Source organism: Pseudophryne corroboree, chromosome 2 (genome assembly GCF_028390025.1).
Source record: "Pseudophryne corroboree isolate aPseCor3 chromosome 2, aPseCor3.hap2, whole genome shotgun sequence".
In the NCBI taxonomy this organism is placed as follows: domain Eukaryota; kingdom Metazoa; phylum Chordata; class Amphibia; order Anura; family Myobatrachidae; genus Pseudophryne; species Pseudophryne corroboree.
In genome coordinates this window covers 723,845,758-723,989,936 of record NC_086445.1, presented here as the reverse complement: position 1 = coordinate 723,989,936, position 144,179 = coordinate 723,845,758, and the positions used below count along the sequence as shown (strand labels likewise).

At 45.1% G+C, this 144,179-nt stretch overlaps 1 long non-coding RNA gene across 1 annotated transcript in view; it reads left to right on the top strand.

The window, feature by feature from the left end:
* LOC135051138 (uncharacterized) overlaps nucleotides 1-1,277 on the top strand; it is a 15,423-nt gene extending 14,146 nt beyond the window's left edge. Inside the window, exon 3 of the long non-coding RNA XR_010242061.1 lies at nucleotides 1,247-1,277. This is a non-coding gene — a long non-coding RNA (uncharacterized LOC135051138). The remainder of the gene's footprint in view (nucleotides 1-1,246) is intronic.
* Nucleotides 1,278-144,179: the final 142,902 nt, after the last annotated feature.

Genomic DNA, 144,179 nt, shown 5'->3' with positions numbered 1-144,179 from the left:
ACTATCAGCAAAACTCTGCACTGTACACTACTGAGTACTCCTAATGCTCCCCAAAATTAGTAAATCAAGTGTCTAAACGGAGAGGACGCCAGCCACGTCCTCTCCCTATCAATCTCAATGCACGTGTGAAAATGGCGGCGACGCGCGGCTCCTTATATAGAATCCGAGTCTCGCGATAGAATCCGAGCCTCGCGAGAATCCGACAGCGTCATGATGACGTTCGGGCACGCTCGGGTTAACCGAGCAAGGCGGGAAGATCCGAGTCGCTCGGACCCGTGAAAAAAAACATGAAGTTCTGGCGGGTTCGGATTCAGAGAAACCGAACCCGCTCATCTCTAACACAAAGTGTATATATCCTCTCTTGTTAAATTCTCCATTATTCCTATGTTCAATCTCAGCAGACTTGCCTCCAATATGTAACCCTCCCTTATATCTGATAAGGTTACCCAATCTAATAATGTGCCTCCACCCAAGCTATTGCTTTAACAACAGGCTGCCTGGGATGCCTGATTTCTTACAGTATGTAAAATGTGGTGGTTAAGTTATCTATAGATAGCCGAATTCTGGGTATGCTGCAGCAATGAAAAGAAGCTGATATGTTTCCTGAACAACAGACTAGATATTGTGACCTTTTTTATTAGCAGTCTTATGGCTGATATCTACCTGGTCGTCAGAGAATATATTTTTCCAGCAGTAACTGCATGTTAAGGTGGTAGTTACAAGTCAACTGACATTGGAACTGTTTACAGGAAGATACAGACCCAGATGCTTTGACAGTGGCACTGAATGTCATGGGGTGGCACCTACTGTAGAGTCAACAAGTAACCCTCAGAAATACCAATAAAAAATGTCTGTGCACTGTCTATGTCTCATTTCATACACACACTGTAAGTTCCTTGGATTTGTGAGCAATATAGACATATCCCAAAAGACGAAAAGCCTGTTGAAGAAGATTCAATGTGGGAAGTAAGGCCACGGGGTAATTTCAAAGGTCCTTATTCAAAGAAGAATGTAGTCATTGGGCTCCTTAAGGAAGTTTGTGTAACCCTCCCTTATATCTGATAAGGTTACCCAATCTAATAATGTGCCTCCACCAAGCTATTGCTTTAACAACAGGCTGCCTGGGATGCCTGATTTCTTACAGTATGTAAAATGTGGTGGTTGAGTTATCTATAGATATATATATATATATATATATATATATCAGTTAATCACAAATTACTCATGTACCTGTTCTTCTTTCCAGCTCTTCAATCAACGTCCAGTGACAGCAGATGGTAAGTATTATAATTTTAATAACATATTACACATCATGCACATATACCAAGATTATGCATACACCATATATATTATTTCCTAGCTACCCCACACTCCTATACAATTCAATTGCATGCAATACACAAAAAATATTTGGTTCTAACCTCACTAAATGAGTGACCCGGGTACTCTGCAAAAATTGGAATATGCGCAAGTTAGGGCCCATAAATACCTTTTCACTTTGTAATACTAGTATTCTAGAGTTTATGCTGTACCAGTCTTTAAATTTAGCTCACTACCAGCTCTTAACCTTGGATAGTAACAAAGTCTTCTAGGTAGTAGTAAAGTCTTTATAGTTGACTACTTTAAGGTTAACTTTCCTTACTTTGTTTCCAATACACTGCAGATGGCCAACTTAGCAGAGTGTATAAATAAAAGAAACAATATATCTCCTTTGTGTCTTATGTCTCACTGCGCTGGCTTTAGAAACAAATGGCATCAGGTTCTTGGCATCCAGATAAATTAGTTCAGTAACTTACAGTCTTTAGATATATAGAATTAAAATATATCTGGAATATCCTTTATAGTCTCTCTCTTTTCCTTTTTTTATTACTACCGATAAATCCTAGTGGTTTCAGTGTTCTTGTTTCCCTTTTACTCTAATATCCTTAGTCTTACTCAACTACATATGCAGTTTCATCTCCCTTGTGGATAGAAATATATACAATTATGATCTCCATCACTGTAATGGTACCTAATAGATTAGGGTACCAGTCCTTCCCCTTTTCTCATCAGATGCTTACGTATAGACAGTTAAAGTAAACCATAGGAAGTTACAGTACATTCTACTGACTTGGCTATGAGGGAATTCAAATTTGCAGAGTAGACTGAATACCGCTATAGATTGTCACTATTTTCTTCCCTTGTATTAGTTAAAGTCTCTTGCTAAACCACTTTACGTCAGTACATATGCTTAGTTTCTTATAGGAATAACTCTCTGTAGCTATTATATTATAATACTCTGTGTCGCCTGGCCCCAATATCTACCGATGGGGCTGTCCCAGACTATTAGTTAGTCTTTGAATAATATAAATGGGAGGCAAATTATTTCTTCTCTCCCTCTCTAATGGCTTTGCTGTATAATTTCTCATTTACTATAGCCAAGTGTCATTTCTGCCTATGGTGCAAGGTGCAGTATATAAATTTGGTCACTTACACCTCCTTATAGCAGCTGCTGTAGATGAGTACTCCCCCGACTCCTCCCTGATGCTCTCTAATTGGCTTCTGGACTGCTCTGTATCTGGTGCAGGCGGCGCCTCTGACTGTGCCTCCCCGCTTCTAGGGCAGCGATCCTCCCTAGGCATCTGACTGGCTCCCTTCTGTTACCATGGAGCCGCATCCTCTTCTGGCTACTGCTTCCGCTCCCTGATGCTACAGCGGCTCAGCCGGAGCCTCTCTGGCCGTCTCTCCGTGCCACTTCAGCCCCTCTATGCTGCCTCCTCTGCGGCGCCGCACACCCGGACACCCAGAGCTTCTCTGGCCGCCTCACGCCGTCTGCTAGTGGCGCTTCTACCTCCACCTCCACCCCCCTTCGGGAACGGGGAAGCATGGTGCTGGTGCAGCTACTCGGTCTCCAATAGCTCCGCCGTATGTTCACAGCATACAGCTCTTTGTGGCAGCGCTCTGGAGGACCAAGTGCCCACACTGACCAGGGGAACAGCAGTCAATGTACGCCAGCGGGAGCGCCTTTTATATTATTCTAGCTACCCGCTCGCGGACTCCCTCTCTGCACCCGGCACTAACTTACCGGCTCGCGGGTTCTCTCCACTCTATACTGCTCCTACACTACCGGCGCGCGGGTCCCTCTCTTCTGCACACGGCCCTCTCCCTCTGCACACGGCCCTAATTACCGGCACGAGAACCCCTCTAAGAACAACGGCAACAGCACCAACACCCCTAAACACACTCCCCCTCCATCTTTCCCAATGTACACAAAAAACACACACATCCCTTTACTTGGAACAACACAACCCCCCTTTCTATTATGTCCACAATTAAGTATATATATATATATATATATATATATATATATATATTCCATAGACAAAAAACCTTACGGTTTCACATGTCCCATTAAGGCTTCTTAGACATGATCGAAATTTCAGAAACCTGTTGTAACTCTTCCACTCAAACTCCAAAAAGCAATGAAATTCCGATCATTAAGGCTGACGCCTTAATGGACGTGTCCCTTGCGCAATACAGATATGGTATGCCATCACAGCCTGTGGGTAAGTGCAGATTCAGCACTCTCACAGAGTGAGATTGCTGTCACTCACACAATGGTGGAGCTGCTAATTCACAGATTTGTGTGCTCATTGGAATACACACATGCAGTCTATGCAACTGAAGGTCTGAGCAGTTTTGTGGTGCTCCCATCCCACACAGTGCCCACAACCATCCCATTCGGTCACCACAACCATCCCACCTTGTTACAACATCCTTCTGACTCCATACATCCATCTCACATAGTATACACATTTAGCTCCCTCAAACATCTTGGTTAATTGCTAAAACTATAATACCCTATCTACGGTCTATGCATCTACACTTACTTCCCCTATACACCCCCATGCTGCCCTGTCTTCCCCAATCCCTACTGCTGTGTTCTCCCATCTGTGCTAGTCTGTACTAACTTATCTGCACCATCTGTCTTTCCCCACCTGTGCCTTGTCTGTACCACCGTTTACTTCTCTCTGTGCTGCTCAGTGTTCAACGTCACTCTGCCTCCTTCAGTACATGGCACACTATCTTCTCTCCCATCTGCACCAGTTTTCTACCCATCCATGCCAGTGTTTTCAACCAATCTGCACCGCTCTGTCTCCCTTCCCATACTTGCTACTTAATCTACCCCCTATCCACACCACTCTTACCCCATTCATGTAGCTGACATCCTGAAGGTAAATTTTGTGGATCATGCGCTCTTGGCAGGGGGATAACCGCTACAGCCCACCCCCCAGTGGTCCGGAAACGCCTCCGTTGTGCAGACCATGCCCTGCCAATGGCATGCTAACGCTGTTTGCACGCCCCCCTCCTTCCCCGCAACCACCTCTGCCTATCAATCAGGCAGGGTGATCGCAGCCAGTGAGATGCTGATAGCATCTCTCTGGGCTCCTGGGGTACGCATGCGCAGTGCGGCCATTGCACGTGCGCACCTCACAAACTAATTCAGACTGCGATTGCTGTTGCTGCGGTCTGAATTACCCCCTGTGTTTCTTTGACCCCATCAGTGCTGCTTAGTGTTCAACTCTATCCACACACTTCTGTTCCCCCATCCACACCGCTCTCCTCCCTCCAATCAACAACACTCTTACCTCATCTGAGCAGCTTTGTCTTCCGCTCAGACCTTCAGTTGCATAGACTGCATGTGTGTATTCCAATGAGCACACAAATCTGTGAATTAGCAGCTCCACCATTGTGTGAGTGACAGCAATCTCACTCTGTGAGAGTGCTGAATCTGCACTTACCCACAGGCTGTGATGGCATACCATATCTGTATTGCGCAAGGGACACGTCCATTAAGGCGTCAGCCTTAATGATCGGAATTTCATTGCTTTTTGGAGTTTGAGTGGAAGAGTTACAACAGGTTTCTGAAATTTCGATCATGTCTAAGAAGCCTTAATGGGACATGTGAAACCGTAAGGTTTTTTGTCTATGGAATTTCATCGCTTTTTTTAAATTTATTTTTTTTATTCAGAAATTTAAAATTTCACTGTAAGAATAAACATTTGATTTTTTAAATGTTTAATGAAAATGTTCGTATAAAATTACTATTCTGTGCAAAATTATTTTATTAACCAAACCGAATTGTTTAAGGTCCATACACACTTAACGATTTAATGAGCAACGTCGCTCATTTTCCCCCTCCTTGAGTGACGTCGCTCGTTTTATCGTTAAGTGTGTATGCCGCCAGCGACGAACGATGCGCGGCCCCGCGGGTCGGCAACAATCGTCGCTGTCGGTAGGTCATGCATGAAGGATGTGGACTGTCGTCCACGACCTTCATGCAGGGCTGGCGGGGGCGTGACGTCACTGAGCGATATGAGCGGTCATATCGCTCAGTGTGTACAGTCGGCCGCCGGCCGGCCCGGGAGGGGGAAACATTAGACGATGTCGCTCACAGAGCGACATCGTTTAATGTGTATGGGCCTTTAGACTTTGGTCAAAATATTTTGCTGCCTTTGCAGATGATGCAGGGAGGGGGGTAGGTGGCAGCAGCCTGTGACTGAGGCTGGAGGTAGGCGTGAAATGCATTGCTTGTACGTGTGAGTGCATGGTGTCAGGTGCTGCGTGTGTATGTGTGTGTGTCAGGTGCTGCCTGTGTATCAGCTCCTGTGTGTGTGTGTGTCAGGTGCTGCGTGTATATACGAGTGTGTCTGATGGTGCGTGTGTATGCGTCAGCTGCCGCACGTATGTGTGTGTCAGGTGTTGCGGGTGTATATGTGTGCGAGTATCAGGTGCTCCACGTGTGTACAAGTGTAGGTCTGGTGCTGTGCATGAATACGTATGTCTGTGTCAGGTGCTGCACGTGTACATGTGTGCATCAGGTGCTGCGCGTGTACATGAGTGTGCATTAGGTGCTGCGCGTGTACATGAGTGTGCGTCGGGTGCTGCGTGTGTACATGAGTGTGCATTAGGTGCTGCGCGTGTACATGAGTGTGCGTCAGGTGCTGCGTGTGTACATGAGTGTGCGTCAGGTGCTGCGCGTGTACATGTGTGTGCGTCAGGTGCTACACGTGTCTATGTGTGTGTGAGTAAGGTGCTGCATGTGTATGTGTGTGTCTGATGGTGTGCGTGTATATGTATGTGTCAGGTGCTGCGTGTATATGCATGTGTCAGGTGCTGCATGTTTATTTTATTGTGTCTGATGCTACGTGTGTGTGTCAGGTGCCGCACGTGTATATGTGTGTGTGTCAGGTGTTGCGCGTGTATGTGTGGGTCAGGTGCTGCATGTTTATTTTATTGTGTCTGATGCTACGTGTGTCTGTGTCAGGTGTTGCGCGTGTATGTGTATGTCAAGTGCCGTTCCCCTTCTTCCCATCCCAGCTCTCTCTGTAGAATACAGCTCTGCACCCAGAGAGAGGGAAAGACTAGGGGGCTGATCACTGCACTGCTCACTTTTTGGTCATGAGTTCGGCCTCCTGTTTCTTCCAGTGCTGTGTTCCTGCAGCCCAGCCCTCCCTGTTGTGCCAGAGAATCAGCCCTTCCTTCCCCAGCCAGAGAGAGAGAGCCCGAGGCAGAGACACTCTTCCCGTAGCTGGCCTACCCCCAGTACTTCAGCACTGGCCATGCGGCAGTCAACAAAGGAGACCAGCAGGGGGTTCTGGCAGCATCAGCTGTGGCCGCAGCTGGATCGGGGAGGCCTGTAGTGTCTGAGGTGGGCAGCACTTCCTCCGCCGCTGTCACCTTCCCCTGCCGGAGAGAAAGCAAGAGACATACCCTTCCCGCAGCTGGGCTACCCCTAGCACCTCAGCGCTGGCCAGGCGGAAGTCTATGGAGGGGACCGGCAGGGGTTTCAGGCCACAGCAGCAGCGGCCGCAGCCAGATCAGGGAGGCCTGCAGGGTCAGAGCTGGGCAGCACTTCTACCAACACTGTCACCTCTGTGCTGGGCATGTACACCAGTCCGTACGGACGGAGGTGTCCACAACAGGCAGCAGTATAATGAGTCAGACAAACTCATTACACGCTGCCCACTGCTGCGTGTAATGCTGCACTCGATGGAGGAAGCCTAGATGCGGTCACCAGCTGCAGCGAGGGAGAAGGGTGATCACATCACCCTTCAACCCGGCACCTCACAATCAGCTGGGGATCTGCAGTAGCTTCATCTCTCTCTTCCTCTCTGACAGCACAGCAGCCCCTCTGGGTCCCATGTAGCTCTGCCCCCCTGCTCACAGTTCACTCGGCCTCTCCTGATTAAAAAGAAAATAAGAGACTGACCTGCTGCTCAGATGCGAGGAGGGGACGGGCGGTAGGTCCTCTGTGAGTGCACTACACAGTCAAAATTAACTCTGACTCCTCACAACAGTGTGGACTGCGGGCAACGTCAGACGCCAATTTGGGTGTGCTTGCCGCACTACCTGCCCATCAAGCCCAACGTGGTGCCATGGTGCCAGCCCCGCCCACTATACGGATTCCATTTTGTATTAGGAACCCTATAACAGCATTCCGACATCCCTCCCTATGACGCTGCCATCCATACACTGCCGCTCTCATACATCCGCACACTGCCGCTCTCACACAACTGTACACTGCTGCTCTCATACATCCATACACTGCCGCTCTCATACATCCGTACAACCCCGCTCTCATACATCCGTACAACCCCGCTCTCATACAGGCGCACACCATCGCTCTTACAGCCGCACACCATCGCACTCTTACAGCCGCACACCATCGCACTTCCAGCCGCACACCATCACACTCTTACAGCCGCACACCATCGCACTCATACAGCCGTACATTGCCGCTCTCATACATCCGCACACTGCCGCTCTCATACATCCGCACACTGCCGCTCACATCTATACAAACATAGCCTCCATACATCTACGCATCCAATCCCCGCGCAAGGGAACACTGAAATCACTATCACTTTTGCCCGGGGTGTGACCACAGCCAGCCACTACTCCGGCCACCTTCTTTTGACACCAAAAATGCATCTTACCTATCATCAGGGTGGTGCTGCTGCTGGGGGTGGGTTGCTGCCTCAGTCTCCAGGTTGGTGCTGCGATTGGAGGGGGTACTGCTTCCCTGTGCTGCCACTGTCTCCCGGATCATCGTGCCGCTGGCTGAATTGCAGCTTGACGCTACTGCTGCCAGGAGTAACAGCTTCCTGGCTGTTGTTGCTGGTGGCTGCCTACTGCTCATTGCCACCGGAACACTGACCGGCTCGGCAGTGATGCTGACGGAGGAGTAGTGGCGGTGGGGTGGGGGGGGGGGGTGCCTGCTCCCTTCCCTCGAGCATGCTGCAGTGTACAAAAATAAATAATAAATAGAGAGCATACCAGGGTGAGAGTCTGTATCGATCACAGTGATTACATGGGGCACAGCATAAGGACACCTTGCTGTGAGGGGCTCTGCCCACATAGATTGCTGCACCCTCTCTGATGTCAGCCGCTGCCCTCTCGTTCTCTGGGCGGCCAGTTCCAGTGTGAGGTAGGAGAGGAAGAGAACACACAGGAGAGCAGCCCTGATATATAACGAGGTGGAAGTTCTATAGGCAGCAGAGACTGAGACCAGCCAGCCAGGAGCAGAGACTGAGACCAGCCAGCCAGTCTCCCAGTGCCCTGATCACTACACGCCGCCAGCACAGCATTACAGGAGGGTCCTATAGTGCTGCCCTGAGCTAACAGGTGTGTGTACCAAGTGTACCCCGTACAGTGTGCTGCGCCCTGGTGTCTCTGAGAGGGGTGAGGTCACCGTGCCGCTTTAGTATATGGCTTTTCCTTAGTACTGTACGTTACAGCCCTGCACTAGTGGTGGCAACTCTGCCCTATGTTAACCTGTGAGGTTATTTTCCTATTTACAGAATAACCGGGGATAAGGGGGCCATATTGCGGCTCTCAAGTGAAGGCACTCTAATACACCCCCTGCTGGCGGCCACTGTGCAGGCACAACAATTTGAAATGCCCGATCTCTATAATGGGGCATATTTCTCTTTTTTTTTTAAAAACCTGTAACTTTCTGGAAAACCACAACCCCAAAAGGCACTTCACTGGGACATGCTCTATCTAATAAAACAAACCCCAAGTCATATACATATATATCTATATATACACACACACACTCATGTATATACATGTATACACAAATACACGAATGTCCATGTTTATGTATGTATAATACATTGATAGAGTACATTATATTTATGAATTAATTGCTTCCCGATTCTGCAGCAGCATCATCAGCACCACCAGTGTTACTCAGTCACTTCACACTGACTGCTGCACAACACATCACTTAATTTCCGGGCCGCCCGCCATCTGGTGAAGAGACATGGGAGATGAAGGACCAGCAGTGCCAAGTTGAGCGGAAGTATTGTGAATTAGTTACCCACACACTCCCTGTGACACCTGCTCCCCGTCTGCCCTCCCACCCGCCGCCTGCCGTCCGGAACCCGCACTGACAAGTAAGTCTCAGCAGAATGTGTCTGCCGGCGGCTCCCAGTCCCCAGTGGTGTGGCGGCCGCGGCACACTAGGACTGAGAGACCGCAGCGGGAGGAAAGCACAGGTGGGCGGGAGGAGAGCATGGGCGGACATCACCACGTCACATTGCAAGGTGACGCCAGTCCCCCCAGTGAGGCCGCCGACTAATGCACTCAGCATAGTATTAGCAGCAGGCAGAGGGGGGGCGGGTGCATCGGTGGTGGGAGGTACGGAAATGAGCTGCAGGCTAGGCTCCACCGATCACACACTCAGCGATCACTGTGCTACAGCAATCGTGGCGTGCAGCGGTGCTGGACATTAGGGAGTGCCTGTGCGCACCAGGCACCCCCTGTACGCACGCCTATGCGCTACCACCCCCCATATGCCACACTACATCACTATGCTATAGCCCTCCCATATGCTGCACTTCATAATTACACTATACCCCCCATACAACATACTACATCACCACACTACACTACTCACAATAAAATTAAAACATCCCAGTTCCTCATTCTTAATGAGCTCACGTGAGTTCTCTCCCCAACGGAGCTCCAGACCAAGTAACAATGAAGACACCAGCAGCGTGTAGGGGGCAGGCCTGGTCCACTTGTCAGGAGAGAGCAGTCACTGGAGGATAAGAAGGGGGCGGGGCCTAGTCCTACAGACGGGAGAGAGCACAGACAGGAGAGAGCAAGGTACAGGGGTAGAAGGGGGCGGGGCCTATTCTTACAGGCTTTCAAAATTCGATTTTTTTATAAATTCGACATTTGACAAATTCGACTTTTCTGCAATGGTACAAATGCGGCAATTCGACAAAAGTATATTCAATTGAAGTTTGTAAATTCGACATCAGTGCTTTTAAACAGTAAATTCGTCATTTTCAATCCGCCACACTTTGCAGGCGGAATCTAATAAAAAAATTTAAAAACATGTTTTTTTTGCAGTTTTCTTTTTTGGTAATAGCATATCTATTTATATTAGAAGGGATTAGGTACTTGGTTTGTCTTTTTTGAGGCACAAGTATTATTTATATATTTTTTAAAAGATTATTATTTTTTAAATGGAATGTGAAAAACCCGGAAAAAAAATTGCGTGGGGTCCCCCCTTAAAGCATAACCAGCCTCGGGCTCTTCGAGCCGGTCCTGGTTCTAAAAATCCGGGGAAAAAACGGACAGGGGATCCCCCGTATTTTTAAAACCAGCACCGGGCTCTGCGCCTGGTGCAAAAAATACGGGGGACAAAAAGAGTAGGGGTCCTCCGTATTTTTTACACCAGCATCGGGCTCCACTAGCTGGACAGATAATGCCACAGCCGGGGGTCACTTTTATACAGTGCCCTGCGGCCGTGGCATTAAATATCCAACTAGTCACACCTGGCCGGGGTACCCTGGGGGAGTGGGGACCCCTTCAATCAAGGGGTCCCCCCCCCCAGCCACCCAAGGGCCAGGGGTGAAGCCCGAGGCTGTCCCCCCCATCCAACGGCTGCGTATGGGAGGCTGATAGCCTTGAGAAAATGGAAAGAATATTGGTTTTTCCAGTAGTACTAGTCCCAGCAAGCCTCCCCCGCAAGCTGGTACTTTGAGAACCACAAGTACCAGCATGCTGGAGAAAAACGGGCCCGCTGGTACCTGTAGTTCTACTGGAAAAAAAATACCCAAATAAAAACAGGACACAGACACCGTGAAAGTATAACTTTATTTCACACCTGCCGACACACACATACTTACCTATGTTGACACGAAGCAGTCGGTCCTCTTCTCCAAGTAGAATCCAGATAATTATACTCACCTGATCCAGGTTCCAGATTAAATCCACGTACTTGGCAAAACAACAAACCGAACACCTGGACCAGACGGACTGAAAGGGGTCCCATGTCCACGAATGCAGACATCCGAATCTCGCGAGAATCCGACAGCGGGATGACAATGTTCGGGCGCGCTCGGGTTAGCCGAGCAAGGCGAGAAGGTTCGAACCTGCCTCGGACCCGTGTAAAATGGGTGAAGTTCGGGGGGTTCGGATTCCAACGAACCGAACCCACTCATCACTAGTATGTACGTGTGCGTCAGGTGCCGTGCATGCATGTACGTGTGTGTGTCAGGTGCCGTGCGTGTATGTACGTGTGTCAGGTGTCATGCGTGTGTGTGTGTGTCAGGTGGCGCGTACCTACATGTGTGTATGTCAGGTGCTGTGCATGTGTGTACGTACACGCGAGTATGTGTCAGGTGCCGCACGTGTACGTGTGTGTGTGCCAGGAGCCGCGCATGTACATGTGTGTGGGTGTCAGGAGCCGCGCGTGTACGTACATACGTGTAGGTGTCAGGAGCCGCGCGTGTACGTACATGTGTGTATGTGTGTCAGGAGCCACGCGTGTGCATACGTGTGTGTGTGTGTCAGGTGCCGCGCGTGTACGTGTGTGTATCAAGTGGTACGTACGTACGTACGTACGTACGTACGTGTGTGCCTGGAGCCGCGCGTGTACATACATGTGTGTGTGTGTGTGTGTCTCAGGTGCTGCACGTGTATATGTGTGTATCTCAGGTGCTGCATTTGTATGCGTCAGCTGCCACGTGGGTGTCAGGTGTTGAGCGTGTATGTGTTTGTGTCAGGTGTCGTATCTGTATGTGTGCGACTGTCAGGTGCTGCGCGTGTATGTGTGTGTCAGGTGCTGCATGTATATATGTGTGTGTTAGGTGCTGTTCATGTATGTGGGAGTGGCAGGTGCTGCATGTGTATATATGTGTGAGTAGCAGGTGCTGCGTGTGTATATGATTGTGTGTCAGGTGCTGTGCTTGTGTGCGTTAAATGCCACATGTATATATGTCAGGTGCTGCCTGTGTGTGTGTGTCAGGTGCTGCATGTCTGTATGTGTGTGGGTGTGTCAGGTGCTGCATGTCTGTGTGTGTGTGGGTGTGTCAGGTGCTGCATGTCTGTGTGTGTGTGGGTGTGTCAGGTGCTGCATGTGTGTGTCAGGTGCTGCATGTCTGCGTGTGTGTGTCAGGTGCTGCATGTCTGCGTGTGTGTGTCAGGTGCTGTGTGTGTGTCACAGGTGCTAGGTGTCTTTGTGTGTGCGTGTGTCTGTCAGGTGCTGCATGTGTGTGTCAGGCGCTGAATGTCTGCGTGTGTGTGTCAGGCGCTGCATGTCTGTGTGTCAGGTGCTGTGTGTGTGTGTGTGTGTCAGGTGCTGCGTGTGTGTCAGGTGCTGCGTGTGTGCGTGTGTGTGTGTCAGGTGCTGCGTGTGTGCGTGTGTCAGGTGCTGCGTGTGTGTCAGGTGCTGCGTGTGTGTCAGGTGCTGCGTGTGTGCGTGTGTGTCAGGTGCTGCGTGTGTGCGTGTGTGTCAGGTGCTGCGTGTCTGCGTGTGTGTCAGGTGCTGCGTGTCTGCGTGTGTGTCAGGTGCTGCGTGTCTGCGTGTGTGTCAGGTGCTGCGTGTCTGCGTGTGTGTCAGGTGCTGCGTGTCTGCGTGTGTGTCAGGTGCTGCGTGTCTGCGTGTGTGTCAGGTGCTGCGTGTCTGCGTGTGTGTCAGGTGCTGCGTGTCTGCGTGTGTGTCAGGTGCTGCGTGTGTGCGTGTGTGTCAGGTGTTGCGTGTCTGCGTGTGTGTCAGGTGCTGCATGTCTGCGTGTGTGTCAGGTGCAGCGTGTGTGTGTCAGGTGCTGCGTGTGTCAGGTGCTGCGTGTGTGTCAGGTGCTGCGTGTGTGTCAGGTGCTGCGTGTGTGTCAGGTGCTGCGTGTGTCAGGTGCTGCGTGTCTGCGTGTCATGTGCTGTGTGTGATTATGTCAGGTGCTGCGTGTGTCAGGTACTGCGTGTGAGTGTCAGGTGCGTGTGAGTGTCAGGTGCATGTGAGTGCATCAGGTGCTGCGTGTGCGTGTGTGTCAGGTCCGTGTGAGTGTCAGGTGCTGAGTCTGTGTGTGTGTGTGTGTGTGTGTCAGGTGCTGCGTGTGTGTCAGGCGCTGCATGTCTGGGGGGGTGGCCGGACACACAGCAGGGGAGGTGGCCGGACACACAGCAGGGGAGGTGGCCGGACACACAGCAGGGGAGGTGGCCGGACACACAGCAGGGGAGGTGGCCGGACACACAGCAGGGGAGGTGGCCGGACACACAGCAGGGGAGGTGGCCGGACACACAGCAGGGGAGGTGGCCGGACACACAGCAGGGGAGGTGGCCGGACACACAGCAGGGGAGGTGGCCGGACACACAGCAGGGGAGGTGGCCGGACACACAGCAGGGGAGGTGGCCGGACACACAGCAGGGGAGGTGGCCGGACACACAGCAGGGGAGGAGAGGGTGGCCGGACACACAGCAGGGAGGGGAGGGGCGGACATAGCAGGAGGAGTGGGGCTGGGCGAATACACAGCAGGGGAGGGGAGGGTGACCGGACACACAGCAGGGAGGAGGGGGGTAGGCCGGACACACAGCAGGGAGGGGAGGGTGGCCGGACACACGGCAGGGAGGGGAGGGTGGCCGGACACACGGCAGGGAGGGGAGGGTGGCCGGACACATGGCAGGGAGGGGAGGGTGGCCGGACACACTGCAGGGAGGGGAGGGTGGCCGGACACACGGCAGGGAGGGGGGTGGCCGGCTGCAGGCTAGGCTCCACCGATCACACACTCAGCGATCACTGTGCTACAGCAAGCGTGGCGTGTAGCGGTGCTGGACATTAGGGAGTGCCTGTGCGCACCAGGCACCCCCTGTACGCACGCCTATGCGCTACCACCCCCCATATGCCACACTACATCACTATGCTATAGCCCTCCCATATGCTGCACTTCATAATTACACTATACCCCCCATACAACATACTACATCACCACACTACACTACTCACAATAAAATTAAAACATCCCAGTTCCTCATTCTTACTGAGCTCACGTGAGTTCTCTCCCCAACGGAGCTCCAGACCAAGTAACAATGAAGACACCAGCAGCGTGTAGGGGGCAGGCCTGGTCCACTTGTCAGGAGAGAGCAGTCACTGGAGGGTAAGAAGGGGGCGGGGCCTAGTCCTACAGACGGGAGAGAACACAGACAGGAGAGAGCAAGGTACAGGGGTAGAAGGGGACGGCTGATGTGAAGAAGGGGACGGGGCCTATTCTTACAGGCTTTCAAAATTCGACTTTTTAAAATTCGACATTTGACAAATTCGACTTTTCTGCAATGGTACAAATGCAGCAATTCGACAAAAGTATATTCAATTGAAGTTTGTAAATTCGACAACAGTGCTTTTAAACAGTAAATTCGTCATTTTCAATCCGCCACACTTTGCAGGCGGAATCTAATAAATAAAAGTTGTTGTTTTTTTTGGTAATAGCATATCTATATTAGAAGGGATTAGGTACTTGGTTTGTCTTTTTTGGAGGCACAAGTATTATTTATATATTTTTTAAAAAGATTTTTTTTTTAAATGGAATGTAAAAAACCCGGAAAAAAAAATTGCGTGGGGTCCCCCCTCCAAAGCATAACCAGCCTCGGGCTCTTCGAGCCGGTCCTGGTTCTAAAAATCCGGGGAAAAAACGGACAGGGGATCCCCCGTATTTTTAAAACCAGCACCGGGCTCTGCGCCTGGTGCAAAAAATACGGGGGACAAAAAGAGTAGGGGTCCTCCGTATTTTTTACACCAGCATCGGGCTCCACTAGCTGGACAGATAATGCCACAGCCGGGGGTCACTTTTATACAGTGCCCTGCAGCCGTGGCATTAAATATCCAACTAGTCACCCCTGGCCGGGGTACCCTGGGGGAGTGGGGACCCCTTCAATCAAGGGGTCCCCCCCCCAGCCACCCAAGGGCCAGGGGTGAAGCCCGAGGCTGTCCCCCCCATCCAAGGGCTGCGGATGGGAGGCTGATAGCCTTGAGAAAATTGAAATAATATAGTTTTTTCCAGTAGTACTACAAGTCCCAGCAAGCCTCCCCCGCAAGCTGGTACTTTGAGAACCAGAAGTACCAGCATGCGGGAGAAAAACGGGCCCGCTGGTACCTGTAGTTCTACTGGAAAAAAAATACCCAAATAAAAACAGGACACAGACACCGTGAAAGTATAACTTTATTTCACACCTGCCGACACACACATACTTACCTATGTTGACACGAAGCAGTCGGTCCTTTTCTCCAAGTAGAATCCACGGGTACCTGAAAATAAAAGATAATTATACTCACCTGATCCAGGTTCCAGATTAAATCCACGTACTTGGCAAAACAACAAACCGAACACCCGGACCAGACGGACTGAAAGGGGTCCCATGTTTACACATGGGACCCCTTTCCACGAATGCAGACATCCGAATCTCGTGAGAATCCGACAGCGGGATGATGACGTTCGGGCGCGCTTGGGTTAGCCGAGCAAGACGGGAAGGTTCGAGCCTGCCTCGTGTAAAATGGGTGAAGTTCGGGGGGTCCGGATTCCGACGAACCGAACCCACTCATCACTAGTATGTGCGTGTGCGTGTCAGGCGCTGCGTGTGAGTGTGTGTGCGTGTCAGGCGCTGCGTGTAAGAGTGTGTGCGTGTCAGGCGCTGCCTGTGAGTGCGCGTGTGTGTCAGGTGCTGCGTGTGTCAGGCGCTGCGTGTCTGTGTCTGTGTGTCAGGCGCTGTACGTCTGTGTGTGTGTGTCAGGCGCTGCGCGGGGGGGATGGACGGACACAGCAGGGAGGGCGGGGGGGATGGACGGACACAGCAGGGAGGGCGGGGGGGATGGACGGACACAGCAGGGAGAGCGGGGGGGGGATGGACGGACACAGCAGGGAGGGCGGGGGGGGGGATGGACGGACACAGCAGGGAGGGCGGGGGGGGGATGGACGGACACAGCAGGGAGGGCGGGGGGGGGATGGACGGACACAGCAGGGAGGGCGGGGGGGGGATGGACGGACACAGCAGGGAGGGCGGGGGGGGGGGGGTGGACGGACACAGCAGGGAGGCCGGGGGGGATGGACGTACACAGCAGGGAGGGCGGGGGGGGGGGAATGGGCGTACACAGCAGGGAGGGCGGGGGGGGGGGGGAATGGGCGTACACAGCAGGGAGGGCGGGGGGGATGGGCGGACACAGCAGGGAGGGCGGGGGGGATGGGCGGACACAGCAGGGAGGGCGGGGGGGGATGGGCGGACACAGCAGGGAGGGCGGGGGGGGATGGGCGGACACAGCAGGGAGGGCGGGGGGGGGCGTACACAGCAGGGAGGGCGGGGGGGATGGGCGTACACAGCAGGGAGGGCGGGGGGGATGGGCGTACACAGCAGGGAGGGCGGGGGGTGGGCGTACACAGCAGGGAGGGCGGGGGGGGTGGGCGTACACAGCAGGGAGGGCGGGGGGGGGGGAATGGGCGTACACAGCAGGGAGGGCGGGGGGGGGGAATGGGCGTACACAGCAGGGAGGGCGGGGGGGATGGGCGGACACAGCAGGGAGGGCGGGGGGGGATGGGCGGACACAGCAGGGAGGGCGGGGGGGGATGGGCGTACACAGCAGGGAGGGCGGGGGGATGGGCGTACACAGCAGGGAGGGCGGGGGGGGGGCGTACACAGCAGGGAGGGCGGGGGGGATGGGCGTACACAGCAGGGAGGGCGGGGGGGATGGGCGTACACAGCAGGGAGGGCGGGGGGGTGGGCGTACACAGCAGGGAGGGCGGGGGGGGTGGGCGTACACAGCAGGGAGGGCGGGGGGGATGGGCGTACACAGCAGGGAGGGCGGGGGGGGGATGGGCGTACACAGCAGGGAGGGCGGGGGGTGGGCGTACACAGCAGGGAGGGCGGGGGGTGGGCGTACACAGCAGGGAGGGCGGGGGGATGGGCGTGCACAGCAGGGAGAGCAGGGGGGGATGGGCGTACACAGCAGGGAGGGTTGGGCGTACACAGCAAGGAGGGTGGGGGGGGGTGGGCGTACACAGCAGGGAGGGTGGGGGGGATGGGCGTACACAGCAGGGAGGGCGGAGGACGGACACAGCATCGGAGGACGGACACAGCAGGCCGGGCGGACACAGCAGGGAGGGTGGGGGGGGGGGTGGACGGACACAGCAGGGAGGGCGGGGGGGGGGATGGACGGACACAGCAGGGAGGGCGGGGGGGGGGGGGGGGGGATGGACGGACACAGCAGGGAGGGCGGGGGGGGGGGGGGTGGACGGACACAGCAGGGAGGGTGGGGGGGGGATGGACGGACACAGCAGGGAGGGCGGGGGGGGATGGACGGACACAGCAGGGAGGGCGGGGGGGGGGGATGGACTGACACAGCAGGGAGGGCGGGGGGGGGATGGACTGACACAGCAGGGAGGGCGGGGGGGGATGGACTGACACAGCAGGGAGGGCGGGGGGGGGGAATGGACGTATACAGCAGGGAGGGCGGGGGGGGGGAATGGGCGTACACAGCAGGGAGGGCGGGGGGGATGGGCGTACACAGCAGGGTGGGCGTACACAGCAGGGTGGGGGGCGTACACAGCAGGGTGGGGGGGTGGGCGTACACAGCAGGGAGGGCGGGGGGGGGCGTACACAGCAGGGAGGGTGGGGGGGGATGGGCGTACACAGCAGGGAGGGTGGGGGGGGATGGGCGGACACAGCAGGGAGGGCGGGGGGGATGGACGGACACAGCAGGGAGGGCGGGGGGGGGATGGACGGACACAGCAGGGAGGGCGGGGGGGGATGGACGTACACAGCAGGGAGGGCGGGGGGGGAATGGGCGTACACAGCAGGGATGGCGGGGGGGGAATGGGCGTACACAGCAGGGAGGGCGGGGGGATGGGCGTACACAGCAGGGAGGGCGGGGGGGATGGGCGTACACAGCAGGGTGGGGGGCGTACACAGCAGGGTGGGGGGGGCGTACACAGCAGTGTGGGGGGGGGCGTACACAGCAGGGAGGGCGGGGGGGGATGGGCGTACACAGCAGGGAGGGTGGGGTAGATGGGCGTACACAGCAGGGAGGGTGGGGGGGATGGGCGTACACAGCAGGGAGGGTGGGGGGGATGGGCGTACACAGCAGGGAGGGTGGGGGGGATGGGCGTACACAGCAGGGAGGGTGGGGGGGGGGGTGGGCGTACACAGCAGGGAGGGTGGGGGGATGGGCGTACACAGCAGGGAGGGTGGGGGGATGGGCGTACACAGCAGGGAGGGTGGGGGGGATGGGCGTACACAGCAGGGTGGGGGCGTACACAGCAGGGTGGGGGGGGTGGGCGTACACAGCAGGGAGGGCGGGGGGGATGGGCGTACACAGCAGGGAGGGTGGGGGGGATGGGCGTACACAGCAGGGAGGGTGGGGGGGCATACAGAGCAGGGAGGGTGGGGGGGATGGGCGTACACAGCAGGGAGGGTGGGGGGGATGGGCGTACACAGCAGGGAGGGTGGGATAGGCGTACACAGCAGGGAGGGTGGGGGGGGGATGGGCGTACACAGCAGGGAGGGTGGGGGGGATGGGCGTACACAGCAGGGAGGGTGGGGGGGATGGGCGTACACAGCAGGGAGGGTGGGGGGGGGATGGGCGTACACAGCAGGGAGGGTGGGGGGGGGGATGGGCGTACACAGCAGGGAGGGTGGGGGGGGGATGGGCGTACACAGCAGGGAGGGCGGGGGGGGATGGGCGTACACAGCAGGGAGGGCGGGGGGGTGGGCATACACAGCAGGGAGGGTGGGGGGGGATGGGCATACACAGCAGGGAGGGTGGGGGGGGATGGGCATACACAGCAGGGAGGGTGGGGGGGGAATGGGCATACACAGCAGGGAGGGTGGGGGGGGAATGGGCATACACAGCAGGGAGGGTGGGGGGGGGATGGGCATACACAGCAGGGAGGGCGGAGGGCGGACACAGCAGGGCGGGCGGGCAAAGCATCGGAGGACGGACACAGCATCGGAGGACGGACACAGCAGGCCGGGCGGGGGACGGACACAGCAGGGCGGGCGGGGGACGGACACAGCAGGGCGGGCGGGGGACGGACACAGCAGGCCGGGCGGACACGGCCGGGCGGACACAGCAGGGCGGCCGGGCGGACACAGCAGGGCGGGCGGGAGAAGTATAAGAAAAATAAGAAAGGATGGCATACATCCTGCCGACGCTGCCGCTGAGTTAAGTGGGCCCGGCTTCCACCGAGCTGCGGCTATCTCCTCCCGCTGATACTCCTGAAGGGGACCCGGCTCTCTCCGTGTGACTGCTCCGTCGTTCTCCTCTCCCAGTAAGGCTCCCTCCATCGCTCACGTCCCGCGATCTCCTCCGGGTCTTGTAGAGGCTCCAGAGGCGTAACTAGGGTTTTTGGAGCCCAGGGCAAGATTGGGAATGGCGCCCCCCCCCCCTCAGGGAAAAAAATTCTAAAAAGAAACGTGAGCGCGCGTCGCAGACGCGCGCCGAAAAATGGGCGTGGTCACATGCCAGAAGGGGCATGGTCACTGAAAATGGGGCGTGCCAATATGACACGCCACCTGTTTCATGTCACACTGGGAACATTGTTTTCAATTCAAATGCACCTTACCTGTATGATGGTTTCTCATATGGAACCTCTAAAGAACTGTATCCTCTAAGGCAGACGGCGTCTTCAGTCGGTATTCACTATTCATGTAGGAGATCACACCATCCAGAAGATGCCTTTTTGTGTAGGAATATAATTTAGGTCAGCATCATACAACAGCACAACGAAAAAAAAAATTTTTTACACCAAAAAGAAATTGCGCTATCAAGCTGCAGGTCAGTGGACACTCAGAAGTGGGATGTTACCCTCATCCCAAACGAAGAATACCTAGAACTGTTAAAATTTCTAAGTGTCTCCTATCCTGCGCTTTCCTCCTCAATTTTGTGATAAAAATAAAACAAAAGTAAAGAGGGTGTGTCTCTACTTATCTTGAGTCAGGTATTTTTCTCTTAATAATATTACTCCTTCTTCCTTCCCCCTTATGCTGTCAAACGGGGTGTATGTTCATTCCAAGGTTATACATGTAAAAGAAAGGTTATAGAGCACTCTAGTGTATTAACCTTTTAACAGTAGAAACACAATCCCTTGCCAGGAATTGTTGATTATAATGACAGGAAATAAACATAAAAAAAGTTTTTCTATTTATTAATTCAAAAAGGGGTGATAAAATCCAAGCATAAAATCTTCATCACATGGAACAGAATTTTCACATCCAAGCAAGGTATGAGGGTGGCTTCCTACCAGATTTGGGGTTTTGTAAGTGCACCAAAATTTGTCGCTGTGTTGATGTCTCCAACGTCCCCGGGAACGGCCAGCTCCAAGCAATGGGCACCTCGTCCTCTCCTCGTCCAGGTAATCAGCCACCGGAATGTCACAAATCAGCTGATTACCTGGACGAGGAGAGGACGAGGTGCCCATTGCTTGGAGCTGGCCGTTCCCGGGGACGTTGGAGACATCAACACAGCGACAAATTTTGGTGCACTTACAAAACCCCAAATCTGGTAGGAAGCCACCCTCATACCTTGCTTGGATGTGAAAATTCTGTTCCATGTGATGAAGATTTTATGCTTGGATTTTATCACCCCTTTTTGAATTAATAAATAGAAAAACTTTTTTTATGTTTATTTCCTGTCATTATAATCAACAATTCCTGGCAAGGGATTGTGTTTCTACTGTTAAAAATAAGAATTTACTTACCGATAATTCTATTTCTCGGAGTCCGTAGTGGATGCTGGGGTTCCTGAAAGGACCATGGGGAATAGCGGCTCCGCAGGAGACAGGGCACAAAAGTAAAGCTTTTACAGGTCAGGTGGTGTGTACTGGCTCCTCCCCCTATGACCCTCCTCCAGACTCCAGTTAGGTACTGTGCCCGGACGAGCGTACACAATAAGGGAGGATTTTGAATCCCGGGTAAGACTCATACCAGCCACACCAATCACACCGTACAACTTGTGATCTAAACCCAGTTAACAGTATGACAACAGAGGAGCCTCTGAAAGATGGCTTCCTAAACAATAACCCGAATTAGTTAACAATAACTATGTACAAGTATTGCAGATAATCCGCACTTGGGATGGGCGCCCAGCATCCACTACGGACTCCGAGAAATAGAATTATCGGTAAGTAAATTCTTATTTTCTCTATCGTCCTAAGTGGATGCTGGGGTTCCTGAAAGGACCATGGGGATTATACCAAAGCTCCCAAACGGGCGGGAGAGTGCGGATGACTCTGCAGCACCGAATGAGAGAACTCCAGGTCCTCCTTTGCCAGGGTATCAAATTTGTAAAAATTTACAAACGTGTTCTCCCCTGACCACGTAGCTGCTCGGCAGAGTTGTAATGCCGAGACCCCTCGGGCAGCCGCCCAAGATGAGCCCACCTTCCTTGCGGAATGGGCCTTAACAGATTTAGGCTGTGGCAGGCCTGCCACAGAATGTACAAGTTGAATTTTGTTACAAATCCAACGAGCAATCGACTGCTTAGAAGCAGGTGCACCCAACTTGTTGGGTGCATACAGTATAAACAGCGAGTCAGATTTTCTGACTCCAGCCGTCCTTTAAATGTATATTTTTAAGGCTCTGACAACGTCCAACAACTTGGAGTCCTTCAAGTCGTCTGTAGCCGCAGGCACTACAATAGGCTGGTTCAGGTGAAACGCTGATACCACCTTTGGGAGAAAATGCGGACGCGTCCGCAGCTCTGCCCTATGTCGAATGGAAAATTAAATAAGGGCTTTTATAAAACAAAGCCGCCAGTTCAGATACTCTCCCGGCCGAAGCCAGGGCCAGTAACATAGTCACTTTCCATGTGAGATATTTCAAATCCACATTCTTTAGTGGTTCAAACCAATTGGATTTGAGGAAATCTAAAACTACATTTAGATCCCACGGTGCGACCTTAGGCACCACAGGAGGCTGTATATGCAGTACTCCTTTGATAAAAATCTGGACCTCAGGGACTGAGGCCAATTCTTTTTGGAAGAATATTGATAGGGCCGAAATTTGAACCTTAATAGATCCCAATTTGAGACCCATAGACAATCCTGATTGCAGGAAATGTAGGAAAACGACCCAGTTGAAATTCCTCCATCGGAGCACTCCGCTGCTCGCACCACGCAACATATTTTCGCCAAATACGGCGATAATGCTTCGCGGTGACTTCCTTCCTTGCCTTTATCAAGGTAGGAATGACTTCTTCTGGAATGCCTTTTCCTTTTAGGATCTGGCATTCAAACGCCATGCCGTCAAACGCAGCCGCGGTAATTCTTGAAAAAGACAAGTACCCTGCTGAAGCAGGTCCCTTCTCAGAAGTAGAGGCCACGGATCGTCCGTGACCATCTCTTGAAGTTCCGGGTACCAAGTCCTTCTTGGCCAATCCGGAGCCACTAGTCTTACTCCTCTTTGCCGTATAATCCTCAATACCTTTGGTATGAGAGGCAGAGGAGGAAACACATATACCGACTGGTACACCCAAGGTGTTACCAGCGCGTCCACAGCTATTGCCTGCGGATCTCTTGACCTGGCGCAATACCTGTCCAGTGTTTTGTTGAGGCGAGACGCCATCATGTCCACCATTGGTTTTACCCAACGGTTTAATAGCATGTGGAAAACTTCTGGATGAAGTCCCCACTCTCCCGGGTGAAGGTCGTGCCTGCTGAGGAAGTCTGCTTCCCAGTTGTCCACGCCCGGGATGAATACTGCTGACAGTGCTATCACGTGATTCTCCGCCCAGCGAAGGATCCTGGCAGCTTCTGCCATTGCCCTCCTGCTTCTTGTGCCGCCCTGTCTGTTTACATGGGCGACTGCCGTGATGTTGTCCGACTGGATCAACACCGGTCTTCCTTGAAGCAGAGGTTCCGCCTGGCTTAGAGCATTGTAGATTGCTCTTAGTTCCAGAATGCTTATGTGAAGAGACTTTTTCAGGCTCGACCACACTCCCTGGAAATTTCTTCCCTGTGTGACTGCTCCCCAGCCTCTCAGGCTGGCCTCCGTGGTCACCAGGATCCAATCCTGCATGCCGAATCTGCGGCCCTCCAATAGATGAGCCTCCTGCAACCACCACAGAAGGGATACCCTTGTCCTCGGCGACAGGGTTATCCGCAGGTGCATCTGAAGATGCGACCCTGACCATTTGTCCAACAGATCCCTTTGCATGGAATCTGCCGAAAGGGATTGCTTCGTAAGAAGCTACCATTTTTTCCCAGGACTCTTGTGCATTGATGTACAGACACCTTTCCTGGTTTTAGGAGGTTCCTGACCAGGTCAGATAACTCCTTGGCTTTTTCTTCGGGAAGAAAAACCTTTTTCTGAACTGTGTCCAGAATCATCCCCAGGAACAGCAGACGAGTTGTCGGCATTAATTGGGATTTTGGAATATTCAGAATCCATCCGTGCTGCTTTAGCACCTCTTGAGATAGTGCTAAACCCATCTCTAGCTGTTCTCTGGACCTTGCCCTTATTAGGAGATCGTCCAAGTATGGGATAATTAATACGCCTTTTCTTCGAAGAAGAAATATTATCTCGGCCATTACCTTTGTAAAGACCCGAGGTGCCGTGGACAAACCAAACGGCAGCGTCTGAAACTGATAGTGACAGTTTTGTACAACGAACCTGAGGTACCCCTGGTGTGAGGGGTAATTGGAACGTGGAGATACGCATCCTTGATGTCCAAGGATACCATAAAGTCCCCTTCTTCCAGGTTCGCTATCACTGCTCTGAGTGACTCCATCTTGAACTTGGACTTCTTTATGTACAGGTTCAAGGACTTCAGATTTAGAATAGGCCTTACCGAGCCATCCGGCTTCGGTACCACAAAAAGAGTGGAATAATACCCCTTCCCTTGTTGTAGAAGAGGTACCTTGACTATCACCTGCTGAGAATACAGCTTGTGAATGGCTTCCAAAACCGTCTCCCTTTCTGAGGGGGACGTTGGTAAAGCAGACTTCAGGAAACGGCGAGGTGGCTCTGTCTCTAATTTCAACCTGTACCCCTGAGATATTATCTGCAGGATCCAGGGATTTACCTGCGAGTGAGCCCACTGCGCGCTGTAATTCTTGAGACGACCGCCTACCGCCCCCGAGTCCGCTTGCGAAGCCCCAGCGTCATGCTGAGGCTTTTGTAGAAGCCGGGGAGGGCTTCTGTTCCTGGGAAGGAGCTGCCTGTTGCTGTCTCTTCCCTCGTCCTCTGCCTCGTGGCAGATATGAATAGCCCTTTGCTCTCTTATTTTTAAAGGAACGAAAGGGCTGCGTTGAAAGGTCGGTGCCTTTTTCAGTTGGGGAGTGACTTGAGGTAGAAAGGTGGATTTCCCGGCCGTAGCCGTGGCCACCAAATCCGATAGACCGACCCCAAATAACTCCTCTACGCATCGCCTGTCCACTGTCGTGTCCATAAAGCTCTTCTGGCCGAAATGGACATAGCACTTACCCGTGATGCCAGTGTGCAGATATCTCTCTGTGCATCACGCATATAAAGAAATGCATCCTTTATTTGTTCTAACGACAGTAAAATATTGTCCCTGTCCAGGGTATCAATATTTTCGATCAGGGACTCTGACCAAACTACCCCAGCACTGCACATCCAGGCAGTCGCAATAGCTGGTCGTAGTATAACACCTGCATGTGTGTATATACCTTTTTGGATATTTTCCATCCTCCTATCTGATGGATCTTTAAGTGCGGCCGTCTCAGGAGAGGGTAACGCCACTTGTTTTGATAAGCGTGTTAGCGCTTTGTCCACCCTAGGAGGTGTTTCCCAGCGCTCCCTAACCTCTGGCGGGAAAGGGTATAAAGCCAATAACTTCTTTGAAATTAGCAGTTTTTTATCGGGGCACCCCACGCTTCATCACACACGTCATTTAATTCTTCTGATTCGGTTAAAACTACTGGTAGTTTTTTTACACCCCACATAATACCCTGTTTAGTGGTACCTGTAGTATCAGCTAAATGTAACATCTCCTTTATTGCCAAAATCATATAACGTGTGGCCCTACTGGAAAATACGGTTGATTCGTCACCTTCACCACCGGAATCAGTGCCTGTGTCTGGGTCGACCGACTGAGGCAAGGGGCGTTTTACAGCCCCTGACGGTGTTTGAGGCGCCTGGACAGGCACTAATTGAGTGTCCGGCCGCCTCATGTCGGCAAACGACTGCTTAAGCGAGTTGACGCTATCCCGTAATTCCACAAATAAAGGCATCCATTCTGGTGTCGACCCCCTAGAAGGTGACATCCTCATATTTGGCAATTGCTCCGCCTCCACACCAATAACGTCCTCATACATGTCGACACACACGTACCGACACACAGCAGACACACAGGGAATGCTCTATACGAAGACAGGACCCACTAGCCCTTTGGGGAGACAGAGGGAGAGTCTGCCAGCACACACCAAAAAGCGCTATATATGACAGGGATAGCCTTATGATTAAGTGCTCCCTTATAGCTGCTTTTATATTTATATATTGCCATTTATTTTGCCCCCCCTCTCTGTTATACCCTGTTTCTGTAGTGCAGTGCAGGGGAGAGACCTGGGAGCCTTCCTGACCAGCGGAGCTGTGACAGAAAATGGCGCCGTGTGCTGAGGAGATAGGCCCCGCCCCTTTTCCGGCGGGCTCGTCTCCCGCTATTTAGTACATTTAGGCAGGGGTAAATATCTCCATATAGCCTCTGGGGCTATATGTGAGGTATTTTTAGCCTTTTTAAAGGTTTTCATTTGCCTCCCAGGGCGCCCCCCCCCCAGCGCCCTGCACCCTCAGTGACTGCCGTGTGAAGTGTGCTGAGAGGAAAATGGCGCACAGCTGCAGTGCTGTGCGCTACCTTAAGAAGACTGCAGGAGTCTTCAGCCGCCGATTCTGGACCTCTTCTTGCTTCAGCATCTGTGAGGGGGCCGGCGGCGTGGCTCCGGTGACCATCCAGGCTGTACCTGTGATCGTCCCTCTGGAGCTTCATGTCCAGTAGCCAAGAAGCCAATCCATCCTGCACGCAGGTAAGTTCACTTCTTCTCCCCTCTGTCCCTCGTTGCAGTGATCCTGTCGCCAGCAGGAATCACTGTAAAATAAAAAACCTAAGCTAAACTCTCTAAGCAGCTCTTTATGAGAGCCACCTAGAATTGCACCCTTCTCGGCCGGGCACAAAAATCTAACTGGAGTCTGGAGGAGGGTCATAGGGGGAGGAGCCAGTACACACCACCTGACCTGTAAAAGCTTTACTTTTGTGCCCTGTCTCCTGCGGAGCCGCTATTCCCCATGGTCCTTTCAGGAACCCCAGCATCCACTTAGGACGATAGAGAAAGGTTAATACACTAGAGTGCTCTATAACCTTTCTTTTACATGTATAACCTTAGAATGAACATACACCCCGTTTGACAGCATAAGGGGGAAGGAAGAAGGAGTAATATTATTAAGAGAAAAATACCTGACTCAAGATAAGTAGAGACACACCCTCTTTACTTTTGTTTTATTTTTATCACAAAATTGAGGAGGAAAGCGCAGGATAGGAGACACTTAGAAATTTTAACAGTTCTAGGTATCATACAACAGCGGTTCAGCCATCCTGCCCTATGTCAAATCCTGCCCTCTGCGTCTCTCAGGCACACCATCTCTCCCTGCATCTCTCAGCCACACCATCACCTCCTTATGCGACATCCCTCAGCACACTATCACCCCCTCTGCGTCATCTCTCAACACGCCATCACCAACCCTCTCTATACACAATCTTCTCTCACCCTGCGTCGTCTCTCAGCACACCATCTCCCCTGCGTCTTCACATGTTCCGCCTGTGTCTCTCATCATACCCTTTTCCTTCTGTGTCAAACAGCCTCCTCAACTTCATTCTGTCCCCACCCCCTCCTTCATTCTGTCTCTCTGTGTGTCTTCTCCCACACACACTTCTAAGCCTCTCGTGTGTCACCTTCCCAAAGCCCCACGCCCAGAGCCGTCTCTTCCTATGGCCTCAATGGGCAGTTGACTGTGGTGCCAGGCTGCCACTGTGGGGGAGAGGACTATGCAAGGCTACAGCAGAGGATCCACAGTAGACACAGGGGCAGAGGCTGCAGGTGGGAGGGGAGACAGGTGAAGAGGCTGAGACATACTTTAGGCAGAGGCTGCTGTCAGGAGTTGAGACATGGAGAGGCTGTGGGCAGGTCCCAAGTGCACCAGGATTCCAAGGGCCCATTGCTGATTGCCTACTTCCCCCCCCCCCTCTCCCCCTCATCCTTCCTTCCCTCCCATTCCCTCCCTCTCCCTTCCTTCCAGGAATACAGCAAACCCCCCTTGCCCTCCGCTAGGGGCCCCAGGGCATTGGTTTGACCAGGGCCTACAGTAATGTTAGGATGCCGACGCCGCAGGTGGAGGAGAGACCGCCGGTCACCGGAGTCCAGACTCACTGGGCAGGCAGGAGAGGAGAGGCGCATGCTGTGCTCTTCTCTCTCTGACACCCGGTGTCTGCAAGGTGGCGGCCCAGTGGTACTGCATACCGGCTGGGAATTTCTTACCGGTACGCAGTACCACCCCATACCGCCACACTTGCAGCACTGATCACACACCACCTGTAAATTTTGCATGCACCTTACCTATATGATGGTTTCTCACAATGTGGAACCTCTGAAGAAATATATCATCTAAGGCAGACGGCGTCTTCAGTCGGTATTCAATAATCATGTAGGAGATCCCATTGTCCAGAAGATGCCTGGTTGTGTAGGAATATTATTTAGGTCAGCATCATACAACAGCGATTCAACCAGACTCACATCCTGTTCCCTGTGTCACAACCTGCCCCCTGCATCTCTCAGCCACACCATCATCTCCCTCCTGCGTCTCTCAGCACACACCATCATCTCCCCCCTGCGTCTCTCAGCACACACCATCATCTCCCCCCTCCTGCGTCTCTCAGCACACACCATCATCTCCCCCCTCCTGCGTCTCTCAGCACACACCATCATCTCCCCCCTCCTGCGTCTCTCAGCACACACCATCATCTCCCCCCTCCTGCGTCTCTCAGCACACACCATCATCTCCCCCCTCCTGCGTCACTCAGCACACACCATCATCTCCCCCCTCCTGCGTCTCTCAGCACACACCATCATCTCCCTCCTCCTGCGTCTCTCAGCACACACCATCATCTCCCTCCTGCGTCTCTCAGCACACACCATCATCTCCCTCCTGCGTCTCTCAGCACACACCATCATCTCCCTCCTGCGTCTCTCAGCACACACCATCATCTCCCTCCTGCGTCTCTCAGCACACACCATCATCTCCCTCCTGCGTCTCTCAGCACACACCATCATCTCCCTCCTCCTGCGTCTCTCAGCACACACCATCATCTCCCTCCTGCGTCTCTCAGCACACACCATCATCTCCCTCCTGCGTCTCTCAGCACACACCATCATCTCCCTCCTGCGTCTCTCAGCACACACCATCATCTCCCTCCTGCGTCTCTCAGCACACACCATCATCTCCCTCCTGCGTCTCTCAGCACACACCATCATCTCCCTCCTGCGTCTCTCAGCACACACCATCATCTCCCCCCTCCTGCGTCTCTCAGCACACACCATCATCTCCCTCCTGCTGCGTCTCTCAGCACACACCATCATCTCCCTCCTGCTGCGTCTCTCAGCACACACCATCATCTCCCTCCTGCGTCTCTCAGCACACACCATCATCTCCCCCCTCCTGCGTCTCTCAGCACACACCATCATCTACCCCCTGCGGCGTCTCTCAGCCACACCATCATCTCCCTCCTGCGTCTCTCAGCACACACCATCATCTCCCTCCTGCGTCTCTCAGCACACACCATCATCTCCCCCCTCCTGCGTCTCTCAGCACACACCATCATCTCCCCCCTCCTGCGTCTCTCAGCACACACCATCATCTCCCCCCTCCTGCGTCTCTCAGCACACACCATCATCTCCCCCCTCCTGCGTCTCTCAGCACACACCATCATCTCCCCCCTCCTGCGTCTCTCAGCACACACCATCATCTCCCCCCTCCTGCGTCTCTCAGCACACACCATCATCTCCCTCCTGCGTCTCTCGGCACACACCATCATCTCCCCCCTCCTGCGTCTCTCAGCACACACCATCATCTCCCCCCTGCGTCTCTCAGCACACACCATCATCTACCCCCTGCGTCTCTCAGCACACACCATCATCTCCCTCCTGCGTCTCTCAGCACACACCATCATCTCCCTCCTGCGTCTCTCAGCACACACCATCATCTCCCTCCTGCGTCTCTCAGCACACACCATCATCTCCCCCCTCCTGCGTCTCTCAGCACACACCATCATCTCCCTCCTGCGTCTCTCAGCACACACCATCATCTCCCCCCTGCGTCTCTCAGCACACACCATCATCTCCCCCCTGCGTCTCTCAGCACACACCATCATCTCCCCCCTCCTGCGTCTCTCAGCACACACCATCATCTTCCCCCTCCTGCGTCTCTCAGCACACACCATCATCTCCCTCCTGCGTCTCTCAGCACACACCATCATCTCCCTCCTGCGTCTCTCAGCACACACCATCATCTCCCCCCCTCCTGCGTCTCTCAGCACACACCATCATCTCCCCCCTCCTGCGTCTCTCAGCACACACCATCATCTCCCCCCTCCTGCGTCTCTCAGCACACACCATCATCTCCCTCCTGCGTCTCTCAGCACACACCATCATCTCCCTCCTGCGTCTCTCAGCACACACCATCATCTACCCCCTGCGGCGTCTCTCATCACCATCTCCCCCCCTACATGTCTCTACCACATCATCATCATCATCATTTCCCGCACAAATAGCTGTCACTGTATATATAGGTGTCAAGGTACGTAGGTCAGTGAACGTATAGATGTAGGGGTGTGTATGTCAGTGTATGTATAGATGTCAACGTATAAATAGGTGTCAGTTTGTGCATGTCAGCATATAAATAGGTGGGTATGTATAGGTGTCAGCATGTGTATGTTAGTGTGTATTTGCCATTGTATGTATAAGTGTCAGCGTGTGTATATCAGTGTATGTGTAAGTGTCAGCGTGTGTATATCAGTGTATGTATAAGTGTCAGCGTGTGTATATCAGTGTATGTATAAGTGTCAGCGTGTGTATATCAGTGTATGTGTAAGTGTCAGCGTGTGTATATCAGTGTATGTATAAGTGTCAGCGTGTGTATATCAGTGTATGTGTAAGTGTCAGCGTGTGTATATCAGTGTATGTATAAGTGTCAGCGTGTGTATATCAGTGTATGTATAAGTGTCAGCGTGTGTATATCAGTGTATGTGTAAGTGTCAGCGTGTGTATATCAGTGTATGTGTAAGTGTCAGCGTGTGTATATCAGTGTATGTGTAAGTGTCAGCGTGTGTATATCAGTGTATGTGTAAGTGTCAGCGTGTGTATATCAGTGTATGTATAAGTGTCAGCGTGTGTATATCAGTGTATGTATAAGTGTCAGCGTGTGTATATCAGTGTATGTATAAGTGTCAGCGTGTGTATATCAGTGTATGTGTAAGTGTCAGCGTGTGTATATCAGTGTATGTGTAAGTGTCAGCGTGTGTATATCAGTGTATGTGTAAGTGTCAGCGTGTGTATATCAGTGTATGTGTAAGTGTCAGCGTGTGTATATCAGTGTATGTGTAAGTGTCAGCGTGTGTATATCAGTGTATGTGTAAGTGTCAGCGTGTGTATATCAGTGTATGTGTAAGTGTCAGCGTGTGTATATCAGTGTATGTGTAAGTGTCAGCGTGTGTATATCAGTGTATGTGTAAGTGTCAGCGTGTGTATATCAGTGTATGTGTAAGTGTCAGCGTGTGTATATCAGTGTATGTGTAAGTGTCAGCGTGTGTATATCAGTGTATGTGTAAGTGTCAGCGTGTGTATATCAGTGTATGTGTAAGTGTCAGCGTGTGTATATCAGTGTATGTGTCAGTGTATGTGTAAGTGTCAGCGTGTGTATATCAGTGTATGTATAAGTGTCAGCGTGTGTATATCAGTGTATGTGTAAGTGTCAGCGTGTGTATATCAGTGTATGTGTAAGTGTCAGCGTGTGTATATCAGTGTATGTGTAAGTGTCAGCGTGTATATATCAGTGTATGTATAAGTGTCAGCGTGTGTATATCAGTGTATGTATAAGTGTCAGCGTGTGTATATCAGTGTATGTATAAGTGTCAGCGTGTGTATATCAGTGTATGTGTAAGTGTCAGCGTGTGTATATCAGTGTATGTGTAAGTGTCAGCGTGTGTATATCAGTGTATGTATAAGTGTCAGCGTGTGTATATCAGTGTATGTGTAAGTGTCAGCGTGTGTATATCAGTGTATGTATAAGTGTCAGCGTGTGTATATCAGTGTATGTGTAAGTGTCAGCGTGTGTATATCAGTGTATGTATAAGTGTCAGCGTGTGTATATCAGTGTATGTGTAAGTGTCAGCGTGTGTATATCAGTGTATGTATAAGTGTCAGCGTGTGTATATCAGTGTATGTGTAAGTGTCAGCGTGTGTATATCAGTGTATGTATAAGTGTCAGCGTGTGTATATCAGTGTATGTATAAGTGTCAGCGTGTGTATATCAGTGTATGTGTAAGTGTCAGCGTGTGTATATCAGTGTATGTATAAGTGTCAGCGTGTGTATATCAGTGTATGTATAAGTGTCAGCGTGTGTATATCAGTGTATGTGTAAGTGTCAGCGTGTGTATATCAGTGTATGTGTGTCAGCGTGTGTATATCAGTGTATGTATAAGTGTCAGCGTGTGTATATCAGTGTATGTGTAAGTGTCAGCGTGTGTATATCAGTGTATGTGTAAGTGTCAGCGTGTGTATATCAGTGTATGTATAAGTGTCAGCGTGTGTATATCAGTGTATGTGTAAGTGTCAGCGTGTGTATATCAGTGTATGTATAAGTGTCAGCGTGTGTGTATATCAGTGTATGTATAAGTGTCAGCGTGTGTATGCCAGTCTATCAGCATGTGTATGTCGGTGTATTTATAAGTGTCTGTGTGTGTATATTGGTGTATGTGCAAGTGTCAACGTGTGAATGTCAGTGTGCTAGCATATGTATGTTGATGTAAGTAGAATTGTCAGCGTACGTATAGGTGTCACCGTGTGCATGTCAATGTACATATAGGTGTCAGCATGTGTATGTCGGAGTAAATATAGGTGTCAGCATATGTATGTGGTGCTGTTACATATGTGTGTGCGTGTGTGTATGTGTGATATACGGTACTGTACCAGAGGTGTATTATACACACTAACAGCACCCATAGGAAACTATTGCAGATCTACAGTGTACAGTATGTAAAACAGCACCCTATCGGAGACACATACATGACACACACAGTACATGATACATACATGTCTCGCACACACACACAGCACATAATACATACATACATGACACACACACACACACTACATAATACATACATGTCACACACAGAGAGCACATAATACATACATCATGTCACACACACTACATACATGTCACACACAGAGCACATAATACATGTCACACACACAGAGTACATAATACATACATGTGACACACACACACACACACACACACTGTACATAATACATACATGTGACACAGAGAGCGCTTAATACATATACATCATGTCACACACACTACATAATACATACATTATACACACACAGAGAGTACATAATATAAACAAGGAACACACATACAAAATACATAAACACATTAGACAGACCTGGGCACAGATCTGTACTGGTAATGAGGCTCCAGCCCCGCTGGCTCAGGTATTGAGGAAGGCAGCGACCACCCCCCAGATAGGCCAGCCCGAAGCAGGCCTCCAGCAGCAGCACTGCAGCAATGCCTCCTTGTCCCCATGGCTGAGGCCGGCCGGGAAGAGCGCTGATGCAGAGAGGGCGGCCGGGAAGAGCGCCGATGCAGAGAGGGAGCTCGGCGGAACCAGCAGTGAGAGACACCACAGGAACAGGCAGCTGTAAGAGACGGCAACACCTGTCCCGTCCAGCATCGCACGGACACGCGTCTTCAGCCGGGAGGCCTGAAAGGATATCAGCCTCTTCTTGTACCCCTCGATTTGATGGCCACTGACGTCAGTGAGAGCAATCCTTAAAATTACAGATTATACACGACACCATGTAATTAAGAATCACTCTGCGTTTATTGTTCATAACAATGGTATATAAGGCATCATTGTCTAGGGAGGGATTGGAATGTCCAGGGAGGGGTAGGCAAAAGTAAATACTTTATTGGTTTAACTTTACTGCATAGGAGGGATAAAACAGGCTACATGGGGGGGGATGTAGGATACAGCCTAGTACTTCATCTAGGGGTGGTGATTTCACACAGTTCCCAACAAACTATGGGTGGAGCTATATTCATTTTATGCAATGCAAGCTAAATCCAAGGCAAAAGAAAAAGAAACAATATTTACACAATGCACACTGACAGAGGAGATTTAACCCTTCAATCCCCTCTTAGAATCATGATTGTTATATGACATGATTCTTAAGTGAGGCTCCTTTCTTGTTCCTCCAGTTCTTGAGATATTGGGCATAATCGTCGGGTCCCTTACTATCAGAGGAGGTGACAGGACTGGTGGTTATATCATAGTACATCAGGGCCTTATCAATGCCTTTGGAGGTAAGTTTCTTTCCACAGGGAATTACACAATAAACTATAATGCCTAAAAGAATTAAAGTTACAAGTATGAATATGCTTATTTGCACAAGAGCCTGTTTCCAATTTTCAAACCACCCAAAATATTGGCTCCATGGGTTATCAATACCTGAATTTTTCTTAAGTTCTATGGATAAGGTTTCTAACTTGTTTATGGCTAAAGTAACCTTACCGTTGGGACCAGTGTTGTCAGGAATATATGTACAACAGCCTTCCACCTTACTAATGTAAACACATGTACCGCCTTTTTCTGCTAGAATCATGTCAAGGGCCATTCTATTTTGGAAGGTCATTTGGGAAGTGGCTTCTAGCTGTTCAGCTATACCTTTAAGAGCATCTTTGGTATCATTAACAAATCTTTGTTGATTATAATATATATAATTAATCCAGGCTACGTTTTTATTTACAGTTACTATAGGGAACAATGATTCAAAACCCGCAGCCACCTCATCTCTAGCTTTGAACTCATTTGGAACACCTCTTGGGACCCCTATAGCATCAATGTATACGTGGGGGTCAAAGCTACCTCCTGGGAGTGCTCTTTTCTTTCGATTAGCAGGAGTATTAGAGGGAGGAGTGGGGTCATCGGTGATCATTAGGAGTGGCATTATGACTTTGGCCAGGGCACACTCACCATACCATGGTGTGTCTAATTTACTTCTAAGTTTCATATCCCCACATATGTAATAAATGTCGCCTAATGATCTAGTTTGGTTGACTAAAACAGTTGTTCTTTTATTTGCACAATACCCTGGTGGGAAGGTTTTTAAATTTCTCCCTGTGGTGGTGTTAGATGTATAACAGGTATAGTTTCCAGGATATATGGTTATGGTGCTTCCTGGGTTGGGATTTTTTGACAATATGGGATATTCCCTTTTCCACATTTCGCACTGACTGTCATTTGTTTTGGTGTCATTAAAAAGGCTGAAAAAACAATTTTCCTGTTCTAGGGGTATATTAAGGGGCACTGTACCTAGGTGGGGCCTAGATTTGCCACAGACATAACAGTTACTTTTATTATGTTTGCTAGCACTATACTTCATCCATTCTAACCAGAAATTGATGTCAGAGAAACCAGTTTCAATAGCTAGGGTGTCTTTAAAGGTGGGATTGTTAACGGCCATCATATCCTTGAAGGTGGTTATATGAGGTTTCAAGAGGTTGGGGCGTGGTTTAGGGGGCTTGAGCTGGGCATACTTTTCATTGTTAAACATATCCTGTAACAAGAATGGTGTAAGGGATGGGTTTAAAAAAAAGGATTCACCTAGGACATAGGTGCCTGCATCAGTAGACTGGGGATGTTTTATGCTTAATATGAATTTACTATCACATCTGTTTTGTCTATGAAGGGTAAGACGGGTAAGCAGGGACTCACCATATTTGTCTTTTCTTGAGAGAGCCTCTTTGGGCTGGTATCCATAACTATGGCCAGAATTCCATCCCACTGATCCCCAATACGCACATTTATTTCCCCAATATTTACTAGTAACACAAATATAGGCTTCAGTGGGGGTATTACGTGTACCATACTGATCACACTGCCAGGCATAATGTTTGTTAAGACAGGGAGCAATGGTACAGAAATCTATTTTATAGGCGGCAACCTCAGTATTGGAGGAGTTATACCAAAATGTGTAGGTGCCGGATTTTTGTGTAATGTCTACTTCAGCTGTAGCTTGGCAAGTGAGGACCATTAGGATTATCAACATAGTCCCCAGGATAGAGGTAGGGGACAGGTTCCTCATCCTCCTCTGTTCTTCTGTCTTCGCTAGGTGGGAGGTCAGGGCTGTCTGCCCCCGTTTGTACCTCGCTGGAATCACTTGCTTCCCTCTCTAGGTCTGGTCTAGGAACCTTTTTCACTCGGGATGCATGGATCCAGGTGGGGCTTTCCTCTGTCAGGACTGCTGTTCTGGTTACTGCTACGACCTCTGTCTCTGGACCGTAGGTAAAGTCTCCTGGGCTCTTGTTCCTGGGGAGCACCTTCACCACGACTCTGTCTCCGACTTTAAAGGGGTGTGTAGGTTCCTGTGGATTCAAAGGGTTTTTACAAACAACCTCATGTTCAATTTCATTCAGTTTTATTATCAGGGACCTGACATACTCTTCTCTGATAAGTTCTAGATCTCCCTCCTGTATTACTAATGGTTTCTTAGCCCAAGGTGTAGGGAAGGGCCTACCCATTAATATTTCAAAGGGGGAGTAACCCAAAGTCTTTTGTGGTGTCATTCTGATCTCTGCTAGGATAATAGGAAGGACCTTCTTCCATTTATGGAAGGTACCCCCTGTGGCCTTCCTAAGCTTGTCTTTGAGGGTCCTATTCATGCGTTCTACGACCCCTGAACTCTGCGGGTGATACGGGATGTGGAACTTCCATTCCACCTGCAGGGCCTTTACCAAGGCCTGTGTAATTTTTGCTGTAAAGGCGGAGCCTTTATCACTATTGATTTGCAATGGGCACCCCCATCTGGGGATGATTTCCTGAGTTAGGATCCTAGCAACTGTCTTTGCATCCTCAGATTTAGTGGGGAATACCTCTGGCCATCGAGAGAACATGTCTACAATGACCAGGGCATATTCCTGTTTACCAGTACCTGGGATATGGGTGAAGTCAATTTGCAGGTGTGTAAAGGGTGTGGTGGGGTATTCAAGATGCTGATGTTTTGCCTTGTCAGGGTTGTTGGGGTTGTTTCGCAGGCAAGTGATGCATCTACTGACATACTGATCTACTAATGACTTGGCATCCGTGACATAGAAATCATTACGTAAGAGTAAGGTAGTTGTTGCCTTACTGTGGTGTCCTATGCCATGGTAGTGGGCAATAAACAAGGGTGCACTGGACTGGGGTATACAAGGTTTCCCCTCTTTGCAGATTAATCCTGTTTTAGGATTCTTCTGCAAAACTGGGTAAGTCCAGTCAGCTAGGTCGGCATTGGAGGCTGAGGCCTGTAACTGGGTGATCAGGTAATGGTTGTCGAGAGCTGGGGGGGTCATGATGGTCATGTGGGCCTGAGTGATGGGCTGTGAGGCTGCATGTTTGGCAGCAGAGTCAGCAAGGGCATTTCCAAGGGAGACTGCATCCTTCCCCCCGGTGTGTGCCCTGCAATGGAGGATTGCAATGTCAGAGGGTAAGGTTATGGCATGCAGAAGGTCAGAGATGAGTTGGGCATGTGATATGCCTTTTCCATCAGCTCCAAGGAAACCACGGCGTTGCCAAATGACCCCATGGTCATGCACGACGCCGTACCCGTATTTGGAGTCAGTGTAGATGGTGACTGGTTTATTCCGGTAAAGGTGACAAGCCCTTGTGAGAGCAATGAGCTCTGCAGCCTGTGCTGACTGGTAAGGAATGGGCTGTGCTTCCAGAATAATGTCAGGGAGAGTGACAATAGCATAACCCGCTTGGTACGTGGTGTCATTGGGTCTGCTACAGGAACCATCTACAAAAATGACATCCGCGTCGGGGACAGGGACAGGGGACATGTCCAGTCTGGGGGATGTTTCTGACTCAATGGAGGCTGAGCAGTCATGGGGTTCAGGAGGGTGGTCTTCAGGACCTTTGAGCCCCAGGAGAGCGTTGAGAATGGGTGCAGGACCTGAAGAGTTGGTGGCATACTTAATGGTGAGGGAGGGGTTGTTCAAAAGGAGAACCTCATATCCACTAAGGCGCTGAGCTGACATGTGTTGTGTGTGTAACCCTTTTAAAATGGTTAGAACATCATGAGTGGTGTGAAGTATTGTTGTGTGGCCTAGGGTGAGTGTGGTGGCCATTTCAGTTACCATTGCACAGGCTGCAAGTGCCCTGAGGCAAGCAGGCATACCTTGCACAGTGACAGGCATTACTTTGGAAAAAAATGCCACTGGGCGCAACTTTCCTCCATGAAACTGTGTGAGCACCCCCGCCATGGTTTTACAATTGTCCCTTGCAAACAAATGAAAAGGTAGTACATAGTTGGGGAGGCCAAGTGCCGGACTTTTCATTAACATACACTTTAAGCTTTCATATGCAGTTAACATTTCTTGTGACCATTGTACAATATTAGGTTTGTCTTTCAGTGTGGCTTGTCTCAAAATGTTATCATAATAGGAACAATCAGATATCCACTGTCTGCAGTAATTTACCATACCCAGAAAAGACAGCAGTTCTCTCTGGGTAGTTGGGGTGACCAGGCCCAATACAGACTGAATGCGCTGTGGACTGACTTTCCTTTCCCCCTGAGTGAGCACAAAACCTAAGTAATCCACATGCTTCTTACACCATTGCATTTTTGTTTTGGACACCTTGTGTCCACATTCACAGAGCCAGTTTAACAGTGATATACCATCCTCCCGGCAGGCCTCCCCAGTTTGACTACAGAGCAGCAGATCATCTGCATACTGTAGCAGGACTGAACCATGGTGAGGTTGCCAGGGCCCCAATGTGGCCTGGAGTACAATGCTATAGACAACGGGTGCGTCAATATAGCCCTGGGGTAAACGACACCAGGTGAGTTGCTTGCCCTCAAAAGAAAATGCAAAAAGTAACTGTGTCTGTGCATCCACTGGAATGCTAAAAAATGCATTTTTTAAATCAATCACAGAAAAAATTGCAGCATCTGCAGGGATAGCTGAAATGAGTGAGTTAATGTCAGGTACAATGGGTGCTATGGGCACAATGAGTTGGTTAATTGCCCTGAGGTCTTGTACAAACCTTACACTACCATCTGACTTAGCAACAGGGTTGACTGGTGTGCAGTAAGGTGAGATTATGTGTCTGAGAATGCCTTGTTGGAGAAACTGTTGTATCATTGGTCTAAGACCTTCAACCTTCTCTTGTGACAAGGGGTATTGCTTTTGATAGACAGGTTGTGTGTCAGGTTTCAGGGTTGCTCTATATGGTGTGCAAGGAATGAGGCCAGTGTCATAGGGACCCTCCGACCATAGAGCAGGGTTCACTTTGTCAAAATCAGGTGTAATGTCTGTTGCCTCCCACACCGGTAGGTGTGGGGACTCGACCTCCAGGCCACTGCTAGTGGGTGAAGGGAGAATGGAGATTTCGAGTTTGCTAAGAAGATCCCTTCCCAGAAGATTAATTGGACATTCAGGTATTACAGTGAAATTGTGTTTACCCATATACGTGCCTCCCGTGGTTCTGACACTAAGGGCATCTGTCAGGTAAGCATCTGTGGGTATCCCATTGATTCCCATTGAAGGAGCAGTCTTTTCCAAATGACCATCGTACAGGTCGACACACAAAACACTAGTAGTTGCCCCGCTATCTACCAGGAAAGGGATTGCTCTCTTTCCTATAATCAAGGTTAGTAGCGGTGGGTCCTTCCAGTGTCTGGTGAGTTGGGCAAAGGCTGGGATACCCTCCTCCGGGCCCCGTCAGTGGGAGGGGTCCTGCCAGTCAACTCGGAATCGGACATGATCCTGAAAGGGGTTGTTGTGTGACTGTCGGGGATGATCCCGGGAGGGAGCCGGAGCTTGGGGCTGTCGGTGGTTTTGTGGGGGACAAGGGCAATCCCTTGCCCAGTGATCGTCCCTTCCACAGTTGAAGCAGGAGGTTTGTTTCCTGCTGGCAGAGTCAGGGGGGTGGGGTGGCCTGGCTTGTGGGTTTTGATATCGGGCTGGATTGCGGGGTGGGCCAGTAAAGTGCTGCTGGCGTCTATCTCCCCGGTTTCTGTGATTTTGGTAATTATGAGTTGGGGCATTCTGCAAGGGTTTTTTAACATCAAAGCATCCTGCAGCTTCCTTTTCATATAAGTGCTTTTCAAATTCCTTAATATTATCAGAGGTCCAGGAAGAAACACCTTGCTTAACAGGGACCATAACAGATGGCAACAAGTTATTTACAAAGGTAGAAATTAGTAAATGGTCTGTATCTACAAGAGTAAGACCTGCATCTTCAGACCAACACTTTTTAAACCTCTTCCAAAACTCAGTGACAGTTTCAGTGGGCTTTTGTTTACATGCTACGGCAATAGGAAGAGAAGCTCGGGTTTTAAAAATCTCTTTCATATGGGTCTCAATTTCCTTCCACATCTCCGTTACACCGTCCCCAGTATTGAGAGGGTAGCGAACGGCATCGTTAAGGGTGGTAGGAGTGTTTATGGTGGGAATCTTTTTCCAATCCCACCCGTTGTAATGGTCTATAACCCCATCTATGATCAGCTTCATATCTTCTTGAGTATAGCTGCGTCCTGTGCAAGCCTTTTTCAAGTAAGCTATGCAGCCGTCAGGTGCAACAGTGGGTTTGGGACAGTTCTTAACAATTCTGTCTAAATCCTCTATTTCAATGGGTTTCTTTAACAACTGATCCCCTACTGTCATGAAGGGCAGGTGCTGGGTGGCGACACTGCTGGCATCAGCACTGTTTTCAAGGAAACCAGTGCCGGATCGCGTTATGGAGGGGGTAAGAGGGTGGTGAATGATAACAGTTGAGTCAGCGTTACGGCGGGAGGTGATTTGTTTGTTAGGAGTAGGGGCACTAGGGGCGGGGGTGGTTACGTCTATGTGGAGGGTACTGTCAGGGGGGGCTATTCCTCCTGAGCCTCCTTCTCCTTCCCCTTCCCCTCCTCCCCCTCCCCTTTGCATCGGCATTCGTGACAAAGCAACTGAGCTTCCTTCTCCTTCCCCTTCCCCTCCTCCCCCTCCCCTTTGCATCGGAATTCGTGACAAAGCAACTGCAGCTAACAGATCTGTGTCTTTTAAGGAGGGGTATAGGGGATTGTAAGGCGGGGGAGAAGAATTTTTCAGAAACTTGTTGCTTCTAAATTCCTCAGCTTTATGCAGTCTGGAAGTTACAGATTTTATTCTACGCTGTTTCTGCTTGATATTCTTGTCATACCAATGAGGTGTTATCGTGAGCCATTGCTCTCCTCCAGCACGCATATATGTCATGTCCCATTGTGGGTCATGATCGTACCATGGCCAGGCTTCCTTGTCTTCCAGACAAAGACCTTTGACCATGTCCATATAAAAGGGATAATTAATACCGTCACGGGGGAATGGACTGGGGCTGCCAACTTTCTCTGTCCATCCTGCTAAGTTATCCACCCAAGGGTTAACTAAATAATAATCTGTGGTGGAGTTACGGGCAACATATTCCTTACATGTTTCTCCTGGTAAAGGTGGGGGGTAAATGACTGTCTTACTCTGACCCCCTCCCATAGTAAAGAATACAATCTACACCAGCTTTCTACGCAATTTCTACAACAACTTATAACAACTGTCTATGCAATATCACAACAAAAATGCAGTTTAAAAAAAAACCTTCTATACAACTTCACAACAAAAAGACTTTCTATGCAATTTACAAAAACTTTCTATGCATGCATTAGTTAACACCAGTTAATTAGTCATTGACAATATCACAATATTATCTGTATAATGAGAACATGAAATCTTTTGACGGGTACGCTTACCTTCGTACAAGATGTCAGAAAAAATACAGCGTTTTAAACAGGAAGCAAGAAAAGTGTTTTGAGTAAAGATATCTGGCAGACGAAAACTTACCAGCCGTCTGGACCAAACATAAGAACTTATCACACTACAAGCATACAAGAATATAGGCGATCAAATCGGGGTATTTTCTACGTTACGTATAGACCCCAGGTCTATTTTTTAAGTATCCCAGATACTAACGTCTTTGGAGAATTGCGCTTTTCTCAGACGTATCTTTAAGTCCCAGACATTAAAGATTATATGGTATCCCTGATACCTGTTTTATGGCTTTACATAAAACTACGTAATATTAAGTCCCGGACTTAAATATTACCTTGTCACGTGTTCCCGGAACACGGAGCGAGTTCAAATTCAGTGTTTGAACGCAATCCCTTACGGAAAAGACAGACAATGAATTCTCTATCTTACCGATTCGGGGGCGATCAACTGAATCCAGGACTGAGCCCCCACTTGAAAGGATATCAGCCTCTTCTTGTACCCCTCGATTTGATGGCCACTGACGTCAGTGAGAGCAATCCTTAAAATTACAGATTATACACGACACCATGTAATTAAGAATCACTCTGCGTTTATTGTTCATAACAATGGTATATAAGGCATCATTGTCTAGGGAGGGATTGGAATGTCCAGGGAGGGGTAGGCAAAAGTAAATACTTTATTGGTTTAACTTTACTGCATAGGAGGGATAAAACAGGCTACATGGGGGGGGATGTAGGATACAGCCTAGTACTTCATCTAGGGGTGGTGATTTCACACAGTTCCCAACAAACTATGGGTGGAGCTATATTCATTTTATGCAATGCAAGCTAAATCCAAGGCAAAAGAAAAAGAAACAATATTTACACAATGCACACTGACAGAGGAGATTTAACCCTTCAAGGCCCTTGTGCGCACGGCAACCTGTTCGTCTGACAACAGCTCCCGCAGGGGCATCGGGGGCCACAGTAGCAATAGGATGCAACATAAAAATCACACTGACTGTATACACTGCCCTGGTGGCGCCCCCCACTGTCTGGTCTGCATATAGCGCCCAGGGCACGTGCCCTGCTCGACCCACCCTAGTTACGCCTCTGAGAGGCTCCCTCCTTCTCGTCCTCCCGCCGCCTGCAGCTGTCCTCGTCATGCACGAGACACTGCTTCCCGCGCTCTCCTCATGCACAACTTGACAAGCTCATCTATGTACACCCCCTGCTGGCGGCCACTGCGCAGGCGCAACAAATTGAAAAGCCCTATCTTTAAAATGGGGCATATTTTACTTAATTAAAAAAAAACTATAACTTTTTGAAAAACCACAACCCCAAAAGGCACTACACTGGGACATACTCTATCTAATAAAACAAACCCCAGGTCTTAATTTGTCCTCTATCCTGAGTTATGCCTTCCCAAAAAAATCTTCATTCACTCTATAGGAAAACGGTGTCAAAAAGCCACTGAGGGAGTGGCAGAAAAAAACTGACAGTTGGAACTTTAGCTTACTCTCAATTCCTCATTTTTTATTATTTTGCCCTGAAATTTGGCATGCAGCAGCGGGTGACGATTCTACACGTCCATGCCAAATTTCAGCTCGGTACGTCCAATCAGTTTTGAGGTGTAGCCCCTCAAACACCATGCCCCCATCGCAGAAGTTCCCTATGGGAGAATTCCGTTTGTTCGATTCAGCCTTAATATAAGGGCACGACCGTGCCCTTATAATATATATAATTTCATACACATAAACATTTTATTCATAAATATATATATATATATATACATATATATATATATATATATATACATACATACACATATCCTCTTTTCTTTTATAGAAAATTCTTGTACATAAATTAATCACATTAATTAATAATTTCATATTTATATTTACATATTTATTAATTTAACCTAATATTAGGCTACATTTGTGATAGTCATGAACTTAAAGACAGCCCTCAACTTCCAATCAAACAGGCATTCGCACTAACTGCATCCCGAACACAGTCGCGGCTGCACATTTGCAATATGGTACCTGCGCGTGCGCACTGCCACTGCTGCCGGAACCTAAATAACGCCGTAGGTTCTTAATTACCCTAGAAGTCCATAATTTAAAGATATCCATGTTGGTGCACAGATGGTATAATCAATGTGACTGAGGTAGTGTCACACTCCAGACTTTTAAAACCACTTTCTTACCTATGCAATGTCTGTCCTGGCTGGCGCAGAGGTCCGTGCGTGCCACACCCGGCCATCTACTGCATAGCGCTTCACAGCGATGTCTTCCATTGTTTCAGTGTTCATTCTCCATTGTGCTCTCTTTCTGGTGTTTGGACCAAGTTAGAGTTTCCCTCCAAGTCCTGACATGGGTGCTGCCATCTTGCCATCATTTCGGTTCCATTCCGGTCAGCGTTCCAGTTGCTAAACTTGGTATCTTCATTTCTACTTAAAGAATCTGCAGTGATCCACAGACTCTATTCTTTAATAAAGTTTTAACCATGTTACATCTGCCTACGGGCTTATCACTGCTATAACAGCAATGATTCTTCTGAATACATTTTTCAAGTTCCATGAACCATACCTGGTTAAAGCCTCCTCGCTTCAGTCACACTCTCTCTGTGCCAGCTCTGCCAACAGACAAACCCAACCCTCAGACGTGACAGGTACTAATTAAGTTAAGTGTTTGGGAAAAAAATATATATATATTTTTTACAAATATCTTGAAAAAAATTTAGTTTTTTTTTTAAATACAATCATTTTGGATAAGATTAAATGTTTTTCATCTAATTCAATTATAAAAAAAATCAATTTGTGAGCACATTTTGAAAAGAAAATTGTCCATTAAGTGGTTAACCTGTAATTTGCTGTGCTTTAATGTGTAAAAATACATATTACAAAAAAAAAAAGACAACTTAAAATGCAACAATGGAACATTCAAATGAAAGAAATCTCTATTGTTGTCTTACTATCACGAGTTAATAAATAAAGTACTGTAAAATAGGGTAAAAAAATTGAGAATCATATTTTAATCATATTTAAATCATGTGTTAAATAGGCCTCATATTAGGAGTAATGAAAGTAAAATTCAAGGAAAGTTATAAACTAGAGATTAGGGAGATTTTATAAACTGTTCCACAAAATCTTCATTCCTTTTTCATTTGGAAAATTGTGTATTATTTGCTGGTGGATTTTGATCTTAAATGAAATAATACCACACCATGTTGATCATCACATCCTTAATTATAAACTATACAATACTAATTTACAAATACAGTGCTTACCAACAATCTTTAACAGATATTTCACTTAAAATAGGATAGAAGTACAGTACTTTGACATAAGGTTTTTACTTTTGCAGACATGAACATTTATTTCCCAGAACAAAAAACTCGCAAATAATTTAATAAACTGTCTGCTCTGTGTGATAAAAGTAGGTGCATGGGAGTCCCTGCTGCATAAACACCATCACAGACTATGATACACTAAAACCTCCATCAATAACCTATCACTAACATGTTTCTACCTCCACTACTGTAATTCTCCTACAGTATGCTCAGCACAGAAGGGAGCTCACAGTGACCCACAGAAGAGAGCACACAGTGAGAGGACAGCATTGGGAGCAAGATAATGACAGCCAATCAGAATAAAGGAGGACATATGATAATTGGTCTCCATGAGCAACTTTTGTGACAGAGGGGGTAATTCAGAGTTGATCGCAGCAGCAAATTTATTAGCAGTTGGGCAAAACCATGTGCACTGCAGGAGGGGCAGATATAACATTTGCAGAGAGAGTTAGATTTGGGCGGGTTATTTTGTTTCTGTGCAGGGTAAATACTGGCTGCTTTATTTTTACACTGCAATTTATATTTCAATTTGAACACACCCCACCAAAATCAAAACTCTCTCTGCACATGTTATATCTGCCCCCCTACAGTTAACATGGTTTTGCCCAACTGCTAACAAATTAGCTGCTGCAATCAACTCTGAATTACCCCCAGAAGGAACAGAAAACTATTTGTGAGATGAAAGAGCAACTATAGAAGCTGAAAAATGTGAACAAAGCACTGCTAATGGTCACCAAAAAAAAAAAAAACCTTTCTGAAGCATCTCTCAGTATGCGCATATCTGTAGAGACACTAAGGAAATCACCTTAAAAACAAAAGCAGTTATTTTTAAGCTGCAGAAATAATATGCAGATAGCAGGGGTTACTTGGGGGAAATAAAATGTTTTACCCCTTGAACTTCTGTCTCTATTGTATGGTTCCATGTACGTAAAGGTTATAGATTCATAAACTGGCATGCTACCAGTGAAAACATTTTTGCACTTTGGACTGCCATAATGATGAGTAACCCGCTAAAGCTTCTGCAAAGTATTGGAAATGGAGAAGGTGTACAGTTTGAAGTAGTTGAAGGAGTAAAGGATGCACAAGCAACAAACTTTGTTGACACTGGTGATGCATCAATGGAAGGAAGCTGATTTGCACCAAACCGATGATGGCACTGCAGATGTTTTTACCAGCCAAGAAGAGATGTTGGGTGAGGAGGTGTATATGCAGAACAAATAAATGAAAGAAAAATGGAAGATTAAATAGTGTTTCACCAGACAAGCAGAGACACCAGACAAGCAGATCCATTTTTCTTCAGGCTTCATTATAAATGGAAAGACAGACCAATCAGGCTGCAATGTCTAACAGCTGACAATACAGAGGCTGCAATTTCAACCCTTCCCACATTTTCATCAGATTCAGAAAATCATCAAAGTTTTCATCAATTAAATATTCCAAACATCATCCCTAGCCAACTCATAAAGGATGCTAACAGCAAAAGTGCAGTAGAACGAGGCTAACCAGTGTGTGACAGAAGTAACACAAAAGAGAAAATAATTAATTATATCAAGAAAATTTAGTGAATGAAACATAAGACAAGAGGAGCAGCAGCAGGTAAGTAGACCACGTAATATAATGCCCCCTCTCCAATTGAAAAAAATGTCCAAATTATAGATATAACGTAGAACATGCATGGATTATAAGTGAGAAAGACAGTTTACATTTAATCTGATTGTGCTAATTTTCTTTGCTTTTATAGATGGTACCCAGGCAACTAGACATGGACTACATGTGAATGATTTGTGGGGACTAGCACCAAAGAAAATTCCTTTTAGGAGCACTATTTTATAGTATATATAATTGATGAAAAGATATGATGTGTATTATTAAAACATAACTTTTATTTCTTACCTATATAATATAAAAGGGGGAAAAATGGGGGGGGAAGGGGGACGATAGCAAAAATATACAAAAAGGCACTATGACAGTTGATAATTTTGTTTAGTAACTGAAAACTGTCTCCCCTATGTAAATTTGAAAAAATAGATTATTTGGGGATAGAAACAAATTTGTTCCTGATCCTGGCAGTGCACACTTGTCATTTGCTCCCACAACCCTATGGGCAAATGATTGATGGCTTGCTATTCCAGGATCTATAAATATTTCCTGACAAGGCTAATCAATCACATGCCCATATGTACATCTGTATGTGCACGTATCTGTGCTCTCCACTTAGGAGTTTGCCCTTATGAATTCCCATATTATATACACTGTCATTCTCACAAATAATCTTTCAGATTTTTTTAATATCAAGGCCATAGCCATATAAAATTAATTCCAAGGAGGCTCTGGAAGATTTGGGACAGCATGGACTACATGTGCCATTGCACCAAGGGGAGAATGTAACCGTTCTATCAGTATGAGTTTTTTGTAGATCTGTGTCAGGACTGTTGGGTTTAGTTGAAACTGGTGTGAAGCTAAAACTTGGAGTTTTTATAGGATTTCTGCTCATCTAGGAAACAAAAGGACTTAAGTGGCACTGGAAGCAGTGACAGGCTTTTGGACAAGAGAACTGCCTGGATCGAAAAGATGGAATCCTGAAAGAGCCTGGAACCGGTTAACATGAACTCAACTCCAGCATCTGAACTCAGGAGCTTAGAGCTTGAAACCACTACTGGGAACTCAGGAGAATGAGACAAGAGGAAACTCATAACCATGGAAGCCTAGACTGGAAACAGGAACTCACTGCTCAGCACAGAGACCAGAAGTGAGAGCTCAGATTTGCATAACTGAAATAAATGTACAGACCCAGGAGCCACTCCCTAATACCCAGGACTGGAAATGGAACTTGATCTTCAGCACAAGCCCTGGCTTTCCAAACTGGAATCTAGAAACTAAACACTTGCAACTGATGCTATGCTAACAAATGGACCAGGGTGATAGAGTAGTAGCTGGACAGGTGAGGAGTGATAATACAGAGTTCCAGTATGGCACCAAGAGCACAGTACACTAGTAGGAGAACCAACAGAGGTACAGAATAGCTGTATGAAACAAACTAGAAATCTAGAAGTGCTACAGATGGACAGCTGAATTACCAGAGAGCTTGTAGTTGAATAGGCAAAATTACTGAAGCACTTGCAGGTGAAGAGGAGTGCTTGCAGATGAACAGATAGGATGACTGGTGCACTTGCAGGTGAACAGGCAGAGTGACTGAAGCACTTGTAGGAGACCATGCATGCTTGCAGGTGAACATGAGCGCTTTTAGATGAACAAAAAGAATGACTGGAACAAAGCAGTAGCTGCTTAAGCCCAGAGCCAAGGAGAATCCTCTTCCTAAGAAGTGAGTTGTTCTGGAAATGAAGAAGTGACAGAGGCAGGTTCAAATAGGGAGCTGCTAGAAACCGTAGACTGAGCTGGTCATGTGAGTATGGCTGATGCTAGCACTGAGAGATCACATCACATAAATCCTATATAGCCACATCCATGCAGCCATACTGTTTTCCATCTGATAATGCAGTGCTCAGGCATGTTGCAGATAGCCAGGAGATCCACAGATTACAGGCAGACAGCACAGATGAACATGGTACGTAAGTCTAAAACCCTAATGTACTGCTACTGTATGACTCCTCCACTGCCAGTTTGTCCTGATGTTGGCAGTAAGAAGGTTAATTCATCTGCCACAGTTGTGGGGTGATTTGAACATAGATTACTATTACAACCTGGAGCTGTGAAGGTATTCTCTAGAGTTCTTTGGTTGTTGTGGGTTGGTGGGTTGCCTTGGGTAACTGACAGGTGGAGTTGTCTCTGTACTCCCCTACATGTGATAAGGAGAGATAGTGAAAGTGGGACAGTGTGGTGTGCTGTCTGAGGAAAATGTCTGGAGGCAGAGAAAGAGACCAGTGAGGAATACCTCAGGGGATGAGAGGGAAAGGAGTGAGCAACATGGCTGAGAAGACAGAGGCTGATATAGGAGAGAGCAAACCAGGCTGTCGGAGATTATACAGAAGCAATACCGCCACTGTGAGCATGTAGAAAATTTAGTGGTGAGGAGGAATCACAGACAGTGACAGTAAAGGGAGAAATTATCTATACCTAGGGGCTAATTCAGACCTGATTGCTGCTGTGCGTGTTTGCATAGCAGCGATCAGGTCTGAACTGCGCATGTGCCAGTGCCACAGTGCACCTGCGCATGCCAGATGGCTGTCTTAGCCCTGCGATCACCTCTGCCTGATTGACAGGCAGAGGTGGCCACTGGGTGGGAGGGGGCGAGTTGACGGCATTTGGCCGCAGTTTAGGTTGCGCAGTCCGGGCAACGCAGGTGTGCCCGGTCCGTTGGGGGGGGGGGGGGGGCCACGGCGGCTGCATGACGTCACACTAAGCTGCTGCAACCAGAGTAGTGACAAGCAGCTCCCTGCCAGCATGCAGTAGCTGTGCTGGTGGGGAGCTAATCTACCAGTACAAAAGCATTGCGGTTGTGCGATACTTTTGTACTTGTGCAATAGGGCAGGGCCTGACATGCGGGGCAGACTAACCCTGTGCTCGGTTTCCCCCCGCATGTCAGAGAAGCTGATCATAGATGTGATAAATTTAGCACATCTACGATCAGGTCTGAATCACCCCCCTAGTCAGAGAGCTGAAGGAAAACAGCAATACTAATCAAATGGTGACTGAGAAAATGATTTAACAGGAGCATAGTTTTCCCTAAATACAGTATAACACATACACTACAGATGTGTCCTCATACATCTAGTCTCAATACGCAGTGTGAGATGTCTGGCATGAGTGAGCTACCAGGTTCTGTGCAACTCTTCTATCATCTTCTTTTTTTTACTGAAAATGCTTCTTAGTCACAATGTGATGTGACTAGGACACACCAGCTCAGGAGACTTTACTGATTAACCCAATATGCAACACTTATACTGTACGTATATCTATATAGAGCTCTGTGAGAGGCACTAGGAGGGTAATTCAGATCTGATCGCTGCTGTGCCCAGCGGGCAATCAGGTCCAAACTGCGCATGTGTATGCACAGCACGGGTACAAAGCAGATCGCCGCTCAGCGATGGGTTTGTGCGACGGATCGATACGCATGGGCGATCGCAAGGAGATTGACAGGAAGAAGGCGTTTGTGGGTGTCAAGTGTCAACAGACCGTTTTCAGGGAGTGTCTGGAAAAACGCAGACGTGTTCATGCATTTGCAGGAAGGGTTTCTGACGTCAATTCCGGTCCCGGACAGGCTGATGTGATCGCAGCGGCTGCGCAGAGACTATACAAAATCTGTTTGTACAGCTCTGCTACACATGTGTTCGCACACTTGCACAGCTAAAATACAATCCCCCTGTAGATGGTGACTATCTGATCGCAGCAGTGCAAAAATTGCTGCCCAGCGTTCAGGTCTAAATTAGGCCCTAGGAGATAGACACATACTGTGATTCAATCTATGAATCACAGCCTGCCTGCTTATCAGCACATACATAAAAGACAGGGAGAGAATTGAGTATAGACTCCCCATTATTGGCAGTGCCAGTTTATCCATAGAGAGACCAACATCTAGGAAGCTCTAAGAAAAGGAGGAGAGATAAGTTTATTAAATTGACCACCTAAAAGTTGTTGTAAAACATACTTGCCTACTTTGAATGTCTCCTCTTCAGGAGAAGCCTGGAGAGGAGATGCTGCAGGAGACTTCGGGGGCGGGGCCAGGATGTTACATCATCAAGCCCCACCCTCACATAAAAAAACACAGAGATTTGCGGGTCTGCGGGAAGAGGGCGGGGCTAAAATGATGCAATTTGCGTCATTTTAACCCCTTCCCCACCCCACAGACCCATGAATATGGGAGATTATCTCACCATCCTGCCCGCATCACTAGGGTGCGAGCAGGATGCGGGAGACCTATTTACTCTTCCGAGATTGCAGCTTCCGGGAGAGTAGGCAAGTATGTTGTAAGATGAGACTTAGGGTTTCTAAAGAGTGCCCAGAGTTCATCAAGTTAGTTTCGGCTATAGAAAATGTTTAGGGTGCAAACTGCATTGAAGGGAAAAGCTAGAGCACAATAAAGACAACTGAGACTGGAGTATCTGAAATAATATAACCCTTTAGAAAATCTCAGAGTAACAAATTGTTTATTGAGGCAATAACAATTTTTTATAATACCAACTTAGAGATTTTCCAAATCTCCAGTGAACTACCTAACTGATATTTTATATTTCAACTAGCAGGATGAGACTGCCTCGCGTCCACCTTATATTATACAAACTATGAGGTGGAATGTAACATCTAGCGATATTTACTGTGGGTGTCATATTGGTTATCAGCAAGGGACCTGCATTGTATTTACTAGAGATGTGCAGTGGGCATTTTTCGGGTTTTGTGTTTTGGTTTTGGATTCGATTCCGCGGTCGTGTTTTGGATTCGGACGCATTTTGGCAAAACCTCCCTTAAGAATTTTTGTCGGATTCGGGTGTGTTTTGGATTCAGGTGTTTTTTTTTTTCAAAAACCCCTCAAAAACAGATTAAATCATATAATTTGGTTGTAATTTTGATCCAATAGTATTATTAACCTCAATAACCATAATTTCCACTCATTTTCAGTCTATTCTGAACACCTCACACCTCACAATATTATTTTTTGGTCCTAAAATTTGCACCGAGGTCCCTGGATGACTAAGCTAAGTGACCCAAGTGGGCGGCACAAACACCTGGCCCATCTAGGGGTGGAACTGCAGTGTCAGACAGGTTGGCACTTAAAAAAATAGTCCCCAAACAGCACATCATGCAAAGATAAATAAAAAAAGAGGTGCAAGATGGAATTGTCCTTGGGCCCTCCCACCCACCCTTATGTTGTATAAACAGGACATACACACTTTAACAAACCCATCATTTCAGAGACAGTGCCTGCCACACGACTGTGGCTGAAATAATTGGTTGGTTTGCGCCCCCACCAAAAAAGAAGCAATCAATCTCTCCTTGCACAAACTGGCTCTACAGAGGCAAGATGTCCACCTCCTCCTCATCGTCCAATTCCTCACCCCTTTCACTGTGTATATCCCCCTCCTCACAGAGTATTAATTCGTCCCCACAGGAATACACCATCACAGGTCCCTGTGTACTTTCTGGAGGCAATTGCTGGTAAATATCTCCTTGGAGGAATTGATTATAATTCATTTTGATGAACATCATCTTCTCCACATTTTCTGGAAGTAACCTCCAACGCCAATCGCTGACAAGGTTACCGGCTGCACTAAACACTCTTTTGGAGTACACACTGGAGGGGGGGGCAACTTAGGTAAAATAAAGCCAGTTTGTGCAAGGACCTCCAAATTGCCTCTTTTTCCTGCCAGTATACGTACGGACTGTCTGACATGCCTACTTGGATGCTGTCACTCATATAATCCTCCACCATTCTTTCAATGGTGACAGAATCATATGCAGTGACAGTAGACGACATGTTAGTAATTGTTGGCAGGTCCTTCAGTCTGGACCAGATGTCAGCTATCGCTCCTGACTGCCCTGCATCAACCCCAGAGGGGTGGTTTTGGAAATTTTATCCTTTTCCTGGCTGCTCCAGTTGCCGGAGAAAATGAAGGAGGAGCTGTTGGTGGGTAACGTTCCGCTTGACTTGACAATTGCCTCACCAGAAGGTCTTTGAACATCTGCAGACTTGTGTCTGCCGGAAAGAGAGATATAACGTAGGCTTTAAACCTAGGATCGAGCACAGTGGCCAAACTGTAGTGCTCTGATTTCAACAGATTGACCACCCGTGAATCCTGGTTAAGCGAATGAAGGGCTCCATCTATAAGTCCCACATGCCTAGCGGAATCGCTCAGTTTTAGCTCCTCCTTCAATCTCTCCAGCTGCTTCTGCAAAAGCCTGATGAGGGGAATGACCTGACTTAGGCTGGCAGTGTCTGAACTGACTTCACGTGTGGCAAGTTCAAAGGGTTGGAGAACCTTGCACAACGTTGAAATCATTCTCCACTGTGCTTGAGTCAGGTGCATTCCTCCTCCTTTGCCTATATCGTAGGCAGATGTATAGGCTTGAATGGCCTTTTGCTGCTCCTCCATCCTCTGAAGCGTATAGAGGGTTGAATTCCACCTCATTACCACCTCTTGCTTCAGCCGATGGCATGGCATGTTCAGGAGTGTTTGCTGGTGCTCCAGTCTTCGGCATGCGGTGGCTGAATGCCGAAAGTGGCCCACAATTCTTCGTGCCACCGGCAGCATCTCCATTATGCCCCTGTCATTTTTTAAAAAATTCTGCACCACCAAATTCATTGTATGTGCAAAACATGGGACGTGCTGGAATTTGCCCACATGTAATGTACGCACAATATTGGTGGCGTTGTCCGATGTCAAAAATCCCCAGGAGAGTCCAATTGGGGTAAGCCAATCTGCGATGATGTTCCTCAGTTTCCGTAAGAGGTTGTCAGCTGTGTGCCTCTTATGGAAAGCAGTGATAAAAAGTGTAGCCTGCCTAGGAACGAGTTGGCGTTTGTAAGATGCTGCTACTGTTGCTGCTGCTGCTGTTGTTGCTGCGGGAGGCAATATATCTACCCAGTGGGCTGTCACAGTCATATAGTCCTTAGTCTGCCCTGCTCCACTTGTCCACATGTCCGTGGTTAAGTGGACAGTGGGTACAACTGCATATTTTAGGACACTGGTGACTCTTTTTCTGATGTCTGTGTACATTCTCGGTATCGCCTGCCTAGAGAAGTAGAAACTAGATGGTATTTGGTACCGGGGACACACTACCTCAAGCAATTCTCTAAGTCCCTGTGAACTAACGGTGGATACCGGATGCACGTCTAACACAACATAGTTGTCAAGGCCTGAGTTATCTGCTTTGCAACAGGATGACTGCTGTGATATATCATCTTCCTCGCAAAGGACTGTTGGACAGTCAATTGCTTACTGGAAGTAGTACAAGTGGTCTTCCGACTTCCCCTCTGGGATGACGATCGACTCTCAGCAGTAACAATGGCAGCACCAGCAGTAACAACAGCAGCAGTAGGCATTCCACTCAAGGATCCATCGGAGGAATCCCAGTTAGGAGAGGACTCGTCAGACTTGCCAGTGACATGGCCTGCAGGACTATTGGCATTCCTGTCTAAGGAGGAAATTGACACTGAGGGAGTTGGTGGTGTGGTTTGCAGGAGCTTGGGTACAAGAGGAAGAAGGGATTTAGTTGTCAGTGGACTGCTTCCGCTGTCACCCAAAGTTTTTGAACTTGCCAATGACTTCTGATGAATGCGCTCCAGGTGACGTATAAGGGAGGATGTTCCAAGGTGGTTAACGTCCTTACCCCTACTTATTATAGCTTGACAAAGGCAACACACGGCTTGACACCTGTTGTCCGCATTTCTGTTAAAATAATTCCACACCGAAGAGGTGATTTTTTTTGTATTTTGACCAGGCATGTCAATGGCCTTATTCATCCCACGGACAACAGGTGTCTCCCCGGGTGCCTGACTTAAACAAACCACCTCACCATCAGAATCTTCCACATCAATTTCCTCCTCAGCGCCAGCAACAACCATATCCTCATCCTGGTGTACTTCAACAGTGACATCTTCAATTTCAATATCAGGAACTGGACTGTGGGTGCTCCTTCCAGCACTTTCAGGGGGCATGCAAATGGTGGAAGGAGCCACCTCTTGCCATCCAGTGTTGGGACGGTCAGGCATCGCAACCGACACAATTAAACTCTCCTTGGGGATTTGTGATTAAGAAGAACGCACAGTTCTTTTCTGTGCTTTTATCAGCTTAACTCTTTTAATTTTTCTAGCGGGAGGATGAGTGCTTCCATCCTCATGTGAAGCTGAACCACTAGCCATGAACATAGGCCAGGGCCTCAGCCGTTCATTGCCAATCCGTGTCATAAATGGCATATTGGCAAGTTTACGCTTCTCCTCAGACAATTTTAATTTTGATTTTTGGGTAATTTTCCTGAACTTTTGTTTTTTGGATTTATCATGCTCTCTACTATGACATTGGGCATCGGCCTTGGCAGATGACGTTGATGGCATTTCATCGTCTCTGCCATCACTAGTGGCAGCAGCTTCAGCACTAGGTGGAAGTGGATCTTGATCTTTCCCTAGTTTACCCTCCAAATTTTTGTTCTCCATTTTTTAATGTGTGGAATTATATGCCAGTAATATATCTGGAAATAGACGGCAGTAATGTCTGGAATTAGATACTACTAGATAGATACCAAATACCACTGTGACTGGAATGATGATGACCTATGCACAGCGACAGGACACTACCAGAGCACCCTACAGCAACAAGATTCAGCACAAGACACTGGACTTTTAGTAATGTACTGTAGTATACTGGTCACCACAATGCAGCAAGCACTGATACTGAGCACAGATATTGAGCACTGATGAGGATACTAGAACTGACACGAAGCAGCAAGATGCAGCAATGGACTATTGTACTGTAGTATTATATACTGGTCACCACAATGCAGCACTGATACTGAGCATAGATATTGAGCACTGATGAGGATACTAGAACTGACACGGAGCAGCAAGATGCAGCAATGGACTATTGTACCGTAGTATTATATACTGGTCACCACAATGCAGCACTGATACTGAGCACAGATATTGAGCACTGATGAGGATACTAGAACTGACACGGAGCAGCAAGATGCAGCAATGGACTATTGTACTGTAGTATTATATACTGGTCACCACAATGCAGCACTGATACTGAGCACAGATATTGAGCACTGATGAGGATACTAGAACTGACACGGAGCAGCAAGATGCAGCAATGGACTATTGTATTGTAGTAGTATTATATACTGGTCACCACAATGCAGCACTGATACTGAGCACAGATATTGAGCACTGATGAGGATACTAGAACTGACACAAAGCAGCAAGAGGCAGCAATGGACTATTGTACTATAGTATTATATACTGGTCACCACAATGCAGCACTGATACTGAGCACAGATATTGAGCACTGATGAGGATACTAGAACTGACACGGAGCAGCAAGATGCAGCAATGGACTATTGTACTGTAGTATTATATACTGGTCACCACAATGCAGCACTGATACTGAGCACAGATATTGAGCACTGATGAGGATACTAGAACTGACACGGAGCAGCAAGATACAGCAATGGACTATTGTACTGTAGTATACTGGTTACCACAATGTAGCACTGATACTAAGCACAGATATTGAGCTGATATTGAGCTTTCCAATCAGAGAACATAGCCACGTCCTCTCCGCACAATCTACAATGCACGATTGAAAATGGTGGCAACGCGCGGCTCTTTATATGGAATCCGAATCTTGCGAGAATCTGACACCGGGATGGTGACGTTTTCCCCCGTTCGGGTTTTCCGAGTAAGGAGGGAAGAACCGAGGCTGCCTCGGACCTGTGTAAACCACGTGAAGTTCGGGGGGTTCGGTTCTCGGAGAACCGAACCAGCTCATCTCTAGTATTTACATAGCATTAAGTGTGCCATTGACTATTGCACTAAAATAAACCACCCAACGTTCAAAGATTTTAAAAAAGTTATCTATTGTGACTGAGACTTAATTTAAAATACTAATACCCAATTGTTAAAGAAGTAATATGATTAATGACTTTAGATGACTATAGTTAATTATAATACTGTATATACTTTAAGAGTGTGCATACAGATGTAGCCAACTTTATCTTGACTGTTTCTCCGCCGAGACGGGCGTTTAGCCACGCTAAGGCGATAGCTGAGTTTAATCACAGGCAGGCGCGTTGAGACGATCTAGATACTCATCATGCATTACACATCCCCACCACTGTGTGGCTAATGCTCCACTAATCCAGTACTTTCGATCGTACAGTATAGCGGCGGATTGATCTACAGCTCTGGCAATACTGTAGGCGTAACGGGAGGCGGTGGAAAAAGTATGGAGTACAGTACTGTATGTGTATGGAGACGCAACTACAGTAATTGTGTAAAAGGAAGAATGTACAGTACAATGTATAAACACCGTGCTTTTAAAATATATGAGCGTCTGAGTTCGCTAATGCATAATGGGAATGGAGGACTAGCAGAAGGCGGAGGAAAACACCGTGCTTTACAAATGCGAGCGTCCGAGTCCTCTAAGGCATAAACCAACAGCAATGGGGCGAGGGCCGGGCGCTGTTTGCAGTACTTTCACACATGAAATTAGAAATCTCTCATGAGGCGTCGTGGGTTAGGGGTGAAGGCTCCCACCTCCCTCACTGGGGGTCCAGGGTTCGAGACATGATGTGCTTTCTTTCTTTTTTTTTTTTTTTTCTGTAATAATGCACTGTATTATTTTATTTACATTGTAAGACAGTCAATGGAAGGATGCACACAGGTTTCACATAAATCAAAGTACATCTGCAGGAGCGATTCTTTACGCTAAATGCACCCAAACAGCGTGAATGAAATGAGTGTATTCTGGCGCTACCAACTAAGCAAAACAGTACTGTAGATCTTCAGCGTTTGTGCATTGCACAGGACCTGAATTTCCTCCCTGTGCAGGCCCCCAGGGGGGAAGGGCGATGGGGGTAGGGGGGAGACGATGGAAAATACTGTGCCTTTGAAATGCAATTACATGAGCGTCCGAGTACACTACGGCATACTGTAAACCAACACCAATGGGAAGGAAGTGCCAACCTTATTTTTAATGTGTTCCCGTGACATTCACTTTAACATTTTTTTTTTCTCTCCAATACAGTACATCCAATGGAAGGATGCACACAGGTTTCACATAAATCAAAGTACATCTGCAGGAGCGATTCTTTACGCTAAATGCAACCTACAGTACGGTACTGTAAGTGAGCAAAATAGTACTACAGTGGGCGTTTGTGTATTGCACATGACCTGCATTCCCTCCCTGTCTACTGCATGATCTGTGCAGGCTCCCATGGGGGAAGGGCAACAGGCTAGCAGGAGGCGGAGGAAAACACCGTGCTTTACAAATGCGAGCGTCCGAGTCCTCTAAGGCATAAACCAACAGCAATGGGGCGAGGGCCGGGCGCTGTTTGCAGTACTTTCACACATGAAATTAGAAATCTCTCATGAGGCGTCGTGGGTTAGGGGTGAAGGCTCCCACCTCCCTCACTGGGGGTCCAGGGTTCGAGACATGATGTGCTTTCTTTCTTTTTTTTTTTTTTTTTCTGTAATAATGCACTGTATTATTTTATTTACATTGTAAGACAGTCAATGGAAGGATGCACACAGGTTTCACATAAATCAAAGTACATCTGCAGGAGCGATTCTTTACGCTAAATGCACCCAAACAGCGTGAATGAAATGAGTGTATTCTGGCGCTACCAACTAAGCAAAACAGTACTGTAGATCTTCAGCGTTTGTGCATTGCACAGGACCTGAATTTCCTCCCTGTGCAGGCCCCCAGGGGGGAAGGGCGATGGGGGTAGGGGGGAGACGATGGAAAATACTGTGCCTTTGAAATGCAATTACATGAGCGTCCGAGTACACTACGGCATACTGTAAACCAACACCAATGGGAAGGAAGTGCCAACCTTATTTTTAATGTGTTCCCGTGACATTCACTTTAACATTTTTTTTTTCTCTCCAATACAGTACATCCAATGGAAGGATGCACACAGGTTTCACATAAATCAAAGTACATCTGCAGGAGCGATTCTTTACGCTAAATGCAACCTACAGTACGGTACTGTAAGTGAGCAAAATAGTACTACAGTGGGCGTTTGTGTATTGCACATGACCTGCATTCCCTCCCTGTCTACTGCATGATCTGTGCAGGCTCCCATGGGGGAAGGGCAACAGGCTAGCAGGAGGCGGAGGAAAACACTGTGCTTTACAAATGCGAGCGTCCGAGTCCTCTAAGGCATAAACCAACAGCAATGGGGCGAGGGCCGGGCGCTGTTTGCAGTACTTTCACACATGAAATTGGAAATCTCTCATGAGGCGTCGTGGGTTAGGGGTGAAGGCTCCCACCTCCCTCACTGGGGGTCCAGGGTTCGAGACATGATGTGCTTTCTTTCTTTTTTTTTTTTTTTTCTGTAATAATGCACTGTATTATTTTATTTACATTGTAAGACAGTCAATGGAAGGATGCACACAGGTTTCACATAAATCAAAGTACATCTGCAGGAGCGATTCTTTACGCTAAATGCACCCAAACAGCGTGAATGAAATGAGTGTATTCTGGCGCTACCAACTAAGCAAAACAGTACTGTAGATCTTCAGCGTTTGTGCATTGCACAGGACCTGAATTTCCTCCCTGTGCAGGCCCCCAGGGGGGAAGGGCGATGGGGGTAGGGGGGAGACGATGGAAAATACTGTGCCTTTGAAATGCAATTACATGAGCGTCCGAGTACACTACGGCATACTGTAAACCAACACCAATGGGAAGGAAGTGCCAACCTTATTTTTAATGTGTTCCCGTGACATTCACTTTAACATTTTTTTTTTTCTCTCCAATACAGTACATCCAATGGAAGGATGCACACAGGTTTCACATAAATCAAAGTACATCTGCAGGAGCGATTCTTTACGCTAAATGCAACCTACAGTACGGTACTGTAAGTGAGCAAAATAGTACTACAGTGGGCGTTTGTGTATTGCACATGACCTGCATTCCCTCCCTGTCTACTGCATGATCTGTGCAGGCTCCCATGGGGGAAGGGCAACAGGCTAGCAGGAGGCGGAGGAAAACACCGTGCTTTACAAATGCGAGCGTCCGAGTCCTCTAAGGCATAAACCAACAGCAATGGGGCGAGGGCCGGGCGCTGTTTGCAGTACTTTCACACATGAAATTAGAAATCTCTCATGAGGCGTCGTGGGTTAGGGGTGAAGGCTCCCACCTCCCTCACTGGGGGTCCAGGGTTCGAGACATGATGTGCTTTCTTTCTTTTTTTTTTTTTTTCTGTAATAATGCACTGTATTATTTTATTTACATTGTAAGACAGTCAATGGAAGGATGCACACAGGTTTCACATAAATCAAAGTACATCTGCAGGAGCGATTCTTTACGCTAAATGCACCCAAACAGCGTGAATGAAATGAGTGTATTCTGGCGCTACCAACTAAGCAAAACAGTACTGTAGATCTTCAGCGTTTGTGCATTGCACAGGACCTGAATTTCCTCCCTGTGTAGGCCCCCAGGGGGGAAGGGCGATGGGGGTAGGGGGGAGACGATGGAAAATACTGTGCCTTTGAAATGCAATTACATGAGCGTCCGAGTACACTACGGCATACTGTAAACCAACACCAATGGGAAGGAAGTGCCAACCTTATTTTTAATGTGTTCCCGTGACATTCACTTTAACATTTTTTTTTTCTCTCCAATACAGTACATCCAATGGAAGGATGCACACAGGTTTCACATAAATCAAAGTACATCTGCAGGAGCGATTCTTTACGCTAAATGCAACCTACAGTACGGTACTGTAAGTGAGCAAAATAGTACTACAGTGGGCGTTTGTGTATTGCACATGACCTGCATTCCCTCCCTGTCTACTGCATGATCTGTGCAGGCTCCCATGGGGGAAGGGCAACAGGCTAGCAGGAGGCGGAGGAAAACACCGTGCTTTACAAATGCGAGCGTCCGAGTCCTCTAAGGCATAAACCAACAGCAATGGGGCGAGGGCCGGGCGCTGTTTGCAGTACTTTCACACATGAAATTGGAAATCTCTCATGAGGCGTCGTGGGCTAGGGGTGAAGGCTCCCACCTCCCTCACTGGGGGTCCAGGGTTCGAGACATGATGTGCTTTCTTTCTTTTTTTTTTTTTTTTCTGTAATAATGCACTGTATTATTTTATTTACATTGTAAGACAGTCAATGGAAGGATGCACACAGGTTTCACATAAATCAAAGTACATCTGCAGGAGCGATTCTTTACGCTAAATGCACCCAAACAGCGTGAATGAAATGAGTGTATTCTGACGGACTGTGCATCTTCGGTATTTGTGTATAGCATAAGACCTGTGAAGGCTCCCAGGAGGGAAGGGCGTAGGGCAAGACAGTGGAAAATACTGTGGTCAAAGAAAGGGCATATGTAAAACTAAGGGAAACTGTCACAAAGTACAGTAACTACAGTACTGTACGTTGAATGCCTGGAACGCACGACGTCTGAGACGCACGACGTCTGAGACGCACGACGTCTGGATCGCTCATTGAGCATAAGCATGGCTGCTGTACCTGTAGTACGTGACCGTCCCTATGCTCTGGGTGAGCTGCGTCTCCTCGTTCGCTGGCGGGACAGAACTCTCGCCAGCAACGAGGAGAAAGTTAGGGCATATAGGAGGGCCAGCAGGGATATCCTCCGGACCTACAACCGGAGGAGAACGGTGAGGTCTCTCCAGAGGAGATGGAGCGACCTCGTGAGGAGGACCCCACGACGCCTGCAGGCCATAAGGGATTGTAAGTACAGTACATTACTGTAGATTACTGTACTTTAAGTTACTGTAGTTACAGGTACAGTACATTATAGCAGGGGCTGCTGTAGCAGCAGGTATCCGGTCTATACAGCACTGTACAGTATTTGTGGTAAACAAATGGTTAAACAAGGACCAAACATTAACCCGGGTCAAAAGGTCAATTTGTTTTTTTGCGTCGACCTAGATGGTGCGGCTTTTGAAATTGGTTGACACCAGTTACTGTAGGTTGACATGGTCGTTAAGTTGACATGGAAAAAGATCGACATGCGTTTTACAAAAACAATTGTTATTTTTTTAAACTTGTGTATATACAGTAGTTCTTTACAATCCAGGTGGTCTACGATTGTGCAGTGTACAGTATCATGCAGTGTACAGTATATGCAATGTATCACAGTGTATCGTGCTGCGTAATTGCAGCGTGTCATGCAGTGTACATTCAGTATATGGTATTGTGCAGTGAGTGTAATACATAGTGAATCACATCGTGCAGCAGAGCCGGCCTTAGGCATAGGCAAACTACAGTAGGCAAATGCCTAGGGCATTTGCTATGCTTAGGGGCACCAGCAGCTTCTGCTGATTAAAATGATATGCGGCATGCCTATATTTTGCGTGACTGCGGCTGTATCTGTACCTGGCTAGGGCCAGCACTGTCGTGCAGTGTACTGTATACACATGTGGTAATTGCAGTTTTTTGTGTAGTGTACATTGTATCATATTTTGCAGGGAAATGTGCAGTTTGTCATATCACGCAGTCGTGCAGTGCATTGTGTGGTTTAATTGCAGTGTGTCGTGCAGTGTGCCGAAATTTGTGTTTCAGATAGTACAGTGTTCTAAGGGATGTTACTTTGGCAGAAATTATTCTAAGGGATGTTACAGTGGCCTAATGTGTTCTGACGTGCATTACTCTTGCATAAGGTTCATGACTGGCAGATCTCTACTTTGTGACGTAATGTGGATATCAGTGGTGCAAGTAGAAAAAATGTCTTACGGGTACTGTGTGCGCGCAAAAAAATGGGTGTGGCCAAATGCCACATGGGGCGTGGCCAATGGAAATGGGGGCGTGATACACATATGGGGGAGGGGCAGATACACGTATGACCCCAATAGTGCCAGATACACGTTGCCCCACAGTGCCAGATATACATTGCCCCACAGTGCCAGATACACATTGCCCCACAGTGACAGATATACATTGCCCCACAGTGCCAGATACACATTGCCCCACAGTGCCAGATACAGAAATGTCCCCAGAGTGCCAGATATACATTGCCTCGCAGTGTCAGATACACGTTGCCCCACAGTGCCAGATATACATTGCCCCACAGTGCCAGATATACATTGCCCCACAGTGCCAGATACACATTGCCCCACAGTGCCAGATACAGAAATGCCCCCAGAGTGCCAGATATACATTGCCTCGCAGTGTCAGATACACATTGCCCCACAGTGACAGATATACATTGCCCCACAGTGCCAGATACACATTGACTAACAGTGCCAGATACACATTGCCCCACAGTGCCAGATACAGAAATGCCCCCAGAGTGCCAGATATACGTTGCCTCGCAGTGTCAGATACACGTTGCCCCACAGTGCCAGATACACATTGCCCCACAGTGCCAGATACACAAATGCCCCCACTGTGTCAGATATACATTGCCCCCCGTGCCAGATACAGAAATGCCCCTACAGTGCCAGATATGCCCCCAGTGCCAGATATCCCCCAGTGCCAGGTATACATGCCCCCCCAGTGCCAGATATCCCCCAGTGCCAGGTATACATGCCCCCCTGTGCCAGATATCCCCCAGTGCCAGGTATACATGCCCCCCTGTGCCAGATATCCCCCAGTGCCAGGTATACATGCCCCCCTGTGCCAGATATCCCCCAGTGCCAGGTATATATGCCCCCCAGTGCCAGATATCCCCCAGTGCCAGGTATATATGCCCCCCAGTGCCAGGTATATATGCCCCCCAGTGCCAGATATCCCCCAGTGCCAGGTATATATGCCTCCCAGTGCCAGATATCCCCCAGTGCCAGGTATATATGCCCCCCAGTGCCAGATATCCCCCAGTGCCAGGTATATATGCCCCCCAGTGCCAGGTATATATGCCCTCCAGTGCCAGATATCCCCCAGTGCCAGGTATATATGCCTCCCAGTGCCAGATATCCCCCAGTGCCAGGTATATATGCCCCCCAGTGCCAGATATCCCCCAGTGCCAGGTATATATGCCCCCCAGTGCCAGATATCCCCCAGTGCCAGGTATAACCCCCCCCCCCCCCTTCCCTGCTCACCGCTGCCGCTGGCCGCTGCCGTCCTGCGTGAGGGAAGGAGAGCGCAGCCTGTGCCTCTCCTTCCCCTCAGTCTCCGGCGGGTGTCTCACAGTTTAATTCAGCGCCGATCCGTGAGCCAATCAGAGCTCGCACCGCGAGCTCTGATTGGCTCACGGATCGGCCGCTGAATTAAACTATGACAGCCGCCGGAGACTGAGGGGAAGGAGAGGCACAGGCTGCGCTCTCCTTCCCTCACATCAGCGGCGGTGCGAGGAGCGGCGGCCCGTCGGTGTGGGTACGGCGTACCCACGGCTAAATTCTTACGGGTACGCCGTACCCACCCGTACCCGCCCACTTGCACCACTGGTGGATATACTACTGCACTACTGTGACGTACAGTAACGTGAATAAGGTGCTCTACTGTGTGACACAACGTGAATCAAGGACAGTACTGTGACGTGAATACGGTGCTCTACTGTGTGACACAACGTGAATCAAGGACAGTACTGTGACGTGAATACGGTGCTCTACTGTGTGACACAACGTGAATCAAGGACAGTACTGTGACGTGAATACGGTGCTCTACTGTGTGACACAACGTGAATCAAGGACAGTACTGTGACGTGAATACGGTGCTCTACTGTGTGACACAACGTGAATCAAGGACAGTACTGTGACGTGAATAAACTGCACTACTGTGACATGACGTGAATAAGATGAATTCAGGTGAGTACTGCATCATCTGTCATGAAATCAATTTGTAATGTAATGAACAGTACTGAGATGGTTAAGGGTGGGAGGGCTGCATGCTGATGTGTGTCATAATGTTTATAAGGGCAATGCTTATGTGTGTTACAATGTCTATAAAGGTAGTGTTCTGTCTAATACCCTGGACCTACTGTACTGTAGCGATACTGTAAGTGTACTGTATGTCACATTTAGAAATGTGCCCCTTAAGTTTTGAAGACAGTACAGTACACTATGCCCTCCTGAGTGATTAGGTGCAGGGTACTAGAATGAACAATTCCATTTATTGTGATGTCATAAAGATGCTGTCAATGTTGAATTTCATTGGCTGTACAGTATGCTGCCATTATACTGTATATATATTTTTACAGGGCTGGTAGCACGACGTCACAGGAGGCGGGACAGGCGCCGCCAAGCTGGTAAGTATTGTCAAATACAGTAGTGTACAGTACATAGTGATTTCTATAGTCCCAACCCCCTGTCCTGACCATCACAGATAACTCGCTGCAATCCGTTAATGTTAAGAATGTCTGTTTACAAAACTAAATGTAAATATTAAACACAAAGTATAAATAACATTGTAGATAGCTGAATACCCGTGCTTCGCTACGGGATGAGGATGGTAAATTCCAGTGATAGTTGTTTGTTAATTTACGTTTGTTGGCGATCTAGTATATAGTACTGTATACTTTAAGCATACTGTATCTTGCTTCTCTGATGCAGATTGTTTATTGGCCGGACCCCTTTTTGGTCCTGGATACTGTGCAGTACATGTTTCAAATTGACAGCTTCACTTACAGTACTGTTATTTTTTTTCCCACAGTACCACCACCACCACCACCTGCTGCGCTGCCAGGTATTGTGTAACGAGAATTCTGGTGCTACTGTCATCGTTGTTACACTACTGTACATGTGTCCTGGATACTGTACAGTACATGTTTCCAATTGACAGCTTCACTTACAGTACTGTTATTTTTTTTCCCACAGTACCACCACCACCACCACCACCACCACCTGCTGCGCTGCCAGGTATTGTGTAACGAGAATTCTGGTGCTACTGTCATCGTTGTTACACTACTGTACATGTGTCTTGGATACTGTGCAGTACATGTTTCAAATTGACAGCTTCACTTACAGTACTGTTATTTTTTTTCCCACAGTACCAACAACACCACCACCACCACCACCACCACCTGCTGCGCTGCCAGGTATTGTGTAACGAGAATTCTGGTGTGACTGTCATCGTTACACTACTGTACATGTGTCCTGGATACTGTACAGTACATGTTTCCAATTGACAGCTTCACTTACAGTACTGTTATTTTTTTTCCCACAGTACCACCACCACCACCACCACCACCACCACCTGCTGCGCTGCCAGGTATTGTGTAACGAGAATTCTGGTGTGACTGTCATCGTTACACTACTGTACATGTGTCCTGGATACTGTACAGTACATGTTTCAAATTGACAGCTTCACTTACAGTACTGTTATTTTTTTTCCCACAGTACCACCACCACCACCACCACCACCTGCTGCGCTGCCAGGTATTGTGTAACGAGAATTCTGGTGCTACTGTCATCGTTGTTACACTACTGTACATGTGTCCTGGATACTGTACAGTACATGTTTCAAATTGACAGCTTCACTTACAGTACTGTTATTTTTTTTCCCACAGTACCAACACCACCACCACCACCGCCGACACCATCCGAGAGCTCCGGAAGTGGTAATAATTACTTTTTGTTACAGACACACTAGTTTCCTACAGTATTACTGTAATTTTTGTATTTTACAATACTTGTTATCTTTTACACACAGACCGCCTCGTAATTGATACAGAGGAGGAGCTCATTCCCATTGATTCGGGGGAGGAAGAGGAGCCAGATTATAGTAAGTACAGTAGGATTTTCTCAAGCCCATTCTTAAAAGTATTGACCAAGTCCACTTTTATTACTTTTCAGGCAGGGAATTCCAAACATGTACTGTACAGTATTTCCCTCACTGTGAAGACCCCTTTTCGCCTCTGTGCGAAATCGCCTCTACTTCAACAAGAGTTACTGTGCACGTGTCCTCTGTGTCCATCTTATCAAAAACCGTTCCTGTGTATTGTCCCCTTACTGTATACAGTATATTTGTAAAGGTTAATCATGTCCCCTCTTAATCTCCTCTTTTCCAATGTAAACATGCCTAGCCTGCCTTTCCTTGTATTCCATCTTCTCAATCCACTTCATCACTTTGGTCGCCCGCCTCTAAACCTTTTGTAGTTCCACGATATCCATTTTGTATTATGGTGCCCAAAATTGTGCATCCGACCCACCCTCCACTAGCCTAACCCTCCAATCATACTCTGAATCCACACTCTGCATTCTGAATGTCGGGATCCAGACAGCAGGTCTTTTAAATACAGTACTGTATGTCCCCTACCGCTGGACAGTCATTCTGCTCCTACTGTATTATGAATATATCTCTGCCTCCTGTAGCACTGTACTACTGTGCAATTTTGTAGTAACTGTACTCTACTGTATTTTGTTTATAATATTTTTTTATTTTCAACTCAGTAATTATTGACAGTGAGGATGAGGATGAAAAACCCTCTCCCCAACTTGGTAAGTAAACTGCAGTATTGTACTGTACTGTACATTGTGTTAAACCAATGGGTTGGGTTTGCGTGACCAGCAGTCAGGATTCTAGCGGTCAGGTGACCGACAGTGGCATCCTGATTGCAGCAATCCCAACAGGGTGAGGTACGGTATCCTAACCCTCCTCCACTACCCCCTGATTCTGGCCTCGACATTCTCGTCTCTGTGTGCGAAATTTACTCTCCTCCTCCAATTCCTGACTGAATTTTTGCTTTACTGTATTCAACACAGAATACAAAAGTATATTTCATGGATTTTTTGCTTTCACAGGCCCTACACTGTCACAGGCGGTGGCGGAGGAGGAGGACCAGGACTCTATCTCTATGTCCATCACCTCACTGCACCCATTAAGTAAGTCCAGTCCGGTACATCGTGCCTCTGTAGAGCCAGTTTGAGCAAGGAGAGATTGATTGCTTCTTTTTTTGGTGGGGGCCCAAACCAACCAGTCATTTCAGCCACAGTCGTGTGGCAGACCCTGTTTATATAACATAAGGGTGGTTGGGAGGGCCCAATCACAATTCCATCTTGCACCTCTTTTTTTATTTATTTATCTTTGCATCATGTGATGTTTGGGGAAAATTGTTATAAGGTTTGATGTAAAAAAAAGGTTAAAAAAAAGAGGCAGATTAGATGGGCAAAGTGGTTCTTACAGTATTTGTCATCAAATTCTATGTTTCTGTATGCAGACCCTCCAACATGACCCGCCGCACTGCTCTGTTTCTAGACTTCCCTCTTAATTTATGATTTCCATCACCTGTGTTGAACTAGTTATATGATAAGAAAGCTGTTTCTTCACAGGTGATGGCAATAATAAATTAAGAGGGAAGTCCAAAACCAGAGCATTTTGTACCTAGTGGGGCGGGTCATGTTGGAGGGTATGTGTATTTCCTGGAATGAACCTTTTTTTTTTTCACATTAATGTTTTTTTTCACAGGCCCTACACTGGAACAGGCCACGGAGGAGGAGGAGGATGATGATGATGCTGCTGCATTTAGTGGTAAGAATTATTACTGACATTGATCTGATGCCATCAGAGTAGCACTTTTCATCAGATTTTTCTGGCAAATGCGTAGAAATCGGATGAAAATTGTTTTTGTTTGAACTGGTGATATTGCCCATACAGTAGCAACCGATCACATCCCACATTAACATTTACAGTATCTAGTTACACTTACAGACGATAATACAGTACAGTAGGTAATATTTGATTGGTTGCTACTGTATGGACAACATCCTGTTCTAAAAAAAACACCCATCTTACTCAATTTCTCTCTCTCTCTCTCTCTCACCCCTTGTCACTGTCTCTCCATTCATCTCTCTAGATACTGTCAGTGATGAATTTCCCATTAGGCACGAGAGGCACGTACTGTACCTAGTGGCGGCATCTGTTTGGGGGCCTCAGTTGGATGCTTACAGTATGCTAATACTGTCATCCCAAAAATTACCACTACAGTAACTGCTAAATATTTTAAGTGTACTGTACAATATGCACATACAGTACTGTACAGTATACATAATTCAAAAGAAAAAAGAGTTGCTACCTTATTCTAGTCATAATCACCGGCATACGGGTCACTCACAAATTTTCTGATGGTCTCGGTGGGGTCCCTTGGAATCACCATGCCTGTCACAAGCATACCTTTTTTTACCCACCTGACACTGGGCCTGGACACTAGTGTACTATTACTATACTTTTTACTGTATACTGTATCTTATAATATTCTTCTCTTTTACCCACAGACGACGAGCCAGAATACATTTTTGGTAAATATACTGTACAGTAGCAATAGTTGGTACTGTAATTACAGTATTTTTTTTTCTCCAACATTATTTTAAGTCAAACTGATATGACTAACTGTACTGTATTATCTTTTTACAGTCCGTCGCCAACCAGTGGAGGAGACACCTGGTAATAAAATAGAAATACATAATGCACTGTACTGTATTCTAACTTACTGTAACATGTATAACACTGAGCTGATCATCTTCACACCCTCTGACATAACCTTACAGTACAAACTGTACTTTCTCTCCTTTTTCACCCTCTTCACTCCACAAATGCATGCTGCGTTTCCTGACTACTGATATAATAGTGTGTAGAGCGTAGCGAGGCACCGTGCCCACCGCGTGGCGAGCGAAGCAAGCATGCAAGGGGCTGCTTTCCGCTCGCCGCCCCTGTCGGGATTGTGTGGTCGGGATTCCGGCGTCTGTATTTTGACTGCCGGGATCCCGTCCAGCGGGATTACGTACTGATCTCCAGTCTGAGCCTGCCCTAGGCATAGGCATACTTGCCAAATGCCCAGGGGCACAAGCAGCTTCTGCTGATTAATATGATATGCAGCATGCCTACAGTATATTCTGTGCATACAAAATGCATTACTAATGTGCAGCATTATGTGTATACAGTACTTTGTTGTGTAACATATACTGTAGCAAGGGCACTACTGTGTGGTCTAATGTGAACAAAGAGCAATATGATGTGATGCAATGTGAATAAGTGGGAATACTTTGAGGAGTAATGTGGTACTATCATATGATGTAACGAGAAAAAGAGACACTATTGCATGATATGTTGTGAATAAAGTTGCAGTACTGTGTGGCGTCATTTCAGATTGGGGAATTACTGTGTGGCCTTGCCCCTTCCCAGCAAGAACATGCACCGTTTTGGGATGCACACCGAATGTGCACACTGTTGCTATTTTAAACATACAGTACAGTAAGTTGGAGGAGCACCAAAATGAGGACTGCTATGGTTGAGGGGTGATGGTGCTGGGAAAGGGGTACAGGCTCAGAGGCGGAAATAGCATCTGTGCAAGGGGGCAGCATCCAAAAACTTGACTAGGGAATCATATTATTTATGGCTGGCTCTGAGTACAGTCCACTATTATGGATAGTACTCCCTACAACACCACCTACAGTACTGTAACCCTCTTTTTTCTGAAGCGGTCATGAAATGTCATGACTGCTAATACATACAGTAAATGTCTACAGTATTTGTACTGTGGTGTTTAATTCCTTTGACAATTTGTTTATGACCTATTGAAGCTAAACTCTTGTACAGTACTTTATATTTTGAATACCAGCAATACAGTATAATACTGTACCTACAGTATACAGTAATAATTGTTTACTATTTGAATGTGACTAAATGTTTTTTTTTCTCCAATATAGTGCCAATTATTTATGGGGGCCCCAGACAGGGGCAAGATAGGTGGGCTGGCCCAGAAGCGGGCAGGCAGCAGCCCACTTATACAAGAGGTAAACTAAAGCAATGTTTAAATTACCTCGACAGCATACAGTAGTGTTTGATTTACTGTACTGACAATACAGTACTGTACATTGTAAATAACAATATTGTCTAATATAGAGTAAAGTACTGTATTGCCATTACTACACTGTAAAGTATTCAGTATTTGTTTTGTAATACTGTCCTTTTTTTCCCACAGAACAGTTGCAGCGTGCCATCCAGCTCCTGCGGGTGGTGGTCCACCTCTTAGTGGACCACTTTTTTAATGTTTTATTAAGATTAATTTAATTTTATTTAATAAAAATTTTTGTTCTTGTACTCCATTGTATAGTATCTTTTTCTACTGTATAAGATAGGCATACTGTACACCATACAATTATCTGGCAGATAATCTGCAAAATCTGGCTGTTTGTAATGAAATTCTCTCCTAATTTAGCTGTGGTGTACAGTACCTCCTGAGTGTGCTGGGGTGCTTTCTGGCCAGTTTGGGGTGATTTGGAGCAAGTTTGGTCGGCCATCTGGCCGACATGTGCTGTCGACTGTTTGGCAAACATGTGTTTTCACTCCAGCGTGTGTGTGTCAGGCATTTTGTGTGTGTCAGGCATTTTGTGTGTGTCAGGCATTTTGTGTGTGTCAGGCATTTTGTGTGTGTCAGGCATTTTGTGTGTGTCAGCCATTTTATGTGTGTCAGCCATTGCTGTGTGGTTCCACAAATGTTAGCGTGTCAAAGTGCTGACCACTGACACCACTATTTCACTTTGTACCGCATGCCTTTTGTGGAACCACACAGCCCAGCATGACTTATTGCTGGGCTGTGTGGTTCCACAAATTTTCTTGGAAAACAAATGAACATGAGTGTCTTTACTTTAATACTTTTTTTTTTTTTTCCCCCACAGATATCTATATACACAAGAAAAGAATGTAACGAAGAACAAACTACTTTTTTGTTTTAATTAACTTTCAAACTTTATTTAAAAAAAAACACCTTTTTTTTCTTCAATAAACTTTTAAAAATAGAAGTTTCCTGTGGTTTTTATTAAAATATGAAATGCAAGATGCCTAACCAAGTTGTTTTACATACAGTATACCACTCTTAATTGAATTCCCATCATACAGTAGTACTAATTTATACAGTACAGGAAGTTGGGAATACAAACATTGGAAACCACGTCATGTTTATTTTAAGAAACACTTTATTTACGGACAAAATCATTTGGAACATGTAACATCACACATACTGTACTGTATTGTAATAAAGCCAACATCACACATACTGTACGGTACTTTAATCAAAAGGTAACAGCACAAATACAGTAACAATATCAACTTTAACATTTTTATAATTTATTTTTTTGTGGTGGTGGTGCGGGGTAATGGTTTTTGTACTTTATTTTTAGGTTTTGCTTTTTTGAATTATTTTTCGTTTTTGTCTTTTGCTTTTTAACACTGTCGCATACGGACACCAGAATAGAGGACTGACAACAGCAGCCCCTGGATGGAAACGCAGCCCAAGGCCCCAGATGGACACAGCACAATGGACTCGGCTGCTACTGGATAGATACAGCAGCGCCCAAAAAATCAACAGGAATAAAAGGGGCAACTTGTAACAGGCCCTTACATTACCAGGAATGTGGTGAGCCAAGTTCATGCACTCCCCTTTGAGTAACCGAGCTGCTCCAAGTGGATTCAGCACAGTGCATGCAGCCCCAGAAAATGTACAGGTCATACAGGTACATTGACACAATTTTTTAGCTTCAGCTGTGTGAAGCTGATGTGCTGAAGCTAGGAGGTAGGTAATGATCTGGTTTCATCATAGTCGAGCTTCCAAGTCATTTTCCTCTTCGTTCTCAGCACAGAGTTTATGGTATCCCTTATCTTCCTCTTTTCTGGATCACCAATCCTCACGCGGCGTTCACACCTAGCCATGATGTCATGTACCAGATTTTTGGGCAGCGGAAGTTTGCCCTTGGAACCATCAAAGTTCACACGATTGGCCCACGTCAAGTATTTGTCGTACCGTACATGGTGCTGGAACAGAGAATATGCATATTTCTGAATATGTCCATTTGAAGCTCTGTACAGATGGTCGTCCAGGGAAGTTGAGATGACAGCCAGGGCAATATTGTTCAGAGAGCCTCCGAATGTATTGCGAAGTGGCCTGTGAGCAGGTGTGCTGGTCATCATTGGTGTTCCTGGCAACAGCACACTTGAATCCAGGCCTCTGCGGTCGTCCAGCCCTCTGCGGTCCTCCAGGCCTCCTCTGCGGTCCTCCAGGTCTCTTCTGCGGTCCTCCTGGTCTCTTCTGCGGTCCTCCAGGTCTCTTCTGCGGTCCTCCAGGCCTCCTCTGCGGTCGTCCAAGTCGCTGACTTCGTCCAGTCCGCTGCTGTGGTCCAGGCCTCTGCGGTCCTCCAGGCCTCCTCTGCGGTCCTCCAGGCCTCCTCTGCGGTCCTCCAGGCCTCCTCTGCGGTCCTCCAGGTCTCTTCTGCGGTCCTCCAGGCCTCCTCTGCGGTCCTCCAGGCCTCCTCTGCGGTCCTCCAGGCCTCCTCTGCGGTCCTCCAGGCCTCCTCTGCGGTCCTCCAGGCCTCCTCTGCTGTCCTCCAGGTCTCTTCTGCGGTCCTCCAGGCCTCCTCTGCGGTCCTCCAGGCCTCCTCTGCGGTCCTCCAGGCCTCCTCTGCTGTCCTCCAGGTCTCTTCTGCGGTCCTCCAGGCCTCCTCTGCGGTCCTCCAGGCCTCCTCTGCGGTCCTCCATGTTTCCTCTGCGGTCCTCCAGGCCTCTGTGGTCGTCCAGGCCTCCTCTGCGGTCGCCCAAGTCGCTGACTTCGTCCAGTCCGCTGCTGTGGTCCAGGCCTCTGCGGTCCTCCAGGTCTCTTCTGCGGTCCTCCAGGTCTCTTCTGCGGTCCTCCAGGCCTCCTCTGCGGTCGTCCAAGTCGCTGACTTCGTCCAGTCCGCTGCTGCGGTCCCCCAGGCCTCCTCTGCGGTCGTCCAGGCCTCCTCTGCGGTCGTCCAGGCCTCCTCTGCGGTCGTCCAGGCCTCCTCTGCGGTCGTCCAGGCCTCCTCTGCGGTCGCCCAAGTCGCTGACTTCGTCCAGTCCGCTGCTGTGGTCCAGGCCTCTGCGGTCCTCCAGGTCTCTTCTGCGGTCCTCCAGGTCTCTTCTGCGGTCCTCCAGGCCTCTTCTGCGGTCCTCCAGGCCTCCTCTGCGGTCGTCCAAGTCGCTGACTTCGTCCAGTCCGCTGCTGCGGTCCCCCAGGCCTCCTCTACGGTCGTCTAGGCCTCCTCTGCGGTCGTCCAGGCCTCCTCTGCGGTCGTCCAGGCCTCCTCTGCGGTCCTCCAGGCCTCCTCTGCGGTCCTCCAGGCCTCCTCTGCGGTCCTCCAGGCCTCCTCTGTGGTCGTCCATGCCGCTGACTTCGTCCAGTCCGCTGCGGTCCTCCAGGCCTCCTCTGCGGTCCTCCAGGCCTCCTCTGCGGTCGTCCAGGCCTCCTCTGCGGTCCTCCAGGCCTCCTCTGCGGTCCTCCAGGCCTCCTCTGCGGTCCTCCAGGCCTCCTCTGCGGTCCTCCAGGCCTCCTCTGCGTTCCTCCAGGCCTCGGTCGTCCAGGCCGCTGACTTGAACCGCTTGGTGGTGTGTTGCAATGATGGTGCGGCAAACTCCAACTTGCCATTCTTCCCTCGTTTGTTCAATGACTTTCTTCATGGCTTCTACCATCTGTTCCTTTATGCCTTCTTTAAGGCCAGCCACATCGGTCTGCAGCTGATTGACCTGTCCACCAACTTCTGACTCCATATTGGTCACCTTACTGAGTAGCTCCTTTAGTAAAACAGGACAGGTACACTGGCAGTCCTGCACTTTGGTGTTCACATCTGTGAAATGCAACCTTCTTCGTGGTGAATGTGTCATGTCTTCTTGTCCAGGGGTGGCTACATGGTCCAAAAAAGAAGCTTCCTGATGCAGCGTGTTTGTCACGTCCTCTAGCACCGGTATTTCCAGATTCATTGGCTGAACACTGTGATCTGCAGGAGATGGAACAATTACATAATTTGCCACACCACATATCATCTCCAACGTATTATTCTTTGCCTTGGCATTTTTTCGTGGTTTCACCACATTTTCTTTCTGAGCCGCCTTGGCAGTTTTCTTCTTCTTTTGTGGGACTAATGCAGCAAGTTTCTGTGCCACTGATGGGTGGGTTTTGGCACTCCCGTAAAATCTGGTAGTCTGCATTCTTTGTCTTTTGTCTAAAAATATAAAAACCACAATAAGAAAACATGTAAAGCACAGCATGCTAAAAATAGCAAACAACTGTACATTTTCAAATAAAGTGCACAACAGTAAAGTGCAAATACTGTACAGTATTTGCCTTTTTTCCCTGTGCCTCCCAACAAGAACCTCTGCAGGAGGGACAGAATGCTCTGTTACGGACTTCAGTTTAAATATACAGTATGATTACCATCACCTGTGCGAACAACTATACTGTACAGTAGTTACTGTATTTGATAAGATAGGTGTTTCACCACAAGTGATAGCAATCATTCAGTACTACTGCACATACCTGTAGTACACCGGGATAAGCAAGGTCTATGTACATTACGTTATACCGAGCTGGATCGCTTAGCAACCTGACAAAATGGCCACCGACCGTGAACTCCCAGCACGTGGCAGCGCTTGGATATGGAGTGAGATACAGTATGGTACAGTCCAGGGGCAATGCTGAAGGAGCGTCACAATCCCCTAGCTCAATTACTAGAGCCATCTTAACAGCAGTGTGGGCCCCTGGACACAGCAATGCACTGGGGCCCCTACCCACTCACCAGCGGAAGGGGTGGGGGGAGCTATCAGCGGCAGCTTTGATGCTCCGCGGGGGATAGGGGGGGTTCTATCTTTCGCTCAGTATGTACAGTAGGACCTGGAGAAATAATTTCTGCTAATTATTCCTTTACTGCACAGATGGGGCAGGAAGGAGAACACTAAACTGTAGAAGGGGGCATTGTGCTGAATGAAGGGGCCCTGGTACATGACTTCCAGGGTGGTAGGGGGTGTTTAATACACAGGGGAGGAGTGGATAATGGAGTGGGCTTAATATTAGTGTTATGGACTGCAATTAGTTTCCTGTATGAAACAGATACAGTACAGTAAATAACCCTCCTTGGAAGTGCATGGGCCCTGTGAGACTTACAGTAGTGTACAGCATAAGGGTCGACTGACATGATGTACAAGCATTACATACAGTACATGTCAGTACTGTATGTAAATTCTTCAATTATTGCCTAACAACAATGCTGCTTACTGTATATTAAATACTGTAGGCCTAGAAATGTGCATCTCAATATAGTAGTTAAAAACACAGGGGCCTATGTGGATAAGCGAGTTCTATGCACACTAAAAATGGCCACCGACCGTGAACCCCCAGCACGTGGCAGCGCTCGGATATGTAGTGAGATACAGTATGGCATACATTTCACAGTTCAGGGGGCAATGCTGAAGGAGCGTCACAATCCCCTAGCTCAATTACATTGGGATAAGCGAGGTCTATGCACACTACGGTATACCGAGCTGGATCGCTTAGCAACCTGACAAAATGGCCGCCGACCGTGAACTCCCAGCACGTGGCAGCGCTCGGATATGTAGTGAGATACAATATGGCATACATTTCACAGTTCAGGGGGCAATGCTGAAGGAGCGTCACAATCCCCTAGCTCAATTACATTGGGATAAGCGAGGTCTATGCACATTACGGTATACCGAGCTGGATCGCTTAGCAACCTGACAAAATGGCCGCCGACCGTGAACTCCCAGCACGTGGCAGCGCTCGGATATGTAGTGAGATACAATATGGCATACATTTCACAGTTCAGGGGGCAATGCTGAAGGAGCGTCACAATCCCCTAGCTCAATTACACTGGGATAAGCGAGGTCTACTGTATGCACATTACGGTATACCGAGCTGGATCGCTTAGCAACCTGACAAAATGGCCGCCGACCGTGAACTCCCAGCACGTGGCAGCGCTCGGATATGGAGTGAGATACAATATGGCATACATTTCACAGTTCAGGGGGCAATGCTGAAGGAGCGTCACAATCCCCTAGCTCAATTACACTGGGATAAGCGAGGTCTACTGTATGCACATTACGGTATACCGAGCTGGATCGCTTAGCAACCTGACAAAATGGCCGCCGACCGTGAACTCCCAGCACGTGGCAGCGCTCGGATATGGAGTGAGATACAATATGGCATACATTTCACAGTTCAGGGGGCAATGCTGAAGGAGCGTCACAATCCCCTAGCTCAATTACACTGGGATAAGCGAGGTCTACTGTATGCACATTACGGTATACCGAGCTGGATCGCTTAGCAACCTGACAAAATGGCCGCCGACCGTGAACTCCCAGCACGTGGCAGCGCTCGGATATGTAGTGAGATACAATATGGCATACATTTCACAGTTCAGGGGGCAATGCTGAAGGAGCGTCACAATCCCCTAGCTCAATTACATTGGGATAAGCGAGGTCTATGCACATTACGGTATACCGAGCTGGATCGCTTAGCAACCTGACAAAATGGCCGCCGACCGTGAACTCCCAGCACGTGGCAGCGCTCGGATATGTAGTGAGATACAATATGGCATACATTTCACAGTTCAGGGGGCAATGCTGAAGGAGCGTCACAATCCCCTAGCTCAATTACACTGGGATAAGCGAGGTCTACTGTATGCACATTACGGTATACCGAGCTGGATCGCTTAGCAACCTGACAAAATGGCCGCCGACCGTGAACTCCCAGCACGTGGCAGCGCTCGGATATGGAGTGAGATACAATATGGCATACATTTCACAGTTCAGGGGGCAATGCTGAAGGAGCGTCACAATCCCCTAGCTCAATTACACTGGGATAAGCGAGGTCTACTGTATGCATATTACGGTATACCGAGCTGGATCGCTTAGCAACCTGACAAAATGGCCGCCGACCGTGAACTCCCAGCACGTGGCAGCGCTCGGATATGTAGTGAGATACAATATGGCATACATTTCACAGTTCAGGGGGCAATGCTGAAGGAGCGTCACAATCCCCTAGCTCAATTACATTGGGATAAGCGAGGTCTATGCACATTACGGTATACCGAGCTGGATCGCTTAGCAACCTGACAAAATGGCCACCGACCGTGAACTCCCAGCACGTGGCAGCGCTCGGATATGTAGTGAGATACAGTATGGCATACATTTTAAAATACACCGGGATAAGTTGTACAGGCCATGGAGCAATGCACAGGGACATTCATCATTTACGTACAGTATATAAATAATTGTAAACCGTAAATGAAAGAATTACCGGTCAAATACTGTATGACGAAACTGTGTCAATGAGCTGGAACAGTATGGCCTGTGAAGAAGTTTTCGAAGGCAGAAACGGAGAGCAAATTATCAGGAGATTTCTGAAAGGTCGGAGAAGATCCACACAGCAAGTCTGCCTACGAGGAAACAGATGTGCAAAGTGGGTAGCGGGCGGTGACTGAGACGCTCTTTTATTCACATTCAAAAGTACAGTATGCTCTGTGATTGGTGTAAGGATGAATGCGCCTATATTGGCACCAATCACAGCGGTAAGAATTCCTTTTGTGTGAATGTGAATAAAAGAGCGTCTCAGTCACCGCCCCGCTACCCACTTTGCAAAGCTGTTTCCTCGTAAGCAGACTTGCTGTGTGGATCTTCTCCGACCTTTCAGAAATCTCCTGATAATTTGCTCTCCGTTTCTGCCTTCGAAAACTTCTTCACAGGCCATACTGTTCCAGCTCATTGACACAGTTTCGTCATACAGTATTTGACCGGTAATTCTTTCATTTACGGTTTACAATTATTTATATACTGTACGTAAATGATGAATGTCCCTGTGCATTGCTCCATGGCCTGTACAACTTATCCCGGTGTATTTTAAAATGTATGCCATACTGTATCTCACTACATATCCGAGCGCTGCCACGTGCTGGGAGTTCACGGTCGGTGGCCATTTTGTCAGGTTGCTAAGCGATCCAGCTCGGTATACCGTAATGTGCATAGACCTCGCTTATCCCAATGTAATTGAGCTAGGGGATTGTGACGCTCCTTCAGCATTGCCCCCTGAACTGTGAAATGTATGCCATATTGTATCTCACTACATATCCGAGCGCTGCCACGTGCTGGGAGTTCACGGTCGGCGGCCATTTTGTCAGGTTGCTAAGCGATCCAGCTCGGTATACCGTAATGTGCATACAGTAGACCTCGCTTATCCCAGTGTAATTGAGCTAGGGGATTGTGACGCTCCTTCAGCATTGCCCCCTGAACTGTGAAATGTATGCCATATTGTATCTCACTACATATCCGAGCGCTGCCACGTGCTGGGGGTTCACGGTCGGTGGCCATTTTTAGTGTGCATAGAACTCGCTTATCCACATAGGCCCCTGTGTTTTTAACTACTATATTGAGATGCACATTTCTAGGCCTACAGTATTTAATATACAGTAAGCAGCATTGTTGTTAGGCAATAATTGAAGAATTTACATACAGTACTGACATGTACTGTATGTAATGCTTGTACATCATGTCAGTCGACCCTTATGCTGTACACTACTGTAAGTCTCACAGGGCCCATGCACTTCCAAGGAGGGTTATTTACTGTACTGTATCTGTTTCATACAGTCCATAACACTGAAGTTGTATTTTCAGTACTGTACAGTATACAATACTTAAATTTGAACATCAGGTACTGGATAGTAAACATGTACAGTATTAACTTCTATCATAAAACTCTTATGCATTTTCAGATGTGTAAATTTTAGACTACAGTATTCACAAATGTTTTCTCTCCATACAGGAATTATAGTTGGACAACATGCCAGTAACTATCAACAAAACGATGAGCAAGATAATCGCCAACATGAAAAAAGAAAATAAAACCATCAAAGAGATCCATGCATGGCTCAAGGAAAGTGGCATTATAGTCACTTTAGAAACGGTGCGCTATCATGCATTCGAGAGAACAACGCCCAGATTTGTATTTCCTACAAAATGCACATGGTACGTACTGTACACTACTGTAATGTTTAAATGACTTGCTTTATACCATAAACAATTTTTTTGAAATAAAATAAAAACTTCATCAATTGTAACTGTGATTGTGCTGTTCATGAATTCATATTTTTCATACTGTATTGTACTGTAGGAGAGTGCAACAAATTGTGGAGGAACTAACTCGTGAGGATGATGAGCGTACTGCTCTGCAAATAAAACGAATTCTCCATTCCAAGTATGACCTGGACATATCGGCCACCAGCATCAGAAGGATGCGACGGAAAATGGGATGGACCTTTGGCGCAACAAGGTAAAATACTGAAAGCAGTATAAACCATACAGTAAATGCACTGTTAATAATCCCTTGATACGTGATATAATAATGCCATAAATCATTATACAGAGTGTGTACTTTATACTATATACAGTATGTGTGTGTGTATATACTGTATATATTCTATCCCAAAAGAGATACCTACTGTATAGGCACTCAGAGACAGCAATGAAGCATTGCCGGCTTATTGTGATGATTACATACTGTATACTGTGTGTGTGTGTGTTTGTGTGTATGTACAGTATGTATATATATATATTACTCTGTATGTAACTTAATGTACTGTATGTACAGTTTAATGTATACAGTAGGTATATAATACAGTATACTGCACATACAGTCTACTGTATATACAGTAATCTGTAAATCTGTAATTTCATAACTGTATCTGATTTCATTATTTTTGGCTCTTCACAGGATATCTCCAATGATAAGAGATGTGAATAAAGAAAAGAGAGTGGAACAGGCACGGCGATGGATTGAGAGTGGTGAAACATTTGATGATGTCATTTTCACAGATGAATCGTCTGTTGCCCTTGAGCGGTTCTCCAGAATGTCATTCAGGAAACGTAACCATATCTCTTTAAAACCACGCCCAAAGCATCCATTGAAAATCCATGTATGGGGAGGCATATCACGATTAGGAGCTGGTCCCCTATTATTTTTCGAAGGTACAGTACTATACTTTATTCTGTGCCTGTGTTCTGTAAAAATACATGTTGTACTGTAGAGTACGTGTAACTGCACAATAAAAGGAGTTGCTTATTAATGAACAACATTTTTTGATTTCTGTAGGAATCATGGATAAGAAATATTTCCAAGAAACAATAGTAGAGAAATGTATGGTGCCATTTGTGAATAAATATTACCCAACTCACCATAGGATATTCCAAGACAATGATCCTAAACACTCCGCCTCAGCCAAATTTATGGAAGAGAAAGGTATGAATTGGGAACGCACACCACCAGAGTGAGTATTCTTTCAACAGTGTACAAGTAAAATTTTGGATAGCACTCTAGTACTGTAAAAAAAATTTTTGTTTAATAAACAGTACAATATTGTATGTTTAATTTTCTCTATTTACTGTAATGTAATTAATTTTTTCTATACGCTTTTTTTTAATTTTTATATAGATCACCAGACATGAACCCAATCGAATTAGTGTGGGCTCAATTGAAGAGGTACGTTAGGAGTGTTGCAAAGCCAACAACAAAACAGCAACTGGTGGATGGGATAAAGAAATTTTGGCTAGAAGTACTCACACCTGAACATTGTAATAATTATATAAATCACCTGTATAAAGTATTACCTGTTGTAGTTGAAAGAAATGGTCAAGCCACAAATATGTAGTTCTGTATTTTCTGTTTAAAATTTTAAATTGGTGCATTATTAAAAAAAATGATAAAATTGCCTTTGTCTGATTATTGCATAAACTAATGTAGAATATTATACAGTAGTAATGTTATTGATGTGTACTGTATGAACAGTTATTTTCAGTTTTATAAGTCCTGAATAAGAGTACTGTACATTTTGATCAGTGCAGTACATGGAATCGGATGTTGTAATACTTTATTTTTACATTAATATTGATGTTTTTCCAATAAATATTCAATTTTACAGTATGGTACGGTACAGTACATGAGGGTACCTGTACAGTATGATACGTCATTATGGGGGAGAAATACTGTATCCACTAAATGTACAGTAAAATGTTTTTTTCTTATTACAAACACACAAATGCATCTCAGATGGAAATATGCTATACACAGCAGACAGCTTATGGTGACAGAACTTCCCTACTGTATCCCCACCCATAGTCGTGGTATATTTTAGATTGCCTAATGAGACACTCCTGCAGCATTGCCAATGATTCATGTAAAACCTGTGTGCAAACAGTATCTGTATTGAATGCAAAGTACAGTAAGAGTACAGTATACAGTATTATCAGAGCCAAACCTGACCAACATGATGCCCTAGGCTAGATTTTGGCTGATGCCCTCTTGCACAGATGCTACGTAGTTCCGCTTCTAACCCTGCACCCCTTTCCCAGCACCATCACCCATTTTGGCGCTCCTACCCCCTATAATCTAAATAAGAACAATGTGCACATTTAGTGCCAGCCCAAAACAGTGTACAGTATGTTCTTGCTGGGAAGGGGCATGGTAACACAATAATACCCGAAGATGAAATGACACAACACAGTACTGCAACTTTATTCACATTATATCATGCAGTGGTGTCTCTTATTCTCATGACATCATATCATAGTACCACATTACTCCTAACAGTAATGCCCCTTATTCACATTACACCCCACCACATTCATCTTTATTTACATTAGACCACAGGTTCTCAAACTCAGTCCTCAGGACCCCACACAGTGCAGGTTTTGCAGGTCTCACAGAATCACAAGTGAAAAAATTAGCTCCACCTACTGTATGGACCTTCTAAAATGTGTCAGTTAGTAATGAATACATCTGTGCACTTGCTGGTTTACCTGCAAAACATGCACTGTGTGGGGTCCTGAGGACCAAGTTTGAGAACCACTGCATTAGACCATGCAGTAGTGCCCTTTCCTTATGTTACACCAGAAAATATTGTAGTACACCTTATACACATACAGTACAGTAATGCCACACATTAGTAATGCATTTCATATTTAAATTTTCTGATTTAATTTCATAGAGCCGCAGTCACTCACAGAATATAGGCATGTACTGTAGCATCTCATTTTATTCTGCAGAAGCTGATTATTCCCGTTTGGCTAGTTTGCCGCCTCTGTACAGTATATCACAATAGAAAAAAGTTATAGTGTCAGTGAAAAAAGCACCTCATGACAGATACTGTACACAAGCTCATGTCTAAATACTGTATACTGTAAGCAGTGACATTAAGGGGTACAGTACTGTATATGCAATTGCAGTCGAATTCCGGAAGGAATACGGAAAAAATGGACACGGGATCCCCCATCTTTTTAGAACCAGCACCGGGCTCTGCGCCTGGTCCTGGTGCAAAAAATAAGGGGGACAAAAAAAGCGTAGGGGTTCCCCATATTTTTTGAATCAGCACTGGGCTCCACTAGCTGGACAGATAATGCACAGCCGGGGGAGACTTTTATACCGGTCCCTGCGGCCATGGAATTAAATACCCAACTAGTCACACCTGGCCGGAGTACCCTGGAGGAGTGGGGGCCCCTTAAATCAAGGGGACCCCCCTCCAGCCACTCGATTATCTCTATCACCCCTGTGTATTGTAGCTAGGGGATTGTGACGCTCCTTCAGCATTGCCCCGTAGCCTGCAAAATCTGTGCTGTTATTTGCTCCATAGCTGAGTGCCTCCTAGGAGCTACTGTAGGAGTCACAGGCGGTAGCCATTTCAATTGAGTCTGCCCTGCTATAGAATTGTACAGGTATGTGTACATTACCGTACGGTGCATAGAACCTTTACAGTAGAAACTCTCCTGCAGCTTTGGCCTGCTTTACTGTATGTACTGTAAAACTTGTGTTTTGTCAGTTTGCTATGCGACCGAGCCCGGTGTAACGTACAGTACTGTAATGTGCATAGACCTCGCTTACAGTATCTCTGTGTATTTTGGCTAGGGGATTGTGACGCTCCTTCAGCATCGCCCCGTAGCCTGCACAGCTTATGCCATTTCTCATTCCATACCCAACTGCTGCCTGCCACGAGGTGGGGGTTCAGGAGGTGGGGGTTCATGGGTAGTGGTCGTTTTGACAGTGTGCTATGCGATTGAGTCCGGTGTACCGTAATACTGTATGCAATCCTACAGTAGCTTATCCCTCCCCTGTGTATTTTGGCTAGGGGATTGTGACGCTCCTTCAGCATTGCCCCATAACCTGCACAAGGGTTCAGGGGCGGCGGCCATTTTGCCAGTGTGCTACAGTATGTCATCGAGTCCGGTGTACCATAATATGCATACTGTGTATTTTAGCTAGGGGATTGTGACGCTCCTTCAGCATTGCCCCATAGTCTGTACAATCTGGACTATTACTTGCTCCGTAGCCTAGGGCCTCTGTGGGGCAAGGAGTCATAGGTGGTAGCCATTTCTATTCAGTCTGCCCAGCTACAGAATTGTATGTGTACTGTGTACGGAGCATAGTACCTTAACCTGCATAGAACCTGCACATTATGGTACACCGGACTCGATCGCATAGAACCGCTCATGCAGCTACTGTATGCCCTGGTTTACAGTATGTGAATAAAAAAAATAATAAAGTGTCTGAAAAAAACTACAGTAACATGCATTCGTACTTAAGGAATCGAACCCTGGACTCTGAGTATAGGAAGCGAAACACTTCACCACTTCGCCGCAGACAAATGTATAAATCCGTTGGTTTTGATTATGCTGTAATGGCTACGGGATTAGGACGATAACATACTGTAGAAAATTCCTAATCTTGAGAGGCAATAGTGAACTTGTAACACACATCCATTTGCGACAGTGTACACTACTGGTTTTACAGTACTGTGTTTTGTCTGCGGGACTTGGACGCTCACATACAGTATTCATAAAGTATTGTAGATGGATCATATACTGTATGCTGTACTACTGTATTTGCGTCGGTGTCGTACTGTATATACAGTACTGTATTAAATAATGCAGCGTAATGAGTACAGTATTTGCTGTATGCAGCGTAATGAGACGCCTTAGTAAAGTAGTCCTTATTATGTATGTCAGTATTGTATTTTACGGGAGACCACACGCATGCGCAGTGGTGATTGTAAAAAGCGACATCTGGTGGCTGATCGCAGGTATTACACGTAAAGGTAACGCCAAACGTCAAATGTCTGTCTCCGTGCGATTAGATAGCCTCTCTGTGGCTAGGCGCGCCTCGCTACGCCACAGTACGCTGCGTATGGTCGAACGGGACAACCGCCGCGGCCACTCAAGATAAAGGTGGCTACATCTGTATGTTTATGAATATGTTTATGAAATAAAGTTATACAGTACAGTATATAACACCAAAAGGGAGTTAGCGGTAGTATATTAATACATTTCTTTACAGTAGTGGTTTTGGGGAATAATTTTGAAGAAATAGTTAAATGGTAATACAGGTTGAGTATCCCTTATCCAAAATGCTTGGGACCAGAGATATTTTGGATATGGAATTTTTCTGTATTTTGGAATAATTGCATACCATAATGAGATATCATGGAGATGGGACCTAAGTCTAAGCACAGAATGCATTTATGTTACATATACACCTTATATACATAACCTGAAGGTCATTTTAGCCAATATTTTTTATAACTTTGTGCATTAAACAAAGTGTGTGTGCATTCACACAATTCATTTGTTTCATATACACCTTATACACACAGCCTGAAGGTCATTAATACAATATTTTTAATAACTTTGTGTATTAAACAAAGTTTGTGTACATTGAGCCATCAAAAAACAAAGGTTTCACTATCTCACTCTAACTCAAAAAGGTCCGTATTTCGGAATATTTGGATATGGGATACTCAACCTGTATACAGTATGTTTAAAATTTGTTGTTTTTTTTGCATTACATATCTTAAAGAGTATAACCAAGGTACAGTTATACACCAGCACCTATGAAAATAAAAATTCATAATGTTAAATCCAGTGAATTTGGGTGTGTCCACATACCAGAAAGGACGTAGCCACTGCAATGGGACGTGCCAACAAGACATGCCACCTGTTTCTCATCACACTGGGAGCATTCTTTTCAATTCCACATGCACCTTACCTATATGATGGTTTCTCACAATGTGGAGACTCTGAAGAAATGCATAATCTATGGCAGATAGTGTCTTCTGTCGATATTCACTATTCATGTAGGAGTAAATTAACAAGGTCAGCATCACACAACAGCAGTTCAACCAGACTTGTGCCACGTGTGCACAGGGTTGGGCAAGCGTTGTCAGCATACCAACCCCGGGAACCCGGCAGCAGAATTTCGGTGCGGGGGTGAGCGTAAAAAAGCCCCTTGTGGACACCCATGAGTGGGAATAGACCCTGTGGGTAGGCATTCTGCCTTTTGGGATTTTGAGCACTCGGGATTCCAGTGAAGGTATGGTGACCACCTGGATACCAAGCATCGGTCACATGACCGCATCATGTTCCACATACTGCCTCCTGCATCTTTTAGCCACACCATCTCCGCCTTGCATCTCTCACCCACACCATCTCCATCCTGTCTCTCAGCCGCACCATTATTTCCCCTCACGTCATCTCTCAGCACATTACCTCCCTCTGCTATGTCTTTCAGAACACTATCACCTACCCCCTGCATCATCTTTCAGCACACCATCACCTCCCCCTGCGATGTCTCTCAGCACACCATCACCTACCCCCATTATCATCTTTCAGCACATCATCACCTCCCCCTACATCGTATCTCAGCACACCATTATCTCTCCTTGCTTCATCTTTCAGCACACCATCACCTACCCCCTGTGTCATCTCTCAGCCAAACCATTATCTCCCCCTGTGTCACCTCCCCATCATTTTATATCTCCCTGTGTGTCTCCCCTAATTCTTTTCCTGTCTGTGTGTCTCCACACTCCTCTTTATTCTGTGCCTCTCTGTGTCCCCCCCCCCCCACTGTTTATTCTATGCCTCTCTGTCTCTCTCCCTTTCCTTTCATTGTGTGTGTGTGTGTGTGTGTGTGTGTGTGTGTGTGTGTGTGTGTCTACCACCTCCACCATCATGTTATGTCTGCCTGTGTGTGTTTCTTCACCCCCTTACCTTCAGTTGGGAGTCTGGGAGCCTAGGAGTTAGTGGGGACTGTGAGGCTAAGTAGCAGGCTGAAGCTCAGGGAACGTGGTGCTGGCATCATGGTCATGCTCCTTCTCGGCACCAGTCCTAACAAAATAGGAGGAAGGCTGGGACCTGCTGCTGCAGTAATGCCACAGAGCACCATGGGCCTTGCTTGACAGCGCAATGGCAACAAGTGAGAATGAGGCAGCAGCACAATGGTGGAGGCGGTTGGTCGGTGAGGTACAATGCCTTGGCCGGTGGCGCCGCCCTCTGCTGGACCTGCCACAGTTCCCAGGGCACATGCCCTGCTCACCGCAGCCTAGTTATGCTAATGCCAAAAGCACTGTCTCTAGAAGGGTCATCTAGCCAATACAAACAGGAGGATAATAGCTTTATATATACTGTACTTAAGTTAGAAACTGAATTCTGTTGACTTGCAGTACAAAAGGTTTTGTCTTTTACACTACAGTAACTTTTTATTATGCTTTAAATAAAATACATCATCCCTTTGGGACTATTGATTTTATATGACTTTTTCAGAGTATTGTTTATAGGGAAGAGGTTGGACCACGGTTCATGAAACTCATGCTTGGGTTATTGGGGTTTCTCTGAGTTGACCCTGGTGAACCCCCATCTACTGAATAAGAAGACAAAGGCTTGGATGGAAGCACAAATTACACACAAAATCAAATTTAGTTAGTGGGACCCTATCACCTTCAAGGAAGATAATCTACATGTGAGCTGATGTTACACACTTATACAGTAAAGCAGTGATAACCTCTTTTTCCATTGTTTATCACTACATCCTGCATTTATCGAAAGGATTACTGAAGAGAAAAAAAATATTTCTCATTTGACCCTTTTTTTTTTGTATTTACCACATCTTCATAGCTTGTTAGGGTACTGCATTGAGTTACCAATGTAAGGCACTATGAAAAGCAAATCATGTTTGAGAGAGAAACTGAAGCATTGTTTTATATATAATTATCAGTACTACCAAAGTCTGTGATCCTCAAAAGACATAGAGCACATATGGAGTACCTATTAAAATAAAAATGTTTAGTAGGCATACGTAGCCTTACTGGCTCGTTCAACCCCATCAATAAGATACAATATGACAAATTTGCATTGGACATGAGCAAACTCTCTGGTAATCAAGAGATAAGGGGTATATGTGATAGGATGTGAGAACCAGAAAGTGAGAGATTTTGTGAGAGTTCGCCATCTTTTTTAAACTGGCAATTATTTACATGGAAAGATCAACCTAGTTTTGCCATGTAAAGGATTGCCTCTTCAAAAACTCTTACAAAATCTCTCACTTTCTGATTCTCACACCCTATTACATTCCCACTAAGGACTCTACAATATACCGAAGGCTTTCACTGCAGAATTCCGCTTCTTGAAAATGTAATCCCAATTTTGCAAGGGGCCTGGCCTATAAATTGGTTAACTGCAGTGGTGCTTCATACTGTGTATCTAGTATATCTAATACTACAGCACATGAGTGATACATGATAGACCTCTAAATATTATGGAATACAAACAAGGGAGAGTTCTTCTTTCCAATCGGCTTTATTCTGGTGCTATGGCCTGTATCCAGCCAATGTAGAGTCACGCTTGCTGATCTGGATAGGACATTCAAATGTCCTACATATGTCACCTGCTCTATGCATGATTCAACGTAGTCTGGAGCAACCCAAAAGCAAATCATAAATTACTTATACTGCATATTAACCATGGTTATAAATAAGCAATAAGCTGATGTGCAATGCTGATTTACTGCAAAGCTAAAAGAATATTAGACAAGGTCAGGCACAAAGAACAATCCCTTTGACGTTCTATTTCTCTTTACAGAGCCACTTTGAAAGACAAGGAAGATTTATAGAAAGTGTATATTTGCATCAACTACATACAGGACAATTATCTCGTGTCATGGCGATATTGTATCTTGTAAATACAAATCTTAATTATTTTTTTTCTTTGTTGTCTCTCTCTTTGGTACAGGCTCAGTGCCAGAGTAGGAAAATCTTCATCCTTATGGTATCCTAGCAACTATTTTCTAGCCGCATATGAAATAATTACTAATCACATTTTATCGAGGGAGTGGTCAATCCTCAAACTATTTACAATCCATAGATAATAGATATATTTTTTTTTATGCAAAATACTTCTTATCTATTTTATATTAATGGTAAATTACAAATGTAATGCAAACAAGATGCTGCAGCTGACAAACATTACGCTGGTGGTTCAAAAATTATTTTTGCAAACATTTTATTCTCTTGACATTCTCTGGCATTGTAATGAACTGCACTAAAATAAACCAGTCTGGAAACATATAAATATTAATTTCTGCTAAATTATGAATGTTATATTTCTCTGAATGCCTTTGAATGAAATTGTGAATCAAAAATATGACCAAGTTTTTTTGTTCTATGCTATCACAATTGTTACCTTTCTACAAGGAAATTTAATGCAAGGGACTTTTATGAGTCTGGTACTGTATGTGTTACTATTGCAATCTATTTTGTTTTTCTTTACTTCTTTATTACAGAACCTATTGGTACAGTATGTGACAATAACCATCCATAACAATTCTAATAAAAAATACTCGTTCTGCAGTGTTTTTTTTTTTTTTAGCTAAGTATTCATCATTGGTGGAAAATAATAACAATTTTATGGTAATCCGAAAATGGCTGTCATAATATTTCTAGTTACTGTATAATAAATGGAAACATATACAAATTCATTGAATAATTTTCCATTTTATTCTATCTATCTATCTATCTACTTGTGTATATATATATATATATATATAGTTATATATATAGATATATATATAGATATATAGATATATATATATATATATATATACCCATGCATACATAGGTCTGAAAATTAATTTCGTGAACTCCCAACCGCGTGTATGCTGTGGCAGCACTGGACAGAAACCTCAGTATAGTTTGATGATATTGGCATTTCAACGTTTCACAGTTGTGTTGTTGTTGATCTATGGCAGTCTCTTCCTGTGTGTGTTTCGGTGTACCATCACCAGAATGTCAGAGCTTGAATTAGAGCAAGGAACAAACAATACATTTCTTGTTAAACTTGGCAAGAGTGGAAACAAAATCAGAAAGATATTAGTGTTTTTTGGGGATAATGCTATGAAGAAAACAGTTCACAAGTGGGTGAAAACTTTTTCTGAGGAAAGAGACAGTGTCACTGATGATGAAATAGCAGGACGGACAGCAATGAGCAGAACTGAAGAAAAATTTGCAAAAGTTTATCAAATTGTGCATCAAAATTGTCGTCTGACTGTCCGGAGCACAGCAGTGCAAGTGAACATTGATGGAAAAACAAATTCTACATGAAAAAGTTTGACGGGAATGACCCAAACTTTTTGCCAACAACTCATGGATCTTGCATGACGACAATACACCTTCTCATATGGCACTGTCTGTGAGGGAGTTTTAGCTAGTAAACAAATAACTGTGCTGAAACACCCTCCCTAGTCATCAGATCTTAACCACAAATTACTTTTTTCTGATTCCAAAGATAAAGGAAATATTAAAAGGAAGGCATTTTAATGACCTTTATGACATCAGGAGTAATGCAATGGCAACTCTGAAGCCCATTCCACAAAACCGTTTCCAAAATTGTTTGATAGGGGAACTAGGCGCTGGCATCAGTGCATAGCTTCCCAAGAGGCTAACTTTGAGGGAAACCACTGTGATTTTCAGCAATGAGGTATGTAGCACTGCAATGAGTTTGTGAATTTAGGGCCCGATTCAGAGATTTACGCTAACTCGATGGTTAGCAGACATCTCCGATGGTAAGATAACTCTGCATGTGCAGCCCTCCATCTGCAAGTCTTCTCCCAGTGCCTCCCAACTGCAGCTTGATTGATATGCAGCGGCGTTTGGGGGGCAGAGAGGGGGTGTTCCTGGCTAGTGTTCCCATAAATGAGGGGGCAACGCCCCTGTTTTCTGGGAGGGACTTTGACCAGGTCTGCTCTGCTGCATGCTTACTTCCTGACCTCACAAGCTGCCAGGTGATCCGAAGCGGTGTATACAGACGGTGCACTCGGACTGTAAATGTAATGCAGGAGGGGTCTATTTCACTTGTGTGCAGCTCTGCAATTACATCTATCTCTGAATCAGGCCCTTAATTGTCAGTCCTCATATATGTCATTATAAAATTGTTCCCTGGTCTAAGATAGGTCATCACACATGTTTGCATGATGTCAGTGCAGTAACTGCAAATGTGTATATAATATATGTTAATGCATGACGTAAACAGAAATGATGCACATAAAAAGGTGGACTTACATGCACATTCTGTGTTTGATGCATCCTAAGATAGGTCCAGCTGCAAAACAAAATAGTTCTACTAATCATACACCAGACATAACAAGTGTGTATACAGAGGAAAGATCCAACAGTAGTGTAGAGTCAGAGTAGAGAGGCTGCATGACAGTGTTATTAGTAGTAAATGCTAAAGCCACTTTACCCTATTTATCCAAAATATAACTAAGCAATTAAGTGCTATATGCATGAAAGAGAAGAACATCTTGGCAGTGATTAATAGATGCTTATGTTACATTTTTAATATAAAATATGATTAAACATAAATACAAAATAGAAATTATATTTAATTAAATACAAATATCTCTTGTTTTTCCTTTTAAAAATCAAATTGGAATTTTATTTCTTGCAGTAGTCTAATTGAATATGTCAGTTAAGCAATGTGGATAGAGATAGTTACAAACTACTACAATATAGCTGAGATGATGATGATTTATGTACTGGAGGTATCAATACGCAGACAATCTAATACATCTAGATAGTACAGATAATAGTAATAATAAATATCTTATTTATAGTTGCACCAGCCTCCCAGAACATTCAAGATATACCCTCCCCACCTCAAATGTATATCTGTAGATGTGTCCATGTCTAATTGTGTTGCTATTACATAAACATACCTTTACTTTGCCCAGCATACATGTGTACTGTATATTTACCTCTGTCATAGACATTTCTATAACAGGAGCAGTGTTTACGGTGCACATTGGCCCTTAGTCCAGGGGAAGGGGGGGAGCCTACACCGGACACCCTGCACCCAGCTATAAATTAGATTTTTTTCATGCGGTATGAAGACATCTCACATTCTGGAGGCTGATGTGTTTCAAACAGTAGTAGGTTACATACTCTTCTTGATGTTCTGATATTAGCATTTTTTCCATTGCTATTAAGTTTTAAAATGGAGTAATAAACACTAAGACAAGGGATCAAAGAAAGTCATAATAGATGCAAGAAAGGATTGGATTTATAAAATCATAAAATATATTCCTTGCAGTTGTGCTAAATAAAGCTGACTTTTGGGACCTTAGCAATCTTCTTACCTCTATTAACTCCTTCAGTGGCAACTTTTTGGTATTTGGTCACACCTCCCATGACAGGTTTTTTATTTAATTACCTGCACATTGCCAGGGTTTTCATGTGTGTTGCCAAGGGTTTCATGTGTATTGCCAGGGGTTTCACGCACTGTGTCATGCTTTTTGCCAGGGGTTTTATGCTCTGGGATCCATGCCCATTGCCACGGGGAATGCAAGTTGCCTTAGTGAATGCTCATTGCCTAGGGGTATCTAGGGATGGCCATCGACCAACGATGATCAAAATCATCGATGGTCTATGACCGATGTCAAATACTTTTACCATCGATGAGGGAGAACCGGAAGGTTTCCCGTGATTAAAGGTTCACTGCTACCGAATTTTTATTTATTTGTTTTCTCTCCAAGTGTCAGTGCATTAAGCTTAGCTCCGCCTCCTGACATCCACTAAGCCATGCCCCCTGTTTCCAATTTGTACAGTGATGCAGGGATGACCATCGATGGATAAAACCATTAATGGAACCATTCCAGATGGTTTTACACCACCGATGGCCATCCCCCAGACAGCATTTGCTGGCAGGCACTAGCCAACCTGCACTGAAATCCTCTCCACGTCTCCTCCAATGTACTCCGTTCGGCTGGCGGAGTTTTGCGGAATGACGCGATCGTGTCATGATGTCACAACGTGATCGCGTCACAACACGATCACATCATTTTTCAAAGTCCACCGACCAAGCGGAGTGTAAGGTGGAGGGAGGGGGAGCAGTGGCATGCCCTGGAAAATTTTCAGGCATACCACTGAAGTGGTTAAATTACTTTTTTCTAGTCCTGGATGAAGAGTATAATTGTGAAAAATCAAGCAGTATCTGGGCAAAATGCCTTTGCTGGCTCTGTAACTAAACATAGCAGCTCTGGCTACATGTGTTACTTACATTTACAGTACAACTGATCCATCTCATATGGCTACTATCAAGGGTATAACCATACAGGACCAGACTTCAAAATCATAAATAACTATATGGAGATTAGCAGCATGTTGTCCTCTGGTGATGGTCACCTATGGTTCTTTTCCCACACCTTGTTAGTGTGCATTATACCATTGCATGTGTGAGCAAAAGGGGACTGACTTCAGCTATTAATACTGATTGGAGTGCTCCAATGACAATCTTGGTAGCACAGCACTATTTTATTTACAATGCATTGGGTTGTAAAACCCGAATCTTCTGATTGTGTTTTTGCCAGATATTTAAAAGGGCAATATTTTCACTAGCTGTGTCTTGCTATTAAAAGCATTGCCCTTTAAAATATCAGGCATAAACCCAATCAGAAGCAGCACATTTTACAATCATAAGTAAATCCTAAAATCTACACGCCTACTACAGTGGGGTCCTTTTGCAAATGTTTAAGGTAATTGTATTTAATAAAGAAATGTTTTACATTTGAATCTGTGCTTTCAGTTACACGTACAGTATGTATTCAGACTGGATTGATGCTTATCCACATCACATGCAAAGGCATACATCATTACAGTATATAAAAATTGCTAAAAAGTATTATTCCTTGATTTGTTATTCCTCTCACTACAAATAGCAACAAACGCAGCTACAAATTGCTATATGGCAACAGAGAATAAATATGCCTGTGTAAAATTTACTTGTTAGACACCATTGATTTCAATAGAGCTTCTTTTTCCAGTGGTGCTTTCGGTTTGTTTCACACAGCGCTAAAAAGGCTAGCATTTTATAGCCAAAAAAAATTTGCACTTGATATCTGCATTTGCCTTACACTTTAAACTATGTACATTCTGTATTCTTGTCACAATCCAGTGCTGCTTACAGACAATAAGGAAAGGGAAAAGCAGAGATAAATTTTAGTTGAGAAAAAAAAACTGCATTTTTTAGCCTTTTGTGACATTAACCTTATCCATTTGTCTAAATTGCTGTCAGCAGCAATTGACAGCGGGTCACTAGAGAAAAATTGCTGTTGTGACTTCTTCCAATAACATTTAATGAATGTCTATAGGAAAATATTTACAGTGATTTTCAGCTGTGGTTTTTACTTACATAATCAGTGCAGAAAATTCTTTAGTGGAACGGCATTTTCGGGGTGCATTCATACCCAAAGGTCCGTATGTAGCATAAACGTAACTCATGACAGAAGTCCCTTAAAATGTACCTTTCATAAATTCTAGTTTTGTTGATCCAGTGGAAGGCTTTATAATAGTTGCCAAAATAGCTTCACAGTAATCAAACAAATCCTTCCTGACTCTGGAAATGACAATTGATGAATAACTTGGATCAATTGTTCCATCATTTCCTCTTCTTTGTACCCAATGAGCAGAATTGGTAACTTTGCAGAAGACACACTTTTTCTTTTTGGGCCCTCCAGTCTTTTGCCATCATAGAAAACCTCTAGGGCATTTTGATAATGGTGCATTTATATGAAATGCGGTGGCCGTTCTCTTAATAATGAATGTGTCTTTTTTCCACTATAAAGATAAATCTGGACATTCTCTTATTTTGACTGGTCTCCTGTAGGAAAAGTGGGTCACTGTTGTGTTAGTTTATGACCCCAATCCTGATCAGTGGCAGGATGTAATGGAGTCCGTGAGGTGCTGGATGCCGGACGATCTTAGACTTTTTTTAAAGGGGCAAACACACAAGGCATAACCATGATCTTGGTGATTTCAGACTTTATTACATCTCCCTGCATATCTCCTTTTTTTCAGCAAAGTGTGTGTGGAACTGATAAGAAGATTAGGAATTGACACCTTACTTTTCTTGGGAATTAAAATGTTGTCCTCGACCCGAAACTAGATAGGTACCTTTAACCACCTGATTCTGGTTAGTGCTATTCACAGAGTGAGTTTCCATTGAGAAGTTCCTGACTTCTCTAGAGGCACCCACGATCTGTGCCTCAGTTGCATCACCATACTTTAGGACAGAATGCTGTGCTCTCTCTGATGTGCTCATATTTGCCATCTCAGGATATGGTGTGGTAGCCATTTTCCCAGATATTTCCCTACTGTGCATGTGCAAAACTCCAGAAAAATGGCCGCAGCACTGGAGATCTGTGGAGAGATGCTGATGCTGGCTGGGGACTCCAGAGAGGTAAGTATTATAAAAATGAGTGCAGGGTGTGTGGTGTGGTCCCCTCTTGATACCAGGGACCCGTGTGCATGACACACACTGCACCCATTATAGATACACTACTGGCACCAATGTATTCAGCAGAGGGCTATAGTGACCTTATACAATTTTAAAAAACAGTATAATGAGATTGAGGTCACTCTTACCCCTCCACTATTATTCTAACTCAGTGGTTCTCAAACTGAGTGCCTAGGCACCCTGGGGTGCCTTGGGGCACTTGCAGGGGTGCCTTGGATTGGTGTTCCAGGACCAATTCAAGTGATTTACGGTTAATGTAATAGGCAAACCCAGTGCTGGTGGCTGCCAATCATAAAATGTGTGGACAAACAGAAGCAAATCTTGTCCCTCACGACACAATTGAACCTAAGGATTACATATTCATACAATTTACTTAATTTAATATTTCTTTCTAAATTTTTCAATAAGAAACTTTTGGCTTGTACTTTTGGATATATATATATATATATATATATATATATATTGTACAGTAATCACATACAGCACCGTGACTTCACATCATCAATAAAATTAACCATAAAGGTTATTGATCTGTTTCTGTGTGCTCAGGGGCGTAAGTTTACACTTGATGCCCGGAGTAGAGAGAGACAGTGGTGCCCCCCCCAGCACCTCCCCCCCTCCCCGTGGGGGCCAGCTTGCACATACACAGATGCCTGTGATGTAGGGGGATAGGTATAAACAGAAAAATACGAATGCAAAGTATCCTGTTATATATTGATAAGATGGGGGGTTAATATAGGTATAGAGGTACCACTAATCCCTCTCCCTGCCCCTGTTGATATATCTTGGCTGATAATATTCAGGACAAGGCCTCACAGTTTACATATACATAGCATACACAATCATAGGGTAACAAACAGAATACACAGAGTATACACACAGAAAGGTGGGTGATGGTGGGTAGGGCAGATACTGGGGATGGTCCAGAAAACAGCTTGTGGAATAGTGTCTGCTTATGGTAATCAAATATGTAAAATTAAGGTATATAAAACAAATAGTTTATTTTCCTTAAATGATGAGAATGTACATTTTGGCACCATTGTGGCTCTGCAGTACTTAGTGTCTTTACTGTTCTGTAACAGGATCCAGAGTCTGCAGATTACTTTTGACTGGATGAGAAACATCTAGATTATTTACCCTACACAATGAGATGTGGGCCAAGGTGTAACAATATGATTTGGACTCCTCTACATCAAACCCTAAGTTAGAGACTCTGCATGCGCCAAGTGCCTGAAAAGTGGGGGGAACCTCATGGTGAAGACAGCATGGTCTTACAATACACAGGATATCAGTATTATTTATGTACAATGCAAAATAGTCTTCAATCAAATCAGGTTAATCTTGACTTTATTGAAGACTATTTTGTAATGTACATGAAAATACTACATATATACTACACCATATACTACTACAGCACTGGTGACCCACACATAATACAGACCACATCAGTGACCCACATATACCACCGTCAGCAGTTGTGGTCGACATATACTACATCAATCGTAACAAATTACAGTATAGCTTTATTTTAGCTTTATATTGGAGCATCAGAAAAAGCAGCTCAAGGTGTGTATTCGTGTGTATTTGTCAGAACCACCCTTTCGGGTTTTGGTTTTGGATCTGGATGTTTTTTGGAAAAAACATAAAAACAGCTAAAATCACAGAATTTATTTTTTTTGTTCCTACAGTATTACTAACCTCAATAACATTCATTTACACTCATTTCCAGTCTATTCTGAACACCTCACACTATTGTTTTTAGGCCAAAAGGTGCACTGAGGTCGCTGGATGACTAAGCTAAGTGACACAAGTGGACGGCACAAACACCTGGCCCATCTAGGAGTGGCACTGCAGTGGCAGACAGGATGGCAGTTTTAAAAACTACTGTAGGCCAAAAAGAGCACATAATGCAAAAAAAAAGAGATGCAAGGTGGAATTGTCTTGGGCCCTCCCACCCACCCTTATGTTGTTTAAACAGGACATGCACAGTTTAATAAACCAATCATTTCAGCGACAGGTGGTCCCCCTGGTAAAAGCTCGTAAAGTTCTCCGAATCATAGCTAGCTACAAACATACCACCTCCTTCTTTGATGACTTTTCACATTATGAGAAGACGCAAGAGGAAGAGGATAGTGATAAGAAGGTGATTAAAAATTAGAAAGGAACACACAATCAGGAACAACACACAGGCTTTCACCTCCACTCCTATATTGGTGTGGAACGGAAAGGACTTCAACCAAGCAAATATATAATTACCACATTACTGGACAAACTGAAAAACTAGGGACCAAAGCCTCCAAATGTGTACACCCTTCTCCATTTTCAAGGATTAAGATAATCTCGGACTCAATGCTGGGATGCAAATAAACTGGTGTATACCACAGGATCAAGATTGGATATTTTCCCCTCAAGGGAGTCTGGAGACTTAGGTGGTAATTCAGACCTGATCGTAGCAGCAAATTTGTTGACAGTTGGGCAAAACCATGTGCACTGCAGGTGTGGCAGATATAACATTTGCAGAGAGAGTTAGATTTGGGTGGGTTATTTTGTATCTGTGCAGAGTAAGTACTGCCTGCTTTATTTTTACACTGCAATTTAGATTTCCGTTTGAACACACCCCACCCAAATCTAACTCTCTCTGTACATGTTATATCTGCCCCCCCGCAGTGCACATGGTTTTGCCCAACTGCTAACAAATTTGCTGCTGCGATCAGGTCTGAATTATCCCCTTATTTTGTGAAAATCTCGTGGGTTTCTTTTTTTAAAAATTTTTATTGCATTTTTATTTGCATATTTTGTGGCAGGTGCCTTATTTTCATTTTTCACTGCTTCGAGTTACATGCATGTGAGCATACTTGTGTGTCCCAGTTACATGTTTGTGAGCATACCTGTGTGTCTTGTTTATTTTTTCATATTTAATTTTTAAATAAAGCAGCCCCTTAGATGTTTTAGCAGCCCCTCCTGAGCCTTAACAGCAGCCCCGGATGGGGCAAGTTGAGTTCGGGTGGGTTTGGTACAGTACTAAAGCTTCAAACGGGCACTGAAAACCCACCGATTCATAAAAGCATACCCTTCCAATGCATAATCTAGCCCTGAGGCTGCTCCATCATCCCCCTGCCTCATGCCTTGAACATCTCTGCTTTGCTTACATGCTGCCATCAGGCTACCTCCCGCTTGCTTGCACCTCATGTCATCTGTCGCCCCTTCCCACTAGATTGTTAGCTCTTCAGAGCAGGGCGCTGTTTCCTCCTGTGGTCAAAGCCCTCTACTCGACACATTTCACTCGCAGCTCTCTTCTACTCAGCGACCATCTTTACCCGCTTTTTCTCCTGCTGGTAAATGCTCATCTCTATCTATGGCCGCCAGCCCCAAGTAGTACAATGATTACTCCCTCGCTACTTACATCTTAGCTGTATTATGTTTTGAGAATTGTGGGGCTCTTTGTTACCTGTACTCTATTTTTGTTATTTATTTACTGTAATGCTAAGTTTTGTCTCTATGTACTGTCCTTTGTATGGAGCTGCAAAACACTTGTGGAGCCCTATAAATAAAATGTAATAATAATAATAATAATAATAAAATACTAAGCAGGACTGTGCAGGGAATTTTTTGTTATTGAGCATCTGCCCTAGTGGAGCTTACCAATCTACAGTCGAAAATCATTTTAAACTATAAGTATGACTGTGGGAGGAAGCAACGCTAACCTCTAAGCCAACAGCATTCCTCAGCCTGGCAAGCCAGACATCTTCTTGGCTGTAAGCAAACATGAGACTTCATACTGGGCCTTATTCAGTAACTGGTTGTGCCTCACAGGAGCTCCTGGCCCATCTAGTGCGGCAGTGCAATGGAAAACTGATGCAATGCAAGATCACTGAAACTCTGTTCTTCTAACACCGCGAGGTCCTGCAATAACCCTACACAACCCTATAGGAAAAGAGCCCTGTACAACAAATGCGCATCTTGTAAATAAATAATCCCAAAATGTGGAACATCAATAATAAATCAAAATTAATGTTTACTAATTGGAGCCATTCATTTCAGTGAGTCCCTAACATGAAATAACTGAGAAGAACCTCTCTCTAATGCTCCATCAGAAAACACGTTTACCTCTCCGGCAGTTGCGCTGGATTATGATTCAGTCTCTTCTGAGTCACACTGACTTTGGCCACAAATCTCTCCCCACTTTTGCAGCTAGTTTTCACAAAGCTTGTTTCATATCTGCTCTAGGCTTTCATTTAAACCTAGGATCATGTACAGCAGCACCCCTGGATTTATACAGCATAGGCAGGACCCCTGGAGAATTATACAGCACAACAGACAGGCAAGCAACAGCACCTCTTGACTTAATCGGCAGTGGAGCAGCACCCCTGGAATTATAGGGCAGAGTGTCAACACCCCATATAGGGCAGCACCCCTGGAATGATGTGGCAAAGAAAAGACGTGCAAGATGGAATTGTCCTTTGGCCCTCCTACCCTTATTTTGTATAAACAGGACATGCACACTTCAACAAACCCATCATTTCAGCTACATGGTCTGCCACATGACTGTGGCTGAAATGATTGGTTTGTTTGGGCACACACCAAAAAAGAAGCAATGAATCTCTCCTTGCACAAACTGTCTCTATAGTGGCAAGATGTCATCCTCATTCTACGTTCCCCCCCCCCTTCAGTGCCTATATTCTCATCCTCATTCTCACCAAAAAATAATATTCAAACAAACCACATAATTTAGGTGTCAGTAGACTGCTTATGCTATTACCCAAAGTTTCTGAACTTGACAATGACTTATAATGAATGCTCTGCAGGTGTCATATAAGGGAGGATGTTCTTAGGTGGTTAACGTCCTTACCCCTACTTATTATTGATTGACAAAGACAACAGATGGTTTGACACCTAGGGTGAAATTCAAATGTTTGAAAAGTTGGTTGGGTGTCTGTTTTTTCCTGTCTATTAGATAGGAAAAAACAGACTCCCAACTACTTTTCAAACATTTGAATCTCCCCCCTGTTGTCCGGATTTGTGGAGAAATAATTCCACACCGAAGAGGTGGCTTTTTTGGTATTTTGCCCAGCATGACAATGGGATTTTTCATCCCATGGCCAACAACTGTCTCCACTGGTGCCTTATTCAATCAAACCACATCACCATCACAATCCTCATCGTCAAAGTCCTCCTCAGCGCCAGCTATACCCATATCCTCCTCATCCTGGTGTACTTCTACAGTGACATCATCGATCTCAATATCAGCAACTGGACTGGCGGTGCTCCTCCCAGCACTTGCAGAGGGAGTGCAAATCGTGGTAGGAGCCTCTTCTACCCTTACATTGTTGTGAAGATCAGGCCTAGACATTGTAACCACGGATAGTGCCAGCACCCCTGTATTTTCACAACACCCCTTTAATTTTACAGCATACAAGACAAGGCCAGTGTACATTTATTTTCACTGCACTCTTGTATTTTACAGCATACAGGGCCAGTGTATTTTTATTTTAACAGCAGCACCTCTGTATTTTTACAGCATACAGGACCAGTTTACTTTTAATTTAACAACAGCACCCCTATATTTTAACAGCATACAGGACCAATGTACTTTTATTTTCACAGCAGTACCCCTGTATTTTACACCATATGGGGCCAGTTTACTTTTATTTTAACAGCAGCTCCCCTGTATTTTTACAGCATACAGGACTTGTGTACTATAATTTTAACAGCAGCACTCCTGTATTTTTACAGCATACAGGACCAGTGTACTTTTTTTTTTAACAGCAGGACCCCTGTAGTTTTACATCATACAGGACCAGTGTACATTTATTTCACAGCAGCACCCCCAGATTTTTTTTTACAGCATACAGGACTAGTGTACTTTTATTTTAACAGCAGCACCCCTGTATTTTTACAGCATACAGGACGAGTGTACATTTATTTACACAGCAGCACTCCAGAATTTTTACAGCATACATGACAGGGCCAGTGTACATTTACTTTCAATGCACCCCTGAATTTTTACAGCCAGCATCTCTGTGTTTTCACAGCATACAGGAGGACAGTGCCCCTGCCCCCTGTACAACACAGTGACAGCCAGGACAGCAACACCCATGTACAGCTGCAGCACCCCTAACAGCACATGAAACACCAGTGACAGCCAGGGCAGCACCCCTAACAGCACATGTACACCACAATGACAGGAACAGCACCCCTATAAAGCACACACTGACCCCACCTAACACCACCACCAACAGAGAGAGAGAGGTCTGTCTACCTCACTCTCCAAGTCCAGAGTGAAAATGGCGGTGATGCGTGGCTCCTCGTATGGAATCCAAAACCCGTGAGAATCCGACAACAGGATGATGACGTTTTGCCTCGTTCTGGGAAGTCCTGACTTGGATTCTGGCTGGGAATGTGATGTTCAGGGGGGTGGGGATTCGGTTTTCTGAGAACCGAACCCGCTCATCTCTTTATATATACACACAATAAAGCAGGGACTAGGCATTATGTGATTATCACTCATAAAGGCAAGACCAACCTTAAATTATATTATTATTTGTTTGGAGTTAATACTACATTATGCAGAGGGCAACATGGTGAGTTAATTTACTAACAGTGAGTGGAAGATCTCTGGTTATTTATTACAGAGATTTACAGCAGCAACCCCTAGTGATTAGAGATGTACATCGGAATTATGTTAGTGTTTTCACCATTCATTGGCAGCTTTACAATGGTAGCCGCCATCAAATGGTGTGGATACGATGGACATCCGATGTTAAAATATAGCTGAATTCAGCTGTTTAACATAGGGAATGGGCACAAGCTGCTTTTGCACACGCACAAACAGGATTTTTTGTGTGCATTTACAAGTCCTATGAAGACTTTTTTTCATCAAATTATTTTGATGCAATGGTTAGTTAGCGTCACATCGAAAGTTTCAATGTCGGAAGTTTAGCCATCATTTAATGCTGGGCTTCCGATGTTCATTGTTACGAGTGATGACGCCACCGTCATGGTCCCCAACCACTCCCTTCTGTCACATGGGCTGACCAGCACTACTTAACTAACTTCCCGTAGCGCAGTGACATGGGCTCCTTGGACTGTGCTGCCAGTCACTACTGCAGCAGCAGCAGCAGCAGCAGGTGCACTACTGCTGACTGCAGCAGTTACTGATGGATCAGCAGGTACCTACTCTTCTGTGCCCCCTGATAGAAAATGCCCAGAGTCTAATGTCTCCATTGCGTCTGTGTGTTATGACACTGTGTGTGTTTCAAATGCCAGTTTTAAAAAGAGAAAGTAGCCAAGTGTTGTTGTAATGGCATATGATATAATGAATTGGCTTCCTCTTTGGTCCTTATTTGTATGTAATTATACTAACCTTTGCTTCTGAAGTTATTTGGTAAATCTGTATAAGGTATTGTAATAGCTTTGGTGGATAAAGCAAGTAAATCATTTTTTTACATGCTGCTATCTGACTAAATTCAGTATTAATTAGGGGTTAGAACTGTCTTTCCAGTTCTCATAGTTTGCAATAATTACAGGCATCTACCCATTTGTTGTTCTGTGGCATACAATGCTGCTTCTCAAAGTAATAATTAATGAACACAGGAGATATAAAACAATTATTGAAAATGTAATTTATATGCTACAAAGTACTGCATAAAAAAATCTTGATTCTACAATGTCATTTACTGTAGTTGTCACATTCCTGTGATTAGACCACTTAGTTTAGTTGCAATTGTCAAAACTATAAATATAAATGTATAATCTCTGCCAGCAGCACCTCGTTTTAGACTTTACCACTTTCTGTATATGTATTTGTTTTAGTACTGCAATGGTTATTTTGATTGGGTTGAAATCAGGCAAATTACTGTATAGGAATATTTGACATAAAAGCCAAACAGTTATTTGTGATAATAGAACACACAAAGAATTGCTTTTAATTGGCAATAAATTGATGAAACTGGACTGAAACCCTTCACTTACCATAAGACAAAAAAATTGAGATGTGTCCTTTTTACGTCCTTGCCAGTGCTGCATCCTGCCATGGCATGTGTGCCATGTAAAAGTGCCTGCTAGTGAGCACATGACCTGCATTCCTACCCGCATTCCATAGTGTGCTCATGGTGTTAACAGTGCCGCAGCGTGAAGTACTGAGTTGCTCGCATGCATGGAAAGTCGTATGCCACAATGAGTGCGCACGTTTGTAGTGATGGCAAGGATGTAAACGGGCACATCTGTAGGATGCGCTGTTTGCCCAGATAAATGATAACATTTAATTTAGCATATATACTTAAAACTAATTTAAAAAAAACAAGTTGCATTTAAGTAACTACTAGATTAGCATAGTCACAATATAAATAACAATTGCATAAGCCACTTAGGTCATGTGGCCTTAGATATTAGTTGATAGAAACCAGTAAATAAAAAAACAGTTAAAAAAAAAACTTTGAACTAATTTATCAAATCTTCAGCAGATTACTTTTGTATTAGACATAGTCCAAGTGATTATTAGTCCAGTTGATTATTTGTTGTTAATACATTCAGTTGATGTATAACATCCATATATGATCTATTTTTAGAAAAACTGCTTATCCATGATGCTTACAGAAAACAAAAACTCCAAACTAAAATCATTTTCTTTACCTTCAATCTTAATTTCACATTCTGCAATAGACATTTTACTCACAGATATGGCTAAAGATCAGTTTTTGTGTCTTTAGTGATCAGAGCCGTCTTGAGGGCCAGAGAAGGAAGAGGAGTGGCATGGGATTTGTAGTTTTTCTTTTATTACTCAGATACCTCTGGGGACGCTGTGTCAGGATGAGGACTAGATGCAGGAGTCTGACATCACTGATGGGCGCAACACCCGGTAGCATGCAGCTGGCGTCTGTCTGAGCACTTGGGGGAATCATCTATTACAGCACTCCAAGGACTCAAATAAAAGGATAACAGATGCAGCAGCATGCTTGAAGTACATGTTTTGATATTATTTCCATGGTGTTTTTAATGGGTGTGTTTGGTTACTATGACACTGGCCTGGCCCCCAGCATCCCGAGCAGCATATAATGTCATCGGGTCTGGTACTGGAGTTCTGGTGGCCATGCCTGTGTCCATGTGGGTGATGGTGTCTATTTAGGTAAGAGCCCTGCATTATGTGTGTATGCTAGAAGAAAGCTGTAGTAAACAACTGAAATGTTGGAAGCCCACCACTGTGTCTGTTATCATTTCATTGGAGTCCTTGGAGTGCTGCCCGTATAAAGAGTAGATATATAAATAAATAAACAACCATTTGATATGGATATAAAAACGTATATTAATAAAAGGACATGCCATGCAAATCAATTCATATAATAACTTATGGACCATCATACATATAAATTGTGAGTAATGGGCACATATATATATATATTATATATATATATATATATATACTGTACATATGAAAAGAATATGATTGTCAAGTTAAAAATAAGATTACATACTTTTACATATGTAGAAATGTATTTGGGTACCTAGTGCAGCAGGTACAGACCATACCACCGACGGGGAACCAATGTATCAGAAGGTGTGGGTCAGATGAAGAACACAGGGGCAGATGTATTAACCTGGAGAAGGCATAAGGAAGTGATAAACCAGTGATATGTGCAAGGTGATAAAGGCACCAGCCAATCAGCTCCAAGATGTAAATTAACAGTTAGGATCTGATTGGCTGGTGCCTTTATCACCCTGCACATATCACTGGTTTATCACTTCCTTATGCCTTCTCCAGGTTAATACATCTGCCCCACAATCACATGAGACCTTGGACTAAGAAGAGACAAAGAGACTTTTATGCAGCTTGTATAGTTTGATGTTGGGCTGCAGCATTGCAGAATTTAAACTGTGGTCAGCTGTACACTGGTAGCTCATTATGTTACATGCTGCAGCGTGAAAGTAATCTCGACAAGTCGGCTTTCTGGTTCTACCTGGTAACTTTTGCAAGCTTTGCTGTTTCATGTTCGTAGAGTATTTCAGATCTTCAAATATGGTGGAACCAATACATAATATAAAAAAAAGTCTGGAAAAAATTGCAAACTCGATGAGGGTCATCATATCATGTGTTGTTCCTCTAGGTGCCATGGCTCCACAATACACCTGGTGCTCTAGCTGGTAATATTTACGGAAATATTATTGTTGCTATTATATTATTGTTAATAATAATAATAATAATAATAATAATAATAATAATAATAATAATAATAAAAATAATAGTTAGAAATACTACCAAATATTACAGTAGAAATAACCTTTACAAGCTTCATAAAATAGTTATTTAATAAGTATTTAACTATGCTAAAGACTGCACTGAAAGCAGTGTCTACAGTATGTTTCTTAAACAAAGGAAGCCATGTAAGTGGGTATAATACTTATGTAAATAGCACTTCAGGCACAATATTACAATTGTATTGAGAAGTCGCACTGTGTCACCACTGTCAGCGGCAGTCATTTTTTATGTTTATGAAGAGCATTTTCATTTGCAATGCTTAATGTGCAGAACTTTTCCTGGCTGCAGCTGAAGCAATTGTATTGTAGCAGTGAGACGGCAGTAATGTATGAGTTTAGCAGTAAAATATTATCTTAGAATACTAATATTAAATAAATAGAATTGTGTGGGAGAAGGGTGGCATAGAGAGTTTTAGGAAGGTATAGTCATTATTTGACATCTACTCAATGCAACCTTTACTTTTTGGTAATTTGGTATTTGGTATAATCTGTCCTCCTACATACTGTATACTTCAGTCTATATGGAATGACAGATAATAGCCAATTTATGGTAACTTTATTTTGCCCTCTTAACTCATCGCTCTTAGTGGTAATAAAATTATGTTACCAACACTTGTATTATGGTATGCACTGTAATTGTAATATATTCTGTGATTGAATTCAGTACCTTAAACATAACTGTGTCTTCATACATCTAGCTTCAATAAGCCATGTAGATGGGATGTCGGGTAAAAGTGAGCCGCCAAGTCCCGCGCAACTCTGCTAGCATCAAAATGAATCTTAGTTGCAACGCAATATGACTAGAATGCACAATGGAACTTGGCAAAGAAAAATTCCACGGCTGCTGCATCGTAGTGTTCTGTATACAAATTTCGGAGACTCAGTTACGCTGATATACAAGTGTTGTTTATCAAATGAATCAGCACAGTCTCCTGGTGCATCTTAGTAGAGATGAGCAGGTTCGGTTCCTCGGAAACCGAACCACCCCGAACTTCACCCATTTTACACGGGTCCGAGGCATACTCGGATTCTCCCGTATGGCTCGGTTAACCCGAGCGCACCCGAACGTCATCATCCCGCTGTCGGATTCTCGCGAGATTCGGATTCTATATAAGTAGCTGCGCATCGCCGCCATTTTTCACTCGTGCATTGGAATGATAGTGAGGGGACGTGGCTGGCGTCCTCTCACTTTGTTTCAGGGGGCTGCATATCTTTATTCTGGGGACCAGCAGTATTATAGGAGGAGTACAGTGCAGAGTTTTGCTGACCAGTGACCACCAGTATTATACGTTGTCTGCCTGAAAAACGCTCCATATCTGTGCTCAGTGTGCTGCATATATCTGTGCTCACACTGCTTTATTGTGGGGACTGGGGACCACCAGTATATTATATAGGAGGAGTACAGTGCAGAGTTTTGCTGACCAGTGACCACCAGTATTATACGTTGTCTGCCTGAAAAACGCTCCATATCTGTGCTCAGTGTGCTGCATATATCTGTGCTCACACTGCTTTATTGTGGGTACTGGGGACCACCAGTATATTATATAGGAGGAGTACAGTGCAGAGTTTTGCTGAACAGTGACCACCAGTATTATACGTTCTCTGCCTGAAAAACGCTCCATATCTGTACTGCATTGTAGTATATAGTAGGAGTACAGTGCATAATTTTGCTGACCACCAGTGTATAATATATAGGAGTACGGTACAGAACGCCACTGCTCTACCTACCTCTGTGTCGTCAAGTATACTATCCATCCATACCTGTGGTGCATTTCAGTTTTGCACAGTTTGCTGACCACCAGTATATAATATATAGCAGTACGGTACAGTAGGCCACTGCTCTACCTACCTCTGTGTCGTCAAGTATACTATCCATCCATACCTGTGGTGCATTTCAGTTTTGCACAGTTTGCTGACCACCAGTATATAATATATAGCAGTACGGTACAGTAGGCCACTGCTCTACCTACCTCTGTGTCGTCAAGTATACTATCCATCCATACCTGTGGTGCATTTCAGTTGTGCGCAGTATATATAGTAGTAGGCCATTGCTATTGATACTGGCATATAATTCCACACATTAAAAAATGGAGAACAAAAATGTGGAGGGTAAAATAGGGAAAGATCAAGATCCACTTCCACCTCGTGCTGAAGCTGCTGCCACTAGTCATGGCCGAGATGATGAAATGCCATCTACGTCGTCTGCCAAGGATGATGCCCAATGTCATAGTAGAGAGCATGTAAAATCCAAAACACAAAAGTTCAGTAAAATGACCCAAAAATTTAAATTAAAAGCGTCTGAGGAGAAGCGTAAACTTGCCAATATGCCATTTACGACACGGAGTGGCAAGGAACGGCTGAGGCCCTGGCCTATGTTCATGGCTAGTGGTTCAGCTTCACATGAGGATGGAAGCACTCATCCTCTCGCTAGAAAACTGCAGTGCCACTCCTAGATGGGCCAGGTGTTTGTGTCGGCCACTTGGGTCGCTTAGCTTAGTCACACAGCTACCTCATTGCGCCTATTTTTTTCTTTGCATCATGTGCTGTTTGGGGACTATTTTTTTGAAGTGCCATCCTGTCTGACACTGCAGTGCCACTCCTAGATGGGCCAGGTGTTTGTGACGGCCACTTGGGTCGCTTAGCTTAGTCACACAGCTACCTCGTTGCACCTCTTTTTTTCTTTGCATCATGTGCTGTTTGGGGACTATTTTTTTGAAGTGCCATCCTGTCTGACACTGCAGTGCCACTCCTAGATGGGCCAGGTGTTTGTGTCGGCCACTTGGGTCACTTAGCTTAGACATCCAGCGACCTCGGTGCAAATTTTAGGACTAAAAATAATATTGTGAGGTGTGAGGTGTTCAGAATAGACTGAAAATTAGTGGTAATTATGGTTATTGAGGGTAATAATACTATGGGATCAAAATGACCCCCAAATTCTATGATTTAAGCTGTTTTTGAGGGGTTTTTGTAAAAAAAACACCTGAATCAAAACACACCCGAATCCGACAAAAAATTTTCAGGGAGGTTTTGCCAAAACGCGTCCGAATCCAAAACACGGCCGCGGAACCGAATCCAAAACCAAAACACAAAACCCGAAAAATTTCCGGTGCACATCACTACATCTTGGTTGCATCCAAGTGTGACTAAGATGCATGGAAGCAAAAAATGGAAAAACTGAAAATGTCCAGTTTTCAGAGGTTTTATTGCACCAATACACATTCCTGTAGGATTCTATGAGGGAGCGATGTGCCTGCATGCAGCAAACTCTGAAAAAAATAACTTTCCAGAGCTTGTTGCTGATAGATGATGTCTATTAAAAAAAAAAAAAATCAAGGAAGGGTCCAGATGATCCCTCTCCTTTCCTTGTGGCTTCTGCATTTGAATCAAATGGGGTACCGTGCACTGTTCTACCCAATGGGCGATGGTGTGAGTAAATTATTTCCCTAGAACTCGGATATAGGCTGGAAAAGCTAATGTGCTTTTTACATGTTTCTTAATTTGATTTTTTATTGGATACATTTTTAGTACATTCATGCATGGTAACTATTTTTATGGTCCACCTCCTAGGGTTAATGTGCATAGTGTTCACTGATGATAAATATGGGTGTGGACTATTAGATCTACACTAAAAAGGTCTACAGTCCAATAACGGTCCACTAATGGTAGACACGAATGGTAGACATGCATTAGGTGAACAGGGTCAAAAAGTCAACAAGGTCAAAAGGTCAACAAAAATAGGTATACAGTAGGAAAGGTTGACAGGGTCAAAAGGTCAACATGTAAATGGTCGACACAAAAAAGGTAGACACTTTTTTTTTGGGGGGGGGGGTTGTCACTTTTCTGCCACAAACAAGCCCCATTGGTGTACCACGTCCCCTTGCAGCTTCGGGCAAGGTGCCTTGCTCCGCTACCGCTGCGCTCGGCACAGGTTGCTATTCCCAATCGTAGTCCACTTGGATGGTAAAGTAGCAAAAGTTGGAAAAAAAGAAAAAACTTGTGTCTACCTTATGTGTGTCGACCATTGTGATGTCAACCTTTTGACCCTGTTGACCTTTTGAACTGTCCCCCTTTTACATGTCGACCTTTCGACCATGTCAACCTTTTGATCCTGTTGACCTAATGCATGTGTACCATTAGTGGTAGACTTACAGTACTGTATTAACTGTAGAACTTTTAAGTGTAGATCTATAGTCCGGATACCGATAACTAAATGGTTTTTAAATGTGAATGAGAATACTCTGTGACTTTCAATATTACAGAAGTATAAAAACTAAAAATAAAAAAGAATAAATTATATTGCGTTTTCAATTGTGAATTTACATAAACCAGCACCTACTGGGTAGAACAGCACAAGGTACCCCTTTTGATTTTTATGTTTTGTGCAGACAAAAACCATTCCTCTTTTTATGCAATCACAGGCATAAATGAACTTTGCATTGATATTGATTGGTGATAAGTGTCTGGGTATAAATGTTTTTTTGGCTTCTGCCTTAAGGCTACTGTATCTTAAACACAGAAGTCTCTACAGTTCATCACTGCGACATCACTTTTTATTGGAAAAGCTGCCCCAGCTGCTATAAATCCTGCATATCGGTGATAAAAATGTACAGTATGCATGTGATTGTTAGTGTGATTTATTGCAAGCTTTTGTGATAATTGATACATCCCAACTCGGGTAAGCTGTTTGGCAGCTGTTTACAGTGACCAGATGCAGGTGTGTGAGTGGAGAAAGATTGGTGGGGTCATAGCACCACGCACCAGCTTGTACCTAGAAATGCCATCTGACGCAAGTGGGTGGTCATGATGGTGGTTCTACTTAAGCTGCCACCATGAAGAGTATTAAATAGCTTTCTTGCATTTTTCAGACGCTCGGGGTAATTCAGAGTTGATCGCAGCAGCAAATTTGTTAGTAGTTGGGCAAAACCATGTGCACTGCAGGGGGGGGCAGATATAACATTTGCAGAGAGAGTTAGATTTGGGTGGGTTATTTTGTTTCTGTGCAGGGTAAATACTGGCTGCTTTATTTTTACACTGCAATTTAGATTTCAGATTGAACACACCCCACCCAAATCTAACTCTCTCTGCACATGTTATATCTGTCCCCCTGCAGTGCACATGGTTTTGCCCAACTGCAACAAATTTGCTGCTGTGATCAACTTTGAATTATGCCCTCAGATCACATTTAAAGATCCAGAGTTATTACACATACAGTATGTAGCATGGGCCTCTTCCAGGCATGTGAATTCTTTAGAGCACTGAGATAAGCTGATACATTTTTAGGGTTTATTGAGAAATATCTCCAGAGTTAAGGTATACAGAAAACAGGTGTAATTAAGCAAAACATAAAACTATGATACGCACAGATGGTTTAAAAAATAAATAAAAAGAATAAAGGTCAGAAAGCCTAAATAATCTTACTGTGAGGTTTTAGGTAATTCTAAGTTGGGGAAACCACAGGAAAGCATACGATGGGATAGCATGATGCTATTTCTTTGAAGAGTGAACACACAGCAGAGTGTGCTGCTGGGTCATATAGTTCCACAAACACACTCCAGTAGCCCCCACCCTCCAGACTGAACAAGGATCATCCTTTGTTCTCACAGTGTAGATGTAAAATAGGTGTCTCCAGAGATACTGGGCAATATCTATCTTGCTTAAGGGACATGGTTGAATAGTCATACCAAGCACTATAATAATTCACCACATGGTCACAGCCTGGTGAGCATAGTTTACCCAGGGCACACAAAATGCATACAGTCATGACACATGACTTTAAGGAATAGCCATAACCCATGGCAATGCCACAGGGGGCAAGTTGTATTCCAGGATCACTAGTGGGATTTTCAGTGCCACAGTGAGTGGCATTGCAGTGGGTGTATGCTATCAAGATACTATGTATGTTGCTGTCAGCCACAGGAACCAGCTGTATGATACTCTGACAAGTGCTGCCTAATTTAAGAGCTGGCTAGTTTGGTACTTTTAAAAGCACAACAGTTTAAGTGTTCACTGCATTACTCTTGTGAGGAGGAAATCCAGAGACAGTGTTTGCTGAATGAGAGAGCAGTTATTAACATTTATACATTTATCTGAGGTACCATAAAATTAACAGGGCTTCAACTACCCTTTTCTACATGTTGTCACTACTTGTCTGTATTTTAGTTTTGCAATACTTGTATTTATGCTTTGGTATTTTCATTGCACTGTATTTAAGCTGTGAAAGTTATTGTGTTTTATGTTATCTCTTGTATGGAATTCCATATACATGTACCATGTGGTGCCTAACTAAAAATATTATTAAGTAGTATTTATAAATAATATATTTTAAATGAATGCAGTACAGTATGTCATCACATATAACTAGGAAATAAAAATTTGATTACTACAGTATGCACTAAGAAGATAATTTCAATGTAAGGAAAAACACAGGTTACATGTTATCCAACAATTCATGTAGATAAAATCTCAATTCAATGACTTAGTGGCAGAACTCCTCATTGACGTTTAATTTAAACTGGAAGGTACATTATCACATACACTGATAAATCACTAATTCAGGACTTTATTTTCTTTATCTTAAGCTACTCATTTGTACTGTATACTGTATGATAAGGAAAGCCAATATTTTGCAATTCTGTGCATTATTTCTAGTATGGTCATATGCTAAATTGCACTGTTTTTATTCAAATGAGACACTCCAACTTGATACTTGTTTTTACTACCAAAAATTAATGTGTCAAATATTATTGGGTTTCCTACAACTTTACGTGACATTAATGCATTCACCATTCACAGTCCTTCCTATAAATTCCCGGAATTCTATTCACTGTGATTTTACAAAAATATGTCTCTAAAATTATGAATCTCTGACCTGAAAAAAAAAGAAATTAATATTTTGCAATAGAGCTGTGGTGGAATTTAAGGGGACATGCAATTGCAGCTGAAAAGTGAAAAGTTTTCTCTTTTCGTTAAAAGTGTCTATCACTCAATTCAATTGCAGGTGAAGTTAACGTGATGATTCTCCATAGGATTTAACACAAATTATTTTTCACCACCTCCTGAACAGGTGAAAAGTTGAGAAAAAGCCTATATTAAGGCAAAAATGTTAGGACTTGGTTCAGAACCACTGGGACACTCTCTCTAATGGTTAATTAGCCACTTAGAATTTTTTATTATTTTAATTTAGCCAATAATTACATGTAATTTTTGGGGTAAAATTGACAAATACAGGAAAATGGGTTAATTTATGTAGGATGGATATATGAGGGTGCTGCATGAATGGGGGATGCAGTTATTATACCGGCTGTCAGAATCCCGGCAATCAGGAGACTGACGCCGGAATCCTGACAGATGGTGAAATGCCAATGGATGGACCCCCGAACCACACAGGTTATTCCCATTTGGTTGGTGGGTCCACACCACCAACTGAGTGGGAATATAACCTGTGGTGAGCACAGCTAGCCCACGAGGGACTCGCTGCTGGAATTCCAACAGACGGGATGCTGCTGTTTGTATAGTGACAGTCGGAATCCCGTATGTCGGTCAAACATATGTATTCCATGAATGGGACAGGTGTTTATAACATTGCTTGTGGGTGTTAGAGGTGTTTTTAAGGATTTTTAAAGGTGGTTTAAAATGACAGTACAGGCATTTTTATGCACCCCTAATTTAAGTAGAGCATTTATTTTGTGAAAAAAACAATTGCTTTCTATCATTTTTTACTGTTTTAGAAAAATGCTTATAACAGCAATTTGACAGAAAAAAAGAACCCCAAATAATTTTATTGTAACCATTAATCCATTTCTGTATTGTTATCCAATATTAGTTTGTCTTTTTTGGGGTACAGGCAGATTTCACCATTCACATATACTTAACACGTGAAAAACCACCAAGAATTATCAGATTAAACACTTAACACCCATTTTCTAATTGGATTGCATGATAAATTAACACCCGATAACAGGTGAAAAGTAAAATTAACGGGCAATGGGGGTCATTCCGAGTTGTTCGCTCGTTATTTTTTTCTCGCAACGGAGCGATTAGTCGCTAATGCGCATGCGCAATGTCCGCAGTGCGACTGCGCCAAGTAAATTTGCTATGCAGTTAGGTATTTTACTCACGGCATTACGAGGTTTTTTCTTCGTTCTGGTGATCGTAATGTGATTGACAGGAAGTGGGTGTTTCTGGGCGGAAACTGGCCGTTTTATGGGTGTGTGTGAAACAACGCTACCGTTTCTGGGAAAAACGCGGGAGTGGCTGGAGAAACGGAGGAGTGTCTGGGCGAACGCTGGGTGTGTTTGTGACGTCAAACCAGGAACGAAACTGACTGAACTGATCGCAGATGCCGAGTAAGTCTGGAGCTACTCAGAAATTGCTAAGAAGTGTCTATTCGCAATTCTGATAATCTTTCGTTCGCAATTTTGATAAGCTAAGATTCACTCCCAGTAGGCGGGGCTTAGCGTGTGCAAAGCTGCTAAAAGCAGCTTGCGAGCGAACAACTCGGAATGACCCCCAATATGCGTGATAAGTTAACACTCGAAAACACTTTATCTCCTCTAATGGAGTGCTCCACTAAGTACACATCTCTCGCCCCGCTCAGCACACAGCGCGATGTGTGCTGTGCAAGTGGACAGGGAAGACGCTCACTTCACCGCTAGGTGCCGATGTTAGCATCGCGTGGGACTGCGCATCGCTGTCGCTGGCACCCTACACATGGAGCGACGTGTGCTTAATTTGTAAGCAATCTAGTGAGATTGCTGAGAAATTAAGTAGAAATTGTTACGTGTGTACGCCTCTTAAGTCTCACATTTATATATAAAATGTAACAGTTTTTTTTTTATTTTAAAATTGTCTCAATGTTATTGCAGGGGTCTTTTTATTACTCTAGATTTGTGGTCTGTGCTGACGTCAGAGACCCTCCCCAAAAACGCTAGGGCACATCTGCATTTTTTCTGCCACACCCAGAAAACGGCAGATTTCCTCCCAGAAATGCCAACTTCCTGTCAGTCAAACAGTGGCTACATTGCGATTACGATTTGTGTGCATTTTCTGTCGCTATTACCCCTCACGCATGCGCAATGTGAATGCTATGCATGCGCAATGTAAATGCTACGCATGCGCAGTCGTTTGATAATCACTCGAATTGCGATTTCTCTAGATAGCGATTAATGCAGAATTAGGCCCACAGTCCCCTCACCGGCAGACCATACTGTCATGTAGGATTCGTACGAAGAAGTAAAGTGATAAAATAAACCAGTGGTTGCCAAACTTTTTTTAATCATGGCACCCTAGAGCAGTGGTTCCCAACCTCGGTCCTCAAGTTCCCCCAACAGTTTGTGTTTTCAGGTCACCTAGCAGTTATAAAGGTGTATTCATTACTCACTGACACATTTTAAAAGACCCCCAGGTGGAGCTAATTATTTCACTTGCAATCCTGTGAGTAGACCTGGAAAATATGAACTGCTGTGGGTACTTGAGGACCGTGGTTGGGAACCACTGCCCTAGAGCATCAGAATGTTTTCCATGGCACACCTAAGCGAAAAGTTTCTTATTGAAAAATGTACAAGAAAATATTAAATTAAGTAAAATGTGTTTATATATCATTCTTAGGTTCAATTATGAGGTGAGGGACAAGCTTTGCTTCTCTTTGGCCACATATTTTGTGATTGGCAGCCACAGGCACTAGTCTGGATATTAGACTGATAATAACATTTTTTAATTAGTCCTGGACCACCAATCCGAGGCTCCCCTGCAAGTACCCCAAGGCAACCAAGGCTGCCACGGCACACAGTATGGGAACCGCTGGCATAAGCTTTCATTATACTTTTCGCTCTTTGCTGGAACAGAGCAAGATATGGTTGATAAATGGCAGACTAAACTGATAATTTTTTGCTGTGATATACAGCAATGAGAAATTATAATTTACAGGACAAATATCATAATGAGAAGTCAGCTCCATAGTATTTTCATACACTACTCTATGCATTAAACTCATCTAGTTATTATTAACTGCATCAACAATTGTGACTTCCAAATGGAAATTACAGGTTTAAAGCACGCAGAAGTAGGAACATGGACTAGCATCATTTAGTTTAAGGCCATATGTGCCTTTGGGTATATAAACAGTTCAGTGGGAGATGTAAGAAACAAAAATGATATGTTCCACACACATGCCGTTGCTTAAGGCCTCGCTCAGTAAACCAGCATGACATCGTCAATGAGGATTTGGTTTATTTTCTCATTGACTAACTCAGCATGTTGCTGTCTATAGGGATTTTAGATTACTAAAGAATTCATTTATAACTTGGTTTACTTTTATATCTAAAGCTTTTATCCTCGTGCTGTATAATTAATCATCTCTGAGATAAATCTATGTTTTCTACAACAAGAGTTGATACTTTTCTATTGAACTAAATAATATTAATGTCTGTAAAACTGGGTAGCAGTTGATTTACTGACAGACACAATACCGACGGACATAATCCCAACACCCATTGACCGACAGTCAAAATACAGACACAGTCAAAATACTGACATTCATTATGCCGACATGTTCAAAATGCTGACAGTCAGAATATCGACATTTCAAATGCCAACATGTCAAAATGGCGACATGCGTTTTTAAGGAATTTTTGCCCCAAAACAGACTTGTTCATACTTTGCCATCCCAGTGGACCTGGATGTGGAACATAATAGCGTGCCGAGTGCAGCGAGCCATGCGAGGGGACACGGTACACTTAGACGCTGTCCATGTTGACCTATGTCGACATTGACATTAAAAAAGGAAAACTCATGTTGGCATTTTGGCATGTCATCATTTCAAATGCCAGTATTCTGACTATGTTGGCATCTTGAACATGTCGGCATAATGATGGCCGGTATTTTGATCATGTTGGTATTTTGACTGTGGACCAATGGCTGTCGGGATTATGACCGTTGGTATTGTGTCCTTCGGTAAATCGTACTGAACCCGTTGTACCTATGCCAATTGGGACCCCAAGACAACACAGAGGAAGCAAGAGGAGGCACAGACACTTACAAGCCAAACATATCACCAAGCTGCACAACCAAAGGGGCAAAATGAGCACGCACATCACCTACAGCCAAGTTAAAAGAAGCAGCGCCCCTATCGGCACCCACAGATGACTGGAATGTCAGGAGGGGGGTCAAGACAATCACCACTAATGCCAGTTAACTAGCAATAGCCCCCAAGTCTGATGGAGGTGCCACTGTGGGTCACATAGCCCCCAATCCAATAGCAGAAATAAAGGATCTTACAAAAAAAGTAGCAGAGGATACCAGGAATATCACCTCACACCCAGAGTGTCGATGTCACTGTGGATGATACTGTGCTGCAGCAGAAAGGGAACACCTTCTTAATGTTCAAGCCACCTGATGACATGGGGACAAAGCTCCCCTAGCAGAGGTTCCATGCATGCTGCCGGAGACACAGCAGGGGCAGGCATTGCAGCCACTTAACCATACCTCCCACGATTTACACCACATGCATACACTGCTGCACCAATAGTGGTGGAGGGGCCCAGCAGCTGGAATCAACCACAGGACTCTCCGCTGGGCATCTTACGTCAGCTTTCAACTGCGGAGCAGACACCGATGCAACAAGTGCAGCCATATTAGGTGGGCCCACTACAAAGAATGCCAGATCCTCCAGTACAGATGATGGAACATCCATGACCGCTGATCCCAAGGCCTCAGCAAAGTACCATCTTCTGATCACAAAAGTTGTAGATCTTCCTAACATACAGCATGGGCATAAAGTTTTCCCATTTTAAACTGCAGTTTTATCTGTTAGGTGTAATGTCACCAAATGTATTAAGTATGCTATTCAAGGCATAGGAAGAATTCCATGAAAAAGAACTAAAAAAATATTAAAAAGTACCAACAAATGAATGAGAGTAATATAAAATTGCATTTCTAATTTTCATTTTTCTGTTTGTAAAAAACTGGTCTGTGAGGTGGAACTAGTGTGGTGGAAAGGCATTCTCGCTTAATAAATGTTTAGTAAGTGTGGGTTCACACAAATGCAGGACAGCACATAGGCAAAAATATGTCTCTTAGGAGATTTATCTTTTGCTTCTAGTATAGGGCAAATGCAAGTACATGTTGACGGTTATGATTAGTATTAATCCAGGTGCACATGCCACGCACAAAGAGGCATCCATATGACAAGATATATATTGCTCAGCATATGGTTGAAAATATATTGTTATTCCATGCATGTTTCTTGCCAGTAAGGTATGCTAGATTTATTTCCGACTTGCCTTAGTCCATATTTTTTCCTCATTAGTTTCCATGTACATCTGATGGAAATTATTTCAAGCATTCGCATTGCTCATCTGTTGTGTAAAATCTGTTATCCTCTCATCTTTCACTCAGATGTGGATTAAGCTATACCGTAGATGTCATATAAATCTAATTTACATCAAATTTTTGTATGTTGTTTGAGTTAAAGCAATTTTTCACTGTGATGTCATTCAATTCTGTTATTCGATAGGGATATAATCGGAAACCCAGCAGTCAGGATCCTGACGCTCACAATGCCAACAGCGTCATCCCAATGTTGAGAATCTTGACGGATGACAGTGAATACTTTAATCCTAACCAACCCCTCCCGCAACCTAAATCTAACCATCCCCTCCCGCAGCCTAACCCTATCCCTCCGCCAGTGCCTAACCCTAACCCTAAATTTAACCCTAACCCCAGTAATTATTCTGACCATCAGGATGCTGCTGTCTGCAATCTTACTGTCAGGATCCCGACCGCTGGGCTCCTGACAACATCCCAGTTGATACTGTACATAGTTTTAAGAGTCCATTCTTTATTGCATGAACAAAAACAATGAACCGGCTTGGTGGATCTGACTGGTCCTTCAGAAAAATCAAATTACTCAGATGTATTGAACATAGTAAATACACATATTAGAAAAGATATTCACAAAGGTGGTCATTCCGAGTTGATCGCATGTAGCAACTTTTTGCTGCTCGTGCGGTCAACTAGATGCCACCTATGGTGGAGTGTATTTTAGCATAGCAGGGTTGCGATCGCTTGTGCAGCCCTGCTATGCTAAAAAAGTTTCCTGCAAAGCAAGACTAGGGTCAGACCTACTTACCCTGTGCGACGGATCCAGCGACGAAGGTCCCGGGATTGACATCAGACATCCGCCTTCCAAACGCCTGGACACACCTGCATTCGGATCTCCACACCCGGAAAACGGTGAGTAGATGCCCCGGAATGCCTCCCCGCCGTCAATCTTCTTGCGATCACCGCAGTCTCTCCAGTGTCTCTGGATTCTATTATCATATTAATAACTAGCTGCATCCAGATCTGCACCAGTATCATACAGTATACACCTAGTGTATTTATGTCAATTATATTTTGAGTACACCTACTGTAGATGTGGATTAATCCATTCAGTGCATATCATACTTCACATGTTTTGGTCAACATATATATCTTAGTTTCTTTTATGGTTTAACTCACTCCATGTAACCTTTGTAGTGCGCCCAAACACACATGATGCACCCATGGCTGCATCACCTGGTACACCTGTGGGTGGGATGAAAAATACTTGGAACTGATGAATATGTAAGGGTTTTGCTTCTAGCTGTAGTTTACTGCAACTAATACAGCTACAGTTGAACTTCTACACAACTTCTATGACCCATGGCCACACTATAAGTCTTGCCCCCTTACAGCTATCTCATGTCCTTATGCTTGCGCCATATGTACTACCCCCTCATAGCTATCTAATGTCCTCAGTGCCCTATGCCCACCCACTCATAGTTATCTAATACCCTATTTGCCCAATGCCCACTCCATATATGCTACCCCCTCATAGTGATCTAATACCTTCACTGTCCCATGCCAACTCCATACATCCATCATATTCTCCCTGTGCTTGCATAGGTTTCCTCTGGCTACTCCAGTTTCCTCCCACAGCCCAAAAATATACTGGTAGGTTTGTTGGCTCCAAACAAGAATTATCCCTAGTGTGCAAGTGTACATGTAGATGGGCCAAGTGCTTCTTACCTGCTGTAAAATTCTATGTTTCTATGAGTCATAGCTATCTAATATCCTCACTGTCCCAGGCCCACTATATACATCCAGTGCACACTATCTGGGCTGCCATCAGGGGGTATAGCAGTAAGGTGCCTGAACAGGCTGGAGGACTCACTGACCCCAGCATCAGAGGCGTCACTTACTTTTAAAACACCCGGTGCGGTCGCGGGTGAAAAGGGGGTGCGGCTTCGTGGAAGGGGGCGTGGATTCGCGCCCCGACCCCGTTTTCGGCACACTGTGGGTCCGGGGGATGCGGGCTTCACCCGGAGACTGCTGAATCTGCAGTGCTGGCTTCTGCACTGTGACAGGAGCCGGGTTGCAGCATCCAGCTCCTGCCACTGAGCAGGAGCCGGCACTTTGGTGTCACCCCTCAGAGGGGAACACCCGAGTGCGGGCCGCACCCCCCGCACGCACTTTGTGACGCCACTGCCCAGCATCAAGGGGGCAAGAAGAACAAGATGCCCATCCTCCTCAGCAAGATCTTCAAGGGGCTTGCAGCACACCAGGCTCAGTGCATGTATGTGGGGGGATGCCATCCTGTCTGCCAATGACATTGACCTGAGGGATGCCACACATGAAGAGACTGTCAAGATGCTAAAGAGGACTGGCAAGGAGATGACACTGGATGGTGAGTGCAGCCATGATGTGGGGTTCTATGGGCAGGTCCTGGGTGTCTCCTCCTCTGCAAAGTCACATGTTCTGGGAGGTCTCCTCTACTGCAGAGTCTCTTGAACTGCAGGGTCTCCTGTATTGTGGAGTATCCTGTACTGCAGAGTTTCCTACACTGCAGGGGTCTCTTGCACTGCAGGGTCTCCTGTACTGCAGAGTCTAATGTACTGGGGTTCTTCTGTACTGTTAAATTTTCTGTACTGGGGTCTCCTCTACTGCAGAGTGACCCATACTGCAGACTCCCTCTCCTTCAAACTACACATTCAGTACCTTCACAAACCTGCCGTTCTCATCTAAAAAATATTTCCAAAATCAGACCCTCTCGGACTGATCATCTCAAGACCAGACAACTGTAATCTCGTCCTGACTAGCATCTCTCCACTCCAATCTATCCTCAATGCTGCAGCCCAGCTCATCTTCCTAAAAAAAACAAAAACCGCACGACATCCACTTTCCCTCGCTACAAGCCTTTCACTGACTTCACTTTCCGTTCAGAATCCAATTCAAGCTTCTCACACTCACCTACAAAGTCCTCTCCCACTTTATCACTCTCCCTTTACACTCCCACCCGTCCTCTTTGCTCTGCTAATACATTCTGATTCTCCTGCCTATTGATTACTTCCGCCCACTCCCACCTCCTAGATTTTTCATGTGCTGCTCCCTTTCTCTGGAGTTCTCTACCTCTCCCCCTCAGACTCTCCACCTCTCTACAAAACTTAAAACGGGCTCTCAAGACCCATTTCTTTACCAAACCAAGCCAAATCTCATCCTAACCCTCTGTTCCACACTCTGTCTACTCCATTTGTGTCACCTCTGTCTGTCTACCCCTCCCATTTAGAATGTAAGCTCTCTCAAGTAGAGCCCTCATATGCTTATCCTTTTCTTACTTTAATAGTCTTCAACTGCACCAAATCCTGTGGTTTTCTGCCATTGATACTTATTTTAGTGTCATCTGCTGAAGTAACTATGTTTATTTACCCTGTACTTGTCCCATATTGTCTTCTACTGTAAGTCGCTGTTTTTTCTGTTTTGATTATTTATGTACTCCATAATTGGGTGCTGGGGAACCCTTGTGGCACCATATAAATAAAGGATAATAATAAATAAAATATGTACTGTATTTTTCAATCTTGCTTTTTCAGAGTCACCCACACTGCTGTTGCAATGATACATTCCTGTGTAGGGAATGTAACTTTTAAAAGTTGAACATGGCAATCACAGCAAAGTAGTGGCTTTAATACAATAACATTTTTGCTATAAAAGTGTTAAGGTTATCTATTTAGCCCATGTTGAGGTACCGGTAAGACCAGGTGAAACATATAAGATCAATGGGATAAATAGTTGGTTTGAGAGAAAAAATAAGGTAAACATTACTGAACATCCCAAAAGTCCTCCTACCTTTCACCTGGTGTCCCCGAATCAACTTCACTTTGGGGATGACAGAGGATTGCTACCAGTGGTGGATTTCCCACTAGGCATGCAAGGTGTGAGCCTAGATGAGTGTCACAGCATGCAACTCTGTATCAGAGCCCTGTTAGGCCCCTGGGCAGATGAGGGCAGGCGCTGTGCAGTGGAGCATTGAGCAGAAATCACGGATGAGTTTACAGTGAGGCACTTTGATCATTCTTGTGCTAATTTTCTTGGGCCCCATAACCAAGCTTCAGAAACCTGTATTCCCCAGGTGTTGGCTAGAACCAACAAGAGCAGGAGCACCGCAGAAAGGCTCCACTGCCTTATCCCAGCTGCTTACCCTGAATACTCCTGCACATGGAGCCTTGTTTTAATCTTTTAATCACTTTGTTTTCTTGGTTGCTGTGAGGACAACTGTAGCAAGATGGCTCACATTAACAAGTTCATATCTAGAAGACACCCTTACTAAGGAAAAATAAAATTAAAATAACAGAAATGACTGTAAATGTAAAAATAGATATTATAAATACAAATGTACCCACACATACACTCATTCTACAATTTATTGTTCATCTAGATGCAGTTATACTAATAACTGGAGAATGATAAAGTGGAGAGGGATAAAATATCAACCAATCATCTCCTGTCATTTTGCAAACACAGCCTTTAACATGGAAGTTTGGAGCTGATTAGCCGGGACTTTATCTCTCTCCAATGTATCACTCTCCAAGGCTTAGTACATCTCCCCTTATGTCCTGTGAGTCTCTTCATTCCCTGTAGGCTAATTTATGATATGCCAATAATTAATGAAAAATAACCATCTTAGACTGCACATTTGCAGGCATCTTAAGATGCTTGTGTCATGCCTAAGGTCAGAGGGTGACCTGTTTAACCTGGATAGTTGGATAGGGTTCCTAGACATGTAAGATACCCTTGGAGCATGCGCCTGAAGGTGTGACCAGAATAACAGAGGATTGTGTGAAAGGTAAGTCTTTTATTAAGCACACAAAGCAATCACAGTGGCAGATGGTAGTAGACTCAAATATCAGCAATCGGTTAACCCCCAATGGAAGCACATAGATAGGTATCACAAAGTCCGTAATAGTCCTCAATGCACAGAAATCAGATACAGGTTGAGTATCCCATATCCAAATAGGACTTTTTTGAGTGAGAGTGAGATAGTGAAACCTTTGTTTTTTGATGGCTCAATGTACACAAACTTTGTTTAATACACAAAGTTATTAAAAATATTGTATTAAATGACCTTCACGCTGTGTGTATAAGGTTTATATGAAACATAAATTAATTGTGTGAATGTACACACACTTTGTTCAATGCACAAAGTTAAAAAAAATATTGGCTAAAATTACCTTCCGGCTGTGTGTATAAGGTGTATATGTAACATACATACATTCTGTGCTTAGATTTAGGTCCTATCACCATGATATCTCATTATGGTATGCAATTATTCCAAAATACGGAAAAATCCGATATCCAAAATACCTCTGGTCCCAAGCATTTTGGATAAGGGATACTCAACCTGTACTAGGTAATATTAGGCATCAATATGGCAGCAATTATGGAAGATGCATTGCTGGTGATGGGAGTCCATAGATGCAGACAGCTATCAACTGATATGGAGGTAATAAGCCGATACTGACCAGAGAGACATGATACTGGTGGTGCAGGGTTGATGGAGAATTACCGATGATGAGACACAGATGATGAGGAATCGATGATAGAACACTGATAGTGAAAGGAATCGATGATGGAACACCAATAGTGATAGGAATCGATGATTGAACACTGATGGTAGCAGGAATCGATGATGGCACACCGATGGTAGCAGAAATCTATTATGAAACACCGAAAGTAACCAGAATCGATGGGTCACCAATGGTATCGCAAACAATGCTGGAACATCAAAGGAGTCAGGCGGCACCGCTGGATGGAAATTGGTGCAGGTCTCTTTAAGCGGATGGAATCACAGGAAATAATAACCTGGAACTGCAGAGCAGAGAGAACAACCACAGACAGCAGAGACATCCAACACTGGGTTAGACAACCATAGCACTGACAACCAGGAAGTGCCTTCACAGGAAACTTATACTCACTGGGAAGTGGTGATTGGCTGAGCAATCAGCTAGGTAGCAGACTGTAGAGAATTGGCTGTAGAGACTCATGTGATCTTATCAAACATGGCTGCATTTATGTTTGGATATTGGAGGGAAAGTCTGTTTGTAAACAGCATGTTTGTGGCTTACAGTAATCGCGGAGGCAGCGGAGGCCGCGGGGATCCGAGAGCGACATCCACCCAGACAGGAGGGACATGCTGCTTAGCAGCAGCATCAGTAGTACCAGGTGACCTCAGGAGCGACTGTGGGGATGCTGTGCTGCCCACCACAGGCAAACAGCGCAGACGATAGCTGGACCTGGAACACAGGGACAATCTGGAGAGACACCTGAGAGGCAAGTATGTGTGTCCTGTCACATGGATCGGGACAGCTTGCATCTCTGCATGTTACATAAAATTCATGTTGTTCGCTCCTATGTCTTTGACATAAATTGAGTTCTACTCTATAGGAGTCACAAAGTGATTTTTGGTTGAGAGCCTCAGTGTGTATTCCAATTATTTTTGGAACATGTTCATTTTGTTTATATCAATTACTTGGATAAGAGAAACAGAGCATTGCATGAGAGCAGAGTGGTTTAAACATCAAGTCTGGGGGCCAGTCTTGTGGACACGGTGTAATTGGTTTGTCCCATGATGGTTAAGGGCGTGTTATCTATGTATTATGTTGAGGGTTTGTAGACTGATGCAAAGCCTTTTTGTTCCTGTCTTTTCCTCCTTCCTCCCCTAATTCTGATGTTTTGGTGGTGGTTTTTGTCATTTGCTGTGTTTTAGAGGCAGGAGTGAACATCAGGTCACTGCTTCTGGCACAAGTTTGGTTGAGTAAATTTATGTTACGGTGTTTGGTGCAGTCATCTTCGTTAACTTGTTTGTTCACTGGACCACCCTATTGGGGACACCATCATCACTCTACTGGGTGGGTAGTCAGGTTAGAAAGTTGAGTGGATACCTGTTGTTGATGGGATCCGGTCAAGATGCAGGCTGTCAGGATACCAGCAGTCAGAATATCGGTGCTAGAATACCAAAAAGGTCAGGACACCAACTCCGGAATCCCAATAGCTGTCATCCTGACTGTGAGTATAGCAGGAGAGTTAGGTTTAGGGCCGGGGGTAGGGGGTTAGGTTCAGGAGCCATCCCGGGAGGTTAGGGTTAGGCTGCAGTGTGTGTGTGTGTAGGGGAGGTTAGGATCATGCACCACTGGGGGGAGGTTATGTTTAGGCACTAAAGGGAAAGGGATAGGTTTAGGCTGCGGGAAAGGGGGGATAGGTTTAGCCAACAATGGGCGGAGATTAGTGTTAGGTTGCGGGAAGGGTGGGTTAGAGTTAGGGGTTTTGGCTGACGGGAGAACAAAGGTAACTTATACGTCGGTATTTCAATTGTTGGGATTCTGGCGTCAGTATACTGAACACCGGTATACTGACCACCGGTAAATCCATTGTTGATAGCTATTGAGATTTTTGGTATGTGTGCACCTTTGGCGGTATCAATCGGCATTGCATGTTGCTAGTTGTTTAGTGCATTGCTGGAGAGGCCTGATTATGGCCTTCCATTATTTGCCAGCATACTTTAGATTTGATTTCTTAAATACAGTAGCTAACATAATTTATACTGCCAAATCCATGTCTCTACGTATTTATATTACTGTTTACTTATGCATGTTCTAATTATATGGTGTATGCACAGGACACATATACATATATATATATTTTAACATTGTAGGGGAACAAGGTGCCCTTTCCTGGGGTAAATGGCAGCAAGCAGCAGCTGAGAAATCATACAAGTCCAGTTTGTGGTGCAACTGGCCGCAACCAGTTATATTAAGCAGAAAATAAAACAAACATCAAAAGAAAAGACCTTGCCTGTCCGGCACTAACTAAACACAGGACGATCCTAACTATCTCTAAACAAAAAACACAGAGTTCTCCAGTAAACACTGTATAGCTCACTTGAATAAGGAAGTGTGTTTTTCCCCAGACGAGATTTGCTGCAGCCTCCCCAGGTAGTCTGACCACACTGATCAGGGTAGCAGCCCTAGAACACTCTTACACAGCTGAAACCCTGATTAGCCCTCTGTAAGGCCAAAGACCCAAACTGGGCCCAATGTCTGGAACTTGCCCTCTCTCTCTCTCAGGGCCCTTATCCAGCTTTTCCAACAAACTGAAAAGGTTCTAACAAAACAAACATTTTCCTATAAGTTTTCATTTTTCTAAAACATGTAAGACAAGAAACTGGAACAAACATACCTGCCCTCAAACACCATTCCAGTGTTCTTGTCACAATATATATACATACATACACACACACATAAAAAAAAACAGTAGAACTCTGATGGACTTGTAATTCAAGAAAACACAACACCAATTGTTTTACATGCAGATAACTGGTGTCATGTTTTCTTAAATTACAAATCCATCAGAGTGCCGCTGATTTTGTATATATTTGGATGTTGGAGCTGTGCACTGCGGCTGTTGTTTATTGCTTCAGAAAGAGTGCCGGTCATTCTGAAGCTATATACTGTATATATATATATATATATATATATATATACACAGATAGATCCACGATTACCTTGGCTTCTTTGCTGCGCCTGGGTACAACATGGTTTATTAACATAAACCCTTCATCTATTGTTCTCATCTGCAATACAATACAGAGAACAATACAGCAGGGGATTAAGTTATTACAGCAGGGGATTAAGTCCAACCACCCAGTCTCAATTAATCCTATTAAAGGCCAAGATAAACATGGACCCATCTGTATATATATAGATAGATAGATAGATAGATAGATAGATAGATAGATAGATATAGATAGTCTCTGAAAGGGCACTCCGGGATGGTAAATAAATCAGCCAGGGTGCCTTCCTAAATGAAGATACAACAGTACAGGTGTCCTCATGCAAAAGGAACAGGCAGCACTCCTTAGGATTTATAAAGAAGAAAGCTTGTTGCTTTTATTCAAACAACGTTTCAAGACCCATTGGTCATTTCATCAGGTGCAAACAGTGTGAGAGGCAAGATCTTACCTCATATAAGGGGTCTGTAGTACCAGCAGGTGCATGTGTAATCTTCTCCCCCGCCTCCATGTGGGTGATGCTGGTATTGTGACGTAATTGGTGCGCATGACGCATCACTGGGCAGTCTGGAAGCCAAGCAAAGGATGCTGGGTCTATTGCCGGGGAAGCCAGTGGGTGGTTGCTAAGAGTGGAGCCCATGCTAAGATACCGTGAAGGGAAAGGATTTATACAAAGCAGGCAGAAGCATTGTAATAATCTGTGACTCGTACACAATATCCAGCAGCATCCTGGAGGGGGAGGAAGAGTGAGACAACATATAATGGTGCAAAATTTTAGAAATAAAATATGAATATAAATAAACAGCATACTGCGCTGTCCTAATTGCCTTCCGCTATATGTATCATCAGGACAGTGCAGTATGCTGTTTATTATATATATATATAGTTTCAATTGTTTCCAATTTTCTTCAGGGCAACCAGTTGGAAACAACTGAAACGTTGGCTTATTCTTAAACCCGAGTAGATTTGATTCATTAAATCCAGGGGAGTATCGGCCATTGTCTGCATTGTATGTAGAAAAACCTTGCACGGTTTATCCCGGGAGGGCACTAAGTTAATCATATAAAGTAAGTGGAGTTGCCAATCTTTCTCTGGCTTATTTATATATAAATAAGTGATCCAGCATGTATATTACAAAAAATTGTGTGAGTCTTTCAGTGGCTGGTCAAGCATTAGAAAGGATATGAAGTTGTGACCCATGAACTGATCACTGCCTGGAGCCCATGGTAGTTTTAGATTGTTCCCAAATGCAGTCCTCAAGGCACCCTAACAGTCCATCCTATCCATACTAGAGCACAGATGGGTAAATTAAATTAACTGAAGTACTAATTAAAGTAAGTCACATTGGGGGTCATTCTGACCCATTTGCTTGCTGCTCTTTATCGCAGCCGAGCAAACGGGTACCCTCTGCGCATGCGGCAGCGCACATGCCAGATGGCCGAAGGCCGTAGCTGGGCTAGGATTGCCTCTGCCTGATTGACAGGCAGAAGCGGTCGCTGGGAGGGAGGGGGCGGAACGGCGGCGTTTGGCCTCCGTTTCATGGGCGCGGTCCGGCCGGACCATGCAGGGAGTGGCCTGCAGCATCTGTGTGACATCATAAGCAGCCTCTGCGGGCCAGTGAGCGACGAGTAGCTCCCGGCCAGCACGCTAAAGCTGTGCTGGTCGGGAGATACTCTTGAAGTGTAAAGGCATCGCCACTGTGTGATGCCTTTGCACTTCTGCGGGGGGGGCACTGACATGCGGGGCGGACTAGCCCTGTGCTGGGTGTCCCCCCTCCCGCACGTCAGTGTGAATGATCGTATCTGTGCTAAATCATCTTGGAATGAGGGCTCTAGCATGGATATCCTTAAAACCTGGACTGTTAGGGTGACTTAAGGACCGAGTTTGGGAACCTCTGGTCTATGTTTAGTGTATATAGTTTTAATAACTTTATATTATGCAAATAGTGAGTGAAAAGATGAACAAATCTCTTACAAAACATGGTCATAGGTACTGTAATTGTATCTATTTGCAAACTATTGTATCATACAGTGCATTTGCTTCATACAAAAGGTACAAATTTACAGGCAGATCAAAGTTAATTCTCCTACCAGCTCCTGTGATTAGAATTTGAAATGATTTCAATGCTGAGGAAAATCTACTTAACCCACTGGGAAAAGCAGAAAACCCAGTTTGCTAAGGTTAATAAAAACGTTATACTTTTTTTGAAATCAAATAACTAGCACGTTTATTACTGTGCAGGCATCTTCACAAAAGTAAAGACAAACTTAATCTGCTGCAAACAACAGCTGTAGGGCCTGCTCCTTGTGACCGAGATATATGCCTCTAAGGTACACTTTCATAAATTGACTAATTTAAAATAAGATTTACTGTAGTTGATTTTGATTTAAAGCAGCACATGTTTGTTGTGCATTGAGTTTTACCACTGTATCTTGCCTCTGGTGAGTGGAATTTATTAAAGAGAATCACGCTTCTAGCATAGAAATATATTTTCACCCTATAATTGTGGCTTTTATCCAGTGGCAATCCAAACATGGTGCTATTTACAAAATACATGAACCTGTACTTAAAACTAGGTGTAAAGCTAGTTACACACTATGGGATATTTTTAGTCGGTCCAACAAATGGGATGATTTTTTCTGCCACTGGAAGGTCCTGAAATCTGCATACACTTTAAGCAATTTTACATTTTCAGATTTTCTTCCATACTACACAGAATTTCATAGGATAAAGTAATCAGGATAAACCATAGGAAATATGTCCAGATTAACGAGAATGCGCACACACTGATGCTGACTTTTTGGTTGAAATTTTCAGTCAACGTAAACTGACAATTTTTGCTAGTTTTTGGACTGTTTTATTGGCATTTGGACAAAATTCTTATGCCTAAACACTACACAAGAAAACAGAGGGACCACTAGTGTTTTAAAGTTTCCTCTCAAGAGGTCTCAATCTTATTACTTACCCCAACAACCACAAACCACAGATATTAGACTATGGTATACTAAAGGAACAAATACTGTTTATTTATTTTTTTGTACCATCTATTTAATAGAGGCACCAACTGACCATCTTAGAGGTTGTTTTCACTGGGATGGTATTGGGATGCCGGCAGTCAGAATACCAACAGTGGCATCCCAATGCTCAGAATCCCGACACCTAGCTGGTAAGTATACTACCCCTAATCCCTAACCTCCCCTTCCTGCAGCCTGACCCTAACCCTCTTTCCCCCTGCAGCCTAAAGCCTAACCCTAACCCTCCATGTTGGCCTACCCGTAACCCCACCCCATGCCACATAGCTTACACCTAACCCTCCCTGCCTGACATCCCCCCCCCCCCCCATCATTACAATTTACCAGTGTGTTGTTTTGGCAGTTCTTTGTTCAGTATTCCAACTTCCGGGTTCCCAAACCCCAGGATCCTAACTGGATCCCTTTTCACTATAGCATGGGGATTAAAAGTAGTGATGTGCACAGGACATTTTTCGGGTTTTGTGTTTTGGTTTTGGATTCGGTTCCGCGGCCGTGTTTTGGATTCGGACGCGTTTTGGCAAAACCTCACCGAAATTTTTTTATCGGGTTCGGGTGTGTTTTGGATTCAGGTGTTTTTTTCAAAAAACCCTAAAAAACAGCTTAAATCATAGAATTTGGGGGTCATTTTGATCCCATAGTATTATTAACCTCAATAACCATAATTTCCACTCATTTCCAGACTATTCTGAACACCTCACAATATTATTTTTAGTCCTAAAATTTGCACCGAGGTCGCTGGATGGCTAAGCTAAGCGACACAAGTGGCCGACACAAACACCTGGCCCATCTAGGAGTGGCACTGCAGTGTCAGGCAGGATGGCACTTCAAAAAAATAGTTCCCAAACAGCACATGATGCAAAGAAAAAAAGAGGCGCACCAAGGTCGCTATGTGACTAAGCTAAGCGACACAAGTGGCTGACACAAACACCTGGCCCATCTAGGAGTGGCACTGCAGTGTCAGACAGGATGGCACTTCCAAAAAATAGTCCCCAAACAGCACATGATGCAAAGAAAAAAAGAGGCACACCAAGGTCGCTGTGTGACTAAGCTAAGCGACACAAGTGGCCGACACAAACACCTGGCCCATCTAGGAGTGGCACTGCAGTGTCAGGCAGGATGGCACTTCAAAAAAATTGTCCCCAAACAGCACATGATGCAAAGAAAAATTAAAGAAAAAAGAGGTGCAAGATGGAATTGTCCTTGGGCCCTCCCACCCACCCTTATGTTGTATAAACAGGACATGCACACTTTAACGAACCCATCATTTCAGCGACAGGGTCTGCCACACGACTGTGACTGAAATGACTGGTTGATTTGGGCCCCCACCAAAAAAAGAAGCAATCAATCTCTCCTTGCACAAACTAGCTCTACAGAGGCAAGATGTCCACCTCATCATCATCCTCCGATTCCTCACCCCTTTCACTGTGTACATCCCCCTCCTCACAGATTATTAATTCGTCCCCACTGGAATCCACCATCTCAGATCCCTGTGTACTTTCTGGAGGCAATTGCTGCTGGTGAATGTCTCCACGGAGGAATTGGTTATAATTCATTTTGATGAACATCATCTTCTCCACATTTTCTGGAAGTAACCTCGTACGCCGATTGCTGACAAGGTGAGCGGCTGCACTAAACACTCTTTCAGAGTACACACTGGAGGGAGGGCAACTTAGGTAGAATAAAGCCAGTTTGTTCAAGGGCCTCCAAATTGCCTCTTTTTCCTGCCAGTATACGTACGGACTGTCTGACGTGCCTACTTGGATGCGGTCACTCATATAATCCTCCACCATTCTTTCAATGGTGAGAGAATCATATGCAGTGACAGTAGACGACATGTCAGTAATCGTTGGCAGGTGCTTCAGTCCGGACCAGATGTCAGCACTCGCTCCAGACTGGCCTGCATCACCGACAGCGGGTGGGCTCGGAATTCTTAGCGTTTTCCTCGCACCCCCAGTTGCAGGAGAATGTGAAGGAGGAGATGTTGACGGGTCACGTTCCGCTTGACTTGACAATTTTCTCACCAGCAGGTCTTTGAACCTCTGCAGACTTGTGTCTGCCGGAAAGAGAGATACAACGTAGGTTTTAAATCTAGGATCGAGCACGGTGGCCAAAATGTAGTGCTCTGATTTCAACAGATTGACCACCCGTGAATCCTGGTTAAGCGAATTAAGGGCTCCATCCACAAGTCCCACATGCCTAGCGGAATCGCTCTGTTTTAGCTCCTCCTTCAATGTCTCCAGCTTCTTCTGCAAAAGCCTGATGAGGGGAATGACCTGACTCAGGCTGGCAGTGTCTGAACTGACTTCACGTGTGGCAAGTTCAAAGGGTTGCAGAACCTTGCACAACGTTGAAATCATTCTCCACTGCGCTTTAGTCAGGTGAATTCCCCCTCCTTTGCCTATATCGTGGGCAGATGTATAGGCTTGAATGGCCTATTGCTGCTCCTCCATCCTCTGAAGCATATAGAGGGTTGAATTCCACCTCGTTACCACCTCTTGCTTCAGATGATGGCAGGGCAGGTTCAGGAATGTTTGGTGGTGCTCCAGTCTTCGGCACGCGGTGGCTGAATGCCGAAAGTGGCCCGCAATTCTTTGGGCCACCGACAGCATCTCTTGCACGCCCCTGTCGTTTTTTAAATAATTCTGCACCACCAAATTCAATGTATGTGCAAAACATGGGACGTGCTGGAATTTGCCCAGATGTAATGCACGCACAATATTGCTGGCGTTGTCCGATGTCACAAATCCCCAGGAGAGTCCAATTGGGGTAAGCCATTCTGCGATGGTCTTCCTCAGTTTCCGTAAGAGGTTGTCAGCTGTGTGCCTCTTCTGGAAAGCGGTGATACAAAGCGTAGCCTGCCTAGGAACGAGTTGGCGTTTGCGAGATGCTGCTACTGGTGCCGCCGCTGCTGTTCTAGCTGCGGGAGGCAATACATCTACCCAGTGGGCTGTCACAGTCAAATAGTCCTGAGTCTGTCCTGCTCCACTTGTCCATATGTCCATGGTTAAGTGGACATTGGGTACAACTGCATTTTTTAGGACACTGGTGACTCTTTTTCTGAGGTCTGTGTACATTTTCGGTATCGCCTGCCTAGAGAAATGGAACCTAGATGGTATTTGGTACCGGGGACACAGTACCTCAATCAAGTCTCTAGTTGCCTCTGAATTAACGGTGGATACCGGAAACACGTTTCTCACCGACCAGGCTGCCAAGGCCTGAGTTATCTGCTTTGCAGTAGGATGACTGCTGTGATATTTCATCTTCATCGCAAAGGACTGTTGGACAGTCAATTGCTTACTGGAAGTAGTACAAGTGGTCTTCCGACTTCCCCTCTGGGATGACGATCGACTCCCAGCAGCAACAACAGCAGCGCCAGCAGCAGTAGGCGTTACACTCAAGGATGCATCGGAGGAATCCCAGGCAGGAGAGGACTCGTCAGACTTGCCAGTGACATGGCCTGCAGGACTATTGGCTTTCCTGGGTAAGGAGGAAATTGACACTGAGGGAGTTGGTGGTTTGGTTTGCAGGAGCTTGGTTACAAGAGGAAGGGATTTAGTTGTCAGTGGACTCCTTCCGCTGTCACCCAAAGTTTTTGAACTTGTCACTGACTTCTGATGAATGCGGTCCAGGTGACGTATAAGGGAGGATGTTCCTAGGTGGTTAATGTCCTTACCCCTACTTATTACAGCTTGACAAATGCAACACACGGCTTGACACCTGTTATCCACATTTGTGTTGAAATAATTCCAAACTGAAGAGCTGATTTTTTTTGTATTTTGACCAGGCATGTCAATGGCCATATTCGTCCCACGGACAATAGGTGTCTCCCCGGGTGCCTGACTTAAACAAACCACCTCACCATCAGAATCCTCCTTGTCAATTTCCTCCCCAGCGCCAACAACACCCATATCCTCATCCTGGTGTACTTCAACAGTGACATCTTCAATTTGACTATCAGTAACTGGACTGCGGGTGCTCCTTCCAACACTTGCAGGGGGCGTGCAAATGGTGGAAGGCGCAAGCTCTTCCCGTCCAGTGTTGGGAAGGTCAGGCATCGCAACCGACACAATTGGACTCTCCTTGGGGATTTGTGATTTAGAAGAACGCACAGTTCTTTGCTGTGCTTTTGCCAGCTTAGGTCTTTTCATTTTTCTAGCAAGAGGATGAGTGCTTCCATCCTCATGTGAATCTGAACCATTAGCCATGAACATAGGCATGGGCCTCAGCCGTTCCTTGCCACTCCGTGTCGTAAATGGCATATTGGCAAGTTTACACTTCTCATCAGACTTTCAATTTTGATTTTTGGGTCATTTTACTGAACTTTTGTTTTTTGGATTTTACATGCTCTCTACTATGACATTGGGCATCAGCCTTGGCAGACCACGCTGATGGCATTTCATCGTCTCGGCCATGACTAGTGGCAGCAGCTTCAGCACGAGGTGGAAGTGGATCTTGATCTTTGCCTATTTTAACCTCCACATTTTTGTTCTCCATTTTTTAATGTGTGGAATTATATGCCAGTATCAATAGCAATGGCCTACTACTATATATACTGCGCACAACTGAAATGCACCACAGGTATAGAATGTAAATGGATAGTATACTTGACGACACAGAGGTAGGTACAGCAGTGGCCTTCCGTACCGTACTGCTATATATACTGGTGGTCACTGTGTCAGAAAACTGCACAACTGAAATGCACCACAGGTATAGAATGTAGATGGATAGTATACTTGACGACACAGAGGTAGGTACAGCAGTGGCCTTCCGTACCGTACTTCTATATATACTGGTGGTCACTGTCAGCAAACTGCAAAACTAAAATGCACCAAAGGTATAGAATGTAGATGGATAGTATACTTGACAACACAGAGGTAGGTACAGCAGTGGCCTTCCGTACCGTACAGCCATATATACTGGAGGTCACTGTGTCAGCAAACTGCACAACTGAAATGCACCACAGGTATAGAATCTAGATGGATAGTATACTTGACGACACAGAGGTAGGTACAGCAGTGGCCTTCTGTACCGTACTGCTATATATACTGGTGGTCACTGTGTCAGCAAACTGCACAACTGAAATGCTCCACAGGTATAGAATCTAGATGGATAGTATACTTGATGACACAGAGGTAGGTACAGCAGTGGCCTTCCGTACTGTACTGCTAAATATACTGGTGGTCACTGTGTCAGAAAACTGCACAACTGAAATGCACCACAGGTATAGAATCTAGATGGATAGTATACTTGACGATACAGAGGTAGGTACAGCAGTGGCCTTCCGTACCATACTGCTATATATACTGGTGGTCACTGTCAGCAAACTGCAAAACTAAAATGCACCACAGGTATAGAATGTAGATGGATAGTATACTTAACGACACAGAGGTAGGTACAGCAGTGGCCTTCCGTACCGTCCTGCTATATATACTGGTGGTCACTGTGTCAGCAAACTGCACAACTGAAATGCACCACAGGTATAGAATCTAGATGTATAGTATACTTGACGACACAGAGGTAGGTACAGCAGTGGCCTTCCATACCGTACTGCTATATACACTGGTGGTCACTGTCAGCAAACTGCAAAACTAAAATGCACCACAGGTATAGAATGTAGATGGATAGTATACTTGACGACACAGAGGTAGGTACAGCAGTGGCCTTCCGTACCGTACTGCTATATATACTGGTGGTCACTGTCAGCAAACTGCAAAACTAAAATGCACCACAGGTATAGAATGTAGATGGATAGTATACTTGACGACACAGAGGTAGGTACAGCAGTGGCCTTCCGTAACGTACTGCTATATATACTGGTGGTCACTGTGTCAGCAAACTGCACAACTGACATGCACCACAGGTATAGAATCTAGATGGATAGTATACTTGACGACACAGAGGTAGGTACAGCAGTGGCCTTCCGTACCGTACTGCTATATATACTGGTGGTCACTGTCAGCAAACTGCAAAACTAAAATGTACCACAGGTATAGAATGTAGATGGATAGTATACTTGACGACACAGAGGTAGGTACAGCAGTGGCTTCCGTACCGTACTGCTATATATACTGGTGGTCACTGTGTCAGCAAACTGCACAACTGAAATGCACCACAGGTATAGAATCTAGATGGATAGTATACTTGACGACACAGAGGTAGGTACAGCAGTGGCCTTCCGTACCGTACTCCTATATATACTGGTGGTCACTGTCAGCAAACTGCAAAACTAAAATGCACCACAGGTATAGAATCTAGATGGATAGTATACTTGACAACACAGAGGTAGGTACAGCAGTGGCCTTCCGTACCGTAATGCTATATATACTGGTGGTCACTGTGTCAGAAAACTGCACAACTGAAATGCACCACTGGTATAGAATCTAGATGGATAGTATACTTGACGACACAGAGGTAGGTAGAGCAGTGTCCTTCCGTACCGTACTGCTATATAAACTGGTGGTCACTGTCAGCAAACTGCAAAACTAAAATGCACCACAGGTATAGAATGCAGATGGATAGTATACTTGACGACACAGAGGTAGGTACAGCAGTGGCCTTCCATAACTTACTGCTATATATACTGGTGGTCACTGTGTCAACAAACTGCACAACTGAAATGCACCACAGGTATAGAATCTAGATGGATAGTATACTTGACGACACAGAGGTAGGTACAGCAGTGGCCTTCCGTACCGTACTGCTATATATACTGGTGGTCACTGTCAGCAAACTGCAAAACTAAAATGCACCACAGGTATAGAATCTAGATGGATAGTAAACTTGACGACACAGAGGTAGGTACAGCAGTGGCCTTCCGTACCGTACTGCTATATATACTGGTGGTCACTGTCAGCAAACTGCAAAACTAAAATGCACCACAGGTATAGAATGTAGATGGATAGTATACTTGACGACACAGAGGTAGGTACAGCAGTGGCCTTCCATACCGTACTGCTATATATACTGGTGGTCACTGTGTCAGCAAACTGCACAACTGAAATGCACCACAGGTATAGAATGTAGATGGATAGTATACTTGACGACACAGAGGTAATTAGAGCAGTGTCCTTCCATACCGTACTGCTATATATACTGGTGGTCACTGTCAGCAAACTGCAAAACTGAAATGCACCACAGGTATAGAATGTAGATGGATAGTATACTTGACGACACAGAGGTAGGTACAGCAGTGGCCTTCCGTACCGTACTGCCATATATACTGGTGGTCACTGTGTCAGCAAACTGCACAACTGAAATGCACCACAGGTATAGAATCTAGATGGATAGTATACTTGACGACACAGAGGTAGGTACAGCAGTGGCCTTCCGTACCGTACTGCTATATATACTGGTGGTCACTGTCAGCAAACTGCAAAACTAAAATGCACCACAGGTATAGAATGTAGATGGATAGTATACTTGACGACACAGAGGTAGGTACAGCAGTGGCCTTCCGTAACGTACTGCTATATATACTGGTGGTCACTGTGTCAGCAAACTGCACAACTGAAATGCACCACAGGTATAGAATCTAGATGGATAGTATACTTGACGACACAGAGGTAGGTACAGCAGTGGCCTTCCGTACCGTACTGCTATATATACTGGTGGTCACTGTCAGCAAACTGCAAAACTAAAATGCACCACAGGTATAGAATCTAGATGGATAGTATACTTGACGACACAGAGGTAGGTACAGCAGTGGCCTTCCGTACCGTACTGCTATATATACTGGTGGTCACTGTCAGCAAACTGTGCAAAACTGAAATGCACCACAGGTATGGATGGATAGTATACTTGACGACACAGAGGTCGGTACAGCAGTGGCCTACTGTACCGTAATGCTATATATTATATACTGGTGGTCAGCAAACTGTGCAAAACTGAAATGCACCACAGGTATGGATGGATAGTATACTTGACGACACAGAGGTAGGTACAGCAGTGGCCTTCTGTACCGTACTCCTATATATTATATACTGGTGGTAAGCAAAATTATGCACTGTACTACTATATACTGCACAATGCAGCACAGATATGGACTGTTTTTCAGGCAGACAACGTATACTGGTGGTCACTGGTCAGCAAAACTCTGCACTGTACTCCTCCTATATAATATTATACTGGTGGTCCCCAGTCCCCACAATAAAGCAGTGTGAGCACAGATATATGCAGCACACTGAGCACAGATATGGAGTGTTTTTCAGGCAGACAACGTATACTGGTGGTCACTGTCAGCAAAACTTTGCACTGTACTCCTCCTATATAATACAGCTGCTCCCCAGTCCCCACAATTAAGCAGTGTGAGCACAGATATATGCAGCACACTGAGCACAGATAAGGAGCGTTTTTTTCAGGCAGAGAACGGATAAAACTGGTGGTCACTGATCAGCAAAACTCTGCACTGTACTCCTCCTATATTAATATAAAGCTGCTCCCGTCCCCACAATGATATAAGCAAGCACAAATATTTGCATCAACTCAACAATGAATAAACGGAGAGGACGCCAGCCACGTCCTCTCCCTAACATTTCCAATGCACGAGTGAAAATGGCGGTGACGCGCGGCTGCTTATATAGAATCCGAATCTCGCGAGAATCCGACAGCGGGATGATGACGTTCGGGCGCGCTTGGTTTAACCGAGCCATACGGGAGAATCCGAGTATGCCTCGGACCCGTGTAAAATGGGTGAAGTTCGGGGTGGTTCGGTTTCCGAGGAACCGAACCCACTCATCACTAATTAAAAGGGGGCTGACCATTGTTTTTCTATTTATTTTGCATACACAGCATATGTGTTTTGTGTCTAAAAAAAAGTATAGGACAAGACACAATTTTTGTTCCCTCCAAGCTGGTAACAATACAATTCTTTTTAGGAGAAAGGTTTTACAGATATTACAGGTTGAGTATCCCATATCCAAATATTCCGAAATACGGAATATTCCGAAATACGGACTTTTTTGAGTGAGAGTGAGATAGTGAAACCTTTGTTTTTGATGGCTCAATGTACACAAACTTTGTTTAATATACAAAGTTATTAAAAATATTGTATTAAATGACCTTCAGGCTGTGTGTATAAGGTGTATATGAAACATAAATTAATTGTGTGAATGTAGACACACTTTGTTTAATGCACAAAGTTACAAAAAATATTGGCTAAAACGACCTTCAGGCTGTGTGTATAAGGTGTATATGTAACATAAATGTATTCTGTGCTTAGACTTGGGTCCCATCACCATGTTATCTCATTATGGTATGCAATTATTCCAAAATACGGAAAAATACCATATCCAAAATACCTCTGGTCCCAAGCGTTTTGGATAAGGGATACTCAACCTGTACAACCCTTCAGTGGGATCACTTTCACTCCCTATTCAGATTCCATTCCTCTGCCCATGTAATCATCTCTGCAAAATTATATGATCTTTGCATTACTAAAGATAAAAGCCAGTGAGGAAAAATAAGGTAGTCCTGCCCCATCTGCAAAACAATTGAACAGCTTAATTAGGTGCCCATTACTTATGGGCACCCAAAAACAACTGAATTCCCCCCTTTGAGGCACTTTTACGCACCCCATTTTAACTTGAACTTTGTTCTTTTACCAATGTTATACTTATTTCACCATCACTAATATTTCAGCATTTCATCACAGCACTAGGGCATCAGATTTGCTTCTATTTCAAGTGTCAAATACGTAAATTTCATTTCTTAGAGTAAACTGGTTTGTATGTGCATGCATTTCCCCATACAATATATGTTGTTACATACATGGAGCAAGAAAATCTGCACTGTTTTTTGTCCATTGTCTTGTAATACATTATGTTGCATGTTTTTGAATAAAAAAAACAAAACTTACTTCTTGACCCTCACCCATGACTATGAGATCAAGCTGTCTACTCTGTGTGGCACTGAAGCAATATGCATGGGTGTTACATATGCATACAGATGGGATGCGATCACAAGACTGCCTGTCGGGAGCCTGGCGGTCACAATTCTGATGCCGGAATCCCAACTGGTGGTAAAATCCCGCTGCCGCAATCCCGGTGCCACAGGCTTTTCTCTCTCTGCGGGTGTCCACGACACCCACAGAGGGAGAATAGATCATGTCCGTGCAGTGTGGCAAGCACAGCAAAAACATAAGGGGCTTCATTGTGCTCCCTCGCTGCCGGCATCTGGTTGCCGGGATCCTGCTGTTTGGATCATGACAGCAAGCATCTCGGCCACCAGTAACTAGTAACATGACAGGGCTGTAACTAGGTGTGTGCAAATAATTTTTCAGAAGCAAACCCTGCAGCCTGTACAGTGCTGTACTTCCTGGTGCTGGTTGCACGACCCCTTCTGTTTGACTTCACAATGCCATGTGTCTTGTGGGGCAGGTCTGGCACAGGTCAAAAAGTCATCCTACTCTAGACCTACACACAGAATGATTGTTACCTAAATGCTTAGAAATAAAGCAGACTCCAAACTGTTGCTATACCTACACTGACCTTAACTTTCGTTGCTACTGCTCTAATCAAATTTGCATCTAGGTGCTTTGCACGCATACTCTATTGCAACATATTTTATGTAATAAAATCATCAACATTATTAACAGCCTAACTGCTTTGTCAGACTTTGCATAAAATACACATATTGGTTACAGGTTATGCTCAGGAGACCGAGAATCACATTTCGGAATTTGTTTCTGCCAAAGCAGTAATTTAATTCTAAATTTATATCAGAAGAATTGTGGATGTGTGTGTTCCCATTTTCCAGGTAAAATAAAAAAACTAATCTACAAAGACCATTAACCTTAAAAACACCCTTATGAAAAAATAAATACATCACTGAGATAGACAATAACATCAAAATGTTATTCTAAGAAAAGAACACCTTCTAAATGTGAATTTTAGTCTAGTCATTAAGGTTTGGAATATCTCAGATCGTATAGGGGTTTAGTGATTAGAACAAAGAAATTGCTTTTACAATGTTGATAAAAACATCCCTAGAGCCCTACTGTTTTTTGAATAGAAATGTTTTCTCTAAGTTTGATAAATTGGCCCCTGTGTCATGGCTTGATAAACTCTGGGCTATTATGTGAAAATAAGAGAGGTTAATATTACCTTGAAAAGCAAAGCATAACAAATTAAGGTCATTATAGAAAATGAGATGCAAATAATATGCCAATGAGCCATAACGATAAGCAGTTTCTATTTACAGGTAAAGTTAATTCCTGGAAAAACACAGCATTAGGGAAATTATATAACTAAATCTTTGCTTCTTGTTTGCACCCTAATCCCTTTATCTGGTAAATTCTCCCTTGACACTTTGTTACTTGTTTAAAATTAAAGACTAGGAAGGAGGGCTTCCTGTCATAATGTTTTAAAGGTTTAAACTAGAGATGAGCGTGTTTGGTTTTACTCAGTTTTACTCAGACTTACTCGGTTCTCAAACCGGCATCTTATTGGCTCACGGGTGTCTCTTGTTTTGTATAGCCAATAAGATGCCATTTTGAGAACTGAGTAAATCCGAGTAAAACCGAGTAAAACCTGAACCTGTTCATCTTTAGTATAAAATAAGCAGAATATATTTTTTTTAAATATAATGTATTGCTTAAGTATATACTACTTTTATGTGTATATACACTATGTAACATATACTTACAGATATACTGTATGACAACACCTTGCAATAAAACTGAAGTATATGTGGGAAGCCTTTATTGCATACTAATTCATCCCTACTGTATCAGTGTGTAAAAAACATCCTTATACTGAAATAATATAGCATTATAAAAAATAAATAGCATATACTGTAGATTAGTAATCACACTACAGTTATGTGTGGATGTACTCATTACTTTTAATTTTCAGTAGATTTGCTTAAATGGGAATTAATTTACATTGTAATATTTGGTATAGTTATTCTTACTAAAATTGAGGCTATGATTCTTCTAGTGCAAGGCAAAGCAATCATCTGTTTTTTTCCAAGTTTATAATCCGAAATTCTCAAAAATAAAAATAGAATGAAGTATAAGGAAGAACAGGCAGCATCAAGGCAGGGCAGCACAATAAGTGTAAGGAAAAATAGGCAGCATCAAGCAGAGGATGCAGAGGTTATCTTTGACTGGGCCTGAACCCATAACAGTTTATTCTCAGCTCTTTGACTAGGGCTTATTTCTGACACAGAGTAAGGACAGGGCAGGTGCAAGTTCTTTCTGCACCCTTTGCAAATCTTCAGCATAGCGCCCCATAACCTGCAAACCCCCCACCATTACCACCTCTCAATGGGGAGATGCTGGAGGCCACTAGGTGAATTGCATCATTATACATCAGGTATACAGAGAAAAGTCACAATACTCAAGGACTTTTAAAGTGACAAGTATATTTTAAGCAATTTCATTTTGTGACTTTGTTTACAATATACTTTTAATTAAAAAGTCCTTGAATGCCGTCTATTCTTTATACAAGCAAGCTGGCATGTTAGGAATCGTATAGGACACTGAGGCCAATTTCACTTTCTTGCAGAATGCCAGTATAATATATACAGATGTACAGATGTACATGGTGGCTACATCCCAGTGCGATTGTGCCTTGTTAGGTGCAACCGTGTACACATCTAAGACAAGCGCGCACCTTAGATGCGCATGCACCCCATTCCCCAGATGTAGTGACGATGAGCGTGGCTATATCTGCATGCAAGAAAACAAAATCATGACAAATTCCCTGAAACTCTCAAACTGAAGTGAGAAATTAAAAGGCACAAAGTGCCTCTGCTGCACATGTAGCTGCTCCTGCGCTAATAAAATGATGCATCAAAGCCGGCAAAGCTTAAATGCTGACACAAACTGAAATGTATTTAGTGGTGTGCCTTCAGCATGAGCTGGCCAATGCTTGCAATTCTCAGGGTGCACATTCAAACAGCACTGAAATAATGGGACAGATATCAACTATAGAGTGGACATGTACAATGACAAATTTCACTTTTCCCAATTGATCTGTTTTGGATTATTGACTTTTACAAATAAGGGCTCTCAGTTTATGGACCCCATTCTTTTCTTAGATCACTGAAGATAATGGGGGTCATTCTGAGTTGATCGCACTAGCAACTTTTTGCTGCCCGTGTGATCAACTACACACCGCCTATGGGGGAGTGTATTTCTGCATAGCAGGGCTGCGAACGCTTGTGCAGCCCTGCTATGCAAAAAAGGATTCCTGTAAAAGAAGACCAGGGTAAGAGTTACTTACCCTGTGCGATCAATCCAGCGATGCAGGTCCCGGAATTTACGTCAGACATCCACCCTCCAAACGCCTGGACACGCCTGCGTTGGACTCGTCACTCCCCGAAAATGGTGAGTTGCCGCCCGGATCAGCCTTCCTCCTGTCATTCTACTTGCGGTCGCCGCTGCGACCGGTTTCTTTGCTAGCGGCATTGTTGCCTGGCGACGGACGTCGCCCGGCAACGACGCACCTGCGCAATGCGACCATCACGCATGCGCAGTTCTGTCCCGATCGCACGGCTGCGAAGAAGTGCAGTGTGCGATCGGGTCGGAATGATCCCTAATGACTGTTTGGAAAAGGCCACTAATTCACAAACCCTGAAAGCCTTTGTGAATGCTTGCTGAACTATGTTTTAGACTTGTTAGAAACCATCTTGAGAGCCACTTAATCAAGTCCCTCTAAAGCCATGGATCAATAGAATACATATCTTCTTTGACTACCTCTGACTTAGCAAAAAAAATAATATAAAATAAAAAAAGGATTTTGTAGGGTCCTCCTTCACAAAAAGTTTTGAAGCATAAAAAATACTTGTGGTTGACACCCTATGCCAGCCTTGCCTATAACACCCCAAACAAAAGCGCTTAAGCTCTTCTCACTAGTCTAACCTGAACGTAAGCAGGCTTCTGTATAGGACCCTCACACGGATGGTGCTATAGGCATGACAGCCAATCTCTCTAAACCAGCTCGATGATTTGCCGGATAGAAGAAGGGCTTTTGAACACTGAGGCCTCATTTGAGAAGATAGCTTGCTAAATTTCAACCATTGAAAACTTGACATTGTATTGGCAGTATACAGTAGTTGTCCACCCTAGACACATGCTTCCACTGGAAACACAAACTAGCCTCTAACAATCTGAAAACTAGATGATGCAGTAGGCAGAAAGCCAAGGGTGATTGAACCTTTGATTAATGATGACCTACACCACTCCAAGGTTATTGCACAAGAACACAATGTTCTGATAATGAAGCCGATGCTCCAACATAAACCATGACAGATATTTGACATTGCTCTAATAGCATTAAAGTCACAGTCAAACCTGCACATACCATTCTCCAGTGATATATGCCCTGAAACCAGCTGAGCCCTCTGCATCCGTAAATATCTGCAAACTAGGGTTGGCCTCATTAAAATTTCTCCATAATGACAACCACATAGTCATCCTTGATTTTTCTTGACAACCTTAGTTTGTGATGAAGTACAATGAGTTTGTAGAACACCTTTCCTAATGTTTTAACTCCACAAATGAAATGCATTATGCCTAAAAGAGATAATACCTCATTTAACACAACTTTGTTAGCTGACAAGCAACTACTAGTCTGAGAGATCAACTGCTGCACTTTTTTCTGTCAGCTCCCAATAACATAATTTTACTGTTTTAAATGTTCAAATAAAACAAACAGGAAATTGGTCCCGCTGTCTAATCAAGAGCAATGGGCAAAACCTAACATAACCTAACACAATGCTATTCTTAACAATATCATACAAATAATGTACAATCCCAGTGTGTCCTGTACTTTACGGTTTACATCAATGAAGAAAAGTACTAAGGAAAACCCATAGTCAAACAGTGATCAACAAATATTCCCTCTTTAAACCAAAAGCCCATCATCCTGAAGGATTCTAGGTGTAAAGGTTCAATTAGTCATCAGGACACCTAGGCCAAAACTCAGGACTAAGGGGGTTATTCTGTTTGGATCGCAGTTTGCAGAAAATAGCAAATATTGCAAAAATTGCAAACTGCACATGCCTGCGGCCATACAGTGGAAGGATGCGATCACACTTTGAGTGACAATAGTAGATGGTGTGGGGCGGCATTGCGAGGTAGTGGTCCTGCCAACGCAGGCGTGGCAGACCATTTTTGGGTGGGTTGCATGACATCACATGCAGCCGCTCTGAAGAAAATGGTGGCGTATTCAGGGGGTTGCCATTAATTCTGGACTCAATGATGCGATCGCAATTGTTTTTCAATCACATCGCTGGCCACCAATTAACATGCTGGGTGGATTTGCCCTGCGCTGGATGGTCCCAGCATGCTACAGAATCAGTTGCAGACACTGCTTTTTAGCAGAATCTGCAACTGTTACTAAATTGGGTCCTAAAGCCAATACATC